The sequence below is a fragment of the Canis aureus genome, chromosome X (genome assembly GCF_053574225.1).
Source record: "Canis aureus isolate CA01 chromosome X, VMU_Caureus_v.1.0, whole genome shotgun sequence".
In the NCBI taxonomy this organism is placed as follows: domain Eukaryota; kingdom Metazoa; phylum Chordata; class Mammalia; order Carnivora; family Canidae; genus Canis; species Canis aureus.
The window spans coordinates 73424878-73569056 of NC_135649.1; the positions used below are offsets into that span (position 1 = coordinate 73424878).

At 38.6% G+C, this 144179-nt stretch overlaps 1 protein-coding gene, 1 long non-coding RNA gene and 1 pseudogene across 7 annotated transcripts; 1 reads left to right on the plus strand and 2 right to left on the minus strand.

Annotated features, from left to right (window-relative positions):
• Positions 1-14259: 14259 nt before the first annotated feature.
• LOC144308426 (signal peptidase complex subunit 1 pseudogene) lies at positions 14260-14570 on the minus strand (annotated as a pseudogene).
• Positions 14571-55923: 41353 nt separating this feature from the next.
• VSIG4 (V-set and immunoglobulin domain containing 4) lies at positions 55924-116436 on the plus strand. Of its 6 annotated transcripts, XM_077890127.1 has the most exons (8): positions 55927-56122; positions 66955-67311; positions 68118-68399; positions 86004-86066; positions 86599-86676; positions 90919-91023; positions 94193-94214; positions 94767-95511. In XM_077890127.1, exons 1-8 carry the CDS (start codon positions 56068-56070, stop codon positions 95002-95004), a joined length of 1200 nt encoding a protein of 399 aa, XP_077746253.1. In that variant the 5' UTR covers positions 55927-56067; the 3' UTR covers positions 95005-95511. The 6 variants fall into 6 exon arrangements, with proteins under 6 accessions (XP_077746254.1, XP_077746255.1, XP_077746252.1 ...); XM_077890129.1 differs by lacking the exon at positions 86599-86676 and having other exon boundaries at positions 55925-56122; XM_077890126.1 differs by lacking the exon at positions 94193-94214 and having other exon boundaries at positions 55926-56122.
• LOC144309055 (uncharacterized) lies at positions 98401-103383 on the minus strand. The gene is made up of 2 exons (XR_013375191.1): positions 102924-103383; positions 98401-100111 (listed from the first exon to the last, which is right to left on the minus strand). It is a non-coding gene; the product is annotated as an uncharacterized LOC144309055 (long non-coding RNA).
• Positions 116437-144179: the final 27743 nt, after the last annotated feature.

Here is a 144179-nt window from a genome sequence, read left to right on the forward strand (position 1 = left end):
TGCACATGAAATATTTTCTCATATAGACTTTATTTTAGGCCACTAAACAAATCTCAGCAAATTCGGTAAGACTGAAACCATACCCAGTATCTAATCTGATCAAACTAGTATGGAACTAGAAATCAATTACGGGAGAAAAAATTTAAAACTCACAAACATATGGAATTAAACAATGCTCCCCTAAACAGCCAATGGATCAAAGAAGAAATTAAAAGGTAAATTAAAAAATATATAGTCCTGAAAAAAAACAATGGAAACACACATACCAAGACTTATGGGATGTAGCAAAAGCAACTCTAAGTAAAAAGTTCATAACACTAAATGCTGTATTAAGGAACAAAAAAGATTACAGACAAACCACCTAACTCTGCCTCAAGAAATTAGTAAAAGGAAAAAATGGAACGCAAATTCAGCAAGGAAGGAAATTATAAAGATTAGAGCAGAAATAAATGAAATAGAAAGTAGAAAAACAATATAAATGAATGACAAAACTAAGAGTTTGTTCTCTCTAGAAATAAGTTTTGCAAACTGTTCACTAAACAAGGAATGAAGGAAAAGGACCCAAATCAACAAGATTATAAATGATAAAAAATTCATTACATCTGCAACTACAGAATTAAAAATGGTTAAGAAATACTATGAATAATAATATGCCAACAAACTAGACAACCTGGAAGAAATTGAAAAAAAATCTTAAATAAACATACAACCTATCAAGACTGTGTCAGGAATAAATAGAAAATCTTAACAGATCAATTACAAGTAATGAGAATAAATCAGTATGAAAATCTCCCAGTGAAGAAAATCCAGGACCAGATAACTTCTCTGCTGAATTCAAATATTTGAAGAATTAACATCCATCCTTTTCAAATTCTTCCCAAAAATTGAAAAACCAATCCTAGACTCATTTTAAGAGACCGATATTACCCTGACAAGAAAAGTAGGCAGAGACATCACAAAAAAACTATCTAATATCCCTGATGCAAAATTATCAGTGAATATAGATGCAAAATTATCAGTGAAATTTTAGTAAACTGAATTCAGCTGCAAAGTAAGGATCATTCATCATGAACAAGTTGAATTTCTCTTTGGGATGCAGTCATAGTTTAACATACACAAATCAATTAATGTAATAAATCACATTAATAAAAGAAAATCAAACATTAATCTAAATAGATGCAGAGGGAAGAGAGAGAAGATGTCAGAGGAGGAGGAGAACCCTAGGTCCATCTTGTCACATGAACACAACTAGAGAAGTATCAAATTATTCTAAATACCCCAGATATCAACCTTAAGACTGGCAAAACTCTACAACTAAAGGGAGAAAAGAAGCCATATCAAAGAACATAGGAAGGGTGAATATGTGGTTTAAGGGAGAAAAGGATCAAGAGTGATGCAGAGGGGAGGAGGCTATGGTTACAGAGAAAGGTGAGAGAGAAAAACACAGAGGAACACACAAGGAGAAAATTTACCCAAAGCCATTGGCTGGGAAAATGAGAGGGGTTGATTTTCACGAATTCTTGTACCCAGCAGGGCTTAAGGACCAGATTTCTTTCTTTCTTTCTTTTTTTCTTTCTTTCTTTCTTTCTTTCTTTCTTTCTTTCTTTCTTTCTTTCTTTCTTTTTTTTGTGCAAAAAGTTTGTTTTGTTTTGTTCTGTTGTTTCGTTTCAGAGGTAGAGTTTAGTGATTCCTCAGTTGCATACACTCATATGTGGAATTTAAGAAACAAAACAGATAAACATAGGGGAAGGGAAGGAAAAGTAAGATAAGATAAAAACAGAGAGGGAGCTAGCCATAAAAGACTCAACTATCGGGAACAAACAGAGTTCCTGGAGGGGAGGTGGGTGTTTGGATGGGGTAATTGGGTAATGGGCCTTAAGGAGGACACTGGATGTAATGTGCACTGAGTGTTATATGCAACTAATGAATCCCTAAATTCTACCCCTGAAAATAATACTACACTTTATGTCAACTAATTTGAATTTAAGTTGAAAAATACCAACAACATTTCTCTCAGAATCAGAACAATTAATACTAAAATTTGTATGGAATAATGAAAGATCCCAAATAGCCAAAGTAATCCTAAGAAACAAGAACAAAGTTAGAGGTATCACAATTCCGGATTTCAAGATATACTACAAATCTGTAGTAATCAAAATATATGGTACTGAAACAAAAATAGACACATAGATCAATGGAACATAATAGAGTCTGGAAATAACCCCAAATTATATGGTATCTATGACAAAGGAGGCAAAAATATACAATAGGGAAAAGATAATCTCTTCAATAAATGGTGCTGAGAAAACTGGAAAGCTACATACAAAAGAATGAAATGAGACCACATTCTAACATCATATAGGAAAGTAACTCAAAATGGAGGGAATCTGGGAAGATGGCCAAGTAAGAGGGTCCTAAGTTCACCTCATCACATAGATAAATCTAGATAATCGTCACATCAGGTAACTAAACCAGAAAATGAACAGAAAACTGGCAGAACAGAATCTCCACAGTTAATTCTAAGGAGAAGGTGACATGAAAAATGGTAAGAAGGGGGCAGCCCTGGTGGCTAAGCGGTTTAGCGCCAGCTTCGGCCTGGAGTGTGATCCTGGAGACCTGGGATCAAGTCCCACGTCAGGCTCCCTGCATGGAACCTGCTTCTCCCTCTGCCTGTGTCTCTACCTCTCTCTCTCTCTCTCTCTCTCTCTCTCTCTCTCAGTGTGTGTGTGTGTGTGTGTGTGTGTGTGTGTGTGTCTCATGAATAAATAAAAAAAATCTTTTAAAAAAAGGTAAGAAGGGCATGGTCCTGGTAGGGAACCAAACTACCCTGCAAGAGTAAGCACTGACTGGAGGGACACAAGAAATTCAGATAAGGGAAAGATCAAGTACGGAAAGAAACAGACTTCACATCAGTCCCAAGAGACTTGGGAAACCTGCATTAGGATGACAAGTCCTTATAATATTAGGCTTTGAAAACTCAAGAGGCTTAACTTCATGAGTTTTTGAAGCAGTGTGGCTTAATAATTTAATTTAAAAAAATCATCAGACTCAGCTCCAGGATAGCTTAAAGGCAATAGGATAACGAGACAACAACCAAATAGTCCCATTATGATAAGTATAGAAACAGAAGTTTGAAAACCACTGGGTTGTACAGGAAATAGATATATTTATTAATCTCAGAACATGTGCTGGAGGGGCAGAAATCTTTGGGTGAATAAAAAGAAAAGATCTGGTAGACACCATTTCTTCTCCTGCTCCCCAGTCTAGATACCTGGACACCTGTGAGAGCAATCACAAACTCACCACCTACCTGGTTAACACTGTGCACTGCACCTTTTTTCTCCTGCAACCTTGCCCCATTCAACCTGCCCCACTTAGCAAGAATCACTACAAAGAACTTGATTTATCTAATTCTTCAAACAGCCCCAACAGTGGTCAGCCTCACTCCAAAGCAAACCACACATACCAGTTCGAGTGCAGACCCAACAGTACCCTGGGGGAAGAAATCCGATTTGACTGCCAGCCCTGCCCATAAACAAAAACCTCAGAGGGAGCAACACAAAGAAAGAGCCCTGCAGTTTGGGGTTGTTGCAATCCCAAGAGATAGACTAGAAACAGACACCTAGTCTGATCATAGTCCCTGCCCACTAACAAAGACTCTTAGGAAAAATGCAAGAAGTGTGGCCTGTAGTTAGATGCCAATGCACTTCTGGCAAATGAGCTGACAGCAAATATCTGGTTTGATCCCACTACAAGCCCAAGACAGCCCCAGATGAGCCACTTAACAGCACAGAAACAAAACCCTTACAACTACAAATAGGACCTTTGCAACTGACCAGACTAAAAGAAACTGAAGCTCAAGCACAAAAGTAGGATGCATTCAACACAAATATGATACGTCCCTGAAATACTATATTCTGGTGAACAGAAGACATTACACTATGGGGCATTATAGGGCCTCTTCTATATAAGACCACTACCTTCAAGATGAGGAGACATACCTCACTTTTCCAATACATAAAAATAGACACAGAAATTTAGATAAAATAGAAGTGCCCAGGTGGCTCAGTCAGTTAAGCATCTGACTCTTGATTTTGGCTCAGGTCATGATTTCAGGGTCTTGAAATCAAGCCCCAAGTTGGGCTCCACACTGGGCATGGAGCCTGCTTAAGATTCCCTTTTTGACCCTCTTCCCTCTCTCTCCTTCTAAAAAAGTAAAACAAATTTATAAAAAGTAATTACACAGAGTAATATATCCCAAATGGAAGAAGAGGACAAAATAACAGTAAGAGACCTAAATAAAACAGAGATAAGCAAGTTGCCTGATAAAGAATTGAAAATAATGGGGTCATAAGGCTACTTACTGGAGGATCTCAGTGACACCTGTAACAAAGTGATAGAAAATATAAAAAAGAACCAATCAGAGATGAAGAACTCAGTAACTGAAATTAAAATTACACTAGAAGGGGATCCCTGGGTGGCGCAGCGGTTTGGCGCCTGCCTTTGGCCCGGGGCGCAATCCTGGAGACCCGGGATCGAATCCCACATCGGGCTCCCGGTGCATGGAGCCTGCTTCTCTCTCTGCCTGTGTCTCTGCCTCTCTGTCTCTCTCTGTGTGACTATCATGAATAAATAAATAAAATCTTTAAAAAAATTACACTAGAGGGAATAAATAGTAGACTACAGGAATCAGAGAAACAGATAAGTGAGTTGGAAGACAGAGTAATGGGAATCAACCAAGCTTAACTTCAAAAACATTTTAAACAATAAAAAATGAGAGTAGGTTAGGGGAACTCAGAGAAATTGCCAAGCTTAAAAACATTCACATTATAGGGAACCCAGAATGAAGAAGAGAGAAAAGGCAGCAGAAATTTTATTTGAAGAAATAATAACTGAAAATTTCCTTAATCTGGGTGAGGTGACAGACTTCCAGATGCAAGAGTCACAGAAAGTCCCTAACTAAATCAACTCAAAGGAGACCTTACAAGACATATGATAATTAAAATGGCAAAAAGTAGTCACAAACAGATAATTTTTAAAGTAGTGAGAGGAAAGAAAACAGTTCCATACAAGGGAAACCACATAAAGCTATCAGCTGATTATTCAAAGGAAACTTTGCAGGCCAGAAGAAAGTAGCACGATATAGTCAAAGCACTGAAAAAAAAAAAAAACCCTGCAACCAAGCATATTCAGAAAATTCCATCATAAAACTGCAGAATACACATTCTTTTCAAGTGCATGTCATATTTTTCAGAATAGATCATATATTAGGTCACAAATCAGGATTCAACAAATACAAAAAGATTGAAGTCATATCATGAAACTTTTCTGACCACAACACTATGAAACTAGAAGTCAACCATAAGTAAAAATGTGGAAAGACCACATATATATGGAGGTTAAACAACATGCTACTAAACAATGAATGGGTAAACCAAGAAATCAAGAAAGAAACATGAAAATATTTGGAAACAAATGAAAATGAAAACACAATGTTCCAAGACCTTTGGGATGCAGCAAAAGTGGTCCCTACAGGGAAGTATATAGCAATACAGGCTTACATGAAGGAGCACAAAAATCTCAAATAATAGATGTTTGCACCTATTGGAGGTTGGTAAACAACAAATGAAGCTGAAAGTCAGCAGAAGGGAGAAAATAATAAAGATTAAAAGAGAAACAATGATATAGAAACTAAAGCCACAATAGAACAGATCAATGAAACCAGGAGCTGGTTCTTTAAAAAAAAAAAGATAAACCCCTATCCAGACTCATCAAAAGAAAAGAGAAAAGACCCAAATAAATCACAAATTAGAGAGTAATAACAGCAAACGACATCACAGAAATACAAATAATTATGAGAATATTATGAAAAACTATATGCCCACAAATCAGACAACCTAGAAGAAATGAATAAATTTCTAGAAATATATAAACTACCAAAACTGAAACAGGAAGAAATATAAAACTTGAATAGACAAATAACCAGAAAAGAAATTGAATCAGTAATCACAAAACTCCCAATAAACAAAAATCCAGGACCAGATGGCTTCACGGGCAAATTATACCAAACTTTTTAAAGACTTAATACCTATTCTTCTCAAACTATTCCAAAAAATAGAAAGACTTCCAAACTCATTCTATGAGGCCAGCATTACCCTGATTCCAAAACCATATGGAAGGAGCTGAGATGTCCTTCAACATATGAATGGATAAAGATGTGATTGTGTGTGTGTGTGTGTGTGTGTGTGTATATATATATATATATATATAAAACTCAGCCATTTGAAAGAATCTATATCTACCATTCACATCACTGTGGATGGAACTGGTGGGTATTATGCTAAGTGAAATAAGTCAAATGGAGAAAGATAATTATCATATGGTTTCACTTATATGCAGAATATAAGAAGTAGTGCAAGGGATCATAAGGGAAGGAGAGGAAACTGAATGGGGAAAATCAGAGAGGAAGACAAACCATGAGAGACCCTTGACTCAAAAACAAACTGAGGGCTGATGAAAGGGAGGTGGGTGGGAGGATGGGGTAACTGGGTGATAGGCATTAAGGAGGGCACATGATGTGATGAGCACTGGGTGTTATATGCAACTTATGAATTATTGAAAACTATATCTGAAACTACTGATGCACTGTATGTTGGAAAATTGAATTTAAAAAAATATAAGACTCCACTAAAAAAAGACAACTACAGGCCAATATCCCTGATGAACATGTATGCAAAAATTCTCAATAAAATACTAGCAAACTTATTCCAACAATACATTAAAAAATAATTCATCATAATCAAGTGGGACTTATTCCTGGTTTGCAAGCATGGTTCAATATTCACAAATCAATCAGTGTGATACACCATATTCATAAAGAAAGATAAGAACCATATGATCCTTTCAATAGATCCACTTGTTTTTGAGAAAAAAAATGTGCATTTAAAAAATGTTTTCATAGTCCTGAAATTAGTTTGCATAGGTCTTCAAAAAGGTAGGAATATATCAATAGCTTAGAGTATTTGAGGAGCACCTTTGTCCAGTCATTCTTTTTCCTTTCTGAGAAGGCCAGGAGCATTATTTGGAATAGTGATAGGGACTAGGAAATTCAAGTCTATAGATAGTGACTTCCTCTAGCTAAAAGGCAGCATAATTTTATGTTATATTTGTGGTTATATAGTTGAATATTGAATCTACATTCACATCAAAACTTTTACTAATCAGAACTTATTTATTTATTTTTTCAGACTTTTTTTTAAGATAAAACTAAATTATGTTCAACACCTTATACTAGGACTTCGCTCCAATACACGGCTTGTGTTTCTGAGGAAATCTGTGTGTTGATTTTCAGATATGTAAGATATGTATCTTTCTGGGTTTAGAAAATAACCTGGTAGGTATTAATAAGGGTAATATTATAGTGATGGGAGTGACAGGTGATTATGGAAATATGTCCCTTCTATCTCCACTCCCAAATATTATCATTGTTTCTCATATACCACAGATACACTTTTTGATTTTTCCCCATCTGTGGTCTTCTGAAAATGAGAGCTGGATATCCATGGTGTAAAATCCATTTCCATCTTACATCTAAAAGTATATTTTTTATTTTATTATTTTATTTTATTTTATTTTATTTTATTTATTTTATTTTATTTTATTTTATTTTATTTTATTTTATTTTATTTTTTTTATTTTATTATTTTATATATTATTTTATTTTTTATTGGAGTTCAATTTGCCAACATATAGCATAACACCCAGTGTTCATCCCATCAAGTGTCCCCCTCAGTGCCTGACACCCAGTCACCCCCACCCTCCGCCCACCTCCCTTTCCACCACCCCTTGTTTGTTTCCCAGAGTTAGGAGTCCCTCATGTTCTGTCTCCCTAAAAGTACATTTTTTAAAGTAGCGTGAAACCTCCTGTTTGGCACAGAACTGTAGGGGGAAAAAAAGATGTCTTCATTTCCTGAAACTAGGAGGTTGTGTTTACTTCAGCAGAAATACTACTAAATTGGAGTCATGAAGGCACTATTGTCAGCAAATCTCTACCCATAAAAACCCTGAGTAGCATGTGGAGGAGGGGTGTCTGCCTAAGTTTCACCTTCCTCAGCAGTGCCTACAATTGTCTGTTTACATAATTTATCATTTTATGTTTATATTATTTCCTACTACTGATCATCTTTTATTGCCCAACTGCAAGAAGAAAAAGTCAGGATAGATCTGGACACACAAATAGCTTCCTAAGAATCACTCAATAAAGGGCCCTGTAAACTTTCTCAGCCTGATCCTAAACTTTAATGCAGAACATATACCCTTGAACTTGAATAGACAATGAAATCTTCAGCTTTCATGGCCCTGAAGCTTCTCAGAACTTAGCTGTTCATAGCAATTCAATGATCGATTCTGGGTAGCTTTAACACTAAATGACTAAATTGGCCACCAAAGCTGAATTGAAGTTCTGATTGATTGAAAATGCTATAGGGAAGATAAACTTCCTGTGTTAGGATAAGAATGTTGTAGCATCTGAGCTTCTTGAAACCAGGTTCAACAGTAATAGTTGACAGTAGCACCATGAATGGTTTTCAGAGGGCCTGATTGTCTTAATGAATGGCACCATAAAATGAAGTCAATAGCTGTGCCACAGTCTAAAGTCAAAATATGCTACTTCTTTGCTCACTGACAATTGATATGTCTCCCTCCGTTCTACTGATGAAATTCAGAATGAATATTGTTCACTGGGAAAAATACAGTCATTTCAAAACCTAAATTGTGTGTAGAATCTCATAGGTAGGAATACCCTAGAGGTCATTTGAGTTAGTCAGTTACATTGCTGTAGTACCTCACACCTAACTCTATTCTGATTTATTGTCTTTACCTAATACTGCATGAGCAAAAAGGCATCCTTTGAACTGAGAGCTTTACTTCCTATTCAGGATTCCTAAAATCTTATCTAGACTAAACTGAACTAATGTCTATTTCTTCTATTCGTTTCTGGGCCTCTTCAGGTTACAAACTCTGGTATGTTACATGGAAGAGGGCCACTCTGGCTGAATTATAACCAATTAATTATGTACTGAAATCTTATGAAAAGCCATAGACTTTATTTCCTGAAAGTGAAATATTTATAAGTGGAAAACACCATATATTTTGTGGTTTCTTGGTTGAAAACTGCCAATCTGTTAGATTTATTGCCTTTGGGACATTTTCTAAAAGACTGATTCTGGTGTTAGTCTCATGGTTGTGTGTCTTCTGACAGTTAGATTGACACTTTTCCATCCTGCTTGGGAACAGAACTTATTGATTGCCCATCCCTCCATATAGTATTTAAGGGATAAAATATACAAGCAATGCAATGAAGCTAATTTGGTGGTGCAAAAGTCATTGCTGTCTAGGAAGAAAGTGTATGTGACTGATTGTCAGTAAAGTAAGCCTGTTAATTCATTTTTGAGAGTTTAATGCTATTGGGTTATTCAATACAAAAAGAAAATTGTATGTGACAATTGACACTGAGGATAATAGGCCTGGTATTCAATAAATATTTGAATTCCTACCCTAGTTTTTCACCGCTTTAGTGTACATATTTATGTCTTGGTTGAACTTTATGAACTGGAAAATGAAGATGTTATTTTAGCTTCTCTTCCCCATAGTAATGCCACATTTTTTTAGTATTATGTGGTGTTTCTACTTACTGTAGTGACTTCAAAACAGTCAATATGAAAATAACCATCAAGTAGAATTATGATGCTTTAACAATAGATTTTCATGTATCTGAAGTTCCTCTTCTTGTCACATTATCTTTCACTATTGTGTAAAATATTGCTCCCATGATAACTAAAGGTTTAGAATTTAAGTTATTGTATTAAAGGCCCTTGTTTAAAATGAATTCTCTTTCTTTTTTTAAAAGATTTTGCTTATTTATTCATGAGAGACACAGGAAGAGAGGCAGAGACACAGGCAGAGGGAGAAGCAGTTTCTATGCAGGAAGCCCGATGCGGGACTTCATCCCAGGACCCCAGGATCTCACCCTGGGCTGAAGCAGACGCCAAACCGCGGAACCACCCAGGTGTCCCTCTTTCTTTTTTTTTAAGATTCTTAAATTTATTTTTAGAGAGAGGGAGAGTGAGAAAGGAGGGGCAGGGAGAAAAGAAGAAAGAATCTTGAGCAGATTCCCTGCTGAGTGCAGAGCCAGATGCTGAGCTCCATCTCACAACCATGAGAAAATGACCTGAGCCAAAATCAATAGTCTGATGTTCAATGAACTGAGCAACCCAGGAGCCTTTTTTTTTTCCTTTTTAACCAGTCAGTTATGAACTCCCTACTTTGATGACAAGCAGAACTGAAACTTTACTCAATATGGATGTCATGGCAGTAATAGATGTGAGATTTATTTCTCTACTCTTTCATATTGCTGTTATATACTACCCAGCTGTAGGGACCTGTATTATGCTGTGCCATGATTGTAGATTAACAGGAAAACTTTCCAGTTAAGTGAACAAAGCAAGAGGGCCTAAGGCATGTCATCTGTATTCTTCCATTGCCTTACTCATGCTCTTCCTCCTCTGCCTTAATATTAACTAATTATAGAAAATTCTAGTCTAAATTAGTAATTTAAAACAAACCACTTTATTACTTTGGTGTACATAAAGATACATCAGAGACCTGCTTATTAAAATAGAAAATCTTTCTTCACATATTTGGAAATGGCTACTAAAAAAATAACTGGCAAGCCCTTCCCTTAAGTAAACTGTCACTTTTCCTGGCAATTGCTTTCTTTATAAATTATACAAAAAGAAATCTTACTCTATCTTGTCTATATGATCACACACTGAAAAATACATCTAAATCCATGGAATTTTACTCTACTTACCATGTTAAATAACAGAACTTTCTTGAGTACTTCCCTCTTATTGCCAAAGAAACCATGGGTAATATTTAAGGGGAGTATTTAAGAGTACTTTATCAGTCAGAAAAAAATATATATATAGGCAGTTTAAACACTAGCATTACAACTTTACCCCTCTGCTTTATTTTCTTTAACATGACTTTATAACCTAGGATATCCATTTCATCTTTTATACCATGTTTGTGCTCATGGGTGACATTTTAATGAGAATATTTGATAAAGAGATAATCTGTACATGTTAGAATGTGACAAGGTTAAGTATCTAAAGTTAAATGTACTACTGTGCATATATTAAATAGGTAACAAAATTTAAACTATAAAAAGAAATCATACATTTTTACTAGACTGATTCAGGTGGTAACCAGCCATAGTTACAACTGGAAATTGTAAGAGGACCAAAAACAGCAGGGCATCTGTTTTCTTAAATTGCCTTCATTAAGCTCTTCCTTAACCTCCTGTGAATAGCAAAGAAACTTATTTCTTGGCAGGTAATTATTGTTTTTACAGGTGCTTTTCTTTTAGCTTAATAAGGTCTTATGATTGTCTTTGCTATTTTAAGACCAAAAAAATAAAAATAAAAAATAAAACCGTTATTCTGTTCTAAAATTGTTTTCTCCAGCTACAGAAGATCTCTAAATTGAACTTATTTTTAATATTTTTGTCATTGACCAATAAGTAATGAAAGTAAATCCTGACATGAATGACTTCTTGCTATTTTATTTAGCCAAGATAACTTGAAAGAAGTATTCTTTTCTTTTATGTCAGACAGACTAGGTATGTTTCATGAGTCTTACCTTTCAAGTTCGAATCCAACATTCACAATGTTTGTTCTGTCTTGGCAAGTTCAAGCTAAATGACAACTGGACCTACATTGTACAGTTGATTCTCACTGCATCATCCAATGATTTTCTCTTTCCTGTATAAAGAACATTTTGTAAAGAAAACTACAATCTTCAGAAAATTAAGCAATGAAAATATTCTTCTCATTTTGTTAATCTCTCAAGAGATAGGCTTTTTACCCAAAGTATTTAAATAATTTCTAGAAATGAATGGCTGATAAAGATACCAGTGCTCTCAGGGCACCAGCATGGCTCAGTCAGTTGAAAATCCAACTCTTGGTTTCAGCTCAGGTCATGATCTCAGGGTCTTGAGATCAAGACCCATGTCAGGCTCTGTGTTCAGCATGGAGTCTTTTTGAAATACTTTCCCCTCCCTCGCACTTTCCCTCTGCTCCTCCCTCCTGATCTTGTGTGCTTTCTCTCCTCTCAAAGATAAAAAAAAATAATTTTTTTAAACAGGAATGTGTGTTAAATACCACAAAGTGTGTCAATTTTCTAAATAATTTACAAATCTATGTAGGTTGATTCTACATGTAACAAATGATTTCTACTATTCCAGGGTTTCCTGAAACAGGTAAGTTTTTGAAAAGCAGGAATTTTTGTTAGTATTTAAAATATGAGACTAGAGTTTTTTCTAAATTTTAATGTACATTTATTTTACAATTTTTATAAATAAACTATGTTAGTATATGTGCTGCCAAAGCAAGCACTAAATAAACGAAATCTAGTTTCATTATTTGTAATGTGTAACTCCTATGAAGTTAAATTTTCAATATAAAATAATTTTTTCATTCAAGATTTTACTTAAATTCATGTTAGTTAACATATTGTGTAGTATTAATTTCAAGGGAAGAAATTAGTGATTCATCACTTGCATATAACACAGAGTGCTTGTTAAAACAAATGCCCTCCTTAATGCCCATGACCCATTTACTCAATCCCCCACCCCCTTCCAGCAATCCTCAGTTTATTCCCAATAGTTAAGAATCTCTTATGGTTTGCCTCACCCTCTGTTTTTATCTTATTTTATTTTTCCTTCCCTTTAACCTATTTTCATCTGTTTTTTTCTTAAATTCCACATGAGTCAAATCACACAGTATTTGTCATTCTCTGACTGACTTATTTCCTTAGCATAATACACTAGTTCTATCCATATTATTGTAAATGTCAAGATTTCAACTTTGGATGACTGAGTAATAAATATCACATTTTACATATCTATATATCTCACATCTTCATTACCCATTTACCATTTAATGGACATTTGGGCTCTTTCCATATGCTGGCTATTGTGCATAGTGCTTCTATAAACATTGGGGTAGCTGTGCCCCTTTGAATTACTATGTTTGTTATCTTTGGATAAATACCTAGTAGTGCAATTGCTGAGTTGTAAGGTAGTTCTAGCTTTAACATGTATTTTACTTGCATTGAGTTTTAACTGCAAACATTAAAACAATTTAACCACTCATAATGAATTATAAAACTGTGACAGTTAAATTGTACTATCACTTAATATTCATCATTATTAGAAGTGAAATATAAAGAGAACATGATAATGGTGAAAATTAATAAGACAGAAAACAACAAATGTTGGAGAGGATGTGGAGAAAGGGCAATCCTCTTGCATTGTTGCTGGGAATGTGAATTGGTACAGCCACTCTGGAAAACTGTGTGGAGGTTCCTCAAAGAGTTAAAAATAGAGATACCCTATGACCCAGCAATTGCACTACTGAGGATTTACCCCAAAGATACAGATGCAGTGAAACACTGGGACACCTGCACCCCCAATGTTTATAGCAGCAATGTCCACAATAGCCAAACTCTGGAAGGAGCCTCAGTGTCCATCAAAAGATGAATGGAGAAAGAAGATGTGGTGTATATACAAACACATACAGACACACACACACATAATGGAATATTACTCAGCCATCAGAAAGGATGAATGCCCATTATTTGCTTTGACATGTATGGAACTGGAGGGTATTATGCTGAGTGAAGTAGTCAATCAGAGAAGGACAAGTATTATATGGTTTCACTCATATGGGGAATATAAGAAATAGTGAAAGGGATTATAGGGGAAAGGAGGGAAAATGAGTGGGAAAGATCAGAGAGGGTGGCAAAATATGAGAGACTCCTAACTCTGAAATGAACAAGGGGTAGTGAAAGGGGAGGTGGGGGGGGTGGGATGACTGGGTGACGGGCACTGAGGAGGGCACTTGACGGGATGAGCACTGGGTGTCATACTATATGTTGGCAAATCAAACTTCAACAAAAAATATATATATTAAGTTAAAAAAGGAATATAAAGAGAACAAAATCTACACACAACTGTGCTGAAAGAGAAGAGATGGGTTTTATCTCATGTTTTGGATATGAAAATAATTGAGCTCATCTCAGAAAAAAAGAAAGCAGGTGCTTTCTTTTTAGTAAAAGTAAATAGTAAGTAGTACTATTTTACTTTTAGTAAAAGTAAATAGTAAAAGTAATAGTAAAGCTAAATCATAAAAACCCTATTTAGTTATTTTTAGCATGTCTCTTATTGTTTTCTTTCTGCTGGTTTCTTGTCTTCTGAGCCTGATTCTTGAACACATAATCACATGTGGGGGTGCTGGCAGTAAATGGGCCATAGAGGAAGTGTCAATAAATATGAAAAAGAAAATCTGACCATAATTATATAGACAGTCCACCCATATTGTTCAGCCAAATACCCATAGATAAATACAAATATTGCAGAAAAAAAGAATAATTCCCTGAAACATCTGTTCAGCTAGCTTCTAGTACTTGTAGTACATTCGTGTAGGCAATGAGCTCAGATTCTCCAGCATAACTGGCTGATAAGGCTACCAGTGGCCTGAGGACAATGAAGACTCAGAAACCAGGTGAAGCTCAGTGGGACTGCTGAGCCTGAGGATGCAATGGCCACAGCACCAGAGGCAGATGTCTCCCTATTTTTAACTTTTTGAGGAACCTCCATACTGTTATCCAGAGTGACTACACCAGGTTTCTTTCTCACCAACAGTGCAAGAAGTTTCCTCTTTCTGCACATCCTCACCAACATCTGTTGTTTCCTGAGTTGTTCATTTTAGCCATTCTAACCAGTGTGAGGTGGTGTGCCATTGTGATTTTGATTTGTATTTTCCTGATTATGGGTGATGTTGAACATTTTTTCATGTGTCTGTTAGACATTTGTATGCCTTCTTTTGAGAAATATCTGTTCATGTCTTCTGTCCATTTCTTAACTGGATTTTTTTTTAATTTTTGGGGTGTTGAATTTGATAAATTCTTTATAAATGTTGGATTCCAGCCATTCATCTGATATGTCATTTGCAAATATCTCCTCCCATTCTGTTGGTCATATTTTAGTTTTGCTAATTGTTTCATTTGTTGTGAAAAGGCTTTTTATCTTGATGAAGATAATAGCTCATTTGTGCTTCTGTTTCCCTTGCCTCTGGAGACCTGTCTAGTAAGAACTTGTGGTTGTCAAGGTAAAAAAAGTTAATGCCTGTGTTCTTCTCTAGGATTTTGATGGATTCCTGTCTCACATTTAGATCTTTCATCCATTCTTAGTATATTTTTGTGTATAATGTGAGGAAATAGTCCAGTTTCATTGTTCTACATGTGGCTGTTCAATTTTCCCCACACCATTTGTTGAAGAAATGGTCTTTTTTTCCATCGGATAATCTTTCCTGCTTTGTTGAAGATTAGTTGACTATCAGGTTGAGGGACTGGGTTCTCTATTCTGTTCCATTGATCTATGTGTCTGTTTTTATGCCAGTACCATACTGTCTTGATGTAATAGAGCTTGAAGTCTGGCATTATGATGCTTCCAGCTTTGGTTTACTTTTTCAAAATTCCTCTGGCTATTCAGGCTCTAGGATTGTTTGTTCCAGCTTCTAAAAGTGCTGGTGTTATTTTGATAGGGATTATGTTGAGTGTGTAGATTTTTTTAGGTAGCATAGATATTTTTTATTATTTATTATTTATTTATTCATGAGAGACACAGAAAGAGAGAGGCAGAGACATAGGCAGAGGGAGAAACAGGCTCCACGCAGGAAGTCCAATGTGGGACTCAATCCCAGACCTCCAGGATCACGCCCTGGTCCCGAAGGCAGATGCTCAACCACTGAGCCACCCAGGCGTCCCGGTAACATAGATATTTTATTAATATTTGTTCTTCCAACACATGAGCATGGAATATTTTTCCATTCTTTGTATCTTCCTCAATTTCTTTCATAAGTATTCTATAGTTTTCAGAGTACAGATGTTTTATCTCTTTAGGTAGGTTTATTCCTAGATATCTTATGGTTTTTTATCCAATTGTAAATGGTATTGATTCCTTGTTTTCTCTTTCTGCTAGTTCATGTTTGGTCTATAGAAATGCAACAGATGTCTGTGCATTCACTTTATATCCTGTGACTTTGCTGAATTCCAGTATGAGTTCTAGCAATTTTAGGGTGGAGTATTTTGGGTTTTCTACATAGAGTATCATGTTGTCTGCGAAGAGTGAAGGTATGACTTCTTCCTTGCTTATTTGGAGGCAGTTTATTTCTTTTTGTTGCCTGACTACTGAGGCTAGGACTTCCAGTTCTATATTGAACAAGAGTCACTGGTGAGGTTGGACATCCTTATCATGTTCCTGACCTTAGAGGAAAAGCTCTCAGCTTTTCCCCATTGAGGAAGATATTAGCTGTCTTTCCTATACAGCCCTTATATGTTGAGGTATGTTCCAACTATACCAACTTTGTGAAGGATTTTTATCAAGAAATGGTGTTGTATCTTATCAAATACTTTTTGCATGTATTGAGAGTACCATATGTTTTTTTTATTAATATGTTGTATCAGGATGATTGATTTGCAGACGTTGAACCACCCCCAACAGCTCAGGAATAAATCACACTTGCTTCTGGTGAATAATCCTTTTAATATACTTGTTGGATTTGATTTACTAGTATCTTATTGAAAATTTTTCCATCCATGTTCATTGGAGATATTAGACTATAATTCTCCTCTTTGGTAGGGTCTGTCTGTTTTAGTGATCAAAGTATTTCTGGGCCTCATAATTTGGAAGTATTCTTTCCATTTCTGCTTTTTGGGGTTTTTATAATAAATTTACTTTTTATTGGCGTTCAATTTGCCAACATACAGAATAACACCCAGTGTTCATCCCGTCAAGTGCCCCCCTCAGTGCCCATCACACATTTACCCCCACCCACAGCCGACCTCCACTTCCACCACCCCTAGTTCGTTTCCCAGAGTTAGGAGTCTTTATGTTCTGTCTCCCTTTCTGATATTTCCTACACATTTCTTCTCCCTTCCCTTATATTCCCTTTTACTATTCTTTATAGTCCCCAAATAAATGAGAACATATAATGTTTGTCCTTCTCCGATTGACTTACTTCGCTCACAATAATACCCTCCAGTTCCAACCACGTTGAAGCAAATGGTGGGTATTTGTCATTTCTAATGGCTGAGTAATATTCCATTGTATACATAAACCACATCTTTTTATCCATTCATCTTTCGATGGACACCAAGGCTCCTTCCACAGTTTGGCAATTGTGGACATTGCTGCTATAAGCATTGGGGTGCAGGTGTCCCGGCATTTCATTGCATCTGTATCTTTAGGGTAAATCCCCAACAGTGCAATTGCTGGGTCATAGGGCGGGTCAATTTTTAACTCTTTGAGGAACCTCCACACAGTTTTCCAGAGTGGCTGCACCAGTTCACATTCCCACCAACAGTGTATGAGGGTTCCCTTTTCTCCGCATTCTCTCCAACATTTGCGGTTTCCTGCCTTGTTAATTTTCCCCATTCTCACTGGTGTGAGGTGGCATCTCATTGTGGTTTTGATTTGTATTTCCCTGATGGCAAGTGATGCAGAGCATTTTCTCATGTGCATGTTGGCAATATCTATGTCTTCCTCTGTGAGATTTCTGTTCATGTCTTTTGTCCATTTCATGAATGGATTCTTTGTTTCTTTGCTGTTGAGTTTAATAAGTTCTTTATAGATCTTGGATACTAGCCCTTTATCTGATACGTCATATGCAAATATCTTCTCCCATTCTGTAGGTTGTCTTTTTTTGTTGACTGTACCCTTTGCTGTGCAAAAGCTTCTTATCATGACGAAGTCCCAATAGTTCATTTTTGCTTTTGTTTCTTTTGCCATCGTGGATGTATCTTGCAAGAAGTTACCGTGGTGGAGCTCAAACAGGAGGTTGCCTGTGTTCTCCTCTAGGATTTTGATGGAATCTTGTCTCACATTTAGATCTTTCATCCATTTTGAGTTTATTTTTAAAGAAATTTATTTATTTATTTATTTGCTTACTTATTAAATGTCCAGGTGTTGAACGGTTTTTATTGATTTTAGGGGAGGGGATCTCTCTATTTCCTGGATCTGAATGCCTGTTTCCCTTCCCAGATTAGGAAAGTTTTCAGCTAGGATTTGTTCAAATACATATTCTTGACCTCTGTCCCTTTTGGCACCTCGGGAACCCCAATTAAATGTAGGTTTTTCTTCCTCAGGCTGCCGTTTATTTCCCTTAATCTTTCCTCATGGTCTTTTAATTGTCTCTTTTTTCCTCAGTTTCCCTCTTTGCCATCAACTTGTCTTCTATATCACTCACTCATTGTTCCACCTTGTTAATCCTTGTCATTAGGACTTCTAGTTTGGATTGCATCTCATTCAACTTATTTTTAATTTCTGCCTGATTAGATCTAAATTCTGCAGTCATGAAGTCTCTTGAGTCCTTTATGCTTTTTTCTAGAGCCACCAGTAGCTGTATAATAGTGCTTCTGAATTGGCTTTCTGACATTGAATTGTAATTCAAATTTTGTAACTCTGTGGGAGAGAGGACTGTTTCTGATTCTTTCTTTTGAGGTGAGGTTTTCCTTCTAGTCATTTTGCTCAGTGCAGAGTGGCCAAAAACAAGTTGTACTGGGAAAAGGAGAAAAAGAGAGGAGAGAAAGAAGGAAAGAAAAGAGAAAAATAAAAAGGAAAAAATGAAGAAAAAAAGAAAAAAAGAGAACAAAAAGGGAAAGAAAAAGAAAGAAAGGGAAAAAAAGTTGGGGAAAGCAAACAGAAATCAAAAAGAAAAAAAACACGGGGGAGTATCTTCTGATTCTGTATACTTTAAGTCCCTTGACTTCCCCTGGAAGTTGTCCGTTTAGCTGGTCCTCTGGGGGCGGGGCCTGTTGTGCTGATTTTCAGGTGTTAGCACTTGGGGGAGGTGCTCTGCCCCCTGCCTGTGGTTGTTTACATCGTGAGGCTGCAGGAGGAACAACCACAGTCCGGGGCCAGCTCTGGAGCCCTGGATTCAGCTCCCGTAGTAACTACGGAGGTCTCAGTCTGCAGGGCCTGGATGCTCCGGGGGCGGGGCCGCTGATCTGCTCAGCTTGGGGCAGGAGCGTCCTTGATGTCCTGGGCCCTCCTGGCCTCTGCCTGTCCCAGGGGGTGGCCGGATCCTGGGCTGTTTCCCCAGTGCCCTGTGCTCCTGGGCCTGTACTATTGGATTCGTGCTCCCAGCCACGTAGCCCCCTCCACGCGAGCCTCCGCCCGAGCCCCTCCAAGTTGCTCCCAAAGCCGTGCAGCCCCCTCCACGCGGAGCCTCTGCCCGAGCCCCTCCAAGCTGCACCGTGGTCCAGCCTTGCGAGGGCTACAGCCCTTTAGGGAGTTCAGCACACTGTCCCCGGGGTGCAGGTGTCTGTTAGTGTCCCAGGGAGCCTGAGGGCATCCCCGCCCTCCCGGGGTCCTGTTCTAACTCCCCACAAGCGCCTTTCTGCCCGGGAAGATTGGTGAAGCTCCTGCTTCTGAGAGGGAGCTTTCCTGTCCTGGGGGCACTCATCACGGCCTTAGCCCAGCTCCTCGCGGGGCCCCTCCCCCTTGGAAGCCTTTTGTTTCTTTATTTTTTTCCCCCATCTTCCTACCTTGATAGAAGCGTGAACTCTTCTCACTGTAGCATTTCAGCTGTTCTCTCTTTAAATCTCAGGACGAATTTGTAGAGTTTCAGGATTATTTGAAGGTTATCTAGGTAATTTGGTGGGGACAGGTGATTTGGGGACCCTACACTTCCGCCATCTTGCCCCTCCTCCCATTTCTGCTTTTTGGAACAGTTTCAGAAGAATAGGTATGAATTGTTCTTTAGTATTTTTTTTTAATTGTTCTTCAAATGTTTGGTAAATTCCCCTGGAAATCCATTGGCCCTGGAATCTTGATTTTGGAAGGTTTTTTTTTTATTATTACTGATTCAACTTCTTGGCTGGTTATGGGTTTGTTCTAATTTTTCATTTCTTCCTGTTTCAGTTTTAGTAGTTTATATGTTACTGGGAATACATTCATTTCTTCCAGGTTGTCTAAATTGTGGCACATAATTGTTCATAATATTCTCTTATAAATGTTTGTGTTTATTCAGTATTGTTTGTGATCTCTCCTCTTTCATTCATGATTTTATTTATTTGCATCTTTTCTTTTTTCTTTTTGATAAGTCTGACTAGAAGTTTACCAATTTTCTTTCAAAGAATCAGCTCCTAGTTTCATTGATCTGTTCTATTTTTTTTAATTTCTATGATTTCTTCTTTTTTATGACTTCCCATCTTTACTGAATTTAAGCTTTATTGGTTATTCTTTCTCCAGCTCTTTTAGGTGTGAGGTTAGTTTGTGTATTTGAGACCTCTCTTATTTCTTTAGGAAAGCCTGAATTCCTTATTCTTCCCTTTTGGGACTGCCTTTGCTACATCCCAAAGATTTTGGACTGTCATGTTTTCATTTTCATTTGCTTCCATATACTTTTTTATTTCTTTTTTAATTTTTTGGTTAACCCATGCATTCTTTAGTGGGATGTTCTTTAATCTCAATGTATTTTTGGTTCTTCCAAATTTTTTCTTGTGGTAGACTTCAAGTTTCATAGTATTATGGTCTGAAATTATGCATGGTAGTTTTCAACCTTTTTGTAGCAATTGAAGCCTGATTTGTGACCCAGTATTTGATCTATTCTGGAGAATATTCCATGTGCACTAAAAAAGAAAGTGTATTTCTCTGCCTTAGAATGAATATATCTGTTAAGTCCATCTGGTCCAGTATGTCATTCAAAGCCCTTGTTTCCTTATTGATCTTCTGCTTAGATGATTTACCTATTGTTGTGAGTGGGTGTTAACATCCTCTGCTCTTACTCTGTTATTATCAATGAGTTTCTTTAAATTTGTTATTAATTAATTTACATATTTGGCTTCTCCCAAGCCAGGGGCATAAATATTTATAATTTTTAAATCTCCTTGTTGGTAGACCACTTTATTATGATATAGTGTCCTTCTTCATCTCTTATAAAAGTCTTTGGTTTAAAATCTAGTTTGTCTGATATAAGGATGACTACTCCATTTTTTTAATGTCCATTAGCATGATGAATGTTTCTCCACCCCTCACTTACAATCCAGTAGTATATTTTAGTCTAAAATGAGTCTCTTTTAAGCAGTATATCAATAGATCTTGCTCTTTTATCCATTCTGATACCCTATGCCTTTTTAAAATATTTATTTAATTATTTTAGAGAGAGAGATATTGCATGAGAAAGGGAAGGGGTAGAGTGAGAGAGAAATAATCTTCAGCAGACTCTCCACAGAGCACAGAGCCCAACATGGGAGTTGATCTTACAACCCTGAGATCATGACCTGAGCCAAAATCTAGATTTGGATGCTTAACCACCTGAGCCAACCAGGCACCCCTCTGATACCCTATGCCTTTTGATTGGACTATTTAGTCCACTTACAATCAGAGTGATTATTTATAACTATCAGTTTAGTGCCATTGTATTACCTGTAAAGTTGCTGTTCCTGTAGATTGCCTCTGTTCCTTTCTATTCTTTGTTGCTTTTGGTCTCTCTTTCCCACTCAAAGGGTCCCTTTTAATATTTCTTGCAGAGGCAGTTTAGTGTTCATGAACTCCTTTATTTTTGTTGTCTGGGAAACTCTTTATCTCTCTTATTCTGAATTACAGCCTTGCTGGATAACATACTATTTACTGCATATTTTTCCCATTTAGCATGATGAATATTCCATGCCACTCTCTTATGGCCTGCCAGTTTTCAGTGGATAGGTCTGCTGCTAACCTTATGTGTCTACCCTTGTAATTTAAGGAATATTTGTCCCTAGATGCTTTTAATTCTCTCTTTATCTTTGCATTTTGTAAGTTTCACTATGCTATGTCATGGTGTTGATATGTTTTTGTTGATTTGGTGGGGGAGTTCTCTGTATCTCTTGGATTTGAATGACTGTTTCCTTCCCCATATTAGGGAAGTTTTCAGCTGTAATTTGTTCAAATAAACCTTCTGCCCCCTTTTCCCTCTCTTCTTCTTATGGGACTCCTATGATATGGATATTATTTAACTTTATGGAATCATCGAGTTCCCTAAGTCTACCTTTGTGATCTAATAGCTTTCTTTTCCTCTTCTTTACAACTTCATTATTTTCCATAACTTTATCTTCTTTATCACCTATTGTCTCTGCTTCTTCAATTCTCATTGTGTTTATATCCCATCTATTTTGCATCTCAGTTCTAGCATTTTGCTATTTCAGCCTGACTAGTTTTTAAATCTTTTATCTGTACAGTCAGGGTTTCTCTGGTGTCTTCTATGTTGTTGTTGTTGTTGTTGTTGTTGTTGTTTTCAAGTCCAGATAGTAATCCTATGAATATTGTTCTAAATATTGTTCAGATATATTGCTTATATCTCTTTTCAGCAAGTCCCTGGTTCTAATACCTTCCTGACCTTTCCTTTGGGGAGAATTCCTCCATCTTGTCATTTTGGCTAACTTTCTGTTTTCTGTGTATTCTGAAAGTTTGTTATGTTTCCTGCATCTGAAAGTAGTGCTATATTAAAAAAGAATCATACATTGTCAAGGGCCTAGCACTTTCTGGTATATGCTATGTGCACTCTACTGTTGCTTTTTGGCTGTTCTTTCCCACTGGTCCATCATCTGTAAAGTTCCTCCTTCCTTGCAGTGGGGAGTGCTTGTACATTTAACTAGGTGTGCTTTGGTTTGTTTATTAAAATAAGGCTGATTCATTTCATGATTGGATTGTTTGTTTCTATGGTGTTGAGTTTAATAAGTTCTTTATAGATCTTGGAAACTAGCCCTTTATCTGATACGTCATTTGCAAATATCTTCTCCCATTCCGTAGGTTGTCTTTTAGTTTTGTTGACTGTATCCTTTGCTGTGCAAAAGCTTCTTATCTTGAAAAGAAACAGAAAGAGAGAGAGAGAGAGAGAGAGAGAGAGAGAGAAGGAGGAGGAGGAGGAGGAGAAGGAGGAGGAGGAGAAGGAGGAGGAGGAGGAAATGAAAAAAAACAAAGTAATAAGCAGAAAACTATAAGTTTGGTTTCAAAGGAAAAAAAAGTAAAGCCTGGTGATGCATGCAACGTGCTTCCTGTGCTGGTCTTCTAGAGGAGAGGCCCACTGCAGTGGCTCAGAGTGAGACCTGCGAAGCAAATATGCACTTGCCAGGCCTGAGGAATGAGTTTTGTTGTAATCCAATCCTACCTCCAGTGGGGGAAGGGGGGCACTGCGTTGCTCTCTGACATCTGACTGTGTTGGTGGCAAGAGGGAAAATGGCACCATCCCATTATCTTGAATCCCAGGCAGGAGATCTCACATCTCCTGCTATTCAGGAACCTCTCATGGAATAGCAAGTGACATCAGCACACCCAGTGCCACAGCTGTCCTGCATTTTATATTTGGTGTGGGGCTGGGATTCAAAACTCCAAATTTTAAACGACCCAGGACCATGTGGACTGTTCCCCTCCTCTGGCTAGAGCCTTACCCTGCTATGTCTGATGTCTTCTTTCCCAGAAAAATAGTCCCACACTTGTGCAGTGTGTAGAATCTATGGTGTAGCACAGGGAAAACTGACAACCAGGTTATCCACCTTTTTTTTCTGTCTCCTGCCAATGAAAGGTCATTTGCTGGTCCCTGAAGGGTCTTTTATCATTAGAAAGGCAATGGTACTCCAGGAAGGGGAACATTCTGCTCCACTGTGACACAGTAAATCCCTACACCATGTTATGTACTCCCCAGCCAGCACCCTCCTCCCCAGGGGCTCACACCACAGCTCTACTCTAGCAAAAGTTGCACACTTCCAAAACCTTGGAATTTGAGCTCTAGACATTGTTTACAAAATATCTGTGATACTCAGTACCTCCTTGCTCCCCAGACCATGGTCTAGAGAGGTTTTCTTTTTGTGCAAACCTGAAGCTCCACTCTCTCTACCCCTCTCTTTCTCTCTCTTTTCTTTCTTCATAGAAGGGGATCCCTCCCCTCTGTGGCACTGCAGTTTTTCTCTCCCCTAATTCAGTTCTACGTATCTCACACACACCACACTGTCTCTCTCCAACATGGAGATACTTCTCCCAGTCCTCAGATTGATTTTCTGGGTGTTCCAAGTGATATGACCTCAGCACAGTTCTGATCAAGATAAAAGGAAGCCTAGGATCCCCCTACTTATCCACCATCTTAACTCTTCCTATAATGTTACTTTTATATACCAAAGGCCATCTGTTACTCCAGTCAACGTTTTGTCTTTACTCAATGCCTTAAATCCCACCTAATGCTTTATGGAAAATCACCAAGGATCATACTCTAGCTAACTTCTTCCTTAAAATATAAAGAAATTCAAGAACAAGTGACTTATTAGAAAGAGAAATGACACATAATCATTTCTCAACTATAGCTCCCATCTCCATAGTCTTTCTAGTTGCTTCAAGTACATTCTGAGATATGTGCAATTCTTTCAGAATTAATTATGTTTCAGAAATGTTGTGGTGTTTATTAACCTGAAACAGTAGTTATATAAGCTTTTCTTGCAGCAGTATTCATATTAGCCCAATCAATGGGCACTACCACACTTAGAATTTAGATCATCTATTTGGTAAATGGAGCATTTAAAACCTTTTAGGTCTACAACATTAATATGAAAACTTCAAGCTAATTTTTTAAGACATACTTCAGTACTACTTTCTTACTCCTTTATTCCAATCATCTATACTCCCCTTATATATATACTTATTATATTTCCTTTTTATTTTATAAAGTTCTGTATGAGCTTCCATAGACTCTCAAATGAAGTCAATCTCAAAGGAAATAAATTATTTTGTCACTTTTTTCAGTCATTATATCTTAGAGCATGTTCGTTTAATTTAAATACAATGGTTTACAGAATCTAAAATTCTTAATAAAGGCCAGACTTCATTTTACTCAGGACAGGGCATTTGATATGTAGGAGTACATTTAAAATACCTCATGAACTGAAAGGGACACCTGGGTGGCTCAGCAGTTGGGCGTCTGCCTTCGGCTCAGGGCATGATCCCGGGATCCGGGATCAAGTCCCACATTGGGCTCCCTACATGAAGCCTGCCTCTCCCTCTGCCTGTGTCTCTACCTCTCTCTCTCTGTGTCTCTCATGAATAAATAAATAAATTAATTAATTAATCTTTTAAAGAACTGAAAAAAAAGTTGAAAAATAAGTGTATCATCACTATAAGGTTTTCCACATACTACATGAAAGTAAAGAATTTAGGATGCATTTCATATTGTCCCCTTCTTTAAGGTAGACTGGGACCTATAACAAAAAGCAATATAGCTTCTAGACATGTATGTATGTAGGTATGAAATCTTGTGTAAAATATGTGTATATATGAATTTGTGTTTGGACTATTTTCTTTCCTGCTACAAAATAATGTCTGGACTGAGTGCCCTTTAATTATGTAGTTTTATGCAAGGTAAGAACATCACAACATCAATATGTATCACAAAGCAGCATGAACAAAAGTAATCTAGATTTATTGGCACTTCTATGCTAACCAGATGATTAGACTTCAGGCTACTGTTAAAGACTGTTAGGTAATAAAAAAATAGAAGAATTGGAACTGAAGATGATGTAGCTGGAACAGAGTCTACAAAAAGAAACAAAGAAATGAGTAAGTTAGACAAAGTAAGGCAGTATCTCCAAGTCCAAAGTTCAGAAGTTTATATTTTATTTTTTAAGTTATTTTTTAAAGATTTTATTTATTCATGAGGGAGAGAGAGAGAGAGAGAGGCAGAGACAAAGGTAGAGGGAAAAGCAGGCTCCATGCAGGAAGCCCGATGTGGGACTCGATCCTGGGACTCCAGGATCACGCCCTGGGCCGAAGGCAGGCACTAAACCACTGAGCCACCCAGGAATCCCCCAGAAGTTTATATTTTAAAATGATAAGCAATAAGAAGCAACTGAGAATACCCAAGTAATAAAATGAGATTAAATTGATATGCTGTATAAATAATCTGGCAGTAGTATGGAAAGCTTTAAGAATCAAACATTTATAAATCTAGAAAATGTTTTCCCAAAGTCCACAGTTCGCACTAAATAGGTAATAAAATAGTCAACATACTTAGCTATTAGCTTCAAACAAAAGACCAAATGACTGAGAGGTCTTAATGTTTACCAAGTGAATAGTCAGCTTGGGCTTTTTTGTTTTGGTAAGATTTGTTTTTTCTTTTCTTTTTTTATAATAAATTTATTTTTTATTGGAGTTCAATTTGCCAACTTACAGAATAACACCCAGTGCTCATCCCGTCAAGTGTCCCCCTCATTGCTCGTCACCCAGTCACCCCCACCCCCTGCCCTCCTCCCCTTCCACCACTCCTAGTTCGTTTCCCAGAGTTAGGAGTCTTTATGTTCTGTCTCCCTTTCTGATATTTCCCACACACTTCTTCTCCCTTCCCTTATATTCCCTTTCACTATTATTTATATTCCCCAAATGAATGAGACCATATAATGTGTGTCCTTCTCCAATTGACTTACTTCACTCAGCATAATACCCTCCAGTTCCATCCACTTTGAAGCAAATGGTGGGTATTTGTCATTTCTAATGGCTGAGTAATATTCCATTGTATACATAAACCAAAATGAAACACTGGGACTCCTGCACCCCGATATTTCTAGCAGCAATAGCCAAACTGTGGAAAGAGCATCGGTGTCCATCGAAAGATGAATGGATAAAGAAGATGTGGTTTAAGATTTGTTTTTTTCTAAACCTATCATTGCCTTTCTTTACACAGCCTATAGAAAAAAAGAAATCACTATGCTGAACAGAATGACCACCTCAAAGTAATCTAAAAATTCTTTTGGTATCAGATCACCAAGTAAATTTAAGAATGTGAGATTTGCTTCTCTTCTTCCCTGAAGAATCATGGTCTCTTTACCATGCCAGGCAAGTGCCCAACTGCTTTTATGGACACTCCTATAAGGTCACATGCCTGAAAAAGCTTAAAATTTCCCATTGTATTAAATATCCATTATAGAGAGGCTGTTACTTCTCTCAAAATTAGAAACATTGTGTATTCTGAAATGTATAATGAAATATATTTTGGTATTAACTGCTTCATGAAGGCTTAGAAGCTACTAGCAGTTGCCCCTGGAAATTTAAAATATGAAAAACTTCATGTCATACAATGAAAAAGGTTTCAGTCAAATGATTTAGCTCATCTTTCATTTCCTGTTCTTAGGGCATTGTCCTTTGGCATTCAGAACTGGTAGATCTGATTTTAGAACAATGGAGAAAGATCTCAGTTCTCTATTTTCAAGTGCCTTCTCAAGACACAAGATCTTCAGGCAAAGATAAATCTTTGTTGACTAACTATTGTGTTATTGACAAAGAGAAGAATGAACAAATTATGAAACTTCTTAATAAAAATGGTGGTAAAGTACCACCTGCTTTTCTATTGTTATGACTCCTTGCATTTAACAAATGTTTATTGACTGTCTACTCTGTTTCAAGAACTGGAAATACAAAGGTCAGTAAAAGAGGGCCCCAGCCCTCATGGAGCCTAGTCTATTTTAGGAGAGTCATATTAATCATACAAATGTAATTATATTAAATGCAAAGAGTAGGGATGCCTGGGTGGCTCAGTGGTTGAGTATCTGCCTTCAGTTCAGGGCATGATCCCTGGGGTCTTGAGATCCAGCACCGAACTGAGCTCCCCACAGGGAGTCTGCTTCTCTCTTTGCCTATGTCTCTGCCTCTCTCTGTGTCTCTCATGAATAGATAAATAAAATCTTAAAAAAATAAAGGCAAAGAGTAAAAGTGGAAAAGGAAACTTTGTTTACATATATATATTGTCCATTCCTCCTAATTATACTGTAAGGTTCAAGAGCAGGGATTTAATCTTTTTTCTCCCTGTATTCCCAGTACTGAGAACATAGTAGCATCTTAGTATGTATTAATTGAGAGACTAAATGGATAAACCATCAGATAAGCTCTCTGTTAGAGGGTTGTTTTGGGATACTTGGACAGAAATACAAGATCTTGGGACAAAGAACTCTCTATACAGAGTGAAATTTCTAAAGAGGATGCTAGTCTGGATCATTTCACTTACAGCCAAGAAATGTGCCTGGGAATCTGCTTGAAATGAAGCAAGATGACATTCTATGGAGAGCCTGAACGTATTCTGATTCATTGTGGAAGCTATCCACAAATGGGGCAAAAAAGTCTGCCTTAGTTTTTGTGATTGAAATGCTATTAAACATTTCATGTTTTTTCACCTTTTTTCAGCCCCCAATACTCATTTATTTTTAAAATATTTGTTTCTATTTATCTCACACTATTGTGATGACCTGTAAAAAATGAGAGTTCAATCTTCATACTCCCAGAAGGTTTCTATTCTAATGGTTTTTATCTTAGCATGATAAGTACAGTTATTGCATGTTTTGTTACATATATATGCCCCCCAAAGTTGACTAGGAAGTGAATTTCTTGAAATAAAATTTTAAGTAACATTGGTTTCCATTAAAGACAGAAACCACAGACAGATCATAGAGTAGGAAACTTACCAAAGAATTGATCAATATGGTTGCATCCTTTTGCATACAGGAGTGTATTATATAATAATAATACTAAGGCCTCATAGGATGGGAGAGTATTTGGCTTCTGCTATTTAATTCCAGGATCTCCCCTTACCTTTATTCTATTTATGCACTTTCCCAAATCATAAGAATTCCTCCCATGCTTGGTGAGCAACTGACTCATGTTCACCAAGGGTAATGTTTAGTTTGATTTCCCAGGATGATATTTCTTATGCATGTTCCTACCAAAAAGGAGAAAGTATGAAGTTGTAATTCCTGGAAATCTTGTTAATTGTATCTGTCATCACAGTAATTAAAATGACACTTGGGTTTATATAATGAATAATGCAGTGGTTCTTTTTTTTATAAATTTATTTTTTATTGGTGTTCAATTTGTCAACATATAGAATAACACCCAGTGCTCATCCCGTCAAGTGCCTCCCTCAGTGCCCATCACCCAGTCACCCCCACCCCCCACCCACCTCCCCTTCCACCACCCCTAGTTCGTTTCCCAGAGTTAGGAGTCTTCTGTGTTCTGTCTCCCTTTCTGATATTTCCCACTCATTTTTTCTCCTTTCCCCTTTATTCCCTTTCACTATTTTTTATATTCCCCAAGTGAATGAGACCATATAACGTTTGTCCTTCTCCGATTGACTTATTTCACTCAGCATAATACCCTCCAGTTCCTTCCACGTCGAAGCAAATGGTGGGTATTTTTCATTTCTAATGGCTGAGTAATATTCCATTGTATACATAGACCACATCTTCTTTATCCATTCATCTTTTGATGGACACCGAGGCTCCTTCCACAGCTTGGCTATTGTGGACATTGCTGCTAGAAACATCGGGGTGCAGGTGTCCCGGCATTTCATTGCATCTGTATCTTTGGGGTAAATCCCCAGCAGTGCAATTGCTGGGTCATAGGGCAGGTCTATTTTTAACTCTTTGAGGAATCTCCACACAGTTTTCCAGAGTGGCTGCACCCACCAACAGTGCAAGAGGGTTCCCCTTTCTCCACATCCTCTCCAACATTTGTAGTTTCCTGCCTTGTTAATTTTCCCCATTCTCACTGGTGTGAGGTGGTATCTCATTGTGGTTTTGATTTGTATTTCCCTGATGGCAAGTGATGCGGAGCATTTTCTAAACGCAGTGGTTCTTAACCTTGGCTGCATATTGGAATCTGCTGTGATGTTTACAAAACACTGATGTCTGGGATCTATTCCTAAAAATTCCAATTTAATTTGTTTGAAATAATATCTGGGCATTAGGACTTTAAAAATTCTTCCAGATGATTCTAAAGTTTAAGCAATAGTGAGAAATACTGCTTTATATATTTTATTAATTTGACACCATCCACAGATGTGATAATAGGAACTTTCTGAATCAATAAAGTTGATAACTTCCCCTGAAGTAATTGGAACCAAACCAACATTTGAAGTACTTCCAACCAGGAACATGGGTATATGTCCCCCAAGATAGTATGAGAATTATACATTTCTCCCTCATACTATCAAGCCTTTGGGAAAAAAAGAAAACTCTCTTGAAAATACCTTTTTTATTTTATTTTTTTTACATTTCCAGTGATGTATAGCTCTCACCTTGAGAGATTATAAGAATTAAAGGGAGATGATTCGATAATACTAAACATATCATTAACTGAAACACTCTGAGATATGTCTTTGCAATAGCTTCCAAAGTGGAGATAGGCAACAGTTGTGTTTGAATTGTTATATGGTCCATGTAGGAGCATGTACTATTTAAAAATTTGTGCCCCCTTCTATGACACAGACCAGTACAGTTCCATTAAGCCAGTTTTCTTATAGATAGCTGGGCCTTCAGATTTATCTGTTCATGACTTATCTTAAATAGTGCCAGCCAGGAGCAGCTTTACAAAGTAGCACGGTAATAAATTTAATATCACCACTCTTCATCTAGGTGACAGTGACCAAACCAATAAAGTAAGTAAAAGTGGTGATCACCTCTGAAACTTTAAGAATTCTGGTAACTTCTTTTAAGTCTATCTTGGTTGTTTTTCTCACCCGCTCTCCATTCCCCAACTTTATCCTATTGCTACATCATCCTAGTTGCTCCATGCTCTAGGGTAGTGGACTGCTGCTTATACTTTTAGATCATCAACAGCATTTTTCCATTTCAGTCAGCACATCCTCTGAAAACCCTTTAATTTCCCAACTTCCCAGTCATGGGGTTAACTGTCATGGCTTAATAGAATAGTCACTAGGAAGAAAACCTAGCAAGGACTCTCAAAAATTGTTCAAGGTCATAAGACCATTCCTTGTGAAGCAAGGTTAATGGAACTGAAACTATATACTATAGAGAAAAAAAGGCTTAGAGGATTAGTAAGGGAAGGAGATATCCTTGCTAACACTCATGGGAGCATGTTAAACAGCTTCTAAATGTTTTTTACTAATACTTTAATGGACGTAAGCTGCCAAAAGATAGGTATTCTATATAGGGCTTTAAAGGCAATATTAGGGCAGTCCGGGTGGCTCAGTGGTTTAGCGCTGCCTTCAGCCCAGAGTGTGATCCTGGAGACCCCGGACCGAGTCCCATGTCTGGCTCCCTGCATGGAGCCTGCTTCTCCCTCTGCCTGTGTCTCTGCCTTTCTCTCTCTCTCTCTCTGTCTCTCATGAATGAATAAATAAATAAAATCTTTTTTAAAAAGGCAATATTATAGGTAGTATTAAAGAACAGAATTATTTTTTCTTTTTTTCTTTTAGATTTTATTTATTTATTCATGTGAGACACAGAGACACAGGCAGAGGGAGAAACAGGCTCCATGCAGGGAGCCCGATGTGGGACTTGATCCTGGGGACTCCAGGATCATGCCCTGACTCAAAGGCAGGCACTAAACTGCTGAGCCACCCAGGGATCCCTAAAAAACAGAATTAAAAGTGATCTGTTTCTTTTCCACTTCTGAATTATTTGATATGTATAAGATGGCACTTATTATATGCAACCCAGAAGTCTAATTAGTTTTTTTCTTTATCTATGCCCCACTCTGGCTTCTAGATTTGCTGAAAGCAGGACAATTTTGCACTAATTTTTGTACCTTGGTAGCTAAGGTTCAGGCACATAATAGATTCTCAACAACTTATTGAGTATGTGAACAAAAGAGCAAACTCTGGCAGTAAGAAGCTTTATAAGCTGTGAAAGTTTTTTGAGAAAAATTGTAGATTCTTATTCCTTAGGATATATGACTTCAAGATTAGGGATAAGATAGAAAAATGTATAAGCATAAGGAGCAGAATTAAGTTTAGAACATTTATATTGGCTGTGTTCACAAGGGCATATTATTGTCTCCATTTCAACATTCCTGCTACAGCTGGGCTTCGTCAGCTTTTGCCACTTCTGCTTTGCTCCCAGACCAGTGAGATAGAAGAATTTGGTTTGCTCAAGTGTTCTCAACCTCTGTGGTGAGTGAAAGCCCGTGAACTAGCAGGACACATAGCTACTCTTGGCTCAGTCCGGAAATATCCCAGTACAGAACATGAGGAGTTCTACTTCCACTTTCCAGTCCCTAGAGAAAATAACAGTTTGGGTGTGAAAGGTGATGGCTGTATAAGGGACTAAGGGAATATACCAGGGAAAGTCTACTTCCTCTCTACTTGAATTAATCTGGACAGTATTGTGCAATATGAAGGAACACAAACTTTGAATCACACAGAACAGGGTAAGATTTGTGGTTCACTGGTTTCTGGGCAAGTTACTTAAATTCAGAGTCTCTGTTTTATATATAAAGTGATAACTGACAAAGTTGGCATTACACACACACACACACACACACACACACACACACTTAGTTTTCAATAATCTTTAAGATCAGAGATCTAAAGTTTTTCCTATCCAGGGAGCTCCTTTGCAGGTTACCAAATACTCTGCTCTCCATAGGAAAGTTTTAGACAATTTCTTCTGACCTTGCTTTCTACTCTGACTGTTGTCAAACCATTATCTAAATGTGGGTTGTCTATTTTTTCTTTACCATTTTTCCTGATTTCAGAAACAATGCATGAAAATTATTAACAATGAGAACACCACAGAGCAGAATAACTTTTATTGAGCATTTATACACATTTTCCATTTTATCTTCAATATCTCCATATTTTATAATATGTAAATTTTAAGTTCTCTGTTGCATATGAGAACACTTAGTTGAGAGATGAAATAACTTACATAAGTTCCCATACCTTAATAAATAGCAGGTCTAGGATTTAAATTCAACCCTCCTTCTTTGTAGAACGTGAAAGGCCCTCATTAATCCACTCCATAGATTAAAGTTTGTCATTTTCCCTGCACAGAATTGCCCTATGTATATATTAACCTATTATTTAAATGGATTCATTATACATTCTCTTTTAAATTTTTTTCTTCAATTAAGAATATGTTGTAGACAACTCTTTGTTTCTGAACATAGTGTATAGATTTATACCACTTTTTAACAACTTCATGGTATTCTTTATTATATTGATAAACTACAATTTATTTAAACAATTCTAAATTATAGTTCATTTCTATGGACATATTGATAGATATTTAGGTTGCTTCTAATTTTTACCTATTATAATCAATGGTTCAATAAGGACCCTTGTCTGTATTTCATTTTACACTTGTCTAAAGATTTCTATAGAATAATATCCTAAAACTTCAATACCTCAGTAAACATGCTTTTTCTAAATATTGATAGATATTGCCAAATTGTCTTGAAAATGGTAGCAACAGTTTACACTTTGGCCATCTCCATGGTAGAGTGCCTCTTCCCCCATACCTTCAACACTGAGCAGTATCAACTGTTTTTATTTTTTTGTCTATTGCAAGTGAGTTTTAGCATATTCCCATGTGTTTATTAGCTAAATGTATTACTTCTTGTGCAAGTTATCTCCTAACTATTGCTCAATTTTTATTGGTTTATTTAAATTATTTTTATTTATTTGTAGATGCTATAATATACAATGGATAATTTATGAGATTTTCAATGCTTTAGTCTTGTCTATTAAAGTAATAAATTATAGCTATAAAAAATTTTGAACTGGAACCCCTGGGTGGCTCAGCAGTTCAGTGCCTGGCTTCCGCCCAGGGCGTGATCCTGAAGTCCCGGGATTGAGTCCCACATTGGGGCTCTCTGCATGGAGCCTGGTTCTCCCTCTGCCTGTGTCTCTGCCTCTCTCTTTCTCTGTGTCTCTCATGAATAAATAAATAAAATCTTTAAAAAATGGAAACAAATGAAAAGCAACAAGGCAAAAATTTATTTTAAGCCCACAAATTAAAAACAAGTATTTGATTATTATTTTCCACATGTATAATTATTAAAAAATATTTTAAAAATATGATCATTGGGAAAGATGGAAACTTAAAAGAAAAAATCAAATGCAATATGCAAGTCCATCATATTTTTCAGATTATGACCTATATAGAGTTTCATAGTCTGCTTTATTGTTTCCTATTACCTTGTAAACATTTTCCCAGCCATTACAATTTTTTCCAAAACTATGATGAAATTTTCAATAATTTTATTGAGATATAATTTGCAGAACATAAAGTTCACGTATTTAAAATGTACAACTCAATGATATTTATTATATTCACAGAGCAGTGCAACAATCATCATAATTGATTCTAGATTATTTTAATAATCTCCAAAAATAAATTTGTACCCATTAACAGTCACTTCTCAGTACCCTCTGTCTCCTAGCCTAAGGTAATGATTTATCCATTTTCTGATTCTATAAATTTGCCTATTTTTAAATGAAGTTTTAATGTTGGCTTATTTGTGTCTACCTGCCAATATGGTCACAGACACCTTCTTAAAATGGAATGTGTCAGGTAATGTAAACTTCTACTTAATACAGTGGGAATTTTATTTCATGGTATGCAATTACATAGCTTTGGGTATCCCCTAGGTTAAATCATTTTCTAAGGCAAAAGAGCTACTCAAGTCTGGGGGCTGAAGTCTAGTATATTGGTCAAGGATAGAGGTGCTGAAGAGAAAGTCACCCATCCACACAAGAAGTGGTCCTACTTCACCTTGAACTTCACTTAGAACCTCCTTATTTTCCTCCAATTATTCCTCTAAAAGACCTACCAAATCTTCAAAATCCATTTCAAATGCTACCTCAAACCCTTTCCTGACTCTTTGAAGATTTAGTCATTCATTCCCCTTTAGTTTTATAGCACTTTAAACTACTAGTTATAACATCTTTCATATTCAGTTTGGTTAAACTTAACAGATACTAAGTACCTGGCCCTTGGCTGGGCCCAGAATTACAGAAGTGAAAGTCATAGTACAAGACACAATATTGAATAATGGTAACCATAATATGAGTTTTGGCTACAAACTGTATAGGTTCAATTCTGATCTCTGCTTCAAATTAGCAATGGAGCCTCACGAAAGTTGTCTACGTTCCCGCAGCTTTACCTTGTCATCTGTAAAATGTGAATAAAATTAGTACCTTCATCATAGCATTGCTATAAGGGTTAAATAAAGGAGACAGTCCCTGTAAGATACCTAACACAAGCCTGACTACAAGTCATCAATCAAAATTTTTGGCACTGAGGGGGGCACTTGACAGGATGAGCACTGGGTGTTATTCTGTATGTTGGCAAATTGAACACCAATAAAAAATAAATTTATTATTTAAAAAAATTTTGGTGAAATAAATTGGAATTAAACTGAAAGTCTACTCAAAAGAGGTCTACAGGAAAGACTGGCAAGCACAGCCTGTCAGTGATCTTCCTAGGCATTGGGATATGAGTGTTTCTTGCTCAAATCTCCATGTCAGTGGCTAAAGTGGGTGGGCGTAGGAAACTCATGAAATTTAGACAGTGTGTTTATATCACATCCACCCACTCAGAGTCACCACAATTGTTTCACTTCCTTTTTTGTCACCTTAAGAACTGGAGCTCAAGAAATTTTGAGTTTTATTGTTCAGTCAAAAAAAGAGCTGGTGGCATATGCTTGTTTCATTTTTTTTGTTGTTGCTGTTGTTTCCCATTATGTGTACATGCATGTAACCAATGGATCCAAACTTGATTTTCAAGTGCAGTCTTGGTTATTCCAGATTTATCAATTCTATTGGCTTTAAAGGATGAGGCAAGCTCAGAGTCCCCCTACTACTCACCATCTTAAGCCCCCATTGGCTTTATACTTTAGAAACTGGAGCCAAATAAAAAAAAGTAGTTTTACTCTGACCAGTATAGAAGGGGCTTCTCCTGAATACATTTCTGGTGGTGATTTAGCAAAACCTTCAGAATTAATGGATATTGCAGTATGAGTGGCAGTTACAAGCAGTCTAAGTTGTAATCCTGGTTCTGAAGCTGATTTCACTGTGTAGCTCTGAACAAATTCCATTATCTTTCTTGGCTTCAATTTTTCCCACCTGTACAGTTGACGCAAAGTAGAACTCATGGTGATCTCATGGGATTCTCTAGGCTCTGACTTTCTGTGATTCTAAATATAGGCCTGGAGTTTGGTGGCAAAGAAGGGAGTTGAATGTATTATAGGAACTCTTGGTTCACCATCTTTGGGTCTCCGTTCCTTTCGCTACTCTCCTTTCCTCAAAGGGAAAGGCTTCACCTCCCATGGCTTCCCCATCATCTCTCTCTAAATGATTTTCAAAGAACTCCCTCTGGCTATGACCACTCATCCTGCCATATTCTCTCTGGGAGGACATCTCTATGCAGGAGTCACATCACTCTGTTTCCACATGACTGATCTCAAACTACCTTCTGTTAAAAATAGAAGAATTCTATTTGTGGTCTTATTGTTGCCCAGGACATCCAGATCTATAGCAGTATCTGTGCTTTCCATTTAACCATTATTCACTCTGGCACAGCCGAATCTTAGCCACTCTTCTTTTCCCAGGCTCTGGTATCCACTTCTAATCTAATTTCATTGCCACCATCCTACATTTGCTCAGTTGTTGCACAATCATCCAGGCTGGTGTCACTGTTTCTACTCTTACCCCTCAGGAGTCTATCATGGAAAAGCCAGGAAAATCCTTTCCAAACACAAATCAGATCATGTGATTTCCATGTTCAGATACCTCCAATCATTCTTTATGTTAGAACAAAAGCTAAGACCCTTTAAACGATATATGGGGCCCTGCATGATATATTCTCCCTCAACCATCCCCTTTCCCACACATCCTCTACCAGTTTTCTCCTTCACTCAGTCTGCTCTAACCACTCTTACTTGAGCATGCTAGGCATGCTTCCTGCTTAACATCTTTCCATTTACAGTCTTCCATTCCTGAAATTATTTTTCTCCAGATATCTGCCAAGCCTGATCCCTCACTTTATCAAATACCTTATCAATTGCCACTTCTCAGGAAATACATGTCATCTTATTAATCTCTGTATTAGTTTTCATTATTGCCATAGCAAGTTACTATAAACTTAGTGGCTTAAAATGACACAAATTTACTATCTCACAGAACTGTGAGGCCATAATTCTGCCATGGATATTATTGAGCTAAAATCAAGGTGTCACCAGGGCCACATTACTTTCTGGAGACTTTAGGGGATAACCTATTTTAGAGTTGTCTTTCTCAGCTTTTAGAGGCCACCCACATTATTTAGCTAATGACTTCTTTCCTCCATCTTCAAAGCTAGCCATGTGGTAACTCCTTGTGTTTTTTATCCATAGTAACATTTTCCTCTGACTCTTTTGCCTCCTTCTTCCACTTTTAAAGACCTTAGTGATTACATTGACACCACCTGAATAATCCAAAATAATCTCAATGTTGATTGAGAAGTTGATTAACAACCTTAACTCCATCTGTAAATGTAATTCTCTCTTGCCATGTAATGTAACATATGCACAGATTCTGGGAATTAGTGGACATTTTGGGGGGTCCAGAATTCTCCCTACCACACCCTTTGTCCCACGGCACTTCTTTAACTTTATGGTATTCATCACCACTTGTCACATTATAGTCTATATTCATATTTTCTAGTTAAACAAGCATATAATCAAAACAGTCAAATAGTTATTCAATGCTTTCTAAAGCATTTCCCCTTCTTCAGAGACAGTTACTTTCAACTCTTCTAACTGATATTCTGATATTTTGACTTTGTAACTCTAAATAATGTCCTTATATTGCTATCTCTTTTATAATCTTTTACAGACATGAGAATCTAGCCCTCATTCACTCTCTTACTTCCATTTACCCAAATCCTGTACTTACACACTCATACATATTTCTAGTTTTCCCATTCTCCAAGTAAATTCATAGATAATTTTGGTGGTGAAAACAACTTTCAGCATATATGTTACTGGGACTTCATGGCTTAGTCATATTGCATATTTTACTTTTAATTTCCATATTTTTGGTTGTTTGTTTAATATTGATTTCTTTCCATTAGAAACTAAGCTCTATTTCTTTTTTTAAAAATATTTTATTTATTTATTCATAGAAACACACACACACAGAGAGAGAGAGAGAGAGAGAGGCAGAGACACAGGCAGAGGGAGAAGCAGGCTCCATGCAGGGAGTCTGACATGGGACTCGATCCCAGGACCCTAGGATCATGCTCTGGGCCAAAGGCAGGTGCTAAACCGATGAGCCACCCAGAGATTCCCCTCTATTTCTTTTTAAAATTTAAATTCTATTTGCCAAACGGTTAGTATAACACCCAGTGCTCATCACATCACATGCCCTCCTTAATGCCCACCACCCATTGACCCTATTTACCCCATTTACCCACCCACCTCACCTTCAGCAACCTTCAGTTTATTTCCCAGAGTGAAGAATATTTCATGATTTGTCTTCTTTTCTGATCTTAACCCATTCAGTTTCCCTTCCTTCCCTTATGTATGGTCCCTTTCACCATTTCTTATATTCCACATATGAGTGAAACCATATGATAATTATCTTTCTCTGATTGACTTATTTCACTTAGCATAATAATCTTCAGTTCCATCCACGTCAGTGTAAATGGTAGATATTCATCTTTTCTATGACTAATATTCTAGTGTGTTTGTAACATATGTATATATATATATATATATACACATATATATATTCATATATATACCACATCTTTATCCACTCATCTGTTGAAAGACATCTCAGCCTCTTCCACAGTTTGGCTATTGTGTACATTGCTGAAATGAACATTGGGGTGCAGGTGCCCTATGCAGAAGACACGAACAGACATTTCTCCAAAGAAGACCTACAAATGGCCAACAGGCACATGAAAAACATGATCCACATCACTTGTCATCAGGCAAATACAAATCAAAACCACATTAAGCTCTATTTCTGTTTGGTTCACTGTTATATTCCCAGTCCCTGGTATAGAATCAGAAGCATTAAACGTACACAATAAGCATATGTTCAGTACCTACTATGTGCCATATATATATATATATATATATATATATATATATATATAGTGCCTACTATATTTTTTTTTCAATTTACCAACATATAACACCCAGTGCTCATTCTACTGACCTTGTAAAGCCAGACCTAGCAAGGCCTTAACAGACAAACAGGTCTGTGATATCAAAACTATGCAATCTATAGACCCCTTTCAGAAAAATGACATGTTAGAACCCCAATAGATGTAGTAGAAAATATCAGAGTTGTTCTGGTTAATGTGGGTTTAGAGAATTGAAACCAGCAGTATATGGGTAAATGTTTAAAATCAGTTCTCTGAAGGGGAAAAAATAAGTAGCCCTGTATTATGGCATTCCATAGTTTTTGTGATGTAAATTTTTCCACCATGGTGGATTTCAAACTACCAACATGATGTTACTGAACATGGATTTGGGATGAAATATGCATAATTAGCTCTTTGGATTCAAGTTGGCTCCAGTACCCATCGGTTAAAAGAGTCATCTAAATCTCCCAATTCCCCCCTAAAGTGATACTCTTACAGGACCCCTAGAGATCCCCCATAACGTAGCTTAAAAATCCATGGGTTAAGATGACATTGCTATGGTACAGATGGGAACACTGAGGCACAGAAAAGATGAATCTAGGCCTCCCAATGCCTGTTAAAATGCTCTTTCCATTATTATGCTGCCAATAGCCTAATAGTTTCCCATTACCTTGCCTCCAATTTTTCCACTTTATTCCATTGGTATTCTGCCAGCAGATTTGGCCCTGAAATACCTCTTTCAGCAGAAGCAGCAGCAGCAGGTGCCAGTTGTACTCTAAAACTTTCTATCACTGCCATAGAAGCCTATTAAATCAAGTAGAGGCATCTTGGCTTGATTTTCAGGATCTGCCTAAATCCAGCCAAGCTTTTCCTGTCCCTACATTTCTATATATACAGAAAGCTTAAGTCAAATTTTCTCCCTCTTTACCATTACCAGGATTCTTATTACCCTTGCTGCCTCTGGTCTTTGGCCCTCTCTCACCTTACTTCTTGCCTGGAATTCCTTCCCCTTCTCTTTGCCTCATTAATTCTAATTAAATTTCAGGTCTCCACCCATATTATATCTTATTTGGAGAGACTTCTTAGATCATTGAAGTCCATGGGGTTTGTTATCACCTCTGTATTCCCATTATGCAAATGAGATTCTCTTATTCCCCTATTCCTTAGTATGAAATCTGTTCTGGTTGGTTTGCTTTTAAACAAATCTGCCTATCTTTTTATGTATCTTTGGGCTAATGTTTATTTGTGTGTATCTGCATGTTTGCATGAGTGTTTATATGCTTATATGCATGTGTTCTCTGATTATGTCCTGCTTGAGTGTATCGATCTGTGTTTCAATGCTTTTTTGGGTGCCTATGCATGGCTGTGTATATTTGTGTGTCTGTGTTCTATGTATCTCTGCATTTATATTTTGTGTGCTGTGTGTAGATGTGCTAATATTTTATGTCTATGGCCATTTTGTGTGTACATATATGTGTGTATTTCTGTGCATCTCTGTTTATTTTATTTTTTAGTGATTTTATTTATTTATTCATGAGAGACACAGAGAGAGAGGCAGAAACATAGGAAGAGGGAGAAGCAGGTTCCCTGCAGGGAGTGTGATGTGGGACTCAGCCCCAGATCATGACCTGAGCCAAAGGCGGTGCTCAAACACTGAGCCACCCAGGTGCCCCTACTTCTCTGTTTAAATGTGCATACGCATACAGGAGGGGTCTCAGCTAATATTTGCATACTGATGAATTAATGGCGAATTACCAATATGTCTTTTCAAACTTTTTCCAGGAAAGTAAGTTATGGAGGTGCAAGTAGGCAAAGTCATAATGACCTCTGAATACTAGTCCTTAAAGGATATGGGTCATTTTACCTGCTACTCACCCACAGTATCTGAGCTCTTATCCCATACATATCATCATCTTAGGAAGCACTGGATTTGAAGATAAGGAAAAGGTGAACTCCTTAGATTAAGGTAACTATGCATCTTCCATGATGCTTCTTTTCAACCACCTCATCATTCCATGCTCAGTTCAACTATAGCCCTAGGGAATGGAAGAGGAAGGCACAGACTTTGAAAATAACATGAATTGAAAATCTCCTTTCTGACACTTAACAACTATGTTACTGTGGGAATGTCCCTTTGTGTCTCTAGACCTCAATTACCTTAACTAAAAAAAGGGATTAATAATGTCTTTCTTGCAAGGTACAGCCACAGATAATGTGCCCAACCCAGAACAGAAGTGCTAAAAATGGTTGTCATATTCCTCTGGGAAGTCTTTCCACACTATTTACTAGATGCTGTCTAAGCCACATTAATTAATTATCCAAATTAATAATCCATCATGTATCACTGTGTACATGTGTATGCACATCCATTGGTGGGTCCACAATGTATATCTTGACTCTATCTAGAACAAAATCTCATAAGACGGGGTTAATGTCTAAAATTTCTTTTCTCTCCCTTATAATATCTAAAGAAGTTCTGGAAATACTTCATATGTGGTCACTAAAGGCATAAAAGGAACACAATATATTGATGCTTAACAGTATCACTTTGGGAGACACAAAGAGATGAGTTGACATCTTGTCTAGGCAGCTTCTATTCTATGTCATGATTCTGGGCCTCAGTCTCATTTGTAAAATGGTGATTTATTCAACTTACTCATTAAAAATAGTGTCTATGACTATCTGTTATATGTCAGGCACTGTTCTAGGCACTGGAGATATAGCAATGAGCATGCAATACAAAGTTTCTTCCTTTCATGAGACTTATAGTCTACAGTAGGAAACAGACAACCAACGAGTAAACTGGGAAATATACAATATGCCAAGTAGTGGTGAATTTTATGAAGAAAAAGAAAAGCAACGTAAGAGAGTAAGATTAACAGAAAGGAAAGCACTAAAAGGAAAAGTGACCCAGACTCAACAGCAGGGAGTAGGCAACACACATAGAATACTCTCCCGAAGTGCCAGGTTCTTGAAAACAAGGGACATGGCAGAGCAGGGCACTCCAGGACCTCTTCTTCATAAAATCACTACTTTCAAGATCAGAACACATAGCTGACTTTCTTAACACAGAGAAGCAGACAAAATGAGGAGACAGAGAAATTTATTCCAGATTGAAGAGCAGGACAAGACTGTGGCCAGAGATCTAAGAAAAACAGATAAAACTAACATGCATCATGGAAAATTTAAGGCGATAATCATAAAGATACTCTCTGGACTTGAGAAAAGAATGAAAGACATGAATGAAACCCTTAACACAGAGATACAGAATAACATAGCAGAGATAAAGGGTTAAATAAATTAAAAGAATTAAACAAATAATAGATGAACAGCAGTATAGAAGAAGAATGAATTAGTTACCTAGAAGACAGAGTAATGGAAATTAATCAAGCTGAACAAAAGAGAGAAAAGGGAATTACCCAACAAGAAAATAGATGTAGGGAAATCTATGACATCATCAAATATAATAACATTCATAATATAGGAGTCCCAGAAGACAAAAAGAGAGAAAAGGGGACAGAAAAATTATTTTAAGAAAAAAAATAGATGATAACTTCCTTATGTGGGTAAGGAAAAGATATCCAGATCCAGGAGGCACAAAGAATCTCCATCAAAATCAACAAAAGCAGATCCATATCACGGCATACTATAATTAAATTGGCAAAATATAGTGATAAAAAAATTGAAAAGTATTAATAAAAAAGAAGACAGTAACTTACAAGAGAAAACCCATAAGGCTGGGAAGTGACTTTTTGGTAGAACTTTGCAAGCCAGAAGGTAGTGACATGATATATTTAAAGTGCAGAATGGGAAAAATCTGCACCCCAGAACACAATCCACCATGGCTATGATTCAGAATAGTAGGAGAGATAGAGTTCCCCCAAACAAACAAAAACTAAAAAGTACATGACCACTAAAACAGTTCCGTAATAAATGTTAAAAGGGAATTTTTGAGTGTAGAGGAGAGATCAAAAGTGACAGTATAAAGGTAGGAAACACAAAAGCAGTAAAAACGAATTTTTCTATAAATATTGATTAAAGAACTCACATGAAAAGGTTATAAAATATAATAACATCTATCTAAAATGTGGAGAGGAAAGGGAAAAGGAATGGTCAAACTTGCAATCATCAATTTACCATTGACTGTTCTTTGCAGAAGAGGTTATATACAAACACAATGGTAATTATATATCAAAACCACTAATGAGTTTGCAAAGAATAAAGAGAAAGAAAAATATATCATTAAAGAAAATCAGCAAAACATGAGAGAGAGAAAGAAAAGAAAGGACCAGGGAAGATTTCCAGAAACAATGACAAAACAAGTAATAAAATGGCAATAAATACATATCTATCAATAATTACTTTAAATTTAAATGGACTTCAGACCCTGGTTGGCTCAGAGGTTTGGCGCCTGCCTTTGGCCCAGAGCAGGATCCTGGAGTCCCGGGATTGAGTCCGTGTTGGGTTTCCTGCATGGAGCCTACTTCTCCCTCTGCCTGTGTCTCTGCCTCTCTCTCTCTCTCTCTCTCTCTCTCTCTCTGTCTTTCATGAATAAATAACTAAATAAAATCTTTAAAAAAATTTAAAAGGACTAAGTGCTTCGATCAAAAGATATAGGGTGTCAATCGAAAATCAACAAATGCAGGCCAACACCAAGACATATTATAATTACATTTACTAAATATCGTGATAAAGAAAAAATATTAAAAGCAGCAAGAAAAAAAGAGTCCCTAACTTACAAAGGAAGACCCATAATGCTAACTGCAGATCTCTCAACAGAAACTTGGCAAACTGGAAGAGAATGGCATAATATATTCAAAGTGCTGAAAAGGAAAAATATGGACCCAAGAATAGTCTATTCAGCAAGATTATCATTCAGAATAAAAGGAGAAATAATTTCCCAGGCAAACAAAAACTAAAGGACTTCATGACCACTAAACTGACCTGCAAGTAATATTAAAAGGGATTCTTTGAGTACAAAGGAAAGACCAAAAGTAACAAAAGAAAGGAAAAAATGAAAATTGCAAGTAATAAAATGACAATAAATACACATCTATCAATAATTACTTAGACTATAAATGAATTAAACACTCTAATCAAAACATAGGGTGTTAGAATGAATAAGAAACAAGACCCATTTATATGCTGTCTATAAGAGACTCATTTTAGATCTAAAGACACCTGCAGATTTTAAATGAGGGGATTGAGAAACACTTATCATGCTAATGGATGTCAAAGAAAGCCAAAGTAGTGATGCTTATACTGGAAAAACTAGACTTTAAAACAAAGACTGTTTCTGAAGCCTGTATCAAGAATTCATTTCTATACCACAATATAGTATGGTTGACTGAAAAAAAAAAAAGAAAAAGAAAAACACAGACTATAACAAGAGACAAAGAAAGACAGTATAAAATCATGTTTTAAAGATTTTATTTATTTGACAGAGAAAGAGAAAGCACACAAATGGAGGAGAGGGAGAGGAAGAAGCAGGCTCCCACTGAATAGTGAGCTCAACTTGGGGCTCAGACCTAGGACCCTGAGATTGTGACCTGAGCTGAATGCAGATGCTTAACTGACTGAGCCACCCAGGTGCCCCAGGACAGTATAAAATCATTAAGGGGACAATCCAACAGGAAGATCTAACAATCATAAATATTTGTGCATCAAACATGAGAGCACTTAAATATATGAAACAATTATTACCAAACATAAAAGAACTCACTAATAACAATACAATAAGAGCAGGGGACTTTAACACCACACTTACATCAATGGGCAGATTATCTTAAGAAAAAATCAACAAGGTAAACACTGGCTTTGAACAACACCCTGGATCAGATGGACTTAATGAATATATTCAGAACATTACATCCTAAAGGGGTAGAATACACATTATTTTTAAATGGGCATGGGAAATTCTCCAGGATAGATCACATATTAGGACACAAATCAGGACTCAACAATTACAAAAAGACTGAAGTCATACCATGCACATTTTGTGACCACAATGCTATGAAACTAAAAGTCAACCACAAGAAAAAAATCTAGAAAGATCACAAATACATGGAGGTTAAACAATATGCTACTAAGCAATGAATCAGTCAACAAGGAGAGCAGAGAAGAAATTATAAAAATGCAGAGAAACAAATGAAAACACAATGACCCAAACTTCTGGGATAGAGCAAAAGTGGTCCTAAAAGGAAAGTATATAGCAATACAGGTCTACCTCAAGAAACAAGAAAAGTTTCAAATAAATTAACTGACTTTTCACCTAAAGGACCTAGAAAAAGAACCACAAATGAAGCCTAAAGTCAGGAGAAAGAAGAAAATAATAAAGATTAGAGCAGAATAAATTATATAGAAACTTTAAAAAAATGAACAGATCTATGAAACCAGGAGCTGGCTCTTTGAAAAAAACTAATAAAATTGATAAACATCTAAAAATTGATAAACATCTAAAAATTGATAAACATCTAACCAGATATATGAAGAAGAAAACAAAAAGGACCCAAATAAGTAAAATCACAAGCGAAAGAGAAGAAATAATTAAAACCATGGAAATACAAACATTAATAAGAGAATATTATGAAAAACTATTTGCCAACAGATTGGACAACCTAAACAAAATGGATAAATTCCTAGGAATGTATTAACTACCAAAAATGAAATATGAAGAAATAGAAAACTTGACCAGACTGATAACCAGCAAAGAAATTGAGTCAGAATAAAAAAAAAAAATCCAAAAAACATAGAAGTCCGGGATACATGACATCACAGGCTAATTCTATCAAACTTTTGAAAAAGAGTTAATACCTATTTGTCCAAACTCTTCTAAAAAAATAGAAAAGGAAGGAAAACTTTAATTTCATTCTAAGAGTTCAGCATTACCCTGATACCAAAACCAGATAAAGACACTATGATAAGAGAGAACTACAGGCAAATATCTCTGATGAATATGGATGTAAAAATTCTCAATAAAATACTAGCAAATCAAATCCAACAATACATTTTAAAAAATTCACCACAATCAAGTGGAATTTATTCCCTGGTTGCAAGGGCAGTTCAAAATGCACAAATCAATCAACATGCTGTATTACAATAAAAGAAAGAATAGAAAACATATGATCATTTCAATAGAAGGAGAAAAATATTTGAAAAAATACAAACACATTCATGATAAAAACACTCAACAAAGTTGATTTAGAGGGTACATTTCTTAATAAAAGCCATTTATGAAAAATATGAAGTTAATATCATTCGCAATGGGGAAAAACTAAGAGCTTTTTCTCTACCATCAGGAATGAGACAGGGATGTTTACTCTTAGCATTGTTATTTAGCATAGTACTTGAAGTCCTAAACTAGTAATCAGACAACATAAATAAGTAAAAGACATTGAAATTGATAAAGAAGATGTAAAACTTTCACTATTTGCAAATGGCATGGTACTTTATATAGAAAACGGGGAAGATTCCACCAAAAAATTCTAGAACTGATCCATAAAATCAATAATGATGAAGGATATAGAGACAACATACAAATATATGTTGCATTTCTATGCACCAATAATGAAGCAAAAGAAATAGAAATTAAGATATCCATCCCATTTACAATTGTCCAAAAACAATAAGACACCTGGGAATAAACCTAACCAAAAATGAAAATATATGTACTGTGAAAACTATAAAATACCAATGAAGGAAATTTAAGATCAAATACAGAAATGGAAAGACATTCCATGTCATGGATTGGAAGACTAAACATTATTAAAATGTCTTCGCTACCCAAAGCAACCTATACTACCCAAAGCAACCTATATTTAATGTAATCCCTATCAAAGTACCAACAGCATTCTTCACAGAGCTAGAGCAAATAGTCCTAAAATTTGTATGGAACAACAAAAGACCCTTAATAATCTAAGCAATTCTGAAAAAGAAAAGAAAAGCTGGACACATTCCAACTTCTTTTTCAGGTTATATTTCAAAGCTGTAGTGATCAAACACTATGGTACCTGCACAAAAATAGACACATACATTAATGGAATAGAATATAAAACCCAGGAATGAATCCAAAACTATATAGTTAGTTAACCTTCAAAAAGCAGGAAAGAATATCCAATGGGAAACAGACAGTCTTTAAAACAAATGATGTTGGGAAACTGGACGGCTACAATCAAAAGAATGAATCTTGACCATTCTCTTAACACCATACACAAAAATGAATTCGAAATAGATTAAAACAGGAAACCATCAAAATCCTAGAGAAGAAAACAGGCATTAATCTTTTTGACATTGGCTGTAGCAACTTCTTTCGAGATATGTGTCCTGAGGCTAGGGAAACAAAAGCAAAAATAAATTACAAGGACTTCATCCAAATAAAAAGTTTCTGCAAAGCAAAGTAAATAATCAAGCCGAGAAGTCAGTGGCACTTCTATACACTAACAATGACACTGAAGAAAGAGAAATGAAGGAGTCAATCCCGTTGACAATTGCACCCAAAAGCGTAAGATACCTAGGAATAAACCTAACCAAAGAGGTCAAGGATCTATACCCTAAAAACTATAGAACACTTCTGAAAGAAATTGAGGAAGACACAAAGAGATGGAAAAATATTCCATGCTCATGGATTGGCAGAATAAATACTGTGAAAATGACAATGTTACCCAGGGCAATTTACACGTTTAATGCAATCCCTATCAAAATACCATGGACTTTCTTCAGAGAGTTAGAACAAATTATTTTAAGATTTGTGTGGAATCAGAAAAGACCCCGAATAGCCAGGGGAGTTTTAAAAAAGAAAACCATATCTGGGGGCATCACAATGCCATATTTCAGGTCATGCTACAAAGCTTTGGTCATCAAGACAGTGTGGTACTGGCACAAAAACAGACACATAGATCAATGGAACAGAATAGAGAACCCAGAAGTGGACCCTCAACTCTATGGTCAACTAATATTTGATAAAGGAGGAAAGACTATCCATTGGAAGAAAGACAGTCTCTTCAATAAATGGTGCTGGGAAAATTGGACATCCACATGCAGAAGAATGAAACTAGACCACTCTCTTTCACCATACACAAAGATAAACTCAAAATGGATGAAAGATCTAAATGTGAGACAAGATTCCATCAAAATCCTAGAGGAGAACACAGGCAATACCCTTGTTGAACTCAGCCGCAGTAACTTCTTGCAAGATGCATCCACGAAGGCAAAAGAAACAAAAGCAAAAATGAACTATTGGGACTTCATCAAGATAAGAAGCTTTTGCACAGCAAAGGGTACAGTCAACAAAACTAAAGGACAACCTACAGAATGGGAGAAGATATTTGCAAATGACGTATCAGATAAAGGGCTAGTATCCAAGATCTATAAAGAACTTATTAAACTCAACACCCAAGAAACAAACAATCCAATCATGAAATGGGCAAAAGACATGAAGAGAAATCTCATAGAGGAAGACATAGATATTGCCAACATGCACATAAGAAAATGCTCTGCATCACTTGCCATCAGGGAAATACAAATCAAAACCACAATGAGATACCACTTCACACCAGGGAGAATGGGGAAAATTAACAAGGCAGGAAACAACAAATGTTGGAGAGGATGCGGAGAAAAGGGAACCCTCTTACACTGTTGGTGGGAATGTGAACTGGTGCAGCCTTTCTGGAAAACTGTGTGGAGGTTCCTCAAAGAGTTAAAAATAGACCTGCCCTACACCAAGCAATTGCACTGCTGGGATTTTATCTCAAAGATACAGATGCAGTGAAATGCCAGGACACCTGCACCCTGATGTTTCTAGCAGCAATGTCCACACTAGCCAAACTGTGGAAGGAGCCTCGGTGTCCATCGAAAGAGGAATGGATAAAGAAGATGTGGTATATCTATACAATGGAATATTAGCCATTAGAAACGACAAATCCCCACCATTTGCTTCAACGTGGATGGAACTGGAGGGTATTATCCTGAGTGAAGTAAGTCAATCGGAGAAGGACAAACATTATATGTTCTCATTCATTTGAGGAAAATAAAGAATAGTGAAATGGAATATAAGGGAAGGGAGAAGAAATGTTTGGGAAATATCAGAAAGGGAGACAGAACATAAAGACTCCTAACTCTGGGAAACGAACTAGGGGTGGTGGAAGGGGAGGAGGGCCGATGGTAGGGGAGACTGGGTGACGGGTACTGAGGGGGGCACTTGACGGGATGAGCACTGGGTGTTATTCTGTATGTTGGTAAATTGAACACCAATAAAAAATAAATTTATTTAAAAAAAGGGGGGGGGATCCCTGGGTGGCGCAGCGGTTTGGCGCCTGCCTTTGGCCCAGGGCGTGATCCTGGAGACCCGGGATCGAATCCCACGTCGGGCTCCTGGCGCATGGAGCCTGCTTCTCCCTCTGCCTATGTCTCTGCCTCTCTTTCTCTCTCTCTCTCTCTCTGTGGCTGTCATAAAATATAAAAAATAAAGAAATAAAAAAAATTTTAAAAAAAAAGGAACAATGACGAAACTGGGCGCCCTGGTGGCTCAGCCGTTTAGCATTGCCTTCGGCCCAGGGTGAGATCCTGGGGACCCAAGATCGAGTCCCACATTGGGCGCCCTGCGTGGAGCCTGCTTCTCTGCCTCTCTTGTCTCTCATGGATAAATAAATAAAATCTTTAAAAAAAAGAAAGAAAGAAACGAGAGCTTTAGATGATACACTGGACCAGATGGATTTCACAGATATCTACAGAACTTTTAGTCCAAACTCAACTGAATACACATTCTTCTCAAGTGCACATGGAACTTTCTCCAGAATAGACCACATACTGGGTCACAAATCAGGTCTTAACCGAAACCAAAAGATTGGGATCGTCCCTGTATATTTTCATACTATAATGCTTTGAAATTAGAACTAAATCACAAGAAAAAGTTTGGAAGGATTTCAAACACATGGACATTAAGGACCATCCTGCTAAACAATGAAAGTGTTAACGAGGAAATTAAGGAATAATTTAAAAGATTCATGGAAACTACTGAGAATGAAGATACAACTGTTCAAAACATTTGGAATACAGCAAAAGCAGTCCTGAGGGGGAAATACATTACAATACATGCATCCATCCAAAAACTGGAAAGAACTCAAGTACAAAAGCTAACTTTCCCCCTAAAGAAGCTGGAGAAAAAACAACAAATAGGTCCTACACCCAGCAGAAGAAGAGAGTTAATAAAGATTTGAGCAGAACGCAATGAAATAGAGACCAGAAGAACTGTGAAAGAGATTAAAAAAAAAAAAAAACAGGGGTTGGTTCTTTGAAAGAATTAATAAGATAGATAAACCATTAGCCTGCCTTATTAAAAAGAAGAGAGAAGAGACTTAAATAAATAAAATCATGAATGAGAAAGGAGAGATCACCACCAATACCAAGGAAATACAAACAATTTATAAACGTATTATGAGCAGCTACATGCCAATAAATAAGGCAATCTAGGAGAAATGGATGCATTTCTGGAAGACCACAAACTACCAAAACTGGAACAGGAAGAAATAGAAAACCTGAACAGGCCGATAACCAGGGTGGAATTTGAAGCAGTCATCAAAAACCTCCCAAGACACAAAAGTCCAGGGCCAGATGGCTTCCCAGGGTAATTCTATCAAACATCTAAAGAAGAAACCATACCTATTCTACTAAAGCTGTTCGGAAAAATAGAAAGAGATGGAATACTTCCAAACTTGTTAATTGAGGCCAGCATCACCTTAATTCCAAAACCAAAGACCCCACCAAAAAGGAGAATTATAGACCAATATCCCTGTTGAACATAGATGCAAAAATTCTCAACAAGATACTAGCCAATAGGATCCAACAATAAAAAGAAGATTATTCACCATGACCAAGTGGGATTTATCCACTTGGATAAATGGGCTGCATTGAGTGGGATGCAGGGCTGCTTCAGCACTCATAAAGCAATTAATGTGATAGATCATATCAGCAAGGGAAAAAACAAGAACCATATGATCCTCTCCATAGATGCAGAGAAAGCTTTTGACAAAACACAGCATCCATTCCTCATCAAAACTCTTGAGAGTGTAGGGATAGAAGGAACATTCCTCAGCATCTTAAAAGACATCTATGAAAAGCCCACAGCAAATATCATTCTCAATGGGGAAACACTGGGAGCCTTTCCCCTAAAATCAGGAACAAGACAGGGATGTCCACTCTCACCACTGCTATTCAACATACTACTAGAAGTCCTAGCCTCAGCAATCAGGCCATAAAAATAAATGAAAGGCATTCAAATTGGAAAAGAAGAAATCAAACTCTCCCTCTTTGCAGATGACATGACACTGTACATAGAAAACCCAAAAGACTCCACTCCAAGATTGCTAGAACTCATACAGCAATTCAGCAGTGTGGCAGGATACAAAATCAATGCCCCGAAGTCAGTGGCATTTCTATACACTAACAATGAGACTGAAGAAAGAGAAATGAAGGAGTCAGTCCCATTGAAAATCCACCTGAAAGCACAAGATACCTAGTAATAAACCTAACCAAAGCCGTAAAGATCTATACCCTAAATACCACACAACACTTCTGAAAGAAATTGAGGAAGACACAAAGAGATGGAAAAATATTCCATGCTCATGAATTGGAAGAACTGATATTGTGAAAATATCAATGATACCCAGGGCAATTTACACATTTAATGCAATCCCTATCAAAATACCATGGACTTCTTTAAGAGAGTTGGAACAAATCATCTTAAGATTTGTGTGGAATCAGAAAAGACCCTGAATAGCCAGGGGCATATTAAAAAAGAAAACCATAGCTGGGGGCATCACAATGCCAGATTTCAGGTTGTGCTACAAAGCTGTGGTCATCAAGACAGTGTGGAACTGGCACAAAAACAGACACATAAATCAATGGAATAGAATAGAGAACCCAGAAATGGTCCCTCAACTCTCTGGTCTACTAATATTCAACAAAGAAGGAAAGACTATCCACTGGAACAAGGACAGTCACTTCAATAAATGGTGCTGGGAAAATTGGACATGCACATGTAGAAGAATGAAACTAGACCATTCTCTTACACCATACACAAAGATAAGCTCAAAATGGATGAAAGAGCTAAATGTGAGACAAGATTCCATCAAAATCCTAGAGGAGAACACAGGCAACACCCTTTTTGAACTTGGCCATAGTAACTTCTTGCAAGATACATCCATGAAGGGAAGAGAAACTAAAGCAAAAATGAATTATTGGGACTTCATCAAGATAAGAAGCCTCTTCACAGCAAAAGAAACAGTCAACAAAACTAAAAGACAACCTACAGAATGGGAGAAGATATTTGCAAATAACTTATCAGAAAAAGGATTAGTATCCAAGATCTATAAAGAACTTATTCAACTCAGTAGAAAAGAAACAAAAAATCCAATCCTGAAATGGGCAAAAGACATGAACAGAAATCTCACAGAGGAAGACATAGACATGGCCAACAAGCAAATGAAAAAATGCTCTGCATCAGTGGCCATCAGGGAAACACAAATCAAAACCACAATGAGATACCATCTCACACTAGTGAGAATGGGGAAAATTAACAAAACAGGAAACAACAAATGTTGGAGAGGATGTGGAGAAAGGGGAACTGTCTTGCATTGTTGGTTGGAATGTGAACTGGTGCAGCCACTCTGGAAAACTGTGTGGAAGTTCCTCAAAGAGTTAAAAATAGATCTGCCTTATGACCCTGCAATTGCACTGCTGGGGATTTACCCCAAAGTTACAGATGCAGTGTAACGCCAGGACACCTGCACCCCAGTGTTTATAGCAGCAACGTCCACAATAGCCAAACTGTGGAAGGAGCATCGGTGTCCATCGAAAGATGAATGGACAAAGAATATGTGGTCTATGTATACAATGGAATATTATTCAGCCATTAGAAATGACGAATACCTACCATTTGCTTCGACGTGGAGGGACCTGGCGGGTATTATGCTGAATAAAATAAGTCAGTCAGAAAACGACAAACATTATATGGTCTCATTCATTTGGGGAATATAAAAATTAGTGTAAGGTAATGAAGGGAAAGTAGAGAAAATGAGTGAAAATATCAGTGAGGGTGAGAAAACATGAGAGACTTAACTCTGGGAATTGAACAAGGGGCAGTGGAAGGGGAAGTGAGCGGGGGGTTGCGGTGACTAGGTGATGGGCACTGAGGGGGGCACTTGGCGGGATGAGCGCTGGGTGTTATGGTATATGTTGGCAAATTGAACTCCAATAAAAAAATAAAAGATAAATAAAAATTTAAAAATTAAGAATGAGCAGAAGACATGAATAGACATTTTTCCAAGTCCACATACAGGTGACTAACAGACACATGCAAAGATGCTGAGCAGTGCTAATCATCAGGGAAATTCAAATCAAAACTACAATGAGGTATCACCTCACAGCTGTCAGAGCGGCTAAAATCAACAACAGAAAACAACAGGTGTTGGTGAAGATGTAGTGGAAGTATAATCCTCTTGCACTCTTTGTAGGAATGCAAACTTGTGCAGACACTCTGTAAAAACAGCATGGGGGTTCCTCAAAAAATTAAAAATAGAGCAGTCCGGGTGGTGCAGCGGTTTAGCACTGCCTTCAGCCCAGGGTGTGATCCTGGAGTCCTGGTTTCGAATCCCACGTCAGGCTCCCTGCATGGAGCCTGCTCCTCTCTCTGCCTCCCTCTCTCTCTCTCTCTCACACACACACTCTCTCTCTCTGTCTCTCAAGAATAAATAAATAAATAAATAAATAAATAAATAAATAAATAAATAAATAAAATATTTTTTTAAAAAAGTTAAGAATAAAACTGCCCTATGATCCAGCTATTCCACTACTAGGTATTTACCCAATGAATACCAATTCAATTACCAATGAATATCCTAATTCAAAGAGATACATGCACCTCTATTTTCCAGAGCATTATTTACAATAGCCCAGACATGGAAGCCGCCTAAGTGTTCATTGATTCATGAACGACTAAGAAGATATTTATAGCTGGGATACCTGGGTGGCTCGGTGGTCCAGCGTCTGCCTTTGGCTCAGGACATGATCCCGGAATCCCGGATGGAGCCAGAGCCGGAGCCCCGAGCCGATCAGGCTCCCTGCATGAAGCCTGCTTCTCCCTCTGCCTCTGTCTCTGCCTCTGTCAATGTGTGTGTCTCTCATGAATAAATAACTAAATAATAAGATATAAAAAATTAAAAATAAAATGATAAAATAAGGGCAGCCTGGTGGCCCAGCAGTTTAGCGCCGCCTTCAGCCCAGGGTATGATCCTGGAGACCCGGGATCCAGTCCCATGTTGGGCTCCCTGCATGGAGCCTGCTTCTCCCTCTGCCTCTGCCTCTGCCTCTGTGTGTGTGTGTGTGTGTGTGTGTGTGTGTGTGTGTCTGTAGTGAACAAATAAATAAAATCTTTAAAAAGAAAAATAATAAAATAAAATAATAAATATATATAAATAAATAAAAATAAAATAAAAGAATAAAATCTTGTCATGTGCAACAGCATGGATGGAGCTAGAGAGTATAATGCTAAATGAAATAGTCAGAGAAAGACAAATAGAATATGATTTCACTTGTATATGGAATTTGAAAAACAAAACAAGTGAGCAAAGGGAAAGAGAGGCAGTGAAGGAGAGAGAGAAATCAAAATCAGACTTAATTATAAAGAATTCACTTATGGGCACTTGGCTGGATGAGCACTGGGTGTTATGGTATATGTTGGCAAATTGAACTCCAATAAAAAAGATAGTGGCTATCATTTTTATTGTTGTTATTGTATGTATTGTGTAGTTTGATTTTTAAAAATCTGAAATGCTATAAACATCAAATCTAATAGTGCCTTGGTTGTAATTGAGGAAGCTGATGTTCAGATTTAACTTGCTCAAATTCTCAGAATGAAGTAGATGCAGAGCCAGGCTCTTCTCCAAGTTTCCTGACTTCCTCTTCAATGTTCTTCTCAGGGCTACTGATCCCACTGTATGATTGAAATTCTTCCCCAAAGAAATGCTGTGCATGTTTCCTAGGACATTTCTTTACCTTCACATCTAGAAAGTCCTAATAAGAGGCCAGAGGTAGTTCAAAAATACAATCACCAGGCCAGACAGAAATTGAAAAGTTCAACCTAATAGAGCATACCACTACCAGGTGAATGGGTGAGTACACTAGATGTTAAGCTTAGCTTTCCCTTTAAAAAATAAACAGGATCCCTGGGTGGCTCAACAGTTTAGTGCCTGACTCCCACCCAGGGTGTGATCCTGGAGTCCCGGGATCGAGTCCCACATCAGGCTCCCTGCATGGAGCCTGCTTCTCTCTCTCAAATAAATAAAATATTTAAAGAAATAAATAATAGAATCCTAATGAGCACACTTACCACCAAAGAGGTAGAGCTATTGGAGAAAAGTGATTCAAAGAGCTTTCTGAATATGAGATATGGGAGTATATATCCCTCATGCAACTTTACCCACGGGCTTGCCAATTATTTAAGCCTTAATTTGTAGAAAGCTCTTTCATACGCTTAATCTCTTAAAATCTGAAGCCACAGGCACCAACTCCCAAGACTGTTCATTTGCATAGGTGTATCACGCAGAAGTTGACTGCTGAATATTGTACAGGTCAGCAATGTTGATCTCTCCTCCCAGGCCCACCAAAAAGGAAAATACCCCTATATTGGAGAGAGAAAACTCATCCCAAAGGTCACCCCCCTCAAACCTCTGAGTCTTGTGGAAGAAACTCAAAATAAACACAGCCTGGGAGACCAAAGACCAGAGAGACCTATTGGTTCCATGGAAAGTCAAGTCAATATCCTAGCAGGGGGAAGAATTGCTTCACTCACCCTGAACCTCCAATCCCAGGCAGGGGAGGGAAGAGGTGCTCATGTGACTTGTGCTGAAATAGGGAAGGAAGGAGAATGTGAGATGGGGCTGGGAGTCCAAGTGAGAGATATAGAGGAGGAAGGGAACTGAGTAGGCACAGACGCTGGCAGCCATCAGAAGTCTAAGCAACTTTGATATCAGGAGTCTAGAAGAAAGGACAAAAGGGATTCTGGCTGTGATGGGGCTCTTACTGGGCCTCCTGTTCCTGGGCCACCTAACAGTGGTTACCTATGGTAAGGCAGCAGAAGGGGACTGGTTGCCACTGCTGGCATGGGAAAAAGGCTGGAGGGTTGGAACTGAATGGCTACTGAGGAAAGTCTATTTCTGCTGAATAGGCGAGTGTTCTCACATAGTGCTGCAGACTCTTTCAGCTTTGAGTAGGTGAAGACTGCTGAAGAAGCCAGGAGGTAAGTTTGGGAAAAAATGAAAAGGATCCTCTCTTGAAAAACATCCACATGATTTTCTAGTACTTGCCATATCTCTGGGACATTAAGAAGGTGCTCAATGCCACCCAAATCCCTCCTCCATTTTCTTTCACCTGAAATTCTATAGTTATACCTTAACCCCTCTGTCTCCAGGTCTTGATGCTTGTTAAGATGCATAACCTTCAAAGAAGGAATGTTGTCTAATAGCTAGATTGGACCTTAAAATTGGCCTAAACCCACTCTTCACTGCTATGAACAGTGCTCATAATATCTGTTCACATATGTCCAGTGACTGAGAATTGGCCACTTTTCCAGACTATGTAGTCTATACAAGGGCAGTTCCAAATGTTAAGAAGTTCTTCCTTGTATTTAACTAAATTCATTTCCTTGTGGCTTCTATCCTAAGTCTGCAACTGTGTTCCTTGGAGACACATAGAACATATCTACTCCCTCGATGCTGTGACAACCCTTTAGAGTTCTGAGGGCAGACATCATGTCCCCTTGATTCATCTCTTCTCCAAGATAAACAAGCGCTAACTCCTTCAACTGGTCTTCACAAGTCTTGTTTCTTACCACCTCCTGGGGAAACTCACTTCCGTGTGAATATGGACCAGTTTTTCCAGGCTACCTTTGAGAAATTAATGCTGGATATATATCCTAAAAGAGGTCTGACTATCCCATAGAAACATTATGTCCTTGGGTATTTCTCCATCTTCTTTTATATCCATGAGAATTGAGACAGATTTTTAGGTAGCTAAGCCTAAGTAATAGCTAAGTGAGACCCAAGAACACCCCAAGGTGTTCTTGCTGAATCTCTGCTTGTTCCATATCTTTAGAGGGAGAGGCCAGATGTATGTTAGCTTGGTGTCTCCTATGTGATAAGAACTCAGCTTTTCATAGCTGACTCAAATTGTGCTACTCTATCTGTGACAAATCAAATTCTAGAACCTAAAGGTAAAAGGGATATTAAATTAAGTCTCCTGGGAGGGAAAAACTGGGCTCCAGGCCACAGAGAATTAGTGGCAGAGTTACTACTACTAAATAATAGTGCTTTCTTTAACAGATAAAATATTTTCATTCTCTAACATGTTTAGAGTACCCCTTTCTATTTTCTCCAAATCTGTTAGCTTGAGCTAATGCATACAGAGACAGGACTGGGACTCAGGGTAACATCCTGTACATGTTAAAGGTAAATTGTGTATGTTTACATGTGAGTGCTCTCATGTATATTGTTTCCTCCTCAGCCTGTGAAGTCCTCTAGACCTGGAAGCAGGTCTTCCTTTTGTGTGGAGTGTTCAACACTATAAACCTGAAGCTCTGGACCATTAACACATTCTCTCTCCTTGGATCTCAGTGTTTCTAGGCTATTTTTACAGTGAGGAGGTCAGCTTGGCTGGCCTCAAAGGACCCTGCCAGCTGAGCAGCATTTTAGAACTGTAGATTCACTTCTAAAAAGCTTCTAGGGGCCAGAATCAGCTGCTAGGTCAAAGACACATGTTGAAATAATCATAATAAAAATAAATTATTTTTTTAAAATATGAACATAAATGATAATAAAAAATAAATTTTATTTTATAAACATTGTAAATATTTTATTAACACTTATTATCTAAGCTAATATTCTATCCAGGAGTCAACCAAAGAGAGGGAGAGAGGCCAGACATGGAGATGTGGGATTCTGGGAAGAGCTCACTTTATGCTATGGTGAGAAGAGGAAGATTTAAAAAGGGACCCAGAATTGGCTCTATAAATAGGCCTATGCCCAGAAAGCCTTTCCTTTCTTTAGAATTGTTACATAGGCCCCAGGTTTTGTTCTTCCAAGTCCAGTTCCTATATCCAGAATGGGCTTCAGTACTGTCCCCTCTTTCTCAAATTAATTTTTTTCTTTTTTTAATAAATTAATTTTTTATTGGTGTTCAATTTACCAACATACAGAATAACACCCAGTGCTCATTCCGTCAAGTGTCCCCCTCAGTGCCAGTCACCCACTCACCCCCACCCCCCGGCCTCCTCCCCTTCCACCACCCCTAGTTCGTTTCCCAGAGTTAGGAGTCTATGTTCTGTCTCCCTTTCTGATATTTCCCACACATTTCCTCTCCCTTCCCTTATATTCCCTTTCACTATTATTTATATTCCCCAAATGAATGAGACCATACACTGTTTGTCCTTCTCCGATTGACTTACTTCACTCAGCATAATACCCTCCAGTTCCATCCACGCTGAAGCAAATGGTGGGTATTTGTCGTTTCTAATGGCTGAGTAATATTCCATTGTATACATAAACCACATCTTTATCCATTCATCTTTCGATGGACACTGAGGATCCTTCCACAGTTTGGCTATTGTGGACATTGCTGCTATAAATATTGGGGTGCAGGTGTCTCAGCATTTCATTGCATCTGTATCTTTGGGGTAAACCAAAGATACAGTCTTGTGTCCTGGGGATAAATCCTACTTGGTCATGGTGAATAATTTTCTTAATGTGCTATTTGATTCTATTAGCTAGTATCTTGTTGAGAATTTTTGCATCCATGTGCATCAGGGATAGTGGTCTGTAATTCTCCTTTTTGGTGGGGTCTTTGTCTGGTTTTGGAATTAAGGTGATGCTGGCCTCATAGAATGAATTTGGAAGTACTCCATCTCTTTCTATCTTTCCAAACAGCTTTAGTAGAATAGGTATGATTTCTTCCTTAAACGTTTGATAGAATTCCCCTGGGAAGCCATCTGGCCCTGGACTCTTGTGTCTTGGGAGGTTTTTGATGACTGCTTCAATTTCCTCCCTGGTTATTGGCCTGTTCAGGTTTTCTATTTCTTCCTGTTCCAGTTTTGGTAGTTTGTGGCTTTCCAGGAATGCGTCCATTTCTTCTAGATTGCCTAATTTATTGGCGTATAGCTGTTCATAATATGTTTTTAAAATCGTTTGTATTTCCTTGGTGTTGGTAGTGATCTCTCCTTTCTCATTCATGATTTTATTAATTTGAGTCTCCTCTCTCTTCTTTTTAATAAGGTTGGCTAACGGTTTGTCTCTCTTATTAATTCTTTCAAAAAACCAACTTCTAGTTCTGTTGATCTGTTCCACAGTTCTTCTGGTCTCGATTTCGTTGAGTTCTGCTCGAATTTTAATTAACTCTCCTCTTCTGCTGGGCTTAGGGTCCATCTGCTGTTTTTTCTCTAGCTCCTTTATGTGTAAGGTCAGCTGTTGTGTTTGAGTTCTTTCCAGTTTTTTTTTATTGGTGTTCAATTTACTAACATACAGAATAACCCCCAGTGCCAGTCACCCATTCACTCCCACCCCCCGCCCTCCTCTCCTTCCAACACCCCTAGTTCGTTTCCCAGAGTTAGCAGTCTTTACGTTCTGTCTCCCTTTCTGATATTTCCCACACATCTTTCCAGTTTTTGAATGGATGCTTGTATTGCGATGTATTTCCCCCTTAGGACTGCTATTGCTGCATCCCAAAGATTTTGAACGGTTGTATCTTGATTCTCATTAGTTTCCATGAATCTTTTTAATTCTTCCTTAATTTCCTGGTTGGGGATCCCTGTGTGACGCAGCGGTTTGGTGCCTGCCTTTGGCCCAGGGCGCCATCCTGGAGACCCGGGATCGAATCCCACATCGGGCTCCTGGTGCATGGAGCCTGCTTCTCCCTCTGCCTGTGTCTCTGCCTCTCTCTCTCTCACTGTGTGCCTATCATAAATAAAAAATAAAAAAAAGAAAAATTTCCTGGTTGACCCTTTCATCTTTTAGCAGGATGGTCCTTAACCTCCACGTGTTTGAGGTCCTTCCAAACTTCTTGTTGTGATGTAGTTCTAATTTCAAGGCATTATGGTCTGAGAATATGCAGGGGACGATCCCAATCTTTTGGTATAGGTTCAGACCCGATTTGTGACCCAGTATGTGGTCTATTCTGGAGTAAGTTCCATGTGCACTTGAGAAGAATGTGTATTCAGTTGAGTTTGGATGTAAAGTTCTGTAGATATCTGTGAAATCCATCTGGTCCAGTGTATCATTTAAAGCTCTCATTTCTTTGGAGATGTTGTGCTTAGAAGACCTATTGAGGGTAGAAAGACCTAGATTGAAGTCATCAAGTATAAGTGTATTATTATCTAACTATTTCTTCACTTTGGCTATTAATTGGTTTAAATATTTGGCAGCTCCCACATTCGGGGCATATATATTGAGGATTGTTAAGTCCTCTTGCTGGATAGATCCTTTAAGTATGAGATAGTGTCCCTCTTCATCTCTCACTACAGTCTTTGGGGTAAATTTTAGTTTATCTGATATAAGGATGGCTACCCCTGCTTTCTTATGAGGACCATTTGAATGGTAAATGGTTCTCCAACCTTTTATTTTCAGGTTTTAGGTGTCCTTCTGTCTAAAATGAGTGTCTTGTAGACAGCAAATAGATGGGTCCTGCTTTTTTATCCAGTCTGAAACCCTGCGCCTTTTGATGGGGTCATTAAGCCCGTTCACGTTCAGAGTTACTATTGACAGATATGAGTTTAGTGTCATCATGATATCTATTCAGTCCTTGTTTTTGTGGATTGTTCCACTGAACTTCTTCTTAAAGGGGAATTTTAAGAGTCCCCCTTAAAATTTCTTGCAGAGCTGGTTTGGAGTTCACATATTCTTTCAGTTCCTGCCTGTCTTGGAAGCTCTTTATCTCTCCTTCCATTTTTTTTAAAGATTTTATTTATTTATGAGAGACATAGAGAGAGGCAGAGACACAGGCAGAGGGAGAGGCAGGCTCCATGCAGGGAGCCCGACGTGGGACTCAATTGTGGGACTCCAGGATCGCGCCCTGGGCCAAAGGCAGGCGCTAAACCGCTGAGCCACCCCGGGATCCCCTCTCCTTCCATTTTGAATGAGAGCCTTGCTGGATAAAGTATTCTTGGTTGCATGTTCTTCTCCTTTAGGACCCTGAATATATCCTGCCACCACTTTCTGGCCTGCCAGGTCTCTGTGGAGAGGTCTGCTGTTACCCTAATATTCCTCCCCATAAAAGTCAGGGATTTCTTGTCTCTTGCTGCTTTAAGGATCTTCTCTTTATCTTTGGAATTTGCAAGCTTCACTATTAAATGTCGAGGTGTTGAACAGTTTTTATTGATTTTAGGGGAGGGGATCTCTCTATTTCTCTGATCTGAATGCCTGTTTCCCTTCCCAGATTAGGAAAGTTTTCAGCTAGGATTTGTTCAAATACATATTCTGACCCTCTGGCCCTTTCGGCACCCTCGGGAACCCCAATTAAACGTAGTTTTTTCTTCCTCAGGCTGTGGTTTATTTCCCTTAATCTGTCTTCATGGTCTTTTAATTGTCTGTCCCTTTTTTCCTCAGCTTCCCTCTTTGCCATCAACTTGTCTTCTATGTCACTCACTCGTTCTTCCACCTCATTAACCCTCATTATTAGGACTTCTAGTTTGGTTTGCATCTCATTCAATTCATTTTTAATTTCTGCATGATTGGATCTAAATTCTGCAGTCATGAATTCTCTTGAGTCCTTTATGCTTTTCTCTAGAGCCACCAGTAGCTGTATAATAGTGCTTCTGAATTGGCTTTCTGACATTGAATTATAATCCAGATTTTGTAATTCTGTGGGAGAGAGGACTGTTTCTGATTTTTTCTTTTGAGGTGAGGTTTTCCTTCTAGTCATTTTGCTCCGTGCAGAGTGGCTAAAAACAAGTTGTATTGGGAAAAGGAGAAAAAAAGAGAGAAGAAAAGAAAAGAGAAAAAGAAAAAAGGAAGAAAAAAGGAAAAAAGAGAAGAAAAAGAGAAAGAAAAATAAAGAAAGGGGGAAAAAGGGTGGGGGAAGCAATCATTAATCAAAAAGAAAGAAAAAAAAAAAAACCACGGGGGAGTATCTTCTGATTCCGTATACTTTAAGTCCCTTGGCTTCCCCTGGAACTTGTCCGTCTAGCTGGTCTTCTGGGGGAGGGGCCTGTTGTGCTGATTTTCAGGTGTTAGCACTTGGGGGAGCCTGGTGCAGGGCTCAGAGGGGGTTGTTTACCCCGTGAGGCCCCTGGAGGAACAACCCCAGTGGCTGTGGCAGCTCTGGAAACCTGGATTCAGCCCCCACAGTAACTACAGAGCTCTCTGTCTGCAGGGCCTGGAGGCTCTGGGGCGGGGCCTCTGATCTGCTCAGCTTGGGGCAGGAGCGTCTTTGCTGTCATGGGCCCTCCAGGCCTCTGCCTGTCCCGGGGGAGGCTGGATCCTGGGCTGTGTCCCGGCGCCCTGTGCTCTGGGGCCTGCGCTGTTGGATTTGCCCTCCCGGCCGCACAGCCGCCTCTCCGCAGAGCCACCCCTGAGCCCCTCCGAGCTGCTCCCGGGGCCACGCAGCCCCCTCCGCGGAGCCGCCGCCTGAGCCCCTCCAAGCTGCTCCAGGTCCCGCAGTGCGCGCTGCAGCCCTTAGGGAGCCTGGCGCACTCTACTGGGCGTGTAGTTGTCTGTTAGTGTCTCAGGGAGCCTGAGGGCATCCCCACCCTCCTGAGGTCCTGCTCTAACTCCCTGTGGGCGCCTTTCCACCTGGGAAGGTTGGTGCAGCTCCTGCTTCTCCGGGACGGGGCTCTCCTGTCCTGGGGACACTCGCCCGACCATAGCCTGGCTCCTTGCGGGGCCCCTCCCCCTTGGATGCCTTTTGTTTCTTTCTTTTTCCCCGTCTTCCTACCTTGATAGAAGCACGAACTCTTCTCACTGTAGCATTCCAGCTGTTCTCTCTTTAAATCTCAGGCCGAATTCGTAGATTTTCAGGATGATTTGAAGGTTATCTAGGTAATTTGGTGGGGACAGGTGATTTGGGGACCCTACTCTTCCGCCATCTTGCCCCTCCTCCCTTAAATTCTTTTTCAATAAAGCCCCTTGAGTCGATGCTTAGCCCTGGTTTTCCTCCTGTGGGGGTATAATATTTGAAGAAAATCAATGTTTCCCTGAGAAATGAGAGCAAGGACTGGGAAAGGCTTTTCAGAAAGTAGCCAGCAGATAGGGATTCTTTTCCTAGGAATTTAGGTGGATATTATCCTAGAATAACATTCTTTAAGCCATGTCAAGTAGGCTCAAGTAAGGGGTTACTAGTTTCAGTTGTGGATATTAGATGAATAAGGTAAGAAGGCAGTGTAGCATCTTTATTCTAGGCCTCTAGGCCGAGCTCAGCTCCTGCTTTCTGTGACTTTGGATAATCATGTTTCTCTCTCAGCTCGTCTATGTGTATTATGGAGGAAAGCAACTAAAAGCTTTTGCAGCTTGCCATTCTAGAATTCTTCAAATTCTGTATTTCCTGGTACCTCAAGCTCTGTTACACCAAATATCTCAAAATTTGGTGGTTTTCTTGGATCTATAATGGGCAGAATATTCCCCCAGGAGGTGAGGTTTTCCTGAAATAGATTTTCCCTACCCAGTCTTCCAGGAAAGATAGGTGTATTGCTTAATTTCACCAACATTTCATATTGGCTATCAAGTCAGCCCTGTTGCTGTAGATACAGGCTACTCTGTCCTTTTCAACTGCCTTATAATCCAACGATGGCCTATTTCCTCCCCATAACTTTGGAGGTTCCCTCAGGTCGGTGAGGGTAGCTGTTTACCTTCTCATGTGCTAACTTCTCCTTCAGGTCATCATTAGAGCTGACAAATATCTAATCTAATCTAATCAATCTGTCCACTCTGGGGAAGACATATAGGGGACTTCTATAATATAAGAAGAATCAATACAAGTTTCTTTTGAAGGTATGAGACAGATCTGGCATTTATCCAGCACTTACTGAATGCCAGCCATTATCCTATGTGCTTTCACAGCTATAAGCTCATTTGATCGTCAAAATAACCCTCAATGGAAGGCTTATTATTACCTCCATTTTATTGATGACCTGAAGCTCAGATAGGTTTAGCAATTTACTCAAGGTTGCACAGAGATGTGGTGACACAGGTCACATGTTAAGACAAACCTTGGACTTTTATTGGTGTTATTCTTCTTACTACATCATGTAGTCTTTTGCTATTTTCCTGATCTCGCTAGGTGCTACTCTTCAGTGTTTCCCTAGTCTCTCTGAGAACCACAAGGATAGTTAGAAGGTGTAAGTCAATTATACTGAGGTTACCTTCACTTTGGAGATCAGAGTACAAGGTCTTTGTGTGTGTGATGCCCTGTGCCTACCCTACACTTCCTCTTTGTGATACCAATGAAGCAAGAGGAGGAAGAAGAGAAAACAAGAAAAAGAAGGAGGAAGAATAGAAGCTAGATGGAAGAAAGGGTTGAAGGAAGGAAAGAAGGTAGGAGAGGGGAAGAAAAAATAAAAGGGGAAAAAACAGGTAATTCTTAGAAATCTGGTTACTAACCCTGTCCCATACCCCTATTCTGGAATGTAGGGGAAAGAGTCAACTGTGACCTACTTTTAGAAGTGACTTTCAAGACTGAAAAATTGAGACTGGCTATTTACAATATTGACAGACCAGAGTGGACTATATAAGAATCCCCAGGAAGTTTCCAGAGAGGGTTATACAAGCAGTTCCCCCAAGATCAGAGAGAAAACATACAAACACATAACAAAGGCATTTTCAGCTGTTCCAGATGTCCTCACAACAGATTGCTGCCCTTTTGTCAGGAAAAGAGTGTGAGAACGCTTTTCAGAGGAGAGGCAGCAGATTTGGGAGAGCTGGAAGAAGATTAGTAAGAAAGAGCACATTAAAAAAAAAAGAGCACTTTAAACCAAAAGGCTTAGATGGTTTTCATGGGGCTTAAGGCTGGTATGTGTGTGCTTGCAAGTGACACATATGTGTTCATGATGATGATAATCCATGTCTGTATGCATATGGTGGTCTGGACCAGCAATAGAACAGTAAAACTCACTACCATCTGGTGAAAGTTCACCACCACCTAGAAAATAAAATTATTTAACTTCCATTTCCATTGTAGTCTATAAGCACTGAACCATCTAGAAGTGGAAGGGACCTTAAAGAGTAATGCTGTCCAAGACCTAAACAAAGCTCACTACTTCTCCCAGACCACTTAGTCATTCAATAAACAGTTCTGATTAATTATAAAGTTCATTGTTAGGACAAACCAAAATCTTCCCCTATCGCATTCCCATTTGTGGGTCAGAGTTCTGCTCCCTGCTCAATTTGAAACACTCCAGAAACTATGTGGTGGATTTAACAACATGGTCTCATGTTTATTTACTCTTTTTACTCAACACTTTTACCTTGGCCAAAATATGCTGGTAATGTTTTAAGAATCTCTGATGAGGACACAGGCTAGTGTCACCACATCAGTGGTACTTAGTATTTGGCAATAAATTCTGAGAGCAAGAATCCTCCCATCCTACTATCTGTTTGACTGAAGCCTTGGAATATTGGGCTACATAACAGGCATTTATTCAGTAATATCTTACATTTTTTTAAAATTTTTTTTAAATTTATGATAGTCACACAGAGAGAGAGAGAGAGAGAGAAGCAGAGACATAGGCAGAGGGAGAAGCAGGCTCCATGCACCTGGAGCCCGACGTGGGACTCGATCCCGGGTCTCCAGGACCGCGCCCTGGGCCAAAGGCAGGCGCCAAACCACTGCGTCACCCAGGGATCCCACATCTTACATTTTGAACCTCCTTCTTCTAGGACAGATATAAAGAAATTGTCTACATACAATCCCTCACTCCTGGTTAAAGTTAAATAAAACACAAAATCCTCAAAATAAGAGCTTATGAATGAAAATTTCTAGTAGGAAATGATGGCTCTGTCACACCCCCAATTCCTCTCCCCTATTCTTCCCTCCCCAGCACACTAATGAGCAATCTCCTATTGGTCCTACTACCATCCTTACCACAGCCAGCTCTAGTATTTTATTCAGACCTTTTTCCTTTTCAGACATTTTCCTCTCCATTCTTCCTCAGGATGGAATTTTCCAATATACATTTGGTGAAACCTAAAAGAAACCAAAAGTGAAATACAGAAAGAGATGTCAGAAAAAAAGGTCAAGTTTACAAAGTGCAGATTTCAAATTCAACAATAACTAATGATTTTTGTTAAACATTTCACACAAATTTCCACCCTCAGAATTGTCCTTTGTCTGTGTCCTTCCTTCCTTCCAAAGAAGAGCTTAGCGTTAGGGATCTAAATACTGAGACTTTCTGAGGGAGCAATAGGAAATAAGCAGGGAATATGGCCCTTTCTTTCTTAGCTCTGTAGTCCCCACATTTCTCCAGGTATATAATTACATAGTAAAATATCCCAGATACAACTTTTCAACATTTGCTCCTATGCTTCCTTTGAAAAACATTGAAAGAAGTTCTTTTTTATAGACTTACAGAATTTCAGAGTTTGAAGAAAGCTTAGAGATCATTCCATTCATACTCTCTACATTATAGATTAATAAAATGGGTCCTCATGGTGGAAAGTGACTTATCCAGCGTCATCTCAAAGCAAAGCAGTGACAGGAAAGGAATTTTAAACTGTCAAGAGCCAAACAGTGCTGGGAGATTTCCTTCTGAGGACTGTTTCTGATTGATGGGAAGGCTGGCAGAGAACAAAAGGGAACACGAAATCTGAAAATATGATGGAAGGAAATTTGAGAGGTGTCTCAGAAGCCTCTTGAAGTCCTCCACTGCCATCCTAGCTCCCAGGTGGGTGTGCCATCTATGTCTGCTTTCTTCCTCCTCTTCAGGCCATCCCATCCTGGAAGCACCTGAAAGTGTGACAGGGCCTTGGAAGGGGGATGTGAATATTCCGTGCACCTATGGTCCTCTGCAAGGCTACACTCAAGTCATGGTAAAGTGGCTAGTACAACGTGGCTGGGACCCAGTCACCATCTTCCTACGTGATTCCTCTGGAGACCATATCCAGCTAGCAAAGTACCGAGGCCGCCTGCAAGTGAATCACGAGGTTCCAGGAGATGTGTCCCTCCAACTGAATACCCTGGAAATGGATGACCGGAGCCACTACACGTGTGAAGTCACTTGGCAGACCCCTAGTGGCAACCAAGTGGTGAGAGATAAGATCATCGATCTACGCATCCAGAAAGGTAAGTCACTGTGAGAGTAGGAAAGCACTGATAGACAAAGACCAAATAGAAGACTATAATCCTAGAAAACCTCTAGAAACCCAGATAATTTTGTTCACTTGTACACAGGCTTTTATCAGTCATATGTATTAATCAGGAAATGTGGAAAGGCAGAGGGTCCTCAGGGTCATCACTCTCATAGTATAATTTAAGAAATGTTGGGAAGGGTTTCTGGCTTTTAAATCTCTACCCCTTCAAGTGTCCCAGAAATTTTAGCATCCACACCCTGGTTGCCCTCCTTGGGCTCTGGTTCTTGAAAGTCATAAAAATGAGTATATCTATCTAATCAGGATATTAGAGGGTAAATAGATGCTGACAAAGAAGCTCTGGGGAAAGGGATACTGGGTTTAGTCAAGATACATTTTGCTGATTTGACAGTTTCGTGAAAACCCTGGTCCTGGTAATCCCTGATAATCCAAAAGTGCCGACAACCCAAAATCTCTGTCCACTAAAGCCTAAAGAAACCTCTCTCTCTCTCTCTCTCTCTCTCTCTCTCTCTATATATATATATATATATATATATATATATATATATATTAACTCTGGATTATCCAAAATGTTGATAACACAAAACAGTACCTAATATTCCAAAGGAAGCTATTTTTATTTACATTATCCTATTTCTTACTCTCCTCCTAAATAAGTAGCCCCTTTTATTGTCCTTTGCAGATATATAATTATCTCTGTACCCAGCAAGGATGACTCAGCCTTGTCTTCACATATCCTTATAACTTCCCAGAGCCTCTGCTTTTGTCTTCCTTTTGCAGTCTCTGTTTCCAAACCCACAGTGACAACTGGCAGTGGCTATGGCTTCACAGTGCCCCAGGGAATGAGGATTAGCCTTCAATGCCAAGCTTGGGGTTCTCCTCCCATCAGTTATGTTTGGTACAAGGAACAGACCAACAATCAAGAACCTATCAAAGTAGCAGTGTTGAGTACTCTACTCTTCAAGCATGCTATGGTGGCTGACTCTGGCTCCTATTTCTGTGCTGCCAAAGGCCGGGTAGGCTCTGAGCAGCGCAGCAACATTGTGAAGTTTGTGGTCAAAGGTGAGCAATCCTTTCTTTTGGTGATCCTTGCAATGGACCATCTTGTACTGAAGATACCTTGTACAGAGAAGAGAGTTTGTATGTGTGGAGATAGAGGGTGTCCTGGGTTGCACAATCACAAAGAAAGAAAAATTCTGGACTGATGATAATAAGGCTGGAGACAATGCCTGTCATGTTGTAGGTTAAGAAGATAAAGACAGTAAAGGGGAAAGTGACATTCACTAATTAAATCATATTTGCCAGATACAATTCACAAGAATTTAACACACATTTTGTAATTGAATCCCATATCTATCTCATGAGATAGCTATAATTACTCTCATTCTACAGAAGAAACTGAAAATCAGAAAGGGACATTTATTTGCCCAGGAGCTCACGGTTAGGAAGTTCAAGTTGGAACTTGCACACAGATCACATACTCTTTCCATTATGTCTGATTTTCTCTTATGGTTGAATCTTATTTATTTGTTTGTTGTCTTTTTTTAGTATAGTTGACACACAGTGTTATATTAGTTTCAGGTAGACAACATAGTGATTTGACAAGTTTATACATTATTCTGTGTTCACCACAAGTTTAGCTGCAATTATATCACTATTACAATGTCATTGACTATAGTCCTTTTACTGTGCCTTTTAAACTTCTTTTATTCCCTAACTGGAAGCCTGTATCTCTCACATCTCCTCACACATCCACTCTGGCAAAAATCAGTTTGTTCTCTGCATTAATGGGTCTGATTCTACTTTTTGTTTATTCATTTCTTTGGCCCGATATGGTCTTTTTATGTATGTATGTATGTATGTATGTATGTATGAGAGAGACAGACAAAGCACTAGCAGGAGAAGGACAGAGGCTGAGGGAGAGGGACAAGGAGACTCCTTGCTGAGTAGAGAGCCTGGTCCAGGGATTGATTCCAGGACCCCAAGACTATGACCTGAGCTGAAGTCAGACATTCACCCAACTGAGCCATCTAGGCACCCCAGTATTTGCCTTTCTTAGTTTAACATATTTCACTTAGCTTAATACCCTCTAGGTTCACCATTTTGTCTCAAAAGACATAAATTTATCCTCTTTTATGGCTGTGTAATATACAGATATTATATCACACATAATATATATCACACCTTCTTTATCCTTTTGTCTATCGATGGACACTTAAGTTGCTTTTATATCATGGCTAATGTAAATAATGCTGCAATAAACATAGAGGTATACATATCTTTTCAACTTAGTGTTTTCATTTTCTGTGAGTAAATTCCCAAAGGCAGAATTATTGGATCATATAGTATTTCTATTTTTAATTTTTTTGAAAACTTCCATATTGTTTTACATAGTGGCTCTACCAGTTTGCATTCTCACCAATAGTGTATGAAGTGATTTCTCCACATCTTCACCAATACTTGTTATGGCTTGTATTTTTTATTTTAACCATTCTGACAGGTATAAGGTGATATGTCATTGCTTTTTGTTTGTTTTGTTCAGTGAGGATTTTTTATTGTTATTTTATTGTTTGTGTTTAGTTTTGCTTCGTGAAATAAAAACACAGATATCTACATAGTTTCCTTAATACCACCCCCCCTTCTTCTTCTTAAAGTCAAATGAAAGTTCTGGTTGAGGTCTCAATAAACATTGGCTCTGGTAAATCAATCTGGCTATTTCATACAGCATTATCCTGGGATTACTACAAACTATGTACATAAAGGCTGCAGGCTGAGGTTTAATTGAACAGCCCAGCAGTGATATAACTAAATGAATTTTGTTGCCTTCCAAGAGATCACTTTGGAAGGGAAGACATTTATTCAAACAAGGCTGCCATTTCCCAAAATACGTTGGGAACTAACTGCTTTTAAGTACTTATCCTAAGAGCCACCTGAAAATTGCTATCCTCAGAATATAGCAAGGAAAATGACCATGCTGGCTGTATTTAGAATAGGAAACTAATGTTAGTTTGAGACTTCTAAGTTTATCTAGAGGGATTTCTTTCCCGAAGTTGAGTTGTAATGCATATGTGTGTGCTGTATGGTTTGGTCTACTAATTGGAGAAACAAGGGCAATCTCACTGTTAAGGAATTATATGGTCCAATTCTCTGAGAGTTGACAATATGGTCAAGCAGAGAGAACATTGCATGGCCAGAAAGTCCAAGAATTTTATACTTCATAAAGAGATAAGTTGAAAATTCTCACCTTTCTGTGAATTAGTTCCTAGCCCATTTGGGAAAGACCTTGCTTACAACCAATCAACTTGCCTATTCCTTATCAAAGTTTATGCTTACAGACAACATAGCTGTTAGGCAGTGCTTAACATTGCCCCCTACTGATGAAAAAGAAAACAGGCTCAAAGAAGGCCTTGTACCCTTCCCTGCTCTCTGAGACTTCTTTCTTCTATACCTCAAACTGGCTCCATGATTCTGGTTCCCTGTATCATCTCTGACATATGTAGCTCTGAGCTGTCATCCCTTTGTCTCACCCTCTATGCAGTGCCTCAGTTCTGGGAACGCCCTGTATGCTTTGCCCTTTTTCACACTCATGGACTGCTAAGCTCTCCTGATAAAACAAACACACAAAATAGCAGAGATGAAATTGATACCACTTTAATTTCATGCTGTATAATGTCAATTGCCCATCCTTGTGCTATTTACTAATTTTCTTATTTTTGTCCCATTCCTGATAGCAGCAGTTCAGAATATTTTCACTTTATTTTGGGCCTCCAGACCTACTCTCAGAACATGAAGTTACGTCCTCCTTCTTTGAGAATATCCAGAGACCCATGAGTTGTGACTTTTTTTTTGTATTTTATTGGAGTTCGATTTGCCAACATATAGTATAACACCGAGTGCTCATCTCATCAAGTGCCCCCGTCACTGCCCTACACCTAGTTACCCCATCCGCCTTCCCACCTCCCTTTGCACTACCCCTTGTTCATTTCCCAGAGTTAGGAATCTCTCATCTTCTGTCACCCTTACTGATATTTCCCACTCATTTTCTCTCCTTTCCCCTTTATTCCCTATCACTATTTTTTATATTCCCAAAATGAATGAGACCATATAATGTTTGTCCTTCACTGATTGACTTACTTCACTCAGCATAATACCTTCCACTTCTATCCACGTTGAAGCAAATGGTGGGTATTTGCGATTTCTAATGACTTCTAATGGCTGAGTAATATTCCATTGTATTTATCTATCTATCTATCTATCTATCTATCATCATCATCATCATCATAATCATCTATCTACCTATGTATCTATCATCTATATATCTATCTATAAAGATAGATATATAGATGATATAAATAGATAGATACAGCATATATATAGATAGATATAGATGATATAGATATCTATCGATATGTAAGATAGAGAGATAGAGCATAGATAGATCTCACATCTTTTTTATAATAAATTTATTTTTATTGGTGTTCAATTTGCCAACATACAGAATAACACCCAGTGCTCATCCCATCAAGTGCCCCCCCTCAGTGCCCCTCAACATACAGAATAACACCCAGTGCTCATCCCATCAGTGCCCCCTCACCCCCACCCCTGCCCTCCTCCCCTTCTACCACCCCTAGTTCATTTCCCAGAGTTAGGAGTCTTTATGTTCTGTCTCCCTTTCTGATATTTCCCACACATTTCTTCTCCCTTCCCTTATATTCCCTTTCACTATTCTTTATATTCCCCAAATGAATGAGAACATATAATGTTTGTCCTTCTCCGATTGACTTACTTCACTCAGCATAATACCCTCCAGTTCCATCCACATTGAAGCAAATGGTGGGTATTTGTCATTTCTAATGGCTGAGTAATATTCCGTTGTATACATAAACCACATCTTCTTTATCCATTCATCTTTCGATGGACACCGAGGCTCCTTCCACAGTTTGGCTATTGTGGACATTGCTGCTATAAACATCGGGGTGCAGGTGTCCCGGCGTTTCATTGCACATAGATGAGTCTTCTTTTCTTTATCCAATATGATACCATATTTTTAAAGATTTTTATTTATTTCTTCATGAGACACGCAGACAGAGAGAGGCAGAGACACAGGCAGAGGGAGAAGCTGGCTCCACACAGGGAGCCAGACATGGTACTCGATCCTGGGACTTCAGGATCATGCCCTGGGCTGAAGGCAGGCGCCAAATTGCTGAGAGACCAAGGGATCCCTCCATATATTTTTTATTGGAACATTCAGTCCATTTAAATTCAGAGTGATTATACATATCAATTTAGTGCCATTTTATTACCTGTAAAGTTGCTGATTCTGTAGATTGTCTCTGTTCCTTTTCTAGTAGTTGTTACCTTTGGGCTCTCTCTTTACTAAAAGGATCCCCTTTAATATTTCTTGTAAGGCTGGTTTAGCGTTCAGAATTTATTTTTTTAGTAAATTTATTTTTTATTGGTGTTCAATTTGCCAACATACAGAATAACACCCAGTGCTCATCCCGTCAAGTGCCCACCTCAGTGCCCGCCACCCATTCACCCCCAACCCCGCCCTCCTCCCCTTCCACCACACCTAGTTCGTTTCTCAGAGTTAGGAGGCTTTCATGTTCTGTCTCCCTTTCTAATATTTCCCACTCATTTTTTCTCCTTTCCCCTTTATTACCTTTCACTATTTTTTTATATTCCCCAAATGAATGAGACCATATAATGTTTGTCCTTCTTTGATTGACTTATTTCACTCAGCATAATACCCTCTAGTTCCATCCACGTCGAAGCCAATGGTGGGTATTTGTCGTTTCTAATGGCTGAGTAATATTCCATTGTAAAATTAGACCACATATTTATCAATTCGCTTTCATTGGACACCGAGGTTCCTTCCACAGTTGGGCTATTGTGGACATTGCTGCTAGAAACATCGGGGTGCAGGTGTCCCGGTGTTTCATTGCATCTGTATCTTTGGGGTAAATCCCCAGCAGTGCAATTGCTGGGTCGTAGAGAAGTTATATTTCTAACTCTTTGAGGAACCTCCACAAAGTTTTCCAGAGTGGCTGCACCAATTCACATTCCCACCAGCAGTGCAAGACAGTTCCCCTTTCTCCACATCCGCTCCAACATTTGTGGTTTCTCGCCTTGTTAATTTTCCCCATTCTCACAGGTGTAAGGTGGTAATTCATTGTGGTTTTGATTTGTATTTCCCTGATGGCAAGTGATGCAGAGCATTTTCTCATGTGCATGTTGGCCATGTCTCTGTCTTCCTCTGTGAGATTTCTGTTCATGTCTTTGGCCCATTTCATGATTGGATTGTTTGTTTCATTGCTGTTGAGTTTAATAAGTTCTTTATACATCTTGGATACTAGCCCTTTATCTGATACGTCATTTGCAAATATCTTCTCTCATTCTGGAGGTTGTCTTTTAGTTTTGTTGACTGTATCCTTTGCTGTGCAAAAGCTTCTTATCTTGATGAAGTCCCAATAGTTCATCTTTGCTTTTGTTTCTTTTGCCTTCGTGGATATACCTTGCAAAAGTTACTGTGGCTGAGTTCAAAAAGGGTGTTCCCTGTGTTTTCCTCTAGGATTTTGATGGAATCTTGTCTCACATTTAGATCTTTCATCCATTTTGAGTTCATCTTTGTGTATTGTGCAAGAGAGTGGTCTAGTTTCATTCATCTGCATGTGGATGTCCAATTTTCCCAGCACCATTTATTAAAGAGACTGTCTTTCTTCCAGTAGATAGTCTTTCCTCCTTTATCATATTAGTTCACCATAAAGTTGAGGGTCCATTTCTGGATTCTCTATTCTGTTCCATTGATCTATGTGTCCGTTTTTGTGCCAGTACCACGGTGTCCTGATGATCACAGCTTTGTAGTACAACCTGAAATCTGGCATTGTGTTGCCCCCAGCTATGGTTTTCTTTCTTTTTTTAATTTTTTTCAGCTATGGTTTTCTTTTCAAAAATTCCCCTGGTTATTCGGGGTCTTTTCTGATTCCACACAAATCTTAGAATAATTTGTTCTAACTCTCTGAAGAAAGTCCATGGTATTTGGATAGGGATTGCATTAAACGTGTAAATTGCCCTGGGTAACATTGACATTTTCAAAATACTAATTCTGCTAATCCATGAGCATGAAATATTTTTCCATCTCTTTGTGTTTTCCTCAATTTCTTTTTTTTTTGATTTTTTTTAAATTTATTTATGATAGTCACAGAGAGAGAGAGAGGCAGAGACACAGGCAGAGGGAGAAGCAGGCTCCATGCACCGGGAGCCCGATGTGGGAATCGATCCCGGGTCTCCAGGATCGCGCCCTGGGCCAAAGGCAGGCGCCAAACCGCTGCGCCACCCAGGGATCCCGTGTTTTCCTCAATTTCTTTCAGAAGTATTCTATAGTTTTTAGGGAGATCTTTTACCTCTTTGGTTAGGTTTATTCCTAGGTATCTTATGCTTTTGGGTGCCATCGTAAATGGGATTGACTCCTTCATTTCTCTTTCTTCAGTCTCATTGTTAGTGTATAGAAATGCCACTGATTTCTGGGCATTGATTTTATATCCTGCCACGCTGCCAAATTGCTGTATGAGTTCTAGCAATCTTGCGGTGGAGGCTTTTGGGTTTTCTATGTAGAGTATCATGTCATTGGCAAAGAGGGAGAGTTTGACTACTTCTTTGCCAATTTGACTGCCTTTTATTTCATTTTTGTCTGATTGCTGAGGCTAGGACTTCTAGTACTATCTTGAATAGCAGTGGTGAGAGTGGACATCCCTGTCTTGTTCCTGATCTTAGGGGAAAGGCTCCTAGTGCTTCCTCATTGAGAATGATATTTGCTGTGGGCTTTTCGTAGATGGCTTTTAAGATGTTGAGGAATGTTCCCTCTATCCCTACACTCTGAAGAGTTTTGATCAGGAATGGATGCTGCATTTTGTCAAATGATTTCTCTGCATCTAATGAGAGGATCATATGGTTCTTGGTTTTTCTCTTGCTGATATAATGAATCACATTGATTGTTTTACGAGTGTTGAACCAGCCTTGCATCCCGGGGATAAATCCTACTTGTTCAGAGTGAATAATCTTCTTAATATACTCTTGTATCCTGTTGGCTAGTATCTTGTTAAGAATTTTTGCATCCATGTTCATCAGGGATATTGGTCTATAATTCTCCTTTTTGGTGGGGTCTTTGTCTGGTTGTGGAATTAAGGTGATGCTGGCCTCATAGAACGAATTTGGAAGTACTCCATCTCTTTCTATCTTTCCAAACAGCTTTAGTAGAATAGGTATGGTTTCTTCTTTAAACGTTTGATAGAATTCCCCTGGGAAGCCATCTGGCCCTGGACTTTTGTGTCTTGGGAGGTTTTTGATGACTGCTTCAATTTCCTCTCTGGTTATTGGCCTGTTCAGCTTTTCTTTTTCTTCCAATTCCAGTTTTGGTAGTTTGTGGCTTTCCAGGAATGCGTCCATTTCTTCTAGATTGCCTAATTTATTGGCATATAGCTGTTCATAATATGTTTTTAAAATCATTTGTATTTCCTTGGTGTTGGTAGTGATCTCTCCTTTCTCATTCATGAGTTTATTAATTTGAGTCTTCTCTCTCCTCTTTTTAATAAGGCTGGCTAATGGTTGATCTATCTTATTAATTCTTTCAAAGAACCAACTCCTGGTTTTGTTGATCTCTTCCACAGTTCTTCTGGTCTCTATTTCATTGAGTTCTGCTCAAATCTTTATTAACTTTCTTCTTCTGCTGGGTGTAGGATCTATTTGCTGTTTTTTTCTCTAGCTCCTTTAGGTGTAAGGTTAGCTTTTGTATTTGAGTTCTTTCCAGCTTTTGGATGGATGCTTGTATTGTGATGTATTTCCCCCTCAGGACTGCTTTTGCTGTATCCCATAGGTTTTGAACAGTTGTATCTTTATTCTCAGTAGTTTCCATGAATCTTTTTAATTCTTCCTTAATTTCCTGGTTGACCCTTTCATCTTTTTTAGCAGGATGGTCCTTAACCTCCATGTGTTTGAAGTCCTTCCAAACTTCTTGTTGTGATTTAGTTCTAATTTCAAGGCATTATGTTCTGAGAATACACAGGGGATCATCCCAGTCTTTTGGTATCTGTTCAGCCCTGATTTGTGACCTAGTGTGTGGTTTATTCTGGAGAAAGTTCCATGTGCACTTGAGAAGAATGTGTATTCAGTTGCGTTTGGACGTAAAGTTCTGTAGATATCTGTGAAATCCATCTGGTCCAGTGTATCATTTAAATCTCTTGTTTCTTGGGATCCCTGGGTGGCGCAGCAGTTTGGTGCTTGCCTTTGGTTGGGGCGCAATCCTGGAGACCGGGGATCAAATCCCACATTGGGCTTCCGGTGGATGGAGCCTGCTTCTCCCTCTGCCTGTGTCTCTGCCTCTCTCTCTCTGTCTGTGACGATCATAAATAAATTTTAAAAAAATTAAAAAAAAATAAAAATAAATCTCTTGTTTCTTTAGCGATGTTGTGTTTAGAAGACCTATTGAGTGTAGAAAGCACTAGATTGAAGTCACCAAGTATAAGTGTATTATTATCTAAGTATGCCTTATCTTTGGTTATTAATTGATTGATATATTTGGCAGCTCCCATATTCGGGGCATATATATTGATGATTATTAGGTACTCTTCTTGGATAGATCCTTTAAGTATGATATAGTGTCCCTCTTCATCTCTCACTACAGTCTTCAGGGTAAATTTTAGTTTATCTGGTATAAGCATGACTACCTCTGCTTTCTTTTGAGAACCATTTGAATGGTGAATGGTTCTCCAACCTTTTACTTTCAGGCGGTAGGTGTCCTTATGTCTAAAATGAGTCTCTTGTAGACAGAAAATAGGTGGGTCCTGCTTTTTTATCCAGTCTGAAACCCTGAGCCTTTTGATGGGGTCATTAAGCCCGTTCACGTTCAGAGTTACTATTGAAAGATATGAGTTTAGTGTCATCATGATATCTATTCAGTCCCTGTTTTTGTGGATTGTTCCATTAGACTTCTTGTTAAAGGGGAATTTTAAGAGTCCCCCTTAAAATTTCTTGCAGTGCTGGTTTGGAGGTCACATATTCTTTCAGTTCTTGCCTGTCTTGGAAGCTCTTTATCTCTCTTTCCATTCTGAATGAGAGGCTTGCTGGATAAAGTATTTTTGGTTGCATGTTTTTCTTATTTAGGACCCTGAATTTATCGTGCCAGCCCTTTCTGGCCTGCCAGGTCTCTGTGGAGAAGTCTGCTGTTAATCTGATATTTCTCCCCATATAAGTTAGCAATCTCTTGTCTCTTGCTGCTTTAAGGATCTTCTCTTTATCTTTGGAATTTGCAAGCTTCACTATTAAAAGTCGAGGTGTTGAATGGTTTTTAATGATTTTAGGGGGGAATCGCTCTATTTCCTGGATCTGAATGCCTGTTTCCCTTCCCAGATTAGGAAAGTTTTCAGCTATGATTTGTTCAAATTCATATTCTGGACCTCTGTTCCGTTGGGCGCCCTCGGGAACCCCAATTAAACGTAGATTTTTCTTCCTCCTGCTGTCACTTATTTCCCTTAATCTATCCTCATGATCTTCTAATTGTTTATCTCTTTTTTCCTCAGTTTCCCTCTTTGCCATCAACTTGTCTTCTATGTCACTCACTTGTTCTTCCACCTCTTTAACCCTCTTCATTAGGACCTCAAGTTTGGGTTGCATCTCATTTAATTGATTTTTAATTTTGGACTGATTAGATCTAAATTCTACAGTCATGAAGTCTCTTGAGTCCTTCATGCTTTTTTCTAGAGCCACCAGTAGCTTTATAATAGTGCTTCTGAATTGGCTTTCTGACATTGAGTTGTATTCCAAATTTTGTAACTATGTGGGATAGAGGACTGTTTTTGATTCTTTCTTTTGAGGTGAGGTTTTCCTTCTAGTCATTTTTCTCAATGCATAGTGGCGAAAAACAAGTTGTATTGGGAAAAGGAATAAAAGAGAGAAGAGAAAGTAGGAAAGATAAAAAAAGAAAAAAGAAAAAAGAAGTATAGGAAGAGAAAAAAGAAAAAGAAGAAGAAGAAAAAGGAAAAAAGGGCAGGGAGCAAACAGAAATCAAAAAACAAAACAAAACAAAAAAACGGGGGGGAGTGTCCTCTGATTTTGTATACTTTAGATCTCTCGACTTCCCCTGTAACTTTCCAGTACTGCTTGGTCAATAATTTGTTTTTCCCCTGTCTGTCTAGCTGGTTTTCTGGGGGAGGGGCCTGCTGTGCTGATTTTTAGGTGTTAGCACTTGGGGGAGCTCCTCAGCCCTCTGCCTGGTGCAGGGCTCAGTGAAAGATGTTTAAGCTGTTTATCCTGTGAGGCCACTGTGAGGCTCAGTGGGGGTAGTTTATCCTGTGAGGCCCCAGGAGGAACAACAATAGTGTCAGTGGCCAGCTCTGGAGCCCTGGATTCAGCTCCTGCAGTAACTATGGAGCTCTCAGTCTGCAGGAGCCTAGATGCTCCGGGGGTGGGGCCACTGATCTGCTCAGCTTGGGGCAGGAGTGTCGTTGCTGTCCTGTGCCCTCCTAGCTTCTGCCTGTCCAGGGGGAGCGCCGGATCTTGGGCTGTGTCCCCAGTGTCCTGTGCTTCCGGGCCTTCGCTGCGGGAATTGCACTCCTGGCAGCGCAGCCCCCTCTGCGCGGAGCCTCCACTGAGCCACCTCCAAGCTGCTCCCGGGGCCGCGCAGCCCCCTCCGCGGGAAGACTCTGCCCGAGCCCCTCAGAGCTGCTCTCGGGTCCAGCCGTGCGGAGACTGCAGCCCTTTAGTGAGCTGGTCCCCGAGATGTGGCACGCTCTCCCTGGGGCACAGGTGCTCTGTTAGTGTCCCTGGGAGCCTGAGGGCATCCCTGCCCCTCCTGGGATCCTGCTCTCTCTGTGAGTGCCTTTCTGTCCGGGAAGATTGGTGCAGCTCCTGCTTCTCCGGGCGGGGCTTTCCTGTCCTGGGGGCACTCGCCCCGGCCTTAGCCAGGCTCCTCCCAGGGGCCCCTCCCCCTTGGATGCCTTTTGTTTCTTTCCCCCCTCCCCCCGTCTTCCTACCTTGATAGAAGCGTGAACTCTTCTCACTGTAGCATTCTAGCTGTTCTCTCTTCTAGTCTCAGGCTGAATTCTTAGATTTTAAGGATGATTTGAAGGTTATCTAGGTAATTTGGTGGGGACAGGTGACTTGGGGACCCTACTCTTCCGCCTTCTTGCCCCGCCCCTCTAGTGTTCAGAATTTCTTTAGTTTCCTCTTTGTCCTGGAAACTTTTTATCTTTCTTTCTATTCTGAATGACAGCCTTTCTGGATAAAGTATTCTTGGTTGCATATTTTTTTCCATTTAGTCCCTTGAATTTATCATGCTGGCTCTTTCTGGCCTGCCACATCTCTGTGGACAGGTCTGCTGCCACCCTTGTGTTTCTGCCCTTGTAGATTAAAGATCTCTTGTTCCAAGCTGCTTTCAGGATTTGATCTTTATCTTTGAAATTTGCAAGCTTCATTATCATATGTCAAGGTGTTAACCTATTTTTACTAATTTTGGGTAGATTCTCTTTGCCTTTGGGACTTGAATGCTTGTTTCCTTCCCCAGATTAGGTAAATTCCCAGGTATAATTTGTTTAAATAAGCCTTCTGTCCCTCTCTCTGTCTCTTCATCTTCTATGACCCCTATTTCACTTTATGGAATCACTGAGTTCTCTAAGTCTCCCTTCATGATCCAGTACTTGTCTTTCTCTCTTCTTTCCAGGTTCATTATTTTCCATCATTCTATCTTCTATAATACTGACTCTCCAGCCTTGTTTATCCTTGCTGTTAGAGCCTCCATTTGTGACTTCATTCCAGTAATAGCATTTTTAATTTCAGCTTGACTAGGTTTTAATTCTTTTATTTCTTCTGTTAGGGATTCTTTAGTGTCTTCTATGTCTTTTTTTCAAGCTCGGCTATTATATTTATAATCATTGTTTTATTTTTTAAGATTTTATTCATTCAGGAGCGACTGTACAGAGAGAGAGAGAGAGGAGAGGCAGAAACACAGGCAGATGGAGAAGCAGGCTCCATGCAAGGAGCCCATTGTGGGACTTGACTCCCACCCCGGACTCCAGGATCAAGCCTTGAGCCAAAGGCAGACACTTAACCACTGAGTGAGCCACCCAGGCATCCATATAATCACTGTTTTAAATTCTAGTTCAGGGATGCCTGGGTAGCTCAGCGGTTGAGTCTCTGCCTTCCGCTCAGGGCGTGATCCCAAAGTCCAGGATTGAGTCCCGCACTGAGCTCCTTGCAGGGAGCCTGCTTTTCCCTCTGCCTATGTCTCTGCCCCTCTCTCTCTTTCTCTCATGAATGAATAAATAAAACGTTTAAAAACATAAATAAATTCTAGTTCAGATATCTTGCTCATATCCATATGGATTAAGTCCCTGGCAGTGAGTACTGCCTTCTGTTCTTTCTTTTGGGATGAATTTCTTCATCTCATCATTTTGTCCAGAAAAGAATAGAAGAAAAGGGAGAAAAGACAGCAATAAGAACAATAAGAAAAAAAAACAGAAAACAAAACAAAACAAAATTTTAAAAACTCAAACCAGAAACAAAACAGAAGAAAACAAAAAAACTAGATCCTGAATGTGTTTTGGTCTGCTTGTTAAGAGAAACTAGGTTCCAATGTAGGAAAGGAAGAAAAACATATATACACAAAAATAAAATAAAATCAAAGAAAGAGGGATCCCTGGGTGGCGCAGCGGTTTGGTGCCTGTCTTTGGCCCAGGGCGCGATCCTGGAGACCTGGGATCGGGTCCCACGTCGGGCTCCCGGTGCATGGAGCCTGCTTCTCCCTCTGCCTCTCTCTCTCTCTCTGTGTGTGACTATCATTAAAAAAAAATCAAAGAAAGAAACAAAATTAATATATATAAAACATATATAATTTTAAAAGAATAAAAAATAGAAAGAATAATAAAATAGCTGAAAATAACACTGAAAGACTAAACAGTTTTAAGTAACTCATGAATGCTATATTCTGCTTTCATCAAGAGCTGAAGTTTTGCAGTTGTCCATGATTCATAAGCTTGTTGCTAGGCAGTTATTCCTGCTGGTCTTCTGTGGGAGGCACCTGTTGAGCTGATCCTTAGGTGCCTTTGCAGTTGTTTTGGAAACATTCCTTCATTCCCAGGAGGCTGGGCTCAGAGTCAGTAGTTCCAATTTCCATTATGTGGTACTGTTTTGCTCCCTGAATGCTTTCATCACAGATAGGAGGGATGAAAATGATGGTACCCCACTCTCTAACCCAGAAGCTGAAAATTCAAGGACCCTGATATTCAGTAAGCCCTAACAGAGAAGCAGTCTATCACCCTTGTCTCTCTGGCTTCTGTCTGAATTCTGTATTCACCCAGCCTGTGACTGAGTGTTTTTATCTGAAGCACATGACTCAGTTTCAAGACTCTGAATTTTATAGACTCCTGCAGTGTGGACTCATGCTGTTCCTCCTGGTGGAGGGAAGGGGATCTTTCCACATCTCTGCCTTTTGCTGGACCCCTGCCAGGAGAGTAGTGGATTTACTGTGCAACAGTTTGCAGTTTATGGCAACACAGCACAGAAAGCCAGCACATCAACATGTTTTTAGCTGGCTTCCCCACTCTTATGCCTGGGAACTTTGCTGTACTCAGGCATCCCTGTTCTTATTATAATCCTGGCAATCCTGAGACAATGCTTTCCCACCTGGGATTCCATCCTGCTTCACCACCTAAGCAGCTTTAAGCCAGGGACATCCCCCACTGTATCAGAATTCTAAAAGTTCTGATTTTGTGTTCCACTGCTAATAATACTTTGAAGTAGCCTCCTTAAGCCAGCTTCCTTCCCTCCATCATATCCTCAGATATATTACCCTGGATTCAAATCTCTGCACCCCCTACCTTCCAAAAAGTGGTCACTTCTTTTGGAAGAATTGCAACATTTCTTATCTCAGATCTCTGATAGATTTCTCAGGTGTTCAGAATGATTTTATAACTATCTAGCTGAATTCCAGAAACTAGAGAATTTTAGGACTATTCTTCCACTATCTTAACTTTACCCACACCTCAGCTTACATTTATTTTGATTAGATCACTGGCCATTATCTCTTCCAGTTATTATTATTATTATTATTTTGGAATGAGTTCCTCCATCTTGGCATTTTGTTTAAACCTCTGTTTACTGTGTGTTAGGAAAAGCTGTTATGTTTCCTGCTCTTGAAAATAATGATTATATTAAGAAGTGGTCATATACTGTTCAGAGCATGGTGCTTTAGGAAGGAATTTTATTTTTATTTTTATTTTTATTTTTATTTTTAGATTCTGTGTGTGCTCCACTCTTCTGTTGGCTACTCTTTCTTTCTGATCAGTTTTCTTGCAGTTTCTTCTTGCTTGCAGTGTGGAGTGTTTGGACATGGTCCGGTGTGTGGCAACTTTTATCTAGTTATGTTTTGTTGTGCTTATTAGGAAAGGCTAGATCTTATTTCCCCTAGAACTGAACCGTTGTAGCACTCTATGATCAGTAGACTTGCTGCTGGTCTTCTAGAGAAGGGAACTGCTGCGCTGGTTCTCGGCCTATATGTCCTTGTATAGATGCACCTGCAGGGTGCAGTAGGGCAGGGCTCAGTGTAAGCTGTTCCAGCCTCCACTGGGATCACCATGTTGCTCACTGAAGTCTGTCTTTTCTAATGGGCATGGAAAAAATGGTGTCACCTCACTCTCTCATCCACAGAGAGGGGAGTTCACATCTGTTTCTGTTCAGGAAGCTCTCAGAGAAGAGTGAACAATCTTCCTTCTTGTGTCCCCTCTTGTGCCTTCACTCTGTCTATGTCTGAGCCATCTGTTACCTGGCAGCACTGTATTCCTGTGTTTTATTTCAGGCATGTGACTGGGTTTCAAAGCTCCAAGTTTTGGGGACCTGGCACAGTACAGACCTGCACTGATCCTCTGGGGGAAGGTGTCACAATGCTTTGGCTGGTGTTATTTTGTGCTAGAAATGCAGTCACATGACCATGTGGGGCTAGGAGTTTATGGTAAAGCATAACCTAAAGCTCGCTTCCAGGTTAGCAGCCTTCAGCAACTGCCTCTGCTACTATGCTAATTAATGGGGCTGCTCAATAGCACCCACCTTCTCTTTTGTCCCCTGAGAGTCAGTGTCACCTCTCCCAAATGCACTCCAGGAAGGGGAACTCTTTCTCCCCATGCAACCCAGGGGATCCTCAGACCACGTTGTCTGCTCCTGGGCCTTTGCCCTCCTTCCCCACAGGCACAACCTTGTGTTGTACACCGTATCTTCTTTAACCAGGTGGTGCTGCTATAAACATTGGAGTGCATGTACTTTTTCAAATCATTATTATTTTTTTGGCTTTTAGATAATTACCTCATAGTTTAATTGCTGGGTCAAAGGAAATTCTATCTTTAACTTTTTGAGAAATCCCCATACTGTTTTCCAGAGTGAGAAATCAGTCATAAATCTTATTGAGAATCTCTTATACATGATGACTTGCTTCTCCCTTGCTGCTTTCAATATTGTTTCATGGCTTTTGCTTTTAATTATGTGTCTTGGTATAATTTTTTCCCCTTATTTTCCTACTTGGAGTTCCTTGAACTTCTCATATTTCAAGAATAATGCTTTCATCAAATTGGAGTTTTTTATGTTATTTAAAAATAATATTTTGTCTTTTTCCATCCTCTATTTCTAGGACTTTTATTATGTGTAAATTGGTACACTTGGTGGTGTCCCACAGGTCTGTGAGGTGCTGCTCATTTTTCCTCATTCTTTTTCTTTTATGTTTTAGTGGCTAATTTCAACTGTCATCTTTTCAAATTTACTGAGTCTTTCTTTTGCCACTTTAATCAGCTCTAGTAAATTTTTCTCCCTAGTGATTTTTTTCTTTTGGTGATTTTCCCTTTCAACTCCAGTATTTGTAGATGGTTTCCATTTTTATAATTTGTGTCTCTTTATCAACATTCTCTATTTGGTTTGAATCAGCTTCATTTCTTCAGTTCTTCAAACATGGTTTCCTTTAGGCTTTTGAACATACTTAAAATAATTTATTTAAAATCTTTGTTTAGTGGGATGTCTGGGTGGCTCAGCAGTTGAGCATCTGCCTTTGGCTCAGGTCATGACCCTGGGATCCAGGATCGAGTCCCACATTGGGGTCCCCACAGGGAGCCTGCTTTTCCCTCTGCCTGTGTCTCTGACTCTCTTTCTGTATGTGTCTCATGAATAAATAAAATCTAATAAATAAATAAATGAAATCTTTGTTTAGTAAGTCTAATACCTGTGCTTTCTCAGAAACAGTTTCTATTTATTGATTTTCTTACCTGTTTATGAGATTTCTAGTTTTCTTGAATATCTCACATTTTTATTGAAAACTAGAGTTTTTTAAATAATATAATGTGACAATTCTGGAAGTCTGATTCTCATTCTTTCTCCAGGGCTTATTGTTGGTGTTGCTTGTGTGCTAGTTTCTGTTTATTTGTTTAGTGACTTTTCTGAATTAATCCAGTATACTTTTTTTTATATTCTTTGTCATAGATGGCCACTGAAGTCTCTACTATATTAGCTTGGTGGTCAGCTAATGATTGAATAGAGATTTCCTTAAATACCTTAAACCAATAAATTTCCCAGTCTTTCCTACAGGGCTCTGTTGCCTGTTGAAATATGTCTTTAGTACTTACACAGGCAGTTTGTAACTGTGTCATAACTTTCACTCCCTACTTACACAGAGTCTCAAGGCTAGCCAGAGGTAAAAAAGCCTATGACCTTCTCATGTCTTAACTGAACATGCACACAGCACTATGCTTGGCAGTGACCTTCTAGATTCTTAGGAATGTGTCAAGATTTTCAAAGCTCCCATTGACATTTCATTCTTCAGTTTTTCTTTTTAAGTTTTTTGATCAGTCTCTTGTTTCCCTCAACTGTTATCCATTGTCTCAGACAGCTGTGTGACAAATATATCTCTCCCCAATGGAGAGTCTTAGCACCGAGTAACCAGTAAAGACAAGTCTTTTGAGTCAGAAAATCACTGCACAGGTCAAATAATGAGAGTTGTTCTGGAATTAAACTGCTCTACTCATTCAAGGCTATTATTGGCCTGGGGAGGAGTAATGGGGTTAGGGAAAGTTAAAATGGCACAAAATTGCCATTATTAACATTAAGGTATTTTTCTTCTAAAAATGTTCCATGAATTGATGCAAATCCTTGGCTATTGTTTTAATTTGGGGGGAAAAGTTGATTTGAAAAATTTTGCCAGTTATTGTATTGCTTTTGTGAGGAAACAAATATCCAGAGGTCATAAATATACCATTTCCATTGACATTACCCACAGCCACCATCTTTGTAGTATTTTCTAAGTCTCTCTCAAGAAAATTAATAGCTAAATTTCAAAAGTTAGTAAAAATAAAATATGTCTTTCTAATCCATATTGAAAGACCCTCTGGACTCTAGTTACACTTTCCTTGGGAGTCTATGTACTCTGGTTTAAGAATCCTACTTTATAATGATGTGAAGGATGAACAGGTAATGCCTAACTTTTCGGCATCATGAGAAAAGTGTTGAGAGAGGTCCAGGTGTGGACCTGACTGGCCTTAACTTACTTCTTTTTAGTTGGCTTTCTTACTTGCTAACTTCTGCAGGGCATTCAACTGTTCACTCAAGGCTGCCACAGCCCTTGACTAACCTCGCTTTTCCTTGCAGACTCCTCAAAGCCACTCAAGACTAAGACTGAAGCACCAACAACCATGCAATCTCCCTTGGAAGGTGAGTTTTATTGTGGTTCTGTGGATGCAATAGAGTCCTGAAATGATGCCATGGAAGGCAAAGGAGGAGACTCTATGCCATTATATAGGTATTAAGAGGTCACTGAGTTCCTCGGAGAAAACATGGCAATAACAGAATGGAAATAAAAGAAAGGTAGTAATAATTAAAACGTTGTGAAAAATGAAATAATAAATATGTATACTCTTCTTTGTGAAATTTTCTGAACCAAAAGTAAGAAAGTTAGAATACTCATGTTGGAAAAGAGAAAATTCTGACTTCTATTTAGCTCTTAATCTGATTTTCTGTGGGACTTTGGATATGTTGCACTGCCTCCTCCATGGATTCTTCCCACCACTAACAGTAAGAAACCAAGATACCTCATCTCATAGTACTAATGGTAAATAGATGGCCAGGATTTCTGGAAAGCTCAGCATAGATGCCCAATGAAAGTACTCAAACTTTGCAGTCACCTTATACCTTATAGTTCTTGGCTAGAACAGAGGACTCGGATCCTAATACTTTGTTTTCATAGAAACATCTACAGTGAAATTGATTTGGAAGTGGACCACTGAAGTAGATGTCTACCTTGGGGCGGCCAGTGCAGAGCCAGGTAAGGGAAAGCCAGGATTTCTATCCTTCCCTCTTGGCTCCGAACTTTGCAATTGAAACTTCCCACAATAAACGCTATTCTGTGTCTTTTTGACACAATTGTCAAAAGCCCTGGAGATGAGCACAGTGCATGGGATTGAGAGGGAGAGATACAAATTAATTAATGAGCAAAGCCAGAGTGGATTTAAGTGTTAGATGTGTTCTTAGCTGGTTCTCTATTGCCACAGTAATATACCTCACCTCCCAAACACTCTAAACAATAATAGGAATGGGACCATGGCCTCAGCCAACTCTCCTAGGAAGATGGGCATTGGACCACATAAGGGTATTTCAGGGCCTCATTATTATGTAAGCTCTTAACCAGGGTTCACCAAGCACCTTGCAGCTGATTTTTTATTTCTCCAAGGTTTCAAGGATTCCTAAGTCATGATCTCTAAGATTCAAACCTCAAAAAAAAAAAAGCGTTTTTTGTGTCTTATCTGGAACTTATAGTCAGCTTGTATGCACAATCTAGGGCAACACTGATTGTTAAAATAATGAAAAACTTTTATGGTAGTTGATAATTATATGCTTTCATTAATCACTGAGCAACCTACTATCACCTGATCTGCTCTGCCTTATTTCTTAGAACTCTCCAGACCACACATGGTCCTGCAACAAAAGTGTTGATGCCTGGTATAGCAGGGGGTCTCTGAGACTCTATGTTTACAGTCAGTATCTTTTTTAATTTTTTGATGCTAAATAATGATGACTATCACTAATGGTTTCATCCTCTGATTGTGTATCAATAATGGTGGATTTCTTAATGTCCATGTACTTCTCCCCTTCTGATTGCACAGCTTTTTGTCTATCTTTAGGCATAGCCCAAATTTGTTTTGTGGGCTACCTTTATATTGCCATCTTCTATAATTCCATACCTCTTGCAGGGCAGCATCCAATGAAACAAGGGAGATTAGAAGATAATTTTTGGAGAGTTGGTTTGATAAAATGAGAAAATAACCTGGGGGAATGAAAATTCTCAGAATCTTGGCTGTGTGCCCTATATCCCCCATCAGTGTTTTTTGTTTGTTTGTTCATTTGTTTGTTTGTTTGTTTTTACTACTTGGATCCTCCCTGTACAAAGAATTTTTTCTTCAATCTTTATCAGTTTATAGCTTGGATTCTCTCATTCTATCCTAAAGCAGCAGAATACACATGATTTTCAAGTGCACATGGGACACTCTCCAGAATAGATCACATACTAGGTCACAAATCAGAACTTAGCAAGTACAAAAAGAATGAAATCATACCAGGCATATTTTCTGACCACAACACTATGAAATTTGAAATCAACCACACACAAAAAAATGTGGAAAAAACACAAATAATTTGATATTAAGTAACATGATACTAAACAATGAATGGGTCAAAGAGGAAATCAAAGAAGAGATGTAGCTTGGGTTATCTCCAACCACAGTTCTGAGGACCACAAATACCAGATGTTTTAAATTTATTTTTTAAATTCAAGTATAAGTAACACACAGTGCTATATTAGTTTCAGGTGTACAATGATTCAACAATTCTATACATGCTCAGCACTCATCATAAGTGTACTCTTAATCCCCTTCACCTATTTCACCCATTCCCCCACCCACCTCCCCAATGATAGTCATCAGTTTTTCTCTATATTTAAGAGTTTTGTTGCTTATTTTCTTTGGACATTTGTTTTATTTCTTAAATTCTACATATGAGTAAAGTCATATGGTATTTGTTTTTCTTTGACTGACTTATTTCATTTAGCATGATACCTTCTAGATCCATCCATGATTTTGCAAGCCACAAAGTATTATTCTTTTTTATGATTAAGTAATATTACAGATTTCTAAGACAAAATATTTTAGGGTCTGGTGAAAATAAAGCCAGTTGCAACAACAAATCCTAAGGACAGTGAAATTCCTTTCCCTATCTCTATCCCCTGGTCTCACCCCCTAAATTCAGAATACTGTAGCTACGAGTATATTAGACATTATATAATCTTTTCTCTTCATTTAAGATTTTATTTCTTTATTTGAGAAAGAGCATGAGTGAGGGCAGGGGAGAGGGAGAAGCAGACTCCCTGCTAAGAAGGGTGCCTGACGTGGGGTTTGATCCCAGGACCCTGGGATCATGACCTGAGCTCAAGGCAGATGCCAAACTGACTGAGCCTCCCAGGTTCCCTGTGACATTATGTAATCTTTTCATTGAACTTGTGAGAAAACTAAGGCCTACTCAATAATTTGAGTAAAGCCACTGTATTTATTTTTCTCTGATGGCTATAAAAATTAGTACATTAAACTTAGTGCCTTAAAATAACACAAATGTATTATCATATACTCCTAGAGATCATCTGACACACTGGGCTAAGATCAAGGTATTAGCAGGGCAGTGTTTTTTGCTGGAGACTTTGGGGGAAGAATCAGTTTCTTTGTTTTTTCTGGCTTCTAGAAGCTACTCATCTTTCTTGGTTCTTGGCCCCCTTCCATCATTTTCAAAACTAGCAATGTAACATTCTCAAATCTCTGTCTAACTTTGATCTCCTTTGTTTCCCTTTTCCACTTTTAAATGACCCTTGTGATTACATTGAGCCTGCTCAGGTAATCAAGATAATCTCCCCATATCATGGTCAGCTAATTAGCAACCTTAAGAATATCTGCAACCTTAATTCCTCCTTATAATTTAAACTAAAATACTCATGGGTTATGGGGATTTGGATGTGAACATCTTTGGATAACCATTGTTCTGCCTACCACAGTAATACAAGTAAATAACAGATCCAGGACTGGAAGCCTAGTCCAATGGTTTCCTTCAGATTGCAGGCATAGTTGGGATAGTTAACTCATGAGACCCAGTGGAAATATGTTTTGAGGAAAAAGAAAACTGAGCACTTGTCCAGAGACTGTGAAGAAAAGAATTCTTTTTTTAATTGTTAATTTTAAATTCAATTTAGTTAGCATATAGTGTGTTATTAGTGTCAGGGTAGAGTTTAGTGATTCATCAGTTGCATATAACACCCAGTGCTCATTACATCAAGTGTCCTCCTTAATGATCACCACCCAATTATGCAATTCCCCACCCACCTCCCCTTCAGCAACCTTCAGTTTGTTTTCTAGAGTTAAGAGTCTTATGGGAGGGCAGCCTGGGTGGCTCAGTGGTTTAGGTCCTGTGTTCAGCCCGGGCATGATGCTAGAGTCCCTGGACTCCAACATGGGATTGAGTCCCACATCGGGCTCCCTGCATGGAGCCTGCTTCTCCCTCTGCCTGTGTCTTTGCCTCTCTCTCTCTCTCTCTCTCTCTCTCTCTCTCTCTCTCCTCTCATGAATAAATAAATAAAATCTTAAAGAAAAAACAAGAGTCTCTTATGGTTTGCCTCCCTCTCTGTTTTTATCTTATTTTTCCTTCCCTTCCCCTATGCTCATCTTTTTTGTTTCTTAAATTCCACATGAGTGAAATCATATGGTATTTCTTTCTCTGACTTATTTCGCCTAGCATAATACCTTCTAGTTCCATCCATGTCATTGCAGATGGTAATATTTCATTCTTTTGGATGACTAAGTAATATTATGAGATATTATGATATATATATCCATTCATCTGTCAATGAACATCTGAGATATTTCCACATTTTGGCTATTGTGGACATTGCTACTATGAACATTAGGGAGAATGTGCCCCTTTGAATCACTATGTTTGTATCCTTTGGATAAATACCTAGAAGTGCAATTGCTGGGTCAAGGGTATTTTATCTTTAACCTTTGAGGAACCTCCATGTTTTCCAGAGTGGTTGCACCAGTTTCCATTCTCAACACCAGTGTAAGATGCTTCCCCAAGGGGAAATAAATGTTTTGCCTAGAAGCAATTGACCAGAATATCAAAAAGGTAGCATTTTTGTGAAGCGGGAAGTCAAGGGACTACTTTCTCTTAAGAGTAGGTGAAAAGCTCTATTAATGACCCCAAGGAAAGCATGGAGGACTAGTTCAAATGCCCAGGCCAATTAACCATCAATTAGAGGGTTTGGAAGAATATGTTTATACATGGAGTCTGTAGCCTCTGGAAGTCTTTCTCATAGGTTTAGGGTCTCGTTTGTCTCTCTGGTTAGCTAATAAAGGTAGGAGAAAGTTAAAAGTAGAAAAGAAAGAGTTATGGGCTGGTCTGGGCTGGTCCTTGGAATCTCTGTTTCTGAACTCATTTTCAGCCATATACGTCTTGGTCTTGTTTTACCTCCTAGGAAAGGGCCTGCCTGTGTTTTCTATTGTTCTCATCATTTCCCTATGCTGTATTGTGGTCTTCATCATGGCTTATGTCATGGTCTGCCGGAAGACATCTCAACAAGGTGAGTGATGAGTACTATTGAGTGGCTTTTTTTATTAATTCATTCTGACAGTATAGTAAGGCATAATTTCAAAGGGCTTCCAGCCTAGTTTGGGATTGAGGGTAGGTGTGCATGGAGACAGACATGCAAGCCAACAATGACAATATGATTTATGGAAGTTTTTTTTGTATATTTTTTATTGGAGTTCGATTTGCCAACATATAACATAACACCCAGGGCTCATCCCATCAAGTGCCTCACTCAATACCTGTCACCCAGTCACCTCATTCCTCCCGCCCACCTCTCCTTCCACTACCCCTTTTTTGTTTCCCATGTTAGGAGTCTCTCATGTTTTGTCACCCTCTCTGATTTTTCCCACTCATTTTCTCTCCTTTCCCCTTGTAATCCCTTTCACTATGTTTTATATTCCCTGTATGAGTGAAACCATATAATGATTGTCCTTCTCTGATTAATTTACTTCACTCACCATAGTACCCTCCAGTTCCATCCACGTTGAAGCAAATGGTGGGTATTCGTCATTTCTAATGGCTGAGTAATATTCCATTGTGTATATATATATATATCACATCTTCTTTATCGATTCATCTTTTGGTGGTGGATACTGGGGCTCCTTCCACAGTTTGGCTATTGTAGACGTTGGTGCTATAAACATTGGAGTGCAGGTGTCCTGTTGTTTCACTGCATCTGTATCTTTGGGGTAAATCCCCAGCAGTGCAATTGCTGGGTCATAGGGTAGCTCTATTTTTAACTCTCTAAGGAACCTCCACACAGTTTTCCAGAGTGGCTGTACCAGTTCACATTCCCACCAACAGTGCAAGAGGGTTCCCCTTTCTCCACATCCTCTCCAACATTTGTTTCCTGACTTGTTAATTTTCACCATTCTCACTGGTGTGAGGTGGTATCTCATTATAGTTTTGATTTGTATTTCCCTGATGGCAAGTGATGCAGAGCATTTTCTCATGTGCTTGTTGGCCATGTCTATGTCTTCTTGGGTGAAATTTCTGTTCATGTCTTTTCCCATTTCATGATTGGATTGTTTGTTTCTTTGCTGTTGAGTTTAATACGTTCTTTATAGATCTTGCATACTAGCCCTTTATCTGATATGCCATTTGCAAATATGGAAGTTAACTCACAAATTTTTGGTATCCAGCTCAGTACAAAACCATCCCTGTGGTTTTGATTTGTATTTCCCTGATGGCAAGTGATGCAGAGCATCCCTGTAATGGGTTGTCTAACAAGGATGCAAGAGAAACAAAAGTCACAATCCTTGGCCTCAATTTGCCTATAATTTATTTAGAAAATTCAAAGTAGAAACATGAAGTTTATCAATATCCATACATAATAATAAATTCTATAGACTCAAAACCTTGAGAAAACAATCAATGTCAAAGGTTTCCAGAGGAGAGGAGAGTTGCTTTGGGCTGAAGTGATTAACAAGGGCTTTTATGAGGAGATGGGAGTTAGACCAGGTCTTGGAGGATGAAAACAAATTAGAAGGCAATATCAGGAAGGAGGAACTACATGAGTAAAAGTGCAAAGGCTTAAAAGATGACTGTGAGTGGGGTCATCAATGTAGAAAATTCATGGGTAAATGCAGAGGAAAAGGAAAGTTTACTCCTGATTATAGAGTGTCTTAAATAACAGGCTAAGTAACTTGGAAAATTTTCTCTAGGCATTGCAAAGAACTAAAAGTCACCAGTTTGGTTTTTTTTAAGCAAATGAGTGGCATTGTGAAGGTACAGTTGTCAGGGCCATTTAACAACTGTGAGCCAACAGAGGAGGAAAAAGAGTTTGGATGTTGATTTCTACGTAAAACCTAGCTACACCTCAATGCCTTCTGCACTGGCCATTTTGCCTAACAGTAGTGTCTTTTTCTCTGCAGAAGCTCCTATTCCCAAATAACCTGGTTTACACCCTGGCTTTCTCCAGCCAAAGGCAAGAAGGGAGCCATGAATATTTCTTTCTCCTTGGTCTTAAGTATAAGCTCTGGTTTTGGCCAGTAAGCATGGCTATGACCCATGAGGCTGAACTTGAAAGTAGAGATATCTCAAGTAGCCACAAATCCAATGAATACTAAAGGAAAACCTTCTTCATAGTCTCAATGAGACTAGGTATAAACTGTAACCATATTTGATTGTTTCTCTCTCAAAAACCTTCCAAGGCTGCTCTGGGCCCAGATTATAGAAGTCAAAGTGTTGCATTCCATTAATGGTCCTCTCTTATGTACCCTATCTTCTTGACCCTCACCACTCCTTACTTTCATTTTCAGTTACTGGAGTCAAACAGGCAAATAGGCTATACACCTCATGACTTTATGCTTTTTCCCTTCTGGATTGCCTTTCCAGTATTTCTATTATTTACCTATCTATAAGAGAGATAGCCTTGAGCCATCAATTCAGTTTAGCATGTAGTTACTAATTGCTTACTATGTGCCAGGCATTGGGCATATAAAAATGAAAAAGACAACACCTGTATTATGAAGAGCTACCAGGCCAATAGGGGAGGTAAGACATGGAAACACAGGGCAGTATCATAAAGTAGAGGATGTGTAGCATGCTCTGTTTGCTTTGTTCTGGTTTAATGCACACATTACCAGTTGTATTCGTGTAAAATTATAAACTATTGGAGGGCAGTACCAAAAGATATCCATCTAGTACCAGGTTATAGAGCCTTTAAACCTTCACGGAATGTAGATAGTTCTCCTTCACAGACACTAGGGAGCAATGGTGATCTACTCCAGGACCTTTCCTGGGCGCATGGTGGATGAGTGCATTTGGAAATGGCTTTGGTCATGGTCCCTGACAGATTATCTCAGCCCATTCTGCCTGTGCTCTGGCCTGGCCACCAAGTTTCCACAAAATCTCCTGAAGAACCTTTGGCAAGAGACTCCTGGTTGGAGAGTGAGTCCAGTTCCAGTGTCCTTTACCCTACCACATGAAGCAACAGTTTCAGCCCAATGTTCTGAGTCAAAGAATGTCAGAGAGGGTAGTAACCAAGTGTGCTTCCTCTTCTTCACTCTGAGAAATCTGTATTCCTGTGCTTTAATTTACCTTCCCAATACCTCCCAATTGTGGCCCTCTTCTCTGTCTCCCATTTCCTCATTTGTCCACATTTGGCCCTTGTCCACTCCCCGTGGAGAATTCTGACTTGATTCCTCCTTCTTTTTTAGAGCATGTCTATGAAGTGGCCAGGTAAGACTCCCTCTGCTCTTCCATTTTCTTTTTTGTTTTGTTTTGATGTTTTTAATTATTTTTTGTATTTTTATTGGAGTTTGATTTGCCAACATATAGTATAACACCCAGTGCTCAACCCATCAAGTGTCCCCCTCAGTGCCTGTCACCCAGTCACCCTAACGCCCCACGCACCTCCCCTTCCACCACACCTTGTTTGTTTCCCAGAGTTATGAGTCTCTCATGGTCTGTCTCTTCCATTTTCTGAACATTTCCCTGCCCTCATTCTGTTTGTCACTGGCATGGAGGAAGAAGGGGTGGTTCAAACCCATTTCTAAGCCCAGAGGCCTTCAGGGCTGGGGCACTGCTTTCTTCCCTCTCTGAAGCACCTCTGAGATTCTTTCTTGGCTCCCTGATCACACAGGATAATGCATGTCCATCAGCCTCCTTTTCCCAGAATCCCTTGATAACAAGAGCCTAAGGGTCAGTTGGCAAGAATTGGGACAGAAGTGTGGGAAACTAAAGTCCCAGCCTGAAGTCTCTTTTTATGGGTTGTGGGATCTTGAACCACAGGATACATACCAGGCAGGCCAGAAATTCTGGTGAAAACTGGAGAGTGGCCATTTTCACAAGTGGCTGCTCCAGCGAAGAGCCATCTTCCCAAACTCCAGGGAATGACTACTCTGACGATACCTGCCTGGGCCAAGAGTACCAGATCATCACCCAGATCAACAGTGACTACACTCATCTGCTGCACACAGTTTCTCCAGATTATGAGCTTTTGGCAACCAAGGATGAGAGAGTCTGCTAAAAATGCCCTGCTAAGCCAGGGTCTGCTGCCATAATTGCCTATTCAGTCCCTGTCTTCTGCATAGCTGCCTTCTCTGCTACGTCTCTCCCTGGATAACCTATCGTGTATTCCCTGCCAACACTGAGGTTTCTAAGAGTGACTGGCTTTGCTTAAAAAGTTACCATATGCACTTTTAAACAAGACTTCTGGGTCAGGCCTTAGGCCCTTCTGCTATCTCTTCTTCTGCTGCTTCTCTTTAAACACCAGCAGGAAGTTCCCATAGCACTAAGACATAGTCACCATGCCTCCAGATGTCACTCAACTTTGGCCTCTTGCCACCAGAAGACCATAAGGAAAAAACTTTGCCAGCTCAAGGGACTAGTTATGTCCAACATCACTTCCTTTTTTTTCAGGGCCAGATAGCTTTTAAGATTTTTATGTAACAGGCCAGGGTTCAGTTTTGCTCCTGAACTGTTAGTCTAGTGCTCTGATATTCTTTTAGTGTTCAATAAATATCTAATCATATCATTCTTGATTGTATTGGTCTTCTCTCAAGTACCTACTAAGTGATTAAAGTGAGACTAGTTGAGATGTTTGGAATTATAAATAAAATCTTTTCATTCTTGGTCTTTTTCTTTCCCACCCATGCCACTTTAAGTTACTTCAGAGATGGGCCCATCTGGGACATAATGAATGTTTGGCAAATTAGTACCCAGCTGCCTTCCATTCCCTCCCTTGTTACCCAGCCAACTACACCTGGATGACTCTCTTAAATCAGTTATGAAGCTGAAAATGAAGGAACCATTCTTATGTTTCTGGAGACTGTGGATGCAGAGATAAAGGGCTCCCTTTCCTTCCAAAGTATGAATATATCACCCTCAAAATTTCTACCTCCTAGAATTGTAAAATCTTTGCAGTATTTGTATTCATCATAATTTATCTCTATGCCCTGGCCTCTTATTACAATTTTGAGTAGGAGGTCAAAGCAAGGAAGTCTTTTTCCTCAAGCATAAATGGGAAATAGGAGTGTAGGTGTGTGTGTGTGTGTGTGTGTGTCCACCTGTGTGTGTGCATGCATGCATACAGCTTTATTTCAGTCTCTTCTATAAAGACCTTATTTAGGGTGGCTCATGACCACTTCCTTTCCCTCATATAATTCACGTCAAATCAACCTCTTTGCTCTTCACAGAAGCTGTTTTTGCCACTTTGGGTTCCAGTGTGGTCCCAATGTCAGCTCAGTTTCACCAGGAACTTCTCCCCTTTGGTATGATTACAGAAATCAAAATAGTACAAAGAAATGAACAAGATGGAATCCTCTAATTCAACACCACCAACCTGCCAAGTCCATGGTCTAAACCTCAAAGTTTTCCTCATGCCCATATGCCAGATTCACATTGTTGGTGAAAGGAGCAACTTATTTTTCCCCACCCATCATGCTTACAAGCCTCTGAAACAGGAACCCACCGAGTGGAAACTTCAGCTTCCTTCATGAAACAGCCATGTCTAGATCCCACACCCTCAGGGAAAAAATTATCTCTTCCCACTACCCTTAAAGAAAGGAATGACTGGGGTTAGAAAGAGAATCCTAATTACATGTCCACTGGTAAAAGGAGCCCCAATCCCAGGGATATTCTCTTGACAACCCCATAGAACCTATGGACCTCCATGGATTCTCTTGTCTCCAAAGGCTTAGAGATTATTGATTTTAATTCTTCCATATTACACTTGAGGAAATAAAGCCTAGAAAGGAGCAGTAACAGTCAAACATCACACACATCAAGTCAGTGGTAGAACAGAGACCATAAAACAGGTCTGTGAACTCCTAGGAGCATATTCATTGCAGCAGAAAACTTCTGGGTACCATCTTTGACCAAAAACGAATATTCTTTTCCATATAAGACAAGGCAGGAAGAGAGTCCTAGGTATAGGACTAGCCCAAAGCTACAGTGTTGGCTAAACAAACATGAGAGGAAAACATAGAATTGTCTTCAGCAGATGGCTAGTGAGGGAAAGCTGGAATAGGAGATCCTCAAAAGAGAGAGAAGATATGATGTCCCTCTGTGGCAGTTTCCCAAGTATTGGCCAAGAGATTTCACCACTTTTCCACAGAGAAATATTCATGTTGCTTTCAATTATTTGTTATGTAACATGTCTTAACTAGATGCACCTGTGTATTTATCTTGGAGTGTATTAGCTAGATAATTTTCAGTAGAACTGGTTTCAAAAATTTGTAATGCTGATGCAAATTATATATATATATATATATATATATATATATATATATATATATATATATATACTGGTAGAATTTAAAATTGATGTTCCAAAATTTGTTTAACAATTTAGATTCTCACCAGCAATGTAGGAGATTTCCTCTTTCAGCAGACATAGTACAGTGGGTAAAATCAAACTTCATATCTAACAATTTTATAATTGAGAAATAATTTCATTGTTCAGCCACATTCCACTTATTAGTGACTTTTCCTGAATCTATTTATTTATTTTTGTGTATATTATTTTTCTAGGGCTGCCATACAAAGCACCACAAATTAGGTGGCTTAAAACAATAGAAATGAATTTCTCCTGTTCATACACATTTCCAACATTTCTAGGGCCTTGCCACGTTCTGTCTGGAGCCTGCAGAGGAATCCTTGCTTCTCCATAACTGTGAGAAATTTGAGGACAAATTTGAGGTTCCCTGGTTGCAGCTGCAGAACCACCGTCTCTGCCTCCACCCTCTCACGAAGCCCTCCATGTCTCCATCTGACTGTCTTATTACAAACACACTAGTCAATTGAATTAGGAGGCCACCCCACACTGTCATCATCTCATCTTTACTAATTACATCTTAGCACCCCATTCCCAAATAAGGTCACTTTCTTAAGTCCTGAGTTCTACAACTATAAGGTATTTTCTTTTGGAAGATACAATTTAATCTAGGATATAGGGGAAGAAGAATCCTTTCCAAGATGCTTGTAATTGTTAATTTTTTAAATATTCAACATAGTTGCTTTGCACTGAAATGAAACCTAATAAAATAAACATTAAGACCATAAAAAAGAGATGGCCTATAGGAAAAAAAAATTCCATGATGAGATAGGCATGAGAAATGCTACCTTCTACAGCTCTCTATTGGATATTTCCAATACAACATAGAATATTAAAAGCTCTGAAAATCCTGCTATAAAGCACCTGTATTACTTTGAGTTATCAAATAATTCCAAAACATATTTGCCCTCTGGGTCTACTTTTTTTTGCCCTTCTTCTCCAGCCCTTGACCCTATTTCTCAGGAGGAAACCCCTCAATCTTGATTCTTACCTCACATATCCTACAGAATTATGATGACTACGGTTTAATTTTATTCACAAAATTCCTGGATGGCATTTTGACCCAAAACCAAGAATAATGATCTAGTATGAAGTCAATCAATCAGTAAACATTTATTATTTTCTGTACCCAGAATATTGAGCTACATGCTGGAGTGGAGATTGAAAGGGAAGATAGCAATCAAGGAAACATAGTGTTGTCTTCACAATTTAGTGGGGACTTCAAAAATAACCCCTGGAAAAGTCTGCTAACATTTCAAGAGGTGCTATTGGGCAATAGGAGAAGGTTCCTCAAAGAGTTAAAAATAGAACTGCCCTACAACCCAGCAATTGCACAGCTGGGGATTTACCCCAAAGATTCAGATGCAGTGAAACACCAGGACACCTGCACCCCAATGTTTATAGCACCGATGTCCACAATAGCCAAACTGTGGAAGGAGCCTCGGTGTCCATCAAAAGATGAATGGATAAGGAAGATGTGGTATATGTATACAATGGAATATTACTCAGCCATTAGAAATGACAAATACCCACCATTTGCTTCAACATGGATGAAACTGGTAAGTATTGTGCTGAGTGAAGCAAGTAAATCAGTGAAGGACAAACATTATATGGTCGGTCTCATTTATTTGGGAATATAAAAAATAGTGAAATGGAATAAAGGGGAAAGGAGAGAAAATGAGTGGGAAATATCAGTGAGGGTGACAGAACATGAGAGACACCTAACTCTGGAAAACGAACAAGGTGTGGTGGAAAGGGGGTTGGGGTGACTGGGTAATGGGCACTGAGGGGGGCACTTGATGGGATGAGCCCTGGGTGTTATGTTATATGTTGGCAAATTGAACTCCAATAAAAAAGAAAAGAAAAGGACCAAGGCAAGGAGTGTTTGAATGAAAAAGAAGAAAATATAGGTTAACTTTCAAAGGTCCTTGGGGAGACTGGACTTTGGCTAGGCCAGAATAATGAGAAATAATTGAATAGGCAGAAAACAATGGAGAAAGTATTACTAGAAGGAAAAAAGACATGAGGACAAGGTAAAAGATAGATAAGTTCAAAATGTGTTTAGAAGCCCAGGCTGAGGGGGATCCCTGGGTGGCTCAGCGGTTTAGCGCCTGTGTTCAGCCCGGGCATGATCCTGGAGTCCCGGGATTGAGTCCCACGTTGGGCTCCCTGCATGGAGCCTGCTTCTCCCTCTGCCTGTGTCTCTGTGTCAATCTCTCTCTCTCTCTCTCTCTCTCTCTGTCATAAATAATTTTTTAAAATTAAAAAAAAAGCCCAGGCTGAGTTTCAGAAAAGTGGGTTTCTAAGCTCTGTCATGAAGCTTGTGTAAAAATTTTGGTGTTCTTATTGGGAGACTCTGTAGGAGGAATGTGAATAAAGAAAATATATATCAAAGAGTACTTCCATCCCTGGGCCCTATATACCTTTTCAAGACCATTATATCCCCCTCAGGCTCTGACAATGTAGAAACAGTCCAGGGCTATAGCTTCAAGAGTTGCCTTACTTTTCCCCTGGCAACATCAGGGTACTTCAGTTCCCTCAAAGTCACTGAAAATAACTTATGAGAGCTTAGTTCATGTTTGGCGAGTGATCTTTTATCCAGCTGGCAGTTTATTTGTTGTATCCCAACTCTTCTGGCCTGGAGCTGTTAGGCATGTGCCGCACTTGGGGTATTTGACAAACTGACACTCTTCCACATGGAGTGTCTAACTCAGCTTGTCAAATACACGGAGTGTGGCACTGCAGGAGGCCAGGCCAGGGGTTTCAGTAGGAATGCAAGATCTTCCTGGGAGATGTGGCCCTGGAGGGAAAGAAAGAAAAAGGAGTCACACCTTGAGCCCCAGAGAAACTGCAGAGGCAAGGGACTAGCCTGAATATAATAGGGAAGTGAGCAAAATAAGCATAAGGCTCCCAACCAGAAGATGAATCCTAAAAGAAGGCCCAGTTGGGACTGTAGATGAGGCCCCAGTGCCCAGACAGGGGTCCTCAGGCCTGATAGCTGTGGCATTTCTTGGGGTTCCAAGCTTCAGTGGGTTCCTATATGCAGTAGGGAGAGAATTTGGTCATTGTCCTGCCTCTCTGACCTCAGGAAAGCACCAGGCCCCAGAGTCAGTGTCCATGGCCCCCCTTCCCAACCCTCCCACAGTCTTGTGGCTATAAACATAGACTTTGAGGTTAAACATGGACTTGACTTTGATTCTACCATTAAGTAGCTAGGAAACCTCAGTAAATTATTTCATGTCTCTGAGCTCCAGTTTTCCACATCCACAAAATGGGTATGAGTACCTACCTAATAAGTTATAGTGAAAATTGCATGAGGTAATATATGTAAAGCCTTTAGTTCAGTATTTGATACATAACAAATGTTCAAAAAATTTAAGTTGTGCTACAAAAAGGAAAGCAAGAGCCATTGACAATTGATTTAACAGAGTCAGAACTGATGAAACAGTAATACTTCATGGCCTCAGCCCTGCCTAACATGGTCTCCCTTGTACTATCAGGACTAAAGAATGACAGCTATAAAATGACTATCATCTATTCTTACCCACTCATATTATAAATGAGAAAATGAAGGTTCATATTGAGGAAGAGAGTTGCTAACAGTTATACAAGTTGTTCACAGTTTGGGCTGTGGTCTATATCACCCCATTGTACCTTTCAGCTTTCCTCATTGGTTATTTTACCTCTCTATCCTATATATCTCTCAGATAAAAGGGAAACACATCTATAAGGATGGAAAAAGACAAATGGTAGACTTGACAGTGAGGCACTGGGATCTTTCCACCCACAGCCATTAGGGAAATAAGGAAGCTGCCAGCAGCATGGTTACATCTTGAATTTCTAGAGGAGTTCCCTTTGTAACACCCATATCCTGCTGATAAAAATTCCAGGTTATCTGTGCAAATGCTTCACCCTCCCTACTGTGGCAACTGATCTGTGACAAAGTAGGTGACCTATATTAAATTCTGGCATGACAAGTGTCAAACATTATAAGATTGTCAGGAATAGAAAACCACCCCATGAGGTCAGAATGCCCTGTCTCAGCTAAGACAAGGCAGAGAGACTTGTCTTTAGGAAAAAAAAGAATTTAAAAAACTTAACTCTTTTAGCTGATGAGGGAGTGACATGCTTCTCCAATTTGATATGTAGGAGTGACTTTGAATATAAGGTTGTAAACAGTTTTTCCCATCCCCTCATTTCCCTTACCTATTCAGTCCACCTCAAGTCAACTAGAAGTGTGGTTCTTTTAGCCAAAGCAGCAATCTTAGTCACCATATATGGTATAGTGGGAAAAATCAGACAAACTTGGATTCTAATGATGCCTTGAGTACCAACTACCCAATCATAGCTTTGGGTAAGCCTTTCTTTGAGCTTCAGTTGTCTTCTCTGGAAATGGGGACAAAAAAGACTTACCTGGCAGAATTGTTAGGCAAGTGTTCAGTGAGCTCTCCAGAGCTTCCCATATGGCTCAGTCCCTGGAGCTATGGGTGGAGGCCAGCCAAGAAAGCTGATTAATAGAGTTTGAGTTCAGGAAGGCAAGACAGAGAGAACTGGACTGATGCCTTTTATTTCATCATCTTCATTGGCTACCAGCTCCAGTGAGAAGACCTGTATAAACTGGAGATGTCCGCAGCCTCCTGAAAGCCCTTTCTAACTTAATTAAAAAGAGAGAAAAATATGAAGTAGCTTAAGATTCCTTCTTATTACACTCAAACTTGAAGAGCCTTATAGACCGTGTCACCTCAATATTAATAGAAGGAAGTTAGTGGCTGAGCTGAAACCAGATAGGTTTTATTTCCACTCTTGATGTTCTAGTCCATGTGTCTTTAAAGAGTGTATATAAGAAAAATAGGTTCAGCTGAAAAAGACTGGTCAGACCCCATAGGAAGAAGATGTAAATATCTACAGAGAGATATTAAGGAATTCTGAAAGCTCTTCTCTTGGTCTGTCATACTACACAAAACATTATTTGTCCCCTGATCTATCCTGGCAGGGTTAACACAGCAAGCGGCAGGACTTGCCCTGCATCTGATCCAGTTGGGCCTCCTCATACATACAAGAGGAAGTATGGAATTGTTTGTAGGCATGGTTCATGCCTGCATTCATCCCCACCCAGAGATATTTACTCAGCATCACTCTTATGTCTTGTCTCAACGGGGGGTGTGTGTGACAACTATCAAAATAAGGGATATAAAAACTAAAAGAGTCTCTATATGCTATCCATCTAATATTTCCCCTCCTCTTCTTTGCAGAAGAGGCCAAAAAGTGAGACTTAGTATGGAAAGATGACTTGCTCAAAGATACATAGTAGGTAAATGGCAAAATCAGGACTGCTACTCAAACTTCCTGACCCCTGAGTCCAGAGCACATGCCACTTCCATGTGACTATCTCCTAAATAGCCTGTTTGAGAAAGACATGTCATCCTCCCTGCTTACTATTAGAAATATTGAGATAAAAAACCAATGGGAACCTTCTTCCCACCCACCCTTGACCCAGGATCCCTGAGGAAAGTACAAGAAGAATGGGGTAGGCAGGTCCAAGCCACCTTTGGTAGCCAGAGACACTGTCCAAGTTTGGAAATCCAAATAGAGAGGACAAATGGATAGTATACCTGTTACTGGAGTGATGCCTTGGTCTCAGAGGAGGCAAAGGTTCCATGGTGATAAGCCAAACTGCAGAGGCCAGAGGTGACTGGGCTTTTTGCCTGGAACAGAAAGGCTGTGTGTTTTGAAGGGCTTTTAGTGTCTTCAAGAGGAAACAGAAATGAGGAAGATAAGGCTGAGGTTAGCCAACGGAAATCTGGGTACAAAATGACAAAACAGTGTTGTGAAAGGGTCCACTACTGCAGCAACAGTCCTCACGGTCATGTTCCCTCCAACCCTGCCAACTTGTAGCTAACCTTCTGGTTCTCCAAGCTGCAAAGAGTTGAAATAGAAAACCTCTCGCTGTCTCAGGTTCTACCTATGGGCTAGGATATGTCTCTGATGTTAATGATGGAATCCGGAGATGTCACAGTTGAGACATTATCAAATGAAATGCTACATTGTCAAAATTGAGAAACAGATCCTCTGAGAGATGAAAGAAAAAGGCTGATATCAAAAAGTGAATTAGTGGCATAGATGAAATTTAAATCCACTTCTATCAACTCCAAAGCGTGGATTCTCTCACTGTCAGTATACCCCCTGGTCCTGAAATATCCTTTGTACTTCCCCCTTGACACATCTTCTCACCTGGGACAGCTACATAATTTGCAGGGCCTAGTGAAAAATGAAAGTGAGGGGCCTCCTATTAAAAAATATAGAATTTGGGATCCCTGGGTGGCGCAGCGGTTTGGCGCCTGCCTTTGGCCCAGGGCGCGATCCTGGAGACCCGGGATCGAATCCCACATCGGGCTCCCTGCATGGAGCCCGCTTCTCTCTGCCTGTGTCTCTGCCTCTCTCTCTCTCTCTCTCTGTGACTATCATGAATAAATAAATAAAATCTTTAAAAAAATATATATAGAATTTAAGAATGGTGACAGCAGAACTTTAACCCCTCCTTGTGTGGGGTCTTTTTTTAAGATTTTATTTATTTATTCATGAGAGACACAGAGAGAGAGGCAGAGACATAGGCAGAGAGAGAAGCAGTCTCCACACAGGAAGCCTGATGTGAGACTATCCTGGGACTCCAGGATCATGCTGTGGGCCGAAGGCAGATGCTCAACTGCTAGCCACCCAGACATCCTGTGTGGGGTCTTCCTAAGCATGGAGACCTGGGAAATTTTATAGATCACATGGCTACAAAGCTGGCTCTACTGGCACAGCTCTGACCACAGATCATATTTTGGCATCCAGCAGCTTACAAAAGGAAAGAAAGGAGGAAAGTCACATCTATTAATAAGATTACATGCTTTACATGTGTTATCTCATTTAATCATCAACTCTCTGGCATATTCCCATCCCTATGAGAGGATGAAGAAACTGAGGCTCACAGAAGTAAAATGACTTGCCTATAAACACAAAACTAAGAAAAAAATGGAGAAAACAGAATTTGCACTCAACTCTTTTTTACTCCAAATGTTAAGCATTTTCCACCCTCCCATACTGGCTACAAGGAGAGAAGAAAGTAGTTGACCTTGAAAGTAAAATATGATGCCAGACCCTTAAATGCAATTGTGACTTTCAGACTTCATTAAAAGTGTGAGAAGAGGGATCCCTGGGTGGCGCAGCGGTTTGGTGCCTGCCTTTGGCCCAGGGCGTGATCCTGAAGACCTGGGATCGAATCCCACGTCAGGCTCCCGGTGCATGGAGCCTGCTTCTCCCTCTGCCTGTGTCTCTGCCCCTCTCTCTCTCTCTCTCTGTGACTATCATAAATAAATAAAAAATTTAAAAATAATAAAAAAAAATAAAAGTGTGAGAAGAAAGTGAGTGACTTCCTAGCACCATGTGTTTATGTGTTTGCAATCCTTGGGAAGTTCCCATTTGCAGCCTGGGAGACATTGGATTACCATTATGCAGTGTTCTACATCATGAATCCTGATGACATGGCAGAAAGGAGTGGTAATTTTTCAATGCTTTTAGGATATACTTGTGATTGTTTTCAAAGATTGCAGTTTTCAAGTTCCAGTCCATAGCATAAGTAAGACCCTGGGCAGTGCTCAAGCCCTGGTGAATAATCTATCCAAGCTACATACAGTCTTACAAATTCAAGTTTAAGAGAAAAGACTATGTGCGGGGAGCCAGGAGTCTTGTGCTCCAGTCCTAGATCCATTAGCTCTGTTTCCTCCCTTAGCTTTGGTTTTCCCTTTAATCAACAGAAACTGGACTAGATGATCTTAGTGGCCTCTCCAACTTAAATATTCCCTGGTGGCTTCTTTATAAACCTCTCTATCCCTGCTTCTCCCTCACTGTGGGCTTCCTTGTGGTCACAGGGTCCAGAGACTGTAGGGACAGATTGAGATAGAGATTCAGTTGCAGTCACACTACTCTGCAGAAACTTCCTTCTACCAGAATAATTTACTGGCTTAGTCCTTAAGACCAGTTTCCCCAGATATGGCTTCTAGAAAGATTCAGTTCCTTTTTATATTTGGTTTCTGACTAAAGCTTGGGGTGGAGCCAGGATTGCCCTGTGGGCATTTTCCTAGGGAGGGACTCCCTTCTTTCTACTAACTCCACAGAGATTGAATAAATTCATCTGCCCACTCTTTTCTTCCCCTCACCTATGAGTAATCTACTGGCTTTTTAACAGAAGCCTTCTGGAGACGATGTTTTTACCTAAAGTACTAATTGATAGTGGTCGCTTTGAACCATATAGTATGTCCATGAAAGAGAGCATTAGGACCCAGGAGAACCTGAAAATCATGCCATCTATGCAGAAGACCTGAATTAGAGTAAAAACATTAGGATCCTCCAAATTACTCTTCACCTCACAAGCACAAAGCATGCTGGGAAGGGCCCACTGTACAGCAATAGCACACAGGGAACTTTCTTCTAAGTCTGTTGTCCAACCAAAAGACACACAATTCTCTCATTTTGGATGTTTTTTGACTTAGCTAAACCTATTAAGGGGGAAGAGGAAGAAGAGAGTTGGGTGAGGAGAGCTGTTAGTCAGTGCTGGAGTCCCACACTATAGACACATTCATTTATTCACTCAGTACTGGAATAGAACAACAGAATTTTGAGTCAGAGTCATTGTGTCTTGGACTGTAGGTTTTAGCCTGTGAGTTATAGACCCACCTCTATAAATTATTAATTATATGTCTTTGAAAAATCATGCACAGCCTTCTGGAACCTCAGTTACCACATCATATTTAGGTATTCCTGGGCAGGCACGTACCCAAGGAATTGTGTTTTTCTTCAGTGTGAGATAAGTAATTTGACAGAAGTACAAAGTGGTGTCAAAAGAGTGTGACTGTTCCAGGGCAGGGGGCAAGGAGGTAGTTCTTGGAAAAGTAGGATTTTAGCTAGATTTTAAAAGATAGAGAAAATAATTATGCTCATTGTCTCTGAAAAGCTTTCTCTAATGACCCTTCTCCCAGTGAAAATAATTGCTCCCTGCAGTGCTTGCCTCTAGTGTCAAAACCTGTTCATACTATACTTATGTGTTTATATCTCCCGGAAGACCAAAGCTGCCAAAAGTAGGAATCATGTCTGACCCCTTCCTTTCTTTACAGTGCCAGACATGAGATAGTTACCCCAGAACTGCAAGTTGAATAAATGAATGTGTAAGTGCATTTAGCAAAGAAGGAATCCTTATAGCCCAAGTCACCCACATTCCTTAGCTTACCTTATCTCCATGAAGGCCTCCCTTTAACTTCAAGTTTATTTCCCTGCTCATTTAATCCCACCTCTTATTGGAAGCCTGTCAAGAAAGGCTCCAAGAACAATTGCAAAGCTGAAGCCACTTCTTGTGCAAGAGGCCAGTATATACACACTCCACCTTAACCCTGGTGGTTCCTTGTACATATGATTGCATCGGAGCTTCCTCTGAAAAGAAATCAAAGGCTGATGCAATCTATAGGGAACCACCTGCCAGGATGGAAAAACTTCATATATACTTGGGCCTGGAGACAGGATATTTACTGTGATGTTCCCCACAAGTCCAGTGACATTGACAAGAAAAGTGACAGCAATTGACCTACCAACTACAGTTCAACTTTATTCAACAAGGATGTGTGGAGCACTTACTGGCTGCAAAGCTCTGTGCTTGGCACCAAGGGGAAAATAAATATACAAAAGGCCAGTAATATACATCTAATAGAATATGATGTGACCTATAAATTTTCTAATAGCTACATTAAAATTTGAAAAATAAATAGGTGAAAGTAATTTTGATAATAGATTTTATTTAACCCAATGCATCCAAAATATTATCTTAACCTATAAGCAATGTAAAAATTTATTAAAGAGATATTTTACATTCTTTGAAATGTAATGTGCATTTTATACTTACAGTACATCACAATTTGGACTAGCCATGTTTCCAGTCCAATTGCCACATGTAGCTAGTAGCTAATTGGACAGCACATGTATAAAATGTGGTCCCTTCCCTCAAGGAATTTACAGCCTAGTCTAGGAGCCAGAATAATAAATAAGTATGTACAAGTAACAGCTACTATAGTGAAGGTGCACGTATGGAAAAAAGAACTTCACCGGAAGTTAAGAGTCTGAGCTACAGTCTTTCCTCTGTCACTGGTTCTTTGTGTTATGTTGAGTAAATCCCCCTCTTTCTAAGGGCCTCCATATTTCCATCTCTACAACGAGACTGGACTAGATTTTTTTCATTGAACAAATATATGTTGAATGTTTTCTAAGTATCAAGGCATGGCACAAGGCACTCAGGATACAGAGATGAACAAGGCACATAACAATGCTTGCTTTCTCGATATTTGCAATGTAGTGGAAAGTAATTATTAAACAAACAGTTGTGGGTAAATATGACAAGAAAGTGGGAAGCACAGAGAGCTGGGAGAACACGTGACAAGAAAAACATAATCCACCAGGCTTGGATAGGTCAAGTAAACCTCTCAAAAGAAGTAATCTTTGATGGCTGTCTGCAGAATGAGAAGAAGTGAACCACGTGAATAATTGGTGAACTATCATTCCAAGCAGAAGAAGCAGAATATGTAAAGACTCTGTGATGGCAAAGAATGTGTTATATTCCAGGAATACAAGGAGACTCAAGTGGCCTAGAATTAAGTGAGCAAAGGAAAGAATAACTCAAAAGAACAGTAGTAGAGAGGTAAGCAGGGGGCCAAAGTGGGAAACGTCTTATAAACTACGTTGAGGATCTGAAATGTATCCAATGAGTCATGGATAGCCAGATAAGGTACAGATGATGCAGTGTTCTTTCATCTCTAAGATAAGAAAATAGAAACTAGAACTAGAATGCTAGAACTTGGTTTAGCATTGATTTAGAAGGCAGTTAATTCCTACATACTTCTCTCTAGGGTTAGTTACCATGACACTTTTCCTTAATGTTCTTGTCCTATATTTGCATATATCTGTTTCTATAGGCTCATCTAAAGAGTGTCAACCACCATAATTTGTATGGCAATAAGTAGTTTAGAATCCCAAATTTATAACCTGAACTTCTCTAACCGAAAAGCAGATGTTATGATGTAGATGGTCAAATGTCTCTTACTGTTAAAGAAGGTCACAACTATGTTAAGTGGGAAATAAAAATATCAAAGATGCTCAAAATGGGCTCTTGCCTGGTTACAAGTATTTCAGGTCATCCTGTGAGACCTTGTGCTATACTTGGGCCTGGAGACAGGATATTGGACAAAAGGATTGAGCTTGCAGTTCAAAGACCTGACTTTGAATTACAATTTACCACTTTCCAGCTGTAGGGGCTTGGGTAAATTACTAATATTTTTGACTATCCATTTCCCTATTTCAAAATTGAGGCAAGAAATAGGTACCTCATGGGATTTTAGGAAAGGGATATACCTGAGAACTTTTGTCAAAACTAAATAATACAAGGTAAGAACCCCAAAGACTACAGATTTCACAATAAGGGACACTGCTCCTCTATTCTCAGTTCTAGGAAGAATAAGAAGTAAAAAAATGGAAGTGAAAAGGATTTTTTTAGTGTTTATTATACTACATATTCTCATATCCATTATATCACTTATTCTTCTCAATAACCCTACAGAATAGGAATCATTCCTATGTCAAAAATTAGGGCACAGAAATTCAAAGACATTAAATAATTTCCCCCAAAGTCCCATATTTACTGAGATTCAGACTTTTATTGGCTATACCCCTAAAAAGGCACGAGAGGGGCTACTCAAGAACTCAACATTTCCTTTGGCTCCTTAAAAACTTGCAGGCCAGCCACTCCTTCAGCCTTATAGAAAAAGGAGTCATTCTATGAGATTACAAGCTCTATGAGAGCAACAACAATGTCTGTTATGCCCAATTTTTTATTAAGTTGCTATTTTTTTTCTAACTTAATTTTGGGAGTTCTTTACATATTAGAGAATTTTTCTATTTATTTTTTTAATAATAAATTTATTTTTTGTTGGAGTTCAATTTGCCAACACACAGAATAACACCCAGTGCTCATCCCATCAAATGCCCGCCTCAGTGCCTGTCACCCATTCACCCGCACCCCCCGCCCTCCTCCCCTTCCACCACCACTAGTTCGTTTCCCAGAGTTAGGAGTCTCCCATGTTCTGTCTCCCTTTCTGATATTTCCTACCCATTTCTTCTCCCTTCCCCTCTATTCCCTTTCACTATTTATATTCCCCAAATGAATGAGACCATATAATGTTTGTCCTTCTCCGATTGACTTATTTCACTCAGCATAATACCCTCCAGTTCCATCCACGTTGAAGAAAATGGTGGGTATTTGTCATTTCTAATGGCTGAATAATATTCCATTGTATACATAAACCACATCTTCTTTATCCATTCATCTTTTGATGGACACCGAGGCTCCTTCCAGAGTTTGGCTATTGTGAACATTGCTGCTATGAACATCGGGGTGCAGGTGTCCCAGCGTTTCATTGCATCTGTATCTTTGGGGTAAATCCCCAACAGTGCAATTTCCCTTTGTATATTATAAGAATTGCAAACATTTCCACTAGTTCATCATTTGCCTTTTGACTTTGCTTCTAGAATTTTATATTTTTGTTTATTGCCAGTGTCTTCTACCAAGCTCTTTGAGGGCAGCGATTTTAATTTATTTGCAATATCCCTAATGACTAGAAATATGCCTTGTTTATAGTAGGTACTGAATAAAAAATTACTGATGAAATATAATTCCTCCTGTTGCACAGGCCAGAAAATGAGGTGACATCTAAATACTGAATGCCATAGTCCTCCTTTCACCCTGGTTCCTGATGACCTGGAAAATGAAATTAACTAGAATTAAAGACTAATTGAAAAAAGACCTAACAAAGAGTATCAGGAGACCTGAGTTTCAGGCCCAACTGTGCCATGCCTTGTTGTATGACCTCAGGAAAGTCCCTTCTTTGCTCTAGATGGTATTTATTTTTTTAAAAAAATTATTTATTTATTCATGAGACACACACACAGAGAAGCAGAGACATAGGCAGAGGGAAAAGCAGGCTCCATGCAGGGAGCCCAATGTGGGACTCAATCCCGGGACTCCAGGATCACACCCTGGGCCAAAGACAGATGCTCAACCACTGACAAAGTCTCCACCAAAAACGAGAACTACAGACCAATATCCCTGATGAAGTCAGATGTAAAAATTCTCAACAAGACACTAGCCAATAGGATCCAACAATACATTAAGAAAATTATTCACCATGACCAAGTAGGATTTATCCCCGGGACACAAGGCTGGTTCAGCACTCGTAAAACAATCAATGTGATTCATCATATCAGCAAGAGAAAAACCAAGAACCATATGATCCTCTCATTAGATGCAGAGAAAACATTTGACAAAAGACAGCATCCATTCCTGATCAAAACTCTTCAGAGTGTAGGGATAGAGGGAACATTCCTCAACATCTTAAAAGCCATCTACGAAAAGCCCACAGCAAATATCATTCTCAATGGGGAAGCACTGGAAGCCTTTCCCCTAAGATCAGGAACAAGACAGGGATATCCACTCTCACCACTGCTATTCAACATAGTACTGGAAGTCCTAGCCTCAGCAATCAGACAACAAAAAGACATTAAAGGCATTCGAATTGGCAAAGAAGTAGTCAAACTCTCCGTCTTCACCGATGACATGATACTCTACGTAGAAAACCCAAAAGACTCCACCGCAAGATTGCTAGAACTCATACAGCAATTTGGCAGTGTGGCAGGATACAAAATCAATGCCCAGAAGTCAGTGGCATTTCTATACACTAACAATGAGACTGAAGAAAGAGAAATTAAGGAGTCAATCGCATTTACAATGGCATCCAAAAGCATAAGATACCTAGGAATAAACCTAACCAAAGAGTCCAAGGATTTATACCCTAAAAACTATAGAACACTTCTGAAAGACATTGAGGAAGACACAAAGAGAAGGAGAAATATTCCATGCTCATGGATTGGCAGAATTAGTATTGTGAAAATGTCAATGTTACCCAGGGCAATTTACACGTTTAATGCAATCCCTATCCAAATACCATGGACTTTCTTCAGAGAGTTAGAACAAATTATTTTAAGATTTGTGTGGAATCAGAAAAGACCCCGAATAGCCAGGGAAATTTTAAAAAAGAAAACCATATCTGGGGGCATCACAATGCCAGACTTCAGGTTGTACTACAAAGCTGTGGTCATCAAGACAGTGTGGTGCTGGCACAAAAAGAGACACATAGATCAATGGAACAGAATACAGAATCCAGGAGTGGACCCCCAACTTTATGGTCAACTAATACTCGATAAAGGAGGAAAGACTATCCACTGGAAAAAAGACAGCCTCTTCAATAAATGGTGCTAGGAAAATTGGACATCCACATGCAGAAGAATGAAACTAGACCACTCTCTTTCACCATACACAAAGAGAAACTCAAAATGGATGAAAGATCTAAATGTGAGACAAGATTCCATCAAAATCCTAGAGGAGAACACAGGCAACAGCCTTTTTGAACTCGGCCACAGTAACTTCTTGCAAGATACATCCACGAAGGCAAGAGAAACAAAAGCAAAAATGAATGATTGGGACTTCATCAAGAACAAAAGCTTCTGCACAGTAAAAGAAACAGTGAACAAAACTAAAGGACAACCTACAGAATGGGAGAAGATATTTGCAAATGACCTATCAGATAAAGGGCTAGTATCCAAGATCTATAAAGAACTTATTAAACTCAACAGCAAAGAAACAAACAGTCCAATCCTGAAATGGGCAAAAGACATGAACAGAAATCTCACAGAGGAAGACATAGACATGGCCAACAAGCACATGAGAAAATGCTCCACATCACTGGCTAACAGGGAAATACAAATTAAAACCACAATGAGATACTACCTCACACCAGTGAGAATGGGGAAAATTAACAAGGCAGGAAATAACAAATGTTGGAAAGGATGCGGAGAAAGGGGAAACCTTTTCACTGTTGGTGGGAATGGGAACTGGTGCAGCCACTGTAGAAAACTGTGTGGAGGTTCCTCAAAGAGTTAAAAATAGACCTGCCCTACGTCCGAGCAATTGCACTGCTGGGGATTTACCCCAAAAATACAGATGCAATGAAACACCGGGACACCTGCACCCCGATGTTCATAGCAGCAATGTCCACAATAGCCAAAGTTTGGAAGGAGCCTCAGTGTCCATCGAAAGATGAATGGATAAAGAAGATGTGGCTTATGTATACAATGGCATATTCCTCAGCCATTAGAAACAACAAATACCCACCATTTGCTTCGATGTGGATGGCACTGGAGGGAATTATGCTGAGTGAAATAAGTCAGTCGAAGAAGGACAAACATTATATGGTCTCATTCATTTGGGGAATATAAACAATAGTGTAATGGAATAAAGGGGAAAAGAGAAAAAATGAGTGGGAAATATCAGAAAGGGAGACAGAACATGAGAGACTCCTAACCCTGGAAACCGAACAAGGGGTTGTAGAAAGGGAGGTGGGCGGGGGTGGGAGTGACTGGGTGATGGGCACTGAGGGCAGCACTTGATGGTATGAGCACTGGGTGTTATTCTATATGTGGGCAAATTGAACACCAATAAAAATAAATAAATAAATAAATAAATAAATAAATCCAAAAAAAGGAAAATTAAAAAAGTAAATAAATAAATAAGTAAATAATGAATACAAGAATATTAATTCAAAGGGACACATGCATCCGTATATCTATAGCAGCATTATTTACATTAGCCAAGATAGGGAAGCAGTGAGGTGTCCATTGATTGATGAATAGGTAGAGTATGTGATATATATATATATATCACATATATATATTCATATATATATATGAATATCACTCAGGATAAATAAGAAATTTTATTTACAAAAACATGGATGAAGCTACAGAGTATAATGCTAAGTGAAAAGTCATAGAACGACAAATATATAATTCCACTCACATGTGGACTTTAAGAAACAAAACAAGCAAAGAAAAAGAGATAGAATTACAAGGCAAGAAACAGACTCTTAACTATAGAAAACAAACTGATGGTTATCAGAGGGGAAGTGGGTGAGGGGATGGGTGAAACAGGTGGAGGGGATTAAGGAGGGCACTTGTTTTTGTTTTTGTTTTTAAGGAGGGCACTTGTGATGAGCACTGGGTGATTATGGAATTGTTGAATCACCATGTTGTACACCTGAAACTAATAATTCTGTATGTTAAGTATACTGGAATTAAAAGAAAATAACAAAAAAAGTGAACTTTTAGCAGGAGATTTCTAAGGTTGCAACAAGTGCCCTTCCTGCAATACTACACTACCTCTAGATGACTATCAACCCTCCAGATGACTGAACTCTTCACACTCCTTCTGATTTTTTTTACCTCCAAGCCTTTTTAAAAGAATTTTGTTTTAAATTCTAGCATAGTTAACATACAGTGTTATATTAACTTCAGGTATACAACATAGTGATTCAACAATTCCATGCATCACCCAGTACTCATCGCTACAGGTGCCCTCCTTAATCCACATCACCTATTTCACCCATCCCCCCACCCTACCTCCAAGCCTGTGAACTTCCCTACAACTTATGACTGACCCCTTCTTATCACTCAGAACTTAGCTTAAAATATCCTCTTTGTGGAATGGCTTCCCTTTCAATCCCAGCTAAAGTATCTCTCCTTACCTATTTTCCCTTACACAGTTAGAACCCTACTGATTTCCTTCCTAATACTTCCTACCATTTAGAGTAATTTATGTTTTGGTCAATTTACGTGCTTATTGCTGATCATCTCCCTAGTTCTGGATACTACATTTTGTGATTGAGAGCTCTGTAAGATAAACAAGTACTGTGTTTCATTCATAGATATATTAGCCTAGCATAGTACCTGGCACATGATAGGAGATATTAAATAAATTTAGTGAGTAAATGACTAGTGCCCTGATACAACATAAATCAGGATGAGAAGAGATGATGTTACTGGCTTCAATTTTATGATTATGCTGAAACAGAATCTGAAGACATGGAAAGGCCAAATAACAGTTAAGTTGAATGGACATCAAGCTCTAGTAACAGCAGAGCTCAGGTTCTGGCCATGGAAGGACGATTAGGTAAGGGCAATTGATCAGTAGAGTAGGAAAGAAGATGGCTCATGGCCCATATCTCTAGGCCTTGACATCCTCAAGTGTAAACCAGAAGTCATAATCTTTGACCTGCCTAAATTACCGAACTATTGTCAGATCTGATGTAATAGATGTGAAGGAAGAAAGTAGGATGGGGAGGGAACCCATGAGTGGGTGGCTTATCTGCCACCACCCCTAGCCCAGGCTTGGCCTAATGTAGCTTATGTAACCACATCCCCAGCCTTTAAATTGCAGAGTCATTGTAAAAGGGAAGTCCCAGCAGCAACAGTCTGGACTTGTAGCACATACCTCTGCAGTTGCTCAAGAATGACAGTTGGCTTTTGCATCAGTCCCTCTGTACCATTCTGCCCCCAACCCCACCCCCCTCCATACTACCTCCCCAAAACCTGTGTGGCAATTTACAGCCTAGCATTTCCCCACCACTGTGGCAATGTTCTGATCTTCCAAAGTCTCAGGAACCCTAGAGTGGTTATGGGGGTGAGAGGAACGAGGTTTTTTGTACTCCTCAACATTAGACCTGATCTATCTGGGAACATGTCTATGAGGCCATCCTATGCTCCCTTCAACTACTAACATTTTGGGGGGGTTAGGTTAATTTGAAACCTGCATTGGTCTTTTTAGGGCTCCATGTTGGAAATGTGGCTTAGATCAGTTCAGAATCCCATAACTGGTAAAACAGGCTAGAAGTTTAGGCTGAGTTGTACTTAGCTTACCTCATTCCTCTCTTGTCATCTTAATCACAGGAATCATTTTGGATGGGAAGGGGAAGACACTCATACTTAGCGAGTCCTTTTCCAATTCTTTAATTTATTCATTTAACAGACATATGAGTATTTACTTTGAGCTAGGACCCTGTCTAATGGGGAAGATAGCCAAATAAACAAACTTCCAACTAGCCCAATGTACTCATCACTATGATATGTTCAAGGGTAATATGTAATATGTTATGTTTAAGCTACAGTGGCAAAACAGGAGTTATTAATTTACTGAGGAGAGTAGGAATAGTTTCACAAAGAAGATTTTAACTGAGATGTGAAAGACAAATAAGAGGATAGAAAGCAGCTGAAAAAAAAGGCATAATATGCACTCTAAAAGAGTATCCTATGCCAGCATGTGCAAATATGTGGATATATAAAACAGGTACATTTGGATGACTAAAATTCTATATGATTTGAATGCAAGATTTATGTTGAGGAGTGACAGGAGATAAAACTGAATAGATGGATAGGTCCACATTGCTGAAGACCTTGAATGTCATGCTCAGTTTAGAATTCATCTCCAAAACAATGGAAAGTAATTTAAGAGAATGCTAAAATCCATTCAGCACCTCCCCAAAGTATATCTTATGAACCCAGATTTCAACAACCAGTCTGAAAAATGTGCAAGTTGTTATGGGAGCAATAGGATAAAATTTTTCGACCTGAAGTTATCCTGGGAAATCTGAAATCTATGTCTACAATATTTATGATTAATATTGCCTAAAGATAGAACTGTTCATTTCTATTTCTGAATTAAAGATTTATACTGAGGAGCTTGGGTAGCTCAATCAGTAAGGCATATGCCTTCAGCTCAGGTCATGATCTCAGGGTCCTGGGATCAAGCCCTGTATGGGCTCCCTGCTCAGTAAGGAGTCTGATTCTCCCTCTCTTCTGCTCTTCCCCCTTGGTCCTTCTTTCTCTCTTTCACTCTCACAAATAAAATAAAAAATAAAAGTCTTTAAAGATCTATAAATATAAACCAAATTCTCATTTTGCTTATTCCTAGAAAGGAAGTCAAGAGCCCAAAGGTTTCTCAAGTTATCAAGTACTGACCAAAATGGAAAATGAATGTTCCTCAGGAAAGAAAAACAAGATTATGCTAGCAAGAGAACAATGGGTGGTTGCCAGGCAACCCTGAAATTCTAGGGGAAGAGTTGTAATTAGTAATTGCAATAAATATCCTTGATCCTTCGCACTCCATATCCTTTATCTCACAATATCTTATTCATGCATTTTAATGCATCTATTCTCTATTTATTTAAACCTGTGAGGTGGACTAGTTTAAGCCCAGCCTCTAAAGAACAGAGTAAAATGTTATTGGCTGAATTGTGTCTTCCCACCAAAATTCCTATACTGAAGTCTCCAGAACCTCAGAATGTAATTGTATTAGGAGATAGGGCCTTTAAAGAGTTGATTAACTCAATATATGACCATTAGGATGGGCCATAATCCAATCTGACTAGTGTCCTTCTAAGAAGAGGAAATCTGGGCACAAAAAAGTCACCTGAGATATGTGTATACAGAGAAAAGACCATGTGAGGATACAGTGAGAAGGTTGCCATCTACAAGCCAGAAAAGAAGCTGCAGGAGAAACCAAACATGACAACACCTTAATCTTGGAGTTCTAGCTTCCAAAACTATGAGAGAATAAATTTCTGGTTTTTTTAAAGAAATTCAGTCTGTAATATTTTGTTATGGTCGCCTTAGAAAACTAATGCAGGCAGGGACCATTTTTTAGTCTACTTTCCACTGATGTCTCTCTCAAAGCATCAAGAGCCCCTGGGTCAGGGGAGGCCTTATTAATAGTCTGGTAAGGTCTCTCTCCTTCTCTTTAACCATTATGACTAGGGTACCTCATGAGCAACAGAACCCAGGCACTAAGTCCAGTTTCTTGCAGCTTTTATATCAAATCTTGACAAGGTACCAAGTGATTTTGTCATTGGAATATTTTGTTTCCTCTGTGAGGTCCCCAGAAGTGGTCAGAGACAGGAAAGATTTGTTAGGAGTAACATACGTGGGAGATCCCACCAACTTTTGGATAAAGTCAAATGGAAAAGCAGAAAATCCCTGGATATGGATCAAGAAACCTTCTGTGTTCAGCTGTGCTCTTAACTAGTTGTGTAACTGTAAGCCCTTAGTGTCTCTAAACCTTGGCTTTCTCATAAATAAACTAGTAATAATATGTATCTCTCTGGTCTCTTATAGTGGCTAAATGAATGTAAGAGTTGATTATTATAAATTCTGGAGGAGTTGGAACTTGGACAGTCACTATGAAGGCATGCCAAATCCCACAAGGGGCACACATTCCAATCCTAGCTCTTCTACTTGTTCATGAAAAGGCCAAGTTAGACCACAGTTGATCTTGTTTGGAAACTGTCCCAAACAGAATCAACAAGAAGCATATGAGCTGGACTCTTTGTAGAAAGAGTTGAACCTGAAAAAAGAATCTGTACTGATTTAATGGGAATTGAATGTAAACCAAGTCTCCATCAAGGTACCTAAGTCTAATCTTTAGGAAGACAAAATCAGGAATGGAATTTGACAATTTGACTGGGTGATGGGCACTGAGAGGGGCACTTGATGGGATGAGCACTGGGTGTTATACCATATGTTGGCAAATCAAACTCCAATAATATATATATATATATATATATATATATATATATATATATATAAAGAAAACAGTAAAACAGTAAAATAATATATATATATAAACTCCAATAATATATATATAAAGAAAACAGTAAAACAGTAAAATTATATATATATATATATATATATATATATATATATATATATAAAGAAAACAGTAAAACAGTAACCTACTCAATTATGTTGTAACTTAGCAGAAGTTACTGTTGTGTTTTCATAAGAGGGGAGGTTGGTGGGGGAAGGGTATAGATGTTAGAGGAAAAGGAAACAAAAATAGAATGTGTCAGTGTGGCACTGACACTATCTAAGGAGAGAGGCCACTGAGTCTGTGGCTCAACCTGTGCCACAGAAGCAGAAGTCTCCCAAAAGTTTGAGAGACCAATTCATACAGCTACCCTGACTCTGGGTTAATATCCCAGAAGCAAGTCTAAGCCCTTTTGCCTTATTCCTCTATTCTTCAAACTCTCTTTTGCACTCAAGTCTACTCTAATGAGTGGACTCCTCCTAGATCATATCTTGGATGAATGGCAGATCTGGGTAACTCAGCTTTGATTATGGATAATAGGAATTAGTGCTTCTGTGTCTGATCAACTGTGGGTGAGGTTTCTGGTCTCACCAAGCTAAATCCAGACCTTGAACCTATGATGATCCCTTTCTGAGTCCCACTCTCTACCAGGGGTCATTTCTTTGTAATAACATATAGCTAATTGGAGGGGCCTTCTTTGGATCAGAAGTTATTACTCAGTTCTTAATTCTTTCATCTTCTTTGTCTCACCTCCCCAAACTTCCTTAAAACACACACACACACACACACACACACACACACACACAAATGGAGGAGATATGGCCTAAAATTAACATGTGTAATCCAATTTAAGGATTTTGGTAGATAGTGAGCTCAATATGTGTTGGTTGTGAGATGTGGTCGCCAAAAGTTAACGTTATCTTTGCATTGACAAAAATGCAGCTGTATTGTCTAAAACCAGGAAAGTGACAGTCTTATTCTACTTAACACTAGTCAGACCACAGAATATTTTCCCTTATGGACACCATACTCTGAGAGGAACATTGACAAATGGGACAGCCTCAGGCCCCACATTTCCCTAAATATGGTTGTGGGTTCTTACTTCCACCAGAGCAACCTTATCCTGCAAGCTCACCACAACACAGCCCTGCTTGCAGCCTAGCCTCAAAGCATATCAGGAAGCTCCCATCAGCCAGAAAGCCATGAGTCCTGAAGAATTTGAGGTCTTGTATTTTTCTGCCTCTCAAGCATTAGGGGCTTAAAATCATGAGTCAATTCAAGTAAGAGCCATTCTATTTTGTTATAAAGCATCATAAATAATAGCCATTCAGGCCACTACCACCCATTATTGGCCAAACTATTTTCTGCTTTAGGAAGACTTTCTTAGATCCCAAGCCTATGTAGATATCTCACAGCCAAGCATGAAAAAAGTAGAAATGTGGGGGGTACAGAACAAATGAAATGGACCACTTCCCCCAAGTTCTTTGAACTTGCACACATATAAACAGTTTGGAGCAGTTCTTGCTTAGTGGTTTTCCTCATTATAGATGGTGTCTATCCAATGGATTGCGGAAGTTTGATGGATCACTCTGCATTTCATGGCTCTTGACTGGAGGCGGTTTCTCACTGCAGAGTATGGTGCAGTTACAAGCATTTTTGAGCATGGTGTTACTCTTGAAAGAGTAGATAGAAAAATGTCTGAGGTGCCCTTATCATCCTCTGTCCTTACACTGCCTGTTGATGTGGTTGATGTTCTTGCTCTAGTTGATGTTGTTGCTCTTGTTCTTAAAGATATTAATATTCCTATTACTCTGAATTTTCTTTCTTTTTTAAAAGATTTTATTTATGACAGACACAGAGAGAGAGGCAGAGACATAGGCAGAGGGAGAAGCAGGCTCCCTGCAGGGAGCCTGATACAGGACTTGACCCCAGGACTCTGGGACCACTCCCTGAGCTGGAGGCAGACCCTCAATCATTGAGCCACCCAGGCATCCTTGCTCTGAATTCCCATGTTGCTAATATTGTTGCTTCTGCTGGTAACAATAGTGCTATAAATTCAGTAGTCCATAGTCCTACTGGATTTCCCCAAGTCACAGTTTCCCCAGTTTTTTCAGAAGGTATGTAGGTTATTCATAACATGTTTTGTTGGCTTCCCTAGAAAGTGGCAAGTCAATGACTAGCAGTCCACTTCTAGCAGTAGACCAGTCCTGGGGATACAGAGGATAGTTTCTGATTCATTTTTGGCCAAAGATTAACACTGAAGCACTAGATCACACATTTAACCAGTGTTTTTACAGCTAATATCTTGCACATAATACCTATTTCATAAGGCCCTACTTCCAAGCAGATTGTGACACTAAAGCTAGTGAGAAACAGCCTTAGAGGGTGAATGTATTCAGGAGATTAGATACCCTTTCCTATTGCTTCTGGCCATTTGAATGAGAGCAACTTCTACTCACCCTTACTCTATTCCAGCCTATCCAATGGTCCACCAGCCTGGCTACCTCAAACCTATCAGTCAAGGTACTTTTATTTTACATAATTATTTGTAATTGTAATTATTTGTAACTACATATTTATATGCGTGGCTATTTTTATATGTATATATTTTATTGGAGTTCAATTTGCCAACATATAGTATAACACCCAGTGCTCATCCCGTCAAGTGCCCACCTCAGTGCCCATCACCTATTTATGTCAATCTCTCCCACTTAGCTGATCACAATTTTCACATGGGCAAGAATTTTCTAAAATGTGGAAGATAGCAGGTGTCCAACAATTAGATAAATAAAAGAATCAATGGATGCTAGGAGAAGTCCACTTGTCTCTCAAGATTCAAAATGCTAAACATAAGCTAACATTGTATACATTTATTATGTCATCATTCACAATCATCTAATTTGTTTCATAAAAAGACAAACCAAAATGGAAAAATAAGCAAAGGATTTGAACAGGAATTTCACAGAAGAGGAAAAACAAATAGTTGTTAAATATATAAAAAGATGCACAATTTCACTACTAATCAGGTAATTGCAAATTAAAAAATAATAAAATATCTCTCATTAGCAGAGTTTTAAAGTTTGATAATTTCAAATTTGGCAAAGATACTGAAAATAGGTAACCTCAAACATTAATAATGGGAATTTGAATTGGTATAGACATCTTAGAGGCAATTTTTCAGCATAAACTAAATGTTAAAATAAGTATCCATGTGATATTATTGCTTTAAAATAATTATTTTTTAAAGATTTTATTTATTTATTCATGAGAGATACACAGAGAGAGAAAGAGAGAGAGAGAGAGAGGCAGAGACACAGGCAGAGGGAGAAGCAGGCTCCATGCAGAGAGCCTGACGTGGGACCAGATCCCAGGTCTCCAGGATCATGTCCTGGGCTGATGTCGGTGCTAAACCACTGAGCCACCAGGGCTGCCCTGCTTTTAAATAATTCTGTATGTATGGAGGTGGAATATAGATGAAACAAGGCTGGCCATGTGTTGATAAATGTTGAAGCTAAGTGTTATGCATCCCATGACCTACTAATTTCTCTTCTGGTATCTATCCTAAAAAAAAATATTCCTACACATATGCACAAGGAAGCATGTCAAGGATATTTATCTCAGTACTGTTGGAAATAGTAAAAAATTAGAAATAATTTAAACCTACATCAGTAATGATGTAGTCAGATAAATGATTGTACATATATACCATACAATACCACATATCAATTAAATAGAATGAAATGCATCAAGATACCCAAGTCATGCTTTTGAGTGAGAAAAGTAAATTGTAGACTAATATGTTCAACAAGATACCATTTCTATAGAAAATAAATACCATGCAGACCATTCAAAACAATGCCATGTGTATTACACACACATACACACACACAGAGAGATACAGAGAGAGATGATAGATAAATAGGTACGTAGATTATAGATGGGAATCTTTAGAGAATCGCCTGTAAGAATACATACTAATGATTATAGTGTTATTTCTAAGGGATGCGGAAAGGGACCAAGACTAGTGTAGAGGGAAGACTGGTGGTTAAAGACAGCATTGATCTTATCTGTACATTTTATGTATTTTAACTTTTACATTAAAAATGTTGAGTACCTTAACAAAAAGAAGTACCTTCTTTAACAAAAAGATCCAAAATTAAAAATTAATAACCTGGAAAAATGTTTATGTTAAATTGCCAAGTGAAAGGAAATAGGTTGCAAAACAACATAATCATATTTCAAAAATAAATAAAGATGTCTGAATGGATGTACACCAAAATGTTTACAGGATTATCTTTAGGCAGTAATGTTGGTGAAATTGCAGGTAGTTTTGTTTATTTCTTTGTTTGTTTATGTTGTATTTGTGAACCTGTATTTTTGCATTTTATTATAAGTATGTAATATATCTAGAAAAAAGCGAGCTAAAAAAAATGTAATAGTTATTGAGTTTATATAAGAAAACAGCCTCCATTTTAAAAAGAAAAAAAGAAAAAAAAGCCAATGAAGGAGAGGAAAAACCTAGAAGGAAACCTCTAGGTAGAAGGGCCTCTATCTCCTTGCCACTGAATGTTCCATCAACAAACACTGAAACACTGAGCAGTTTATTCTGTCAGGCCCTGTTTAGAGTATGGAGGGTGAGGTGGTGGGATGGAGGGAGTGGTAGGATGAAAACCAAATTTTTATCCTAAGGCTGAACTTGACCTTGAGCTCTGTCACTATACTTACCACTGCTACCACCTTGTCCAGACACCAACCCTCTCTTTTCCAACCCCTACCATTACAGAGAATACAAACATAGAAAATTTACTTTCAATATATTCATTTCAGGTTCCAAATTCATTCTGAAAAGCAACCAAGCCCTCCAATTCTTTTAAATAGCTACCTTCAGCTTTCCATAAGCTGCTCTAACCTTGGTTGCACTCCTTCTCTTCCAGTCCCTTAATGTTAAGAACCATTTTATTATCCTCATATAATATCCTTATCTCATTGGTGTTTTTCCACCCATATTCCCAAGCAAACATACACACACACACACACACACACACACACACGCACACACCTTCCTTTATGTATTTTTTTCTTTTTTCTTGCTATTATAGAAGTAAAGATGCTAAAAATAGAAAACTTTAAGTGTACAGAGAACAGGTTGTTTGTTTTTGGTGTTGAGTTGTATAAGTTTGTTTTTATATATTTTGGGTTATAACCCCTTATTGGATATATCATTTGCAAATATTTCTCCCATTCAGTAGGTTTGCCTTTTTGCTTTGTTGATGGTTTCCTTCACTATACAAAAGCTCTTTATTTTGATGTAATGCCAATAGTTCACCTTTGCTTTGTTTTCCTTGCCTCAGGAGACATACCTAGAAAAATGTTGCTATAGCCAACATCAGAGAAATTGCTGCCTGTGTTCTCTTCTAGAATTTTTATGGTATGAGGCCTCACATTTAGGTTTTTAATTTATTTTCAGTTTGTTTTTGTGTATGATGTTAGAAAGTGATTCAGTTTCATTCTTTTATTATAGTTATCCACTTTTCCCTACACCAGTTACTGAAAAGATAGCCTTCCCCCCACTGTATTTTTTGTCCCCTCTGTCATACATTAATTAACCATATAAATGTGGGTTTGTTTCTGCACTCTATTCTGTTTCATTGATCTATGTGTCTATTTTCATGCCAACACTACACTGTTTTGATTACTAGAGCTTTGTAGTATGTCTTGAAATATGGGATTGTAATACCTCTTGCTTTGTTTTTTTCAAGATTGTTTTGGCTATTCAGGGTCTTTAGCAGTTTCATACAAAGTGTAGTATAGGGATTGCTTTGAATCTGTTGATTGTTATGGGTAATATGGAGGTTTTCACAATGTTAATTCTTCCAACCCATGAGAATTAAATATCTTTCCATTTGTTTGTGTCATGTTCAATTTCTTTCATCAGTGTCTTATAGTTTTCAGAGTACAGATCTTTAATCTCCTTGGTTAAATTTATCCCGAGGTATTTTATTATTTTTGGTGCAATTATTTTTTTTAAGATTTTATCCATTCATGAGAAAGAGACAGAGACAGAGAGACAGAGACACAGGCAGAGGGAGAAGCAGGTTCCATGCAGGGAACCCGACATGGGACTCGATCCCAGGACTACAGGATCACGCCCTGGGCCAAAGGCAGGTGCTAAACCGCTGAGCCACCCAGGGATCCCTTTTTTGGTGCAATTATAAATGGAATTGTTTTCTTAATTTATCCTTCTGCCACTTCATTAATAGTGTATAGGATAATAATTTTGTATTCTACAGCTTTACTGATTTCATTTGTTACTTCTAGAAGATTTTTGGTGCAGTATTTAGGGTTTTCTATGTATAGTATCATGTCGGTTGCAAATAATGACAGTTTAACTTCTTTACCAATAAAGAATGTAGTTGACAGCATTGCAATAGTATTATATGGTGACAGATAGTAGCTATGCTCATGGTGAGTAAAGCATAATGTATAAACTTGTTGAATCACTATGTTGTACACCTGAAGCTAATATAACATTGTGTGCCAACTAAACTCAAATGAAATAAATTAATAAAAAATAGTGATCAATGAGGAAAATAAAAAAATGTAGAGAGAACAAAATACACGTAATGGAACAAGAATGCCATTCTACAATCAAGAGGTAACTATAGTTAACTTTGTTGGTTCATTTCTTTCCAGTCCTTTTTCTGAATGTGTGTATGTGTGTGTGTATTACTTGTTTTCCTTGACATTATACTCTGTTGTGTCCTCTTTTACTCACTTAATGTCATAAAACTGACATTTCCTCCTGTTGGTAAATATTCTTTGAAATGGTTCTATATTATCTCTTACAGTTATACCACATTTATTTAGCTATTCCCTGGAACATTTAATGCGGTCCACCATAAATCTATATGTATACGTGAATGTGTATGTATATGTATATATATCTTTTTCTTTGCTCTGGCTCCATTTCTTTTTTTTATGTTATATATATATATTTTTTTTTAAAGGTATCTTAACAAAATTTATTTCTGGGTTATTTATAGTTTTTTGGTGTTCAATTTGTCAACATACAGAAAAACACCCAGTGCTCATCCCGTCAAGTGCCCACCTCAGTGCCCGCCACCCAGTCACCCCCACCCCCCACCCACCTCCCCTTCCACCACCCTTAGTTCGTTTCCCAGAATTAGTATATATATATATATATATATATATATATATATATATATATATATATATCAGGTGTAAATCTCAGTAAATCTATAAACATGCATGTGTAGTCAAAATAATTTTTTGTTTTATAACTCAATTTAATTTCTCTTTTTAAAAAGATTTTATTTATTCATGAGAGACACACAGAGAGAGAGAAAGAGAGAGAGAGAAGCAGAGACATAGGCAGAGGGTGAGGGAGGCTCCTCTTGGGGAGCCTGATGTAGGACTTGATCCCAGGACTCTGGGATCACTGCCAGAGGTGAAGGCTGACTCTCAACCACTGAGCCACCCAGGCGTCCCTCAAGTTAATTTCTTTTTCCAGTGTCCAGCCTGCTATAATGACAAAAATGTAACCTCTGAAGTCCTGGATACCTTTGTGCAGAAGTCTTTGTCAGAATCTTTATTTCCTTAGAATAGATTTCTAGAAGTAAATGGAAATGTTGAGTCAAAGGATGTGGACTTATTTAAGGATTCTTATTCAAATAGGTAGACAGAGAGATAGCATATATCCTTATATACAACTATACAGATAGTTACCTTGCTACAAAACACTTAAAAAAATCTTAAGCCTTTTGCTGGTTTCATATTAAAGGAATTATCCTAAGGAACTTTTGTTATCTTTATTCTAATTTATAATAAAGCACTGGCTTAGTCTGTAGCCTTTGAGAAGAGATGGACACAAAACTCTTACACTTCTACACTGAGAGAATTCAACTCTGCCCTGCTTTGAATTGCTATCATCAAAGATCAATTTTGGTGAGAATCTCCTTCATGAAAAGTACCCTGACATATAAGAATATTTTTCATGCAAGTCATAATGATTAGCTCATTTAGTAAGTGGGAAGTCATTCTCAGGACTACTGTGAGAGTTATGGAAAAGAGTAAATGATTATTACCCAGTGCAGGGCTTGGCTCTCAATATTTCAGCTTAGTCTGATAACATTCTGAGCATGAAGTGATTAATTGATAAGGTAATTGATTATTTAACATGGTTTCACTGGATTGGAATAATTCATTCTAGATTTGAGTAATTTGAATTCTTGTCAAATCAGTATTTATTTAGGTTTGGAAAATGGGTTCAGTAGAAGTATGTACATAGGTATTGTGCTAAAGCTATGTGTGTACAAGCAAAGAAGTGTCTCTGCTCTTTAAAAAAGTTAAAATAAAATTGAAAAGATATTTATCCTTGAATATTTATCCTTGAAATCAATGAAAAAATTCTGAGATGATTCTGAGATACCATGCTAATTACAATCAAATTGATAGATATCCTAACGATGGCATATTTAGGAAAGGATTCTTTTTGTAGAGAAAGGAGGCTTCGAATTAAGCCTCCAAATGCCTGTAACAGGTACAGAGAAAGGGAAAGAGAATGGGAGGCAGGAGAACAGCTTAAACTCAAGATAAAAGGTTTGAAGGAGCACCTGGGGGGCTCAGCGGGCTAAGCATCTTACTCTTGATTTCAACTCAGGTTATAATCTCATGGTTGTGGAATTCAGGCCCAAGTTGGACTCTGTTCAGTGGGGAGTCTGCTGGAGATTCTCTCTCTTCTCTCTTTATCTGTCTCTCTTTCTTTTTCTCCCTTTCCCTTTTCCTTTCCCTTTCTCCCTTCCCCCTCTCATTCTCGCTCTGTCTCTCAAATAAATCTTTAAAAAAAGATATAAGGTTTGGAATAAACCTAATACAACTGGGACAAGAGGCAAAGGATGTGAGGTCCTGAATACTGAAATTAAAATCAAGACACTCAAAGAGTTAAAAATAGATCTGCCCTACGACTCAGCAATTGCACTGTTGGGGATTTACCCCAGATAAGGATGCAATGAAACGCTGGGACACCTGCACCCGATGTTTATAGCAGCAATGTCCACAATAGCCAAACTGTGGAAGGAGCCTCGGTGTCCATCGAAAGATGAATGGATAAAGAAGATGTGGTCTATGTATACAATGGAATATTGCTCAGCCATTAGAAATGACAAATACCCACCATTTGGTTCGATGTGGATGGAACTGGAGGGTATTATGCTGAGTGAAATAAGTCAATCGGAGAAGGACAAACATTATATGGTCTCATTCATTTGGGGAATATAAAAAATAATGAAAAGGAATAAAGGGGAAAGGAGAAAAAATAAGTGGGAAATATCAGAAAGGGAGACAGAACATGAAAGACTTCTAACTCTGGGAAACAAACTAGGGGTGGTGGAAGGGGAGGTGGGAGGGGGATGGGGGTGACTGGGTGGCAGGCACTGAGGTGGGCACTTGACAGGATGAGCACTGGATGTTATTCTGTATGTTGACAAATTGAACACTAATAAAAATAAATTTATTGAAAAAAAGACAAAATGGATGATACTTTAATATACAGGCTTTAGAACCATACTACTTGGGTTTAAATCTTGCACTTTTAAACTGGTTGACTTTGGACAAATATCTTAACCTTTGTTATTATATTATATATGGCTTAGTACCACATAAAGACATGTGAGAGTCTCAGCACAGAAGAGATGAGGTCTTTTAGAAGCACACACACAGAGTGATAAAGATACAAGACACAGAGAGAAAGAATGTTTAGAGAAAGACAATGTTTAGAGAAAGATCCCTTGAGTCCCATCCCCTGAGGTCAGGATGTGCAAAGGAAGAGAAAGTCAGTTATCAAAGAAAAGCAGCTAAAGGTAAAAATGCTTTAATGTCATTGAACAACTCAGGCTTTCCAGGGCTATTTTATCTGGTGGGGAAAAAATAAGTCAATTCTCTGGTACATTTCTAATTCTTGGAGTGATAAGCATAAATGCTGCTCAAGTGGTCATGCTCTCCTTAGGGACCTTTCTCCCCTTGAAGAGCCCTATTTTGAAAGGTAATACGGACCTTAATTGATGTTTTTGGCTCTTAATGTAAATGCATCAATGCATCACATTGGTCAGATGAAAAGCTCAGTGTGTCTCCTCTGGGTTTTAGGACCCTGAGTCTGAAGAAAATGTGCAGCAAATAAAAATTAACTGTGAGGTATTTTTAATGAAAGTATTATTAAAGTGTATTCAAATAGATTCAGGCTTTAGTGTTCCTTTGATTACATTTCCTGACAGGAACTGGATGAGTAACAACAGTACTGAACTTGGAGTTTTTCTCTGCCTCCTTCCCTTAGTGTGGTCAACTCCATCTCTGAAACTTTAGTTTTTCTTCTGCAAAATAAGGAGCTGAATTCACCTCTTAAAATCTCTCCTGAGGGATCCCTGGGTGGCGCAGCGGTTTGGCGCCTGCCTTTGGCCCAGGGCGCGATCCCGGAGATCCGGGATCGAATCCCACATCGGGTTCCCGGTGCATGGAGCCTGCTTCTCCCTCTGCCTGTGTCTCTGCCTCTCTCTCTCTCTCTCTCTGTGTGACTATCATAAATAAATAAAAATTAAAAAAAATCTCTCCTGAAATTGTTGAAGATTACATTGGTTGTGAGAGGACTTTATTCATAAGAAGTTTCATAAATGTGAAGAAGTGAAATTAGTAGGCTAATAATTATCAATACGTGCACTCAGATAAAACATGAAAACAGAGGGAGTACTACATGAGGATTCTTGTGTAGTTTGAGGCTAATGTGTGTGGCCTGCATGTTTTCAGTGGAATTGCAACCATTCTTGAAAATATTCTGGAGGTCAATGGATAACATACTTTGGTATATAATATACTTTGGCAAACTAATATTTGCTTCCCATTCAATTCCTAGGCATTAAAGCAATGTAAAAGCCAGAGTAAATAGGACATAGTCTGCATATTGATTTACCTGAAGCTTGTCCAGATGTCTGGAATCTGCCTATTATTTTTGAATTACTCTCTCCATATCTGCCTCCTATCCTCCATTTTGATCAATATCAGAAGACCTAGAAGGCAGGAGACCAGAGTTTGGGCCCCATCATCCCTGGACTTACATTGTATCTCTGAGCAAACTTAAAAATAATTTGTTATTCTTCTGTCCTGCCTGACAAATTAACTACACAGCTTGGTGTGTGTGTGTGTGGGGAGGTGGTGGTGGTAATAATAATAGACTAGAAAGTGTAGTTGCTTAGAAGTTTCAGGAATTACATAAATCGAGAAAAGTACTCTGCCTGGCATATAAAAGCTTTTACAATCTGGCACAAGGTCCCAGTGTCTCTTCTATCCCTTACCATTTTCTCTGAAAATGCGATATCTTTTAGACAGTCTCTTCAATAAATGGTGCTGGGAAAATTGGACATCTACATGCAGAAGAATGAAACTAGACCACTCTCTTGCACCATACACAAAGATAAACTCAAAATGGATGAAAGATCTAAATGTGAGACAAAATTCCATCAAAATCCTAGAGGAGAACACAGGCAACACCCTTTTTGAACTCGGCCACAGTAACTTCTTGCAAGATACATCCACGAAGGCAAAAGAAACAAAAGCAAAAATGAACTATTGGGACTTCATCAAGATAAGAAGCTTTTGCACAGCAAAGGATACAGTCAACAAAACTAAAAGACAACCTACAGAATGGGAGAGGATATGTGCGAATGATGTATCAGATAAAGGGCTAGTATCCAAGATGTATAAAGAACTTATTAAACTCAACAGCAAAGAAACAAACAATCCAATCATGAAATGGGCAAAAGACATGAAGAGAAATCTCACAGAAGAAGACATAGACATGGCCAACAAGCACATGAGAAAATACTCTGCATCACTGGCCATCAGGGAAATACAAATCAAAACCACAATGAGATACCACCTCACACAAATCTGAACTTTAATGCTTGCTTGTCTCTTGGCCTGAAATCATCTCCCTTTTTCCTCCTTCACTGATAGGTAAATTACCCTACATCCTTGGTGATCCAGCACATCCAACATGACTCTATTATTACTCTTATCACTGGGTTTTATCATCATTTGTCTGTCTTTACTTAGAGAGACACTAGGAGCTTTCTCTAAAACAGAATCTATTCATCCCCAGGTCTTAACATTGTCCCTCACACACAGTAGTCACTTGGCATTTGTGGAAGAAAAGAACAGGGAAGAAAAGAGGGTGGGGAGGGGAGGAGGAAAGCTGCCAGGAAAGAACCCAGAATTCAAAATCACCTGGTTAGGTTTGAATTCCAATCCAGCCAACTTGTAACTGAATGATGTAGAACAAATTACTTCACCTTTCTAAGCTTCAGTTTATCTCTTATATTGAGTTAATACTCTCTAGTCCTTTCTGCTTCACTCAGTTTACTCCAACATGGAATAAGTGAGGGAAAAGAAAGAGAAGGTAAAGATGAAAGAGGAAACAGAGAGAGATATAAAGGAAAACTGCAATTTGTGAGGAAGAGAAACAGTTTAAGGTCAGAGTTAAAGGTAACCCTGGTTGTTGGAAGAACAAAGACCACTAGAGGGCAATATTATGGCAGGGAAAATTTCCCTAGTAGCATGCGGAAAAGGTCCAGCAAAATGGACGAAGTCATATAGGAACACAGACTGCTGGAGGCTCAGTCAGAACTTAGAGTTCCCTCTTAAGTTTGATATGTCACATACCAGGTGATTGAAACTACATAAATGGGCCACAGCTTACTGGTGTTCATAGCTGGAAAGAATGAATCACTATTCATTTGTTGAGATTGTTGGTATGTATCACCAAATTATGATGTGTTTGAGTTCTCACGAACATGCTAAAATGCTACTCTTCTGCCATCTCACAGCAGGGTACAAGGTCTGTCTTCCTGTCTCTGGGGCTGTCTCACTTCACTGACCAAACACTTAGTCCTTCCTTGGCCCCATTCCCACTATCATTTCCATTAATCACACCTTGAATTACAGTACTTACCTGCTCAGAAGCTACCAGTAGCTCTTCCTTGCCTACAGAACAAAGTTAAAACCTTTTAGTCTGGTACTCATGGTTTACTATAACCTGCTTCTGAAGAACCTTTGTCTGCCTCCCTCCTCACCTTTTTATCAACTTCCATGGAACAACCAAGCTGGACTGCTGTCCAGTCTCTGAACATATCTGCTCCTTGCATAGTTCTATTGGCTTAACTTGGCTCACTGTATTGGAATCTTCCATAAGATGAAACTCTAATAGTCTTTAATGACACTGTTGCATAACAATTTTTCCCATAGAGCCTCCCCTTATTCTACTAGTCACAAAAACTGCCAGAAGCCAGAGACTTCTCTGGGATTTATATGTTTTTCACTTAGATTAGATTTGTGTCATTCATTCACTTACTCATTTATTCTTTAGTTTAGCATATATTGACTGAGCATTTCTTATATGCCAGGTACCATGTAAAGAGCACAGAAATGAACAACACTTAGTTGTGGCCCTCCGAGAGCTGTGTGCATCTGGAGAATGGCATATATCACACCGTATTGGTTGTGTATGTATTGTATGATAATAGAGGTACACAAATACACAAAAGGACTGAAAAGGTTAGAGCCAGCTGGAATGCCAGATAAATATGAAGGCAGAGCGTACATCTTTGGATAAATGCTATTCATATACTTATCATGTCAATTCATGTTTGGTGAATCACTCAGTCCAGTATAAAATGGGTCATTTGAAGAGATTTTTTAATTGGAGAGAGGGATTTGTGAATTGGGCCAAGGATTGTAGCTGAGGTAAGGGATAATTACAAAAATCTCCATTTTTTTCTCCTAGATAAAAGTTGATTGGGAGCAAGAAATTGCCTTATCTAATTATTCCCCCATAGCACCTGAAGTAAGGACTTTGTGATTGAAAGCTTAGGCATGTGTAAGGTTCCTAAGTTGGAAGATACCTTAGGTATTATCTAGTCCTTGTTCCACAAATGAGGAAAAGGAAACTCTAACAAATGATTTGCTCAGAATCATCCAACTTGTTACTGTAAAATTTAAGACTGAGAACTCAAAATTCAGTGCTCCTGTAACTCCTCTACATCTCATATTTCAAAGCCTTCAACAGTCCTCAGTGTGGCTCAGACCCCTGGCTGCAAAGTTCTGACATATATCTCCAGCATGTTTATTTCAGAGGGAATGGTAACTAAGATCTGGATCTCATAGTATACATGGGGAGACTGAGACCTAAAGAGGAGAAGTAACTGGATTAACAGATCTGGAGCCATAACTCTTGAGATATCTGTCAAGTGGAATTGAATACATTCCCTATAATCAAGGTATCATGCCTTGCATCAGGTAACAAGTAATTATGCTTGCTTTAGAGAATAAACAGATCACTAATTGCCATAATTCATCATTTAGTTTTAATCTCAAATATGTATTCTTTTACAATAATCTTCCATATCATGGAACATGTTCTTTAAGCAACAAGCATAATAAGTTTCTCTGAGATCTCTAAGCAATTTGTAACTACCTAGAGAAAATTTTCCTCACTCCCTCTGCTTGGCCTTTCTCCTCCTTCCCTACTACTGCTAAAGGGAAAAAAAAGGGGGGAGAAATGTATATAATTCTTTCCAAACAGTGGTAGTTTTCATCTGAGTCTCAGTGTAGGTCTCAGTAATAGGACCAGCCTTCTGTTCCAACACCTCAATCACACACACACACACACACACACACACACACAATCTCAGCCTTTCTGAAATTTTCTGGCCTGAAGTTTACTTCAGTTCTAGCAGGATGTACAATGCCACTCTATTATTCTAACCCATCATAAGTTCCCATTCAGATATAACCCATCTCTTCTTAATGATGGTGGCAGTCTGACCCCTCCTTCCTTTCTCAGTCCTGTCTTTCTCTAGAAAACTGGGATCTTCCAAGTTCTTTTTGATGTAGTTTTAGAAGATAGGTGAGGTTTGGTGGGGTCCAGAGCTGATGACCAAGAAGGAATTCTTGAGATGTCTTAGGTGCAAAATGGTAGTTTTATTAAAAGCACAGGGACAGGGGCAGCCCGGGGGGCTCAGCGGTTTAGCGCCTTTGTTTGCCCTGGGCATGATCCTGGAGTCCCGGGATCGAGGCCCACGTCGGGCTCCCTGCATGGAGTCTGCTTCTCCCTCTGCCTGTGTCTCTGCTTCTCTCTCTGTGTGTGTCATGAATAAATAAATAAAATCTTTAAAGGAAAAAAGCACAGGGACAGGACTCATTGTCAGAAAGAGCTGCTGTTACCTGCTGGTCCCTGCTGCCCCAGGATTGTGAGAGGCAACTGATTATATACTTTGTGGTGGGGGGGGGAAGAAAAGATAAGGGAAGTTCCAAAAGGATTTTCATATGCTAAAAAAGACTCACAGGATACTAGGACAGGATATTGTCAGACCAAGGTTATTTTTCCCTAGAACAAGGCATTAACATTAAGACACTTGGAAGCTTTCTAGAGGAAGATTATACTCTGCCTGCCTCAAGTATTTGTCAATAGGTTGCAGGTTATAAGGACATTTAATTTTATCTACATTCCCTTATGCCTTTGTTTCTTTCCCACATCACTTTTCATGCTTCCTGTGTCTGCCTATCTCCAGCTTTGTCTAAATTCTTCTATTCAATATAACTCCCTAGGGGCAAATCTTATTCGGAGTTCTAGCACCATAGATTAATCTTGCCTATTGTTTGTATAACATATAAACATATAATGCCTGAACTTTTTGTAAATATAATCACATAGTATGTACACTTTTGTGTCTGGCTTCTTTCACTAAGCGTGTTTTTGAAATTATTTTATATTGTCCAATTGTATTAGTCATATATTTCTCTGTAACTATATTACCTTACAGTTAGCAAATTAAAATAACACACATTTATTATCTCATAATTTCTATGGGCCAAGAGTCTGTGTATGGCTTAACTGGGTCCTCTGATTCAAGATCTCAAAGCTGAAATCAAGATTTGGCTAGGGCTTATAGTCACAACTGGGATTGATTGGGGAGATATTTACTTCCAAACATATGGTTATTGGCAGCATTTGGTTACTTGCAGGCTGCTGGAATGAAGGTCTCAGTTTCTTGAAGGATGTTGGAAACATATTACAATAAGCTATAAAGACTCATTTCTACTGAGTGCATCCCCAGGATAAGAATCCCTAGATCATAGGGCACACATACTTTTAGATTTAGTAGATATTTATACATGCTTATTGTCAATGCTCACAATTACTTTGGAGGTAACTATCACTATCCTTATCATATAGATAAGGAACCAGAAATTTAGGGAGGGAAGGTAATTTGACCAAGGCCCCAAGATAGTAGAAAGCATCAAGTCAGGATTCAAACCCAGGTCTTGCTGGCTCCAAGATCTTTCATACCAAAATTTTTAAGCATCAGCCATTTTTATACCACTTTCACAATTTCTGCTATATCTTAAGGAATAACTTAAGGAATCCATGAAATTATTGTTCTGATCTGCAAGTACTTTTTCCCTAATACATATAGATTTGTACACATAACTGTCAATATTTCTATTGAATAGAAGAAACACCAAAGGAACATGTTGGGGATGTTGGACATGTTCTATAGCTCTGCTAGGGTAGAGAATGGGATTAAGCATATATGTGGGTGAGTATAAGTATCTCTGTTACACAGGATTCTCTCTCACCATTCACTTCACCTCACCATGTCTCAAGTTCTTCAGCCTGCCATATGAATTCAGCCGTCCAACTATTTACATTCAAAGAGAAGAATTATTGCCTGGTATTTGTTCTTTCAGCACAACTTTCTTGTTAATGTTGCAGTTCAGGGAGCTAAACATGGCCATGGGGTGAGACCTCCTTCTCAATGTGATGTTGATTGTGTGAAATGATTACTATCATTGAAGAAAATAGATCTGCCCTACGACCCAGCAATTGCACTGCTGGGCATTTACCCCAAAGATACAGATGCAATGAAACGCCGGGACACCTGCACCCCGATGTTTATAGCAGCAATGGCCACAATAGCTAAACTATGGAAGGAGCCTCGGTGTCCATCGAAAGATGAATGGATAAAGAAGATGTGGTTTATGTATACAATGGAATATTACTCGGCCATTAGAAACGACAAATACCCACCATTTGCTTCGACATGGATGGAACTGGGGGGTATTATGATGAGTGAAATAAGTCAATTGAAGAAGGACAAACATTTTATGGTCTCATTCATTTGGGGAATATAAAAAAATAGTGAAAGAGAATAAAGGGGAAAGGAGAAAAAATGAGTGGGAAATATCAGAAAGGGAAACAGAACATGAAAGACTCCTAACTCTGGGAGTTAGGAGTGGTGGAAGGGGAGATGGGCGGGGGGTGGGGGTGACTGGATGACGGGCACTGAGGTGGGCACTTGACGGGATGAGCACTGGGTATTATTCTATATGTTGTCAAATTGAACACCAATAAATAAATTTATTAAAAAAAAACAAAAAAAAAAAGAAAGAAAGGATCATATTTTCAGTTCCAGATTCAATGAATTTCAATTAATTGTTTTTATGATAGTATGCCTCCCCCATCAACAAGGACTCCCAGTCCCTTCTAAACCATGAGCAGCAGATGCTTTGTTTACACAATGAATTGATTAATTTGATAAATTAATGTATTGGTACTGGAAGAACACTTACACTCTGAACCACTCACATACCAACTTACCATTTTAAAACAGTTTAGGTTCCTTCTTAGTCCTGACAGTAGTTTCAGACTTCAAATTAAATTGTGAATAAGCCAGTGTTGTTGGAGTGCCTACTGGGTGCCCAGGTCTGGGTCAGTTTAAGCAATGCATCAGAGAGGCACAAGAAAAAGAGAGGAGGAGAAAAATCAAATATGGGTCATTTATTCTAAGTATTATGCTAATTACTATTATTTATAAATTTACTCACCCAGCAATTCTCTGAAGGAGGTATTATTACTATCTTGCTTTTATAGACAAGGATTCTGAAAGGTTACATAAGAGTGGCAAAGATAGGATCCATCTCTAGGCCCAGCCAACACCAAAAGCTACATTTTTCCTACCACAGTGTACTATTAAGTAGTGTCTCTGCCCTTCAGCTCTACTCAGTATAGTAGGGAAAGAGAGACTCTTTGAGTAGGAAGGAAAAGTCAAAAACAACAAAGACTAAAAAGGAACAGAGAGTCTCTCCAGAAACAACAAATCAAGTAATAAAATGGCACTAAAAACATATCTATCAAGAAGCATTCTGAATGTAAATGAACTAAACACTACAATCAAAAGACATAGGCTGTCAGAATGGATTAAAACAACAACAACAAGATCCATCCACAAGAGACTCATTTTAGACCTAAAGACACCTGCAGACTGAAAGGGAAGGAATGGAGAAATATTTACCATGAAAATGGATGTCAAAACAAAGCCTGTGTAGCAATAATTCTATCAAACAAATTAGATTTTAAACCAAAAACTGAAAGAAAAGATAAAGAAGGGCACTATGTCATAATAAAGGGGACTATATAACAAGAAAACCTAACAACAGTAAATATTTATGCTCATAATTTGGGAGCACCCAAATAAATAAAACAATTAATAACAAATATAAAGAACTCATTGACAATACTACAATAACAGTAGAGGACTTTAAAACCCCACTCACAGCAATGGGCAGATTATCTAAACAGAAAATCAACAAGAAAACAATGGATTTGAATAACACACTGGACTAGATGGACTTAACACATATATTCAGAACATTTCATCCTGAAGCAGCAGAATACACATTCTTTTCAAGTGCACACAGAACATTCTCTATATGACATACTGGGTCACAAATCAGGCCTCAGCAACTATAAAAAGATTGAGATCATACCATACATATTTTCTGACCACAATGCTATGAAATCTGAAGTCAACTACAAGAAAAAATTTGGAAAGACCACAAGTATATGGAGGTTAAAGAATAGCCTGCTAATGAGTGAATGGGTCAATCAGGAAATTAAATAAGATTTTTTAAAGTACATTGAAAATAAATGAAAATGAAAACAAAATGGTTCAAAACCAGTGGGATGCAGCAAAAGTGGTCATAAGAGGGAAGTATATAGCAATAGAGGCCTACCTCAAAAAATAAATAAAACTCCAATAAACAACCTAAACTTATACCTAAAGGAATTAGAAAAAGAACAATGAAGCCCAAAGCCAGTAGAGGAAAATAAATAATAAAGATTAGAGCAGAAATAAATGACATTGAAACAAACAAACAAACACCCAGTAGAATAGATCAATGAAACCAGGAGCTGGTTCTTTGACAAAATTGATAAACCCCTAGTCAGACTTCTCAAAAAGAAAAAGGGAAAAACTGAGATAAAATCACAATGAGAGAGGAGAAATGACAACCAACACCACAGAAATGCAAACAATTATAAATTACATGACAACAAATTGAACAATCTGGAGGAAATGGTCAAATTTCTAGAAACATGTAAAAGTACCAAACTGAAACAGGAAGAAATAGAAAACTTGAACAGACTAATAACCAGCAAAGAAATTGAATCAATCATAAAAATATCTCCCAACAAACAAAAGCCCAGGGCCAGATGACTTCACAGGGGAACTCTACAAAACATTTAAAGAGTTAATACCTATTCTTCTCAAACTATTTTAAAAAAATAGAAATGGAAGGATAACTTCCAAACTCATTCTATGAGGGCAGAATTCACCTGATTCCAAAACCAGACAGACTCCACTAAAAAAGACAACATAGGCAACACCCCCAATGAATATGGATGCAAAAATTCACAATCTCAGTACAAAACTACATTAAAAGAATCATTCACCATGATCAAGTGGGAGTAACTCCTGGTCTTCAGGGGTGGTTCAATATTCACAAGTCAATCAATGGGATACACCACATTAAGAAAAGAAATAATTAAAACCATGTGATCCTCTCAATAGATGCAGAAAAAGCATTTGGCAAAGTACAACATCCATTCTTGATAAAAACCTTCAACGAAGTAATGGCAGAAGGAACATATCTCAATATAATAAATGCCATAGATGAAAAACGTATGGCTAATATAATCTTCAATGAGGAAAAACTGAGAGCTTTCCCCCTAAAGTCAGGAACACGACAGGGATGTCCACTCTTATCATTGTTGTTCAACATAGTTACTGAAAGTCCTAGCTTCAGCAATAAGAAAAAATGAAAGAAAGAAAGAAGAAAGAAAGAAAGAAAGAAAGAAAGAAAGAAAGAAAGAAAGAAAGAAAGAAAGAAAGAAAGAAAAGACACCCTTCCCAAAAAGGCAAGGAAGAAGTAGAATGTTCACTATTTTCAGGTAATATGATACACTCTATAAAAAACCCAAAAGACTCCACCAAAAAATTTCTAGAACTGATAAGAATTAAATACATTTGAGGAATACAAAATCAATGTACAGAAATCTGTTGAATTTGTATACACCAGTAATGAAGTAGTAAAAATAGAAATAAAGAATTAATCCCATTTACAATTGCACCAAAACCCATAAGATATCTAGGAATAAACTTAACCAAAGAGGCAAAAGTTCTGTACTCTGAAGCTATAAAATTCTGATGAAAGAATTTGAAGAGGACACAAAAAAATGGAAAGGCATTCTATGCTCATGGATTTTTAGAACAAATATTGTTAAAATGCACATACTACCCAAAGTAATTTACACATTTAACACAATCCTATCAAAATACATTTCACAGAATTAGAATAAACCATATTAAAACTTCTATAGAACCACAAAAGACCCTGAATAGACAAAGGAATGTTGAAAAAGAAAACCAAAGCTGGAGGCATGACAATTCTGGACTTCAAGTTATATTACAAAGCTGTAGTGATCAAAACAGTATGGTATTAACACAAAAACAGACAGATAGATCAATGGAACAGAATAGAAAACCCAGAAATGGACCCACAACTCTGTGGCCAATTAATCTTTGACAAAGCAGGAAAGAATATCCAGTGGGAAAAAAGTCTCCTCAACAAATTGTGTTAGAAAAACTGGACAGCAACATGCAAAAGAATGAAACTAGATCACTTTCTTACACCAGACACAAAAATAAATTCTATATGTTGGCAAATCGAACTCCAATAAAAAAATACATAATCAATCAATCAAAAGGATGAGAGATCTAAATGTGAGAAAGGACAGGAAACCATCAAAATCCTAGAGGAGAACACAGGCAATAACCTCTTTGACAGCAGTTGTGCCAACTTCTTACTAGATATGTCTCCTGAGGCAAGGGAAATAAAAGGAAAAATGAACTATTGGGATTTCATCATGATAAAAAGATTCTGGGGAGAGTCCAAGATGGCAAGGGGTAAGAGACTTTAATTTCTTCTGGTGCCAGGATTTTAGCTAGATAGGTATTAAAGCATTCTGAATACCTGTGAACTCAACCAGCTCTAAAAAAAAAGAAGAAAGAAGAAAGAAAAGAAAGAAGAAAGAAAGAAAGAAAGAAAGAAAGAAAGAAAGAAAGAAAGAAAGAAAGAAAAAGAAGAAAGAAAGAAAAGAAAAAGCTGTAACTCTACAAATAGAAAAGCGACCACTTTCTGCAAGGTATGAGGTGCAGAGAAGTGAATTTGAGGAGATATGTGGGAAGATAAACCACAGGGATAGGGAGCCTCCATCAACTGGCTACTAGAAAGTGAAGTAGCAGCAGAGCGCAAAATAAGAACTTCCGGAAGTCTATTCTGGTGACGACGCCCCTGCCTGAAAAGTGCTCAGGCTGTGAAGTGGGGGAAGAATCCTTGGTCTCGGGATCTTCAGGATCACAGGAGCACCCGGGACCCTGAGTACAGCAGTGTTCCCAGGCATCAGATTTGGGGCAACCAACTGAATCAGCGAGCCCAGGAGTGGGCTCTCACCTCAGAGTTGACATAAACCACGAACCATGGCACAGTTAATGGACTGCTCTCCAAGTAGGGGCCCAGCAAATGGCAGAACAGGTAAGCTATCCCTTTTTCCTCCAGGGAGGAGTGGCATGGGAGCACACCTCAGGGATCTGTAGGGTTTGAGAACTCAAAACAGGGTTGCATGCCTGAGACAGAAACATTCAGTTAAAGGCTAGGTGACTATGAAGTGTAGACAAAGACCAGGGAAACAGGAGTTACTTACTGCTTTTCCCTAAGCTTTTGGCACTGGGGCTGGAGATTTGGGAGGCCACCATTTTCACTTTCATCCTCTAAATTTGTGTGAATGGAAAGACTTCAGGGAACAGGAGCCACATAAGCAATCCAGAGAAGATTACTTAGGCTGGTCCCCTGGCAAGTGTGGTACAATTTCCAGAGAAAAAGATGCTTGAGAATCAATGCAGCAGTCCCCTCCCCCAGAAGATCAGCACGAACATCCAGCCAGGACCAAGTTTACTGAACACTGAGAAATGCAAAACTCCAGCACTTAGAGGAATATATAGCATATAGAATTCATGGGGGTTTCCCCCCCACAATTCTTTAGTCTCAATTTATTTTTTTTCTTTCCGTTTTCAACCAATTTCTTATTTTATCAATGTTTTTTAAAAATCTTTCTTAATTTTCATTTTTACTGTTATATTATACCCTTTCATTGTATTTAATTTTATCTCATAAATATCAGAAAGGGAGACAGAACATAAAGACTGCTAACTCTGGGAAATGAACTAGGGGTGATGGAAGGGGAGGAGGGCGGGGGTGGGGGTGAATGGGTGACGGGCACTGAGGGGGGCACTTGACGGGATGAGCACTGGGTGTTATTCTGTATGTTGGTAAATTGAACACCAATAAAAAACAAATTTATTAAAAAAAAAATTTTTGGATACAGTTTCTTCTAACAGACCAAAATACACCCAGAATCTAGTGTATGGCTCTATTCTCTTCACCTGTCTGATCATATTCACTTTTTTCTTTTCTTTTTTTGTTCTTTTGGGTTTTTTCTGTTTTGTTAAAGTCTTTTTAAATTTTCATCTTTACATTTACATTCTATCCTTTCAATGTATTTAATTTTGGCTATATATGTGTATATTTACAATTTCGAGATGTAGTTTCTTTAACAAACCAGCCAAAATACACTCAGGATATAGTGTATTGCTCCATTCTGTTCACCTGTCTGTTTACAATCCTTTTTTTTTTGTATTTTAATTTTCATTGTTACACTTATATTCTATCCTTTTATTGTAGTTTTTTGTACATATAAGTTTTTATTTCATTACAATTTTGGAACCTAGTTTTCTAACAAAAGTACCAAAATATATACAGGATCCAGTATATTGCTCTATTATGTTCACCTGCCAAATTATATTGTTTTTTACTTTTTTTCAGATTCGAGTATCTTCTGATTTGTTTAGTGTATATGTCTCTGGGGTTCTTGCCATTTTAGTATTTCGCTCCCTCATCCATCTATTCTTCTTTGGATAGAATGACGAGACAGAAAAACTCACCCCCAAAAAGAGAACAAGACGCTGTAGTGACTGCCAGGGACATAATCAATATGGATATAAGTAAGAAGTCAGAATTAGAGTTCTGAATAATGATTATAAAGATACTAATGGGGTTTTTATTTAATTTTTAAAAGATTTTATTTCTTTATTCATGAGAGATACAGAGAGGCAGAGACAAAGGCAGAGGGAGCAGTAGGCTTCTGGCCGAGAGCCCAACATGGGACTCGATCCTGGATCCCAGATCATGAGCTGAGCCAAAGACAGAGGCTCAACCACTGAGCCACCCAGGTGTCCCGCTTGTGGGGCTTTTAAAAAGCATAGAAGACACTAGAGAATCACTTTCTGGAGAAATAAAAGAACTAAAATCTAATCAAGTTGAAATAAAAAAAGGCTATTAACAAGATGCAATAAAAAATGGAGGCTCTCTGAGTGGCTCAGTGGGTTAAGCATTTGCCTTCAGCTCAGGTCATGATCCCAGAGTTCTGGGATCAAGTCCCACAGCAGGCTCCCAGATCAGTGGGGAGTCTGCCTTTTCCTCTCCCTCTTTGTTTTGTTCCTTAAATTCCACATATGAATGAAATCATACTGGATTTGTCTTCCTCTGACTGGTGTATTTCACTTAACATTATACTCTTGGGCAGCCTGGGTGGCCCAGTGGTTTAGCGCCTGCCTTTGGCCCAGGACGTGATCCTGGAGTCCTGGGATTGAGTCCCACATCAGGCTCCCTGCGTGGAGCCTGCTTCTCCCTCTGCCTGTCTCTCTCTCTCTCTCATGAATAAATAAATTAAATCTTAAAAAACCACATTATACTCTCTAGTTCCTTCTATGTTTGCCAAAAAAATGTGAATATATATCACATTTATCCATTCATCAGTTGATGGACATTTGAGCTTTTAACATAATTTGACTATTGTTAATAATGTCAATAAATATAGGGGCACATGTAACCCTTTGAATCAATGTCCTTGCATATTTTTTGTCCTTGCATATTTTGGATAAATATCCAGCAGTGCAATTACTGGATCATAGGATATTCCTAATTTTAACTTTTTGAGGAATCTTCATAATGTTTTCCACAATGGCTGCAATCCTATGAGTAGTGTAAAAGGGGTTTATTTTTCTCCACATCCTTACCAACACTTGTTGTTTCTTGTGTCGTTGATTTTTGCCATTCTCACAGATGTGAGGTGATATATCACTGTAGTTTTGATTTGCATTTCCCTAATGGTAAGTGATTTGAGCATCTTTTCATGTCTGTTGGCCATCTGTATGTCTTCTTTGGAGAAATGTCTTTTCACGTCTTCTGCCTATTTTTAAATTGGATTGTTTTTTTTTTGAGTGTTCAGTTGTACATGTTCTTTATATATCTTAAATAGTAACTTATTATCAGATATGTCGTTTACAAATATACTCTCCTATTCCATAGGTTGCTTTTTAGTTTTGTGATTGTTTCCTTCTCTGTGCAGAAGCTTTTTATTTTAATGAAATCCCAACAGTTTATTTTTGTTTTTATCTGCCTGTCTCAGGAGACATATCTAGAAAAATTTTGCTATGGTCAATGTCAGAGACATTACTACCTGAATTATAAATAATATATATATTTAAAAGTTCAATATTGTCAGGAATATTTACATTTGTCCTGGATAAAATATGATGATAAGATACTTGAAAGTATTTTTCAATGAGCTTTATGATCAAATAGGGAGCTGATAATCAGAGAATACAAGAATACAAGGAACTTTTGGGGGGCCTTCTCCCCTCAACTAAAAGGAACTATGTACCCAGAGGGAAAGAGAATATCCCAAATCCACTGCGAAATAATTTACTAAAACATTCCAAAAACACACAGCTCTCAATCTAGAACGTAAGAATCTTTTGATTTCCATCTTGGTTGAAAATTATTTTCCTTGATATAAAGTAGGAAATGAAAGATGGATAATTGGATTGGTGGGTCAGTCTCTTTTTTTTTTTTTTTTTTTTTTTTTGGTGGGTCAGTCTCTTGACTACAATTCAGATTGCAACCCAATTCTTTGATAAATGGGAAAAAAAAACTATCTTTGTCCTACAAATCGAGTATTTACAAAAACAGAAATGCAGCTCTAGAAGGTAATCAAAGCCCTCCAATCCTTTTAACCAATTCCCAAACCTCCCCTATTTATTTCAAAATGCTTGCAGATTTTGTAAAACGTCTGGACATAGAAAACAAAACTCCTTCTTGGAGAAAAAAATATATCATTTTTCTGTGCCTTTGAGGTGTTCTACCCTGTCTTCTTTAAGAACCCTGAGCCACAGCGGTTGAACGCCTGCCTTTGCCTCCGGGTGATCCTGGATTCCCGGGATCGAGTCTCACATTGGGCTCCTTGCATGGAGCCTGTTTCTCCCTCTGCCTATGTCTCTGCCTCTCTCTCTCTCTGTCTCTCATGAATGAATAAATAAAATCTTTAAAAAAAGATGTTAACAGTACGTCCTAAAAAAAAAACTCCTATATATAAAAAAAAAAGAACCCTGAGCTATCTATCTCTTTGAAATGCAAACTTCAGGGAAATAATTTTTATCTGAAGGGGGAAAGTATTCAAAAGGAGGCAAATGAGGGAACAAGATGGCAGAAAAGTAGGGTCCCCAAGTCACCTGTCCCCACCCACTTACCTAGATAACTTTCAAATCATCCTGAAAACCTACGAATTTGGCCTGAGATTTAAAGAGAGAACAGCTGGAATGCTACAGTGAGAAGAGTTCGCGCTTCTATCAAGGTAGGAAGACGGAGAAAAAAAAAAGAAATAAAAAGCATCCAAGGGGGAGGGGCC

Coding starts and splice junctions, on each gene's coding strand:
- VSIG4 (XM_077890126.1), top strand. CDS start 56,068: ATGGGGCTCTTACTGGGCCTCCTGTTCCTGGGCCACCTAACAGTGGTT. Junction 56,123..66,954: donor CCTAACAGTGGTTACCTATG/GTAAGGCAGCAG, acceptor CCTCCTCTTCAG/GCCATCCCATCCTGGAAGCA. Junction 86,067..86,598: donor CATGCAATCTCCCTTGGAAG/GTGAGTTTTATT, acceptor TTGTTTTCATAG/AAACATCTACAGTGAAATTG.